The sequence below is a fragment of the Acartia tonsa genome, chromosome 14 (genome assembly GCF_053477335.1).
Source record: "Acartia tonsa isolate MP-2025a chromosome 14, ASM5347733v1, whole genome shotgun sequence".
Taxonomy (NCBI): domain Eukaryota; kingdom Metazoa; phylum Arthropoda; class Copepoda; order Calanoida; family Acartiidae; genus Acartia; species Acartia tonsa.
In genome coordinates, this window is record NC_137273.1 from 32621868 (window position 1) to 32766046 (window position 144179).

The following is a 144179-nucleotide window of genomic DNA, read 5'->3' on the forward strand; positions in this document are numbered from 1 at the left end:
CAAAGTATGTTTCAACGTGCAGGGTGGAGAGATTTAGAACCCAATACGACACCAAGCCCATTGGAGGTTATCAACCTTAAAGACCCTATCATAGTATCATACCTTTTTTTGAATGCCACACAATTAGAGTAAAACTCTAGAGGAAGAGAGGGTTAAATAACTATATCTCCCCATCGCAACTACCTTGTGCAACTTTTCTATTGGGTCATTGAAAATCAACCAATAATGTCGCTTATATTAACACTGCTAAGTAACAAAAAATAATTTGGAAGCAGACGAAAGAGGTATTTGAAAAAGGAAGGGAGGTAGTTGTCTGTATATACATCTATACAATAAATCTGTTGCCATACAGGAAGAGTTGAAAAACAAGTAATAGTTCTAAAGTTGAGTATAATCCCTTTCGTGAAAACTCCTCTTAAGGGGCTTTTTGTCATATTTTCATAGTAGCTTTTGATAGGATATTTTAGAATTAGGTTAAGTTAGGATAGGTGATTGCCCCGCAGGGTTACAGCAACTAGATTTAAATCAATTAAAAGTGGAGTTGAAGGGAGAGGGTTTCCAAGGTTGAAAACGTACATAACTTCCCACCCCTACAAAGTTTTCTATATCTGCTGAATGACAGAGATGAAAAAGAATATCAACTTTAAAATGAAATTGATATAGCAAGGAAAATATGGTAACCAGCCTTATAACAAGCATTACAGACAGACAGACATGTAGTGTAGACTATATAAGTAAATAAAAAAGGATACAATTTACGAATTTTATTTAAAAAATCCTTAAAATTTGATGCAGATTCCAAATCTACCTATTACAATAAAATTATTTCCTTCTTATATAATCTAATGTAGTGACATTTGTACAGATGGTTTGTACTGTACAAAAATATTTATGTAAACGTTCTTTTAATAAAAGATTAATTAAGCAATAAACCAACAGTATACATATTTAATAAGATAATATTTGTTTCAAAATAACTAGTATAAAAAAGTTCACAAACTTTTTCAAATTGCATTGTAAAGACTTACAAGGCATAAACTATTTCATTTATTTTTTATTTTTCTAAAATAAATATTCAATATTTACCTATAAGGAAGAGGATATTGCACTGATACCCAAAGTTTTAAAACCATGTTATCTTATTTGTTATCCCCAAATTTAGGGTTACTTTATTGTATTTTCATTGGTTAGTTTCAAACTAGTTGTGTTCAAACTTTTCTACCAATAATTCCAATTAACAGAAGGGGTAATCTTGTTTATCATTATTGGGGATGTGTATCAATAAATCTTCCATTGTCCCATCCCTTGAATTATTCAAAAGGTAAGATAACACAGACAAACAGATATTCTAGATTTATATAAAGGTTGCCTTTCTGCCAAAGAAACCGTTAATTGACACTTATATTTTGATAAATGATTATTAATTGCCATAAAAATGTTTGACGCACATATTTATTTTCATTAAAATTATCCTTATATAAGTAAAATGATCTGTGTTGTCTGTCTGTGTGTGTGTGTGCCAAAGGATCTTGATAACCGCTGAACTGATATGGTTCTCCTTTATAGTATAGCTTCTCATAGGTCTACTTAAGGTCATAAAAAATGCCCCCCCACACGAAAAAAAATCTCCTTCTTTTAAAACTAAAATTTAAAGTGTGGGGCGGTCGACCCCCCCCCCCCCCCCACCTTCTCCCCTACCTCATGTGCCCCTAGAGGTTTTCAGAGCCTAGCCGATAATAGATTATACTAATTAAGTTGGATGGGTATGTATGTGAGTACCAAATTTATAGAGAAGCTTACCTAAAAATTACATTATAAGGGCGAGGCGGCTGTCCATGACACTTAAACGTCTGGTGGGGTCAAACAACCCAAGATAGCTAAGAGGAGCCAAATATCTCCTAATTTGTCCAAACACAGGAGTATTGGATTAAGTAACACTAAGCAGCAGCGTTGCGGAGCCGTTTAATTTTGATGCGGCTCCGGCTCCTACCTAAAATTAATATATTAATTTTTGTTCATTATTGAATTGAAAAAATAAATAATATGAAATATTTTGCTTTGACTTGATTAAAGCTATATAAAAGTAGAAGGATGTGTGTCTATTTGACTTAAGTAACAATAGTTTTTCAATTTATTAAATAGAAATAGACCGTTAAAAAAAATATTTTTTAGCTAATCCGGAGCCGGAGCCGTTTTTAACGAAAATTACGGCTCCGGCTCCACCAAAATATAGCGGCTCCCGGCTCCGAAACACTGCTAAGCAGACACATAACTCTTTGATTGCACGACCTTTGTATGCAAGTCTTAAATGGGATTGCAGCAGTAGGAACCAATTCTTAACGTCTTTAGAAATGACGCGATGTTGGGTTTGTCCAAGGATATCCACGAAAAAAATGAGCATATTTTTGTTTTGTATTTGAGGGGGTATAATGAGGGGTTTAAAATTTGAGGGGGTTACCCACCCCTAATCCCCCCCCCCCCAACTGGACGTCTATATGTTAGATTTGAGGTAAATTGGAACCACTGAAAGTAGGTAAATTAAAACAAAACCTCGCAATATTATGATTGATTCTTGGAAAAAGGTTGGATGTCATTAAACTAAATCATTAATCGGTGTTTTATAACAAGGGGAATAATGTCCACAATGAAATAAACCTTTCCTGCCTTAATTATTTGCGAATCTCAAATGAAATTGAAATTGAAAAAAACATAGAACTAAAAAAATTATTGTTTAGATAAATGTTAATGAAACCTAGAACAAATTCTTTTAATTCCTTAGCCTATTTCTAAAGGTGAGCCATGCTACTTTGCAAACTATCAAACTTGTTATGTTCGCAAATTATTTGCTAAAATTTGGCCATAAACAATCAATTTATTTTATTAATGATCATTAGGTTAATAATTTCACTCTAATTTCATATACTTCATAATTTCATAAATATTTATATTTTTTGTTTATAAAATATCTATCAAACTCCATAAAAGTGTCTCTTAAATTTTCATAAATTCATTTGTTATTTTATTTTTGTCTCTTTTTCTCTCTATTACTTTATTAATTCCTAGCAGCTAAAGGCCTTCAGGGGCAATTGAGGTGGACTGTTCCAATTTCTTAGTTGAAAAAGAAAATGTAAAAAAAATATAAAAAATTTTCTTCAATTTTTGTTTCAAAAATGAACCCAGTAATAGTGTCGGACTGATTATGACGTAAAAAAAATAGCCAATGAGAGGCCATTATTAACCAATGGTAAAATTTATAGTGGTCTGTCATTGGCTAATTATTTTTTTTACGTCATAATCAGTCCGAAACTTTTACTGGGTTCTTAAAAATAAAACTATTTTTTTTAATGGGAAGGTCATTTTTTAGAAGGCGATTTCTCTTGGGAGGATGATGGTACCCACCCCAAAAATACACAGAGATTCTGTTACTTTATTATAAGGGGGAACAAAAATTTAAAATTTAAAAAAATTACAAAATAACACTTAAACAAAACACTAATAAATTTATTTTATTAGAAGCGAAAACTTAAAAGCAGTTTTAGATATCTATAATTTAGTTTAGGATATCTTTAAAACAATCTTACAGAGCAATACTTTTTTTGTGCACATAAAATATAACCTTTAACAAATATAAATCTAGCAGTTTTGTAAAAACTTTTAATGATAAGTAATAAATAAATAAAATATAGCTGATTAGGACTGGGGTCAGTCTGTACACCACTTGCAAAGCACAACCATGCAATAATTAGCAATTGTCAGACCAATACCTTTCTAATCATGGATTTTTCAATAATACAGGTCTTTTATTTAAAGGGTTTGTGCATTATCAAACCTTAACATTTTCTAAGCACCTTTCGCAATAATACTGATCAAGAAAAAACGTCCTACAAACAAAAATATTAAGGATTTATGTCTTGATTTTGCGGCACTTTGGGAGGAAAAAAAATGGATAAACACAGAAAATCTCAACGTTTTTGTTTATTATAATGTTTCTAGGGATATTCAACTGTTCATACATAGCTGAAACAAATTACTAACTATTAAGGATTTATTTTATGACTTAGTATTGCCTATTCATGTTTTATTATCGTTATAATTAGGTTAAAAAATCTTCTTTAAATTCCTATTATTGAGCTAGAAAACAATACCATACTGTTTTCAAAGGGCTTAAGGATTTAGATTACACTTTTATCGGACTGTTTATAAAGAAATATTGCACTTTTATTATTTACAAAGAAGGTGTATCAACTTTTTTTTTTTTATAGCTAGCCGGTTCTTTAAGTAAGTAGTAGTGTAAAATTTTTCATAGAATTCAGATATGCAATCAGTTTTTTTGTAGACCTCTTATTTTTTAAGTAGTTTAAGTTTTTAAAAAAAAAATTAAGTCGATTTTAAGGTACTAAAATGCAACAAAAAAAAGAAAGAAAATGGCCATTTTGAACAAAAATAGTAAGATCTTTAATTTGACACCTTACTTTTTCAATTCTGTCAGGTAATTATTGAAAAAATCGATTTTTTTAAACCTACGAGAATAAAAACTTTGAACTTAATTTTATCATTCCCCAGGCATAAGAAATAGGCGTTATATATACTGTTAGAATGAGAAAAGTATTACAAATCCACTCTAAGCAAAATTGAAATAAAAAGTTTACAATATAATATATAAACTACAATAAAAGGAATTATATGAAAATATCATATTATATTATACAGGCAACGTCTTAATTCTTGAATTGAGTATAAAAATGGGAAGGGGGTAAAGAGGGGGTAAAGATGGGATGACGAAAGTGTTGCCTGAACCAAAAAATATTAATGGCCATTTTTTTATTTTTTATTTTTTTACTTTTTTTCAATTTTGCTTACAATAGATTCGTAATATTTTTCTGATTCTAAAGGTATATATGAACCCATATTTTTTTACCTGTGAAATGATAAAATTAAGTTCAAAGTTTTTATTCTCGTGGGTTTAAAAAAATCAATTTTTTCAATAATTACCTGACAAAATTCAAAAAGTAAGGTGTCAAATTAAAGATCTTACTATTTTTGTACATAATGGCCGTTTTCTTCCTTTTTTTTGTTGCGTTTTAGTACCTTAAAATCAACTTAATTTTTTTTTTAAAACTTAAATTACTTAAAAAATAAGAGGTCTACAAAAAAAACGATTGCATATCTGAATTCTATGAAAAATTTTACGTCTACTATTTACTAAAAGAACCGGCTAGCTATAAAAAAAATAGTTGATACACCTTCTTTGTAATTAAAGGTGGGCGAGAGATAGGCCAACTGAAGTTATTATATAATGATAAAATATTGTTATCAGCTTTGTTACTGTACTTTACATTAAAGAAAAAATATTGCTTCTTTTATCAATTTCTAAGTAACTATACATTGGTTTAAAGCATGGTATATGTCAAAAGTCGGCTTAACTGTAGGGAAAAATAGGGAGCTATGTCAAAAACTTTAGTTTTAGCTAAAAACGGAAAGACAATTGACTGCACGTCTATACTCACACTTTTCCTCAACAGTTTAGCGGATTTAAGACCAACACGCAACAAGCGGTCAATGGATCCTATAAATAGACATATTTGCAAAATCAAAACTGGTTTTAGCTAAATTGTATCTGCTCCTTCTTCCGGATTATAGAATTTTTAAGAATTTGACTAAAAATGTGTGATAATTTGACTTTAAAATAGCCTTTGATGTAAAATGTATATTACCTCTAACACATGAAAAAAACTTTTTTTTGTAGATAAATTAATATAACTCATGAAATTGTCGACGGCGGTACCTTCTGGTTTTAATTAATGCTTTTTTTCTTCAAATTACCTTGAAATCTTAAACTTAGAAAGTAAAAACAGTAATGAAAAATCAACATATTATTTAACTAAACAATTATGACAACATCCATAAAAGCGAAGCACTGAAACGGTAGGACAAACGGACATTAACACTAATATATTGTCAGAACTGAATAATCAGAATATAAATGTATAAGAGTCGAAGCAAAATTGTAAATAAATTTGTTGAAAACTGCTTGATTCAGGATAATGTTTATGGACATACTTACATTTTTATGACTTGATTATAGAGTTGCTTCGCTTATATCATTATACTTTGTTGTCCCAGGAATCAGCATACTTGTCCCAGGAATCAGCATACCAAAAATCAGATCAATCAGATGATTAAATCACATAAAAATTTGTTGTTAAAAAAGTAAAAAAATCAATATGTTTAAAATGGATGTACGGACATTCTTGTAATGGTTATAGAGTTGCTATGCTTTCTAAATCGTACCTAATTAATAAAGGAATCACCATGCAAAGTTTGAAATCGATATGACATCTCTAACATGACTAAATTAACGAAAAAAGCTATCCGTTTGTGAAAGACATACGGACGGACCAACCCTAATTATAGAAAAACTTCGCTTATAAAAATACTGACAGAATTGATTTACAACATATTTACTGTTATTAAAAGCGAAGCTTTTTCTATAATTAGGGTCCGTCCGTACGTCCGTCTGTCCGTCAGTAAAAGTTAGATTTGGAGGTGGAAATGTTAGCTTTTTTAGTGGAACGGTTAGCTTTTTAGTGGAACGGTTAGCTTTTTCCAGTTAATTTAGAATTTTCCTATTGATTTCAAACTTTGCAAGGTTATTACTGTAGTGTTTAGGTACGACTTAGAAAGTGTAGCTACTCTAAAATCGTTACCAGATTTTCCGAACGCCCAATTTAAATTGTTGATTTTTAAAAATTTTAAAACAACATATTTTTATGTGATAAAATTATCCGATTGAACTGAATTTTGGGATACTGATTCCTAGGACAACAAAGTACAATGTTATAAGCGATGCATCTCTTTATCAAGTCCTAAAAATGTAATTATGTCCTTAAACATTAACTTGTATTTAACCAGTTTTTAAAAAATTTACTCATATTTTTGTTTAGACTTTGATAAATTTATATTCTGATTATTCAGTTCTGAAACTTTACAATTAATTTCGTTTGTCCTACGGTTTCATAGCTTGGTTTTATGGATGTTTTCATCCTTGTTTATATAGAAACAATAAGCAATTTAACACTCGAATTTTGTATGAAAGACGCAATAGTATAAGTTATCAAACACATAAACAATAGATTGTTGGAGAAATTAGGCATTTAATTGATTATATCAAAGGAAAGTTATTAATAAGTATAGTCTAATTAGTTAAAAACTGAATAGTTCATTTTACATTAAATAGTTTTACTATTAAGTAAAGTTGCAAAATACAACATACTGTTTAAGGACATTCCTACATTTTTAGGACTTTATCATAGATGTGCCTCGTTTATAACGTTGTACCTTGATGTAGTATTTATTACAAAAAGGTTTAAAATCAACTTTTTGCTATGCTTTCTAAATCGTACCTTACTACTAAAGGAATAACCATGCCAAGTATGAAATCAATAGGACAATTATAAAAGGCCTAAATTAATGATAAGAGCTATCCGTTATGGACAGACAGACCAACCCTTAATAAAGAAAAGCTTTACTATTAAAATCAAGCATCAGAAAAAGTCTTGTTTTTAAAATTATAATTATAGATCCACAACGATCAAAATCTTTGATCTATGTAGATTATGATCACATTTGAAAAAGGTTTTGCCATGTCTTAAATAAGATACAAAATTATATAAAAATTGTTTACAATTGCTAAATAATATTTAATACACCAGACATTAATTTGATGTTAAATTAAAATATACTATATGTATATATCTCTATATAAAAAAAATAGCGATTGTGCCCCTATCATCTAGTTGGTCTGTTTTCTAAGGGGTAAGGCATAAAATCATCCAGAGACTTTAATCTAAAAATCAAATAGCCTGAACCCATCCTGGGTCCTATGTACGTGAAGCTTTCCTAGAGTGTAGAACTAAATCAGCTATCGAAATCTTAAGCTACAGATAATATACATACTGTTTACATACAAAACATATCAAATGATCATTATGAAATATTTGTCAACTTTAATGTAATTTAAATTAAAAAACATTTACTTTACCTAGTAACTATTAAGTAATAATAAAATGGTAAATGAAGTGTATTCAAGTATATCTTTTAAAGTAATGTTTTTAAATAAACCTTTCGTGTCATATATTAACCTACTTACTGTTTCATTATATCAAAATTTTATCCATATAAAATTTAAAATGGTTTAGAACAGAAAAGATAGACTTTTGTGTAATAAACGACTAAGTATCTAATCAATTTGGATTAGTGCTTTTTATATGACTTTTTATATCACTAATAATGCATAAAATAACCACTGTTATACATCCTAAATATGCAGTGTTGAATTGTCTATAAAAATATTGTTTTAAAGCCTCAACAAATATGACAAAATTATATTTACAAGCTTTAAACTATAAGATGATTTTTGATTAAAGGTTATTTTAGAGTCAAATAATCACATATTTTTATTAAAAATCTTTGAAATACTATAGACACGAAGAAGGAGCAGATACAATTTAGGTAAAACCAGTTTTGAATCAGCAAATGTGTATATTTATAGGATCCATTGACCGCTTGATGCGTGTTGATTTTAAATCCGCTAAACTGTTGAGGAAAAGCGTGTACTATATACCCCAGAAAAATTTCTTCCAATCTTGGATTCATTAAAAATCGGCGGAAAAAAGCCGTTTTTAAGGAAACAAGAGCCCGCTTTGCCTTAACTTTGAGATATTATGAATGAGATGATGTTAAGGAGTTATAATCAGATGAGAAATATTTTTCGTGCACACTCCCTTTAAGTAACTTCAATTTCATTAAAGATTCTAAAAATTTTTTTTTTTTTCTAGAAGTTGATAAAATTGGTTATCTAAAAAAAATATTGATTATTAGGTTATAAATGTTCTTCTAATCTATGGTACTTCTTATACAGAAGCCTTAGGGAAAGCTCTTTACATAAGGTATTAGATTTATGTTTTATAATTTATTATACTTATTCTTTAAATTATATTCTAAGTTAATTAGATAATAAGAAGGTCAATGATACGGAGTTTTTAACAGCAAGCATTAGTGTGTAACGTGTTAGTTATTTATATTTTTTTATTTTTATAAGGATGTTTTATTATGTTTACATCTGTATGGGTCAATTTGTTTTCTAAATCTTACAATTGATATAACTAATCTTAGAGATATAAAATTAATTTTTGTTTTCCTATCCCTACTGGAAAATGTAAAGACTACAAAAATGGTTAGGAAATAAAAAAGTGGGTTAAGTGCACAATCTTTTTGACAGTACAAAAAAGTAGATTTATTCTGTCACCACCATAAAAAGAAATATTAAAAATTGGCCAACTGATTAAGTAATAGGGATGTTATCACTTACAATAGAATACTCCTCTTAGATATTACTCTAAGACCACTCTAGTAGCATACTTTATCCAATATCAGTATACAACATTTCTGTTAGAAGGAGTAAGTAAGCCAATGAGGGAAGATAAAAAAAATGAAGAAAATATAAAATAAAAACAAATAATTTGTTAGGTCTAAGAACATATCAGTGAGCAATTTCAATGCCCACATAACAAGATCAGATCATGCCAAGAACATTCTTGACTGCGGATATAAGTGTACATACTGGAGGGAAATAGACTCATCATATTGCAATGCATTAAGGTATTATATTGCCTTTTTTGGTGTATTTTTTTATTAATTCATTAATGTGGTATTTTTTTTTCAGATAAAAAATCTTTGATTTTAAATATCCAATTTATTTTAGCTACAACAATATTAGTCAGCTTTGCGAGTTAGCATACCTGACATTTCTGGAAGAGCCTAATATTGGGTATACAGCAAAGACATTTCATATTGAAGTGGATGAAATCGAAAAACTGCCAATGTATTGTAGAGGTTATTATAAATTTAATTAGTTTTTAATTAAATGTTTAATTTTATTTTTGGATATAAATAATAGATCCTATCACCTCCACCCCTACTCCCCACCCCCCTCCCTCTCTAATTGTTATTTTTCTCTTATAACAAATAAAATACAAGGTCTGTTGTCTGAGTACAAGTCAAATAATACACACTTTAGGAGGAGAACACTGCTGTTACAAGGGACACAAAAATAGATGCATTGAAAATGAAGGAGATTGTGACACTGATGAAGACTGTGATGGTTCTCTAGTCTGTGGGAAAAACAATTGTTTGAAAACTAGATCCCCAGGTTATTTGGTTATTTGTCATTTATAGCATAAAATGTACATTATTATTGTTCATTATGGAATATACTTTTTTATTTGTAAAATAAATCCTTAAAATAATTCTAGGTGGCTTGTATGATGAGTTTGATGATTGTTGTACAAGACCATGTACACCAGAAACACCTTGTTCATATGGCATGGGTCATTGTGAATCATCTGATGACTGCAAATACCCATGGCTTACATGTGGCAATGACAATTGTAACGATACTCTATACTTTCCTCTAGATAAATATCCATACAACCATAGTCCAGACTCATATACAGCTACAGAAAATTGTTGTTATAAGCCATGTATTCCAACTGCTCAGTGTAATACCAATGTATTTGGATGTGAGACAGATGATGACTGCTTGAGTGGACTGTATTGTAACAAAGATGATCATCATTGCAGGGATATTAATGAATGTGATGCACTAAATGGAAAAGTTGCTGGATATGCTGAATGTGGAAGATACACAACCTGTACAAATCAAGATAAGACATTCTCTTGTCAATGTCAAACTGGGTTCAAGGATTACGAAGCTTTTGAAGGTTGTGTTGATAAAAATGAATGCATTGAAGGAGGACATAATTGTAAGCTTGATAGAGAATATTGTTTCAATACAATTGGAAGTTTTGTTTGTGTGTGTAAAGAAGGTTACACTGGTAATGCTCCTGGTGGGTGTAAAGATGTGGATGAGTGTGCAAATGGATTTCACAATTGTACTTCATATAATACAATTAACACAGAAACTTCTGCATTGGATGGAGGAACAAAGGTTTTCAATGTTGGACCATATAACATTGCAGATGGAGAGGAACACATCTTTACTTTTGATTTACAATCGTTTAGAGGTTGTCATTTAAAAATAGGAAATGAAACAAGTGTTTATCAAGTAACCATTGGGCCAAATCTTGTAAATATGAAGTACATAAGCAATATGGATGTGACTGCAGGTGATGTTGCTTTAAACCATGCAGAACATAGTAAATTAGGAAAAGATTTCATATCTTATCATGTCAAGTTTATCAAAACAAGTGAAGGTATGGTAATTTCATTTGGGGCATTTGGTCAAGACTATCCTGGAAATTTCAAATTCTCCTCGTATCCTGAAAATGTAACACAATTAGGATTTAGTACATATATAGAGTTTTCATACTGGAGAAATGTAAGAAAAGGTGGACCATCACAAACCTGTACAAATACAATAGGTAGCTATAAGTGCACAGATGATTCAGAGGAAAGTGTTGCCGTAGGGTTTGGAGGACACAGTAAATCAGGAACTGATATGCCAACAGATGTTACAGTGATGACCAAAGATCTATTCTATTGTTCATCACATCTTATCCCAAACATTGTTGCTAGTCGGAATAGACTTGCTTCTGCTGTGTTAAACAACTGGATATACTATTGTGGTGGAAAGCCTTCTGGATCGAGTACCCCAACTGCCGAATGTAAGAGGTTTGATCTCACTTCTACTGGACTCGGTTGGGAAACAGCTGCAGCATTACCAGTAGCTACTTTTGGTCATGCAATGGTAACCTATAAACAATCAATTTATGTCCTTGGAGGATACTATCCTGCAAAATCAAAGAATATAAATTATGAACTTAATTCGATAACAAACTACTGGACCAACAAAGCAAGTATACCATATGCTATACATTATCATGATGCTTTGGCAGATGAGGACAATGGAAGAATATGGATCTTTGGTGGTGGACAGTATGGAGTTGGCCACAAACCATGGGTGTACTACTACCTAGTTGACAGCAACTCCTGGCATCACCATTCCAATTTCCCATATAATAGTGAAGATCCTTCCTGTCAGATTACAAAGAACCATAATAATGATTATAAACTAATCATGTGCGCCTTGGGTCATAGACCAGAAGGCATTTACACCTACAACCTTGATCTAAATACTGGTTGGCATAAAATATCCAGTTTATATGCTGGTTATAAACAGCGTACTATGAGGATGGTTAAATTTGATACATATAACCTTGCTCTCTTATCTGGTTGGAGCCAGCTGCATACTCAAAGTCTCAAGAATGTTTTTGTTTATGATGTTGATACAAAACGTTTTCACTTTAACTATAAATTTTTACAAAACCCTGGAGATGAAGGAACATGGATAACAGTACCCAAAAGTAAAAAGTTTAAAGCTTTGACTAACTGTGTAGCTGAAAGAACCTATGCAGTTGTTGGTTGGGGGGGACATACTTCTAGTGTATCTGATTATAATCCTTACTGGAGTGTTATTTTGCATCAAAAGAACAAGGGCGACTTTGGCATGTTTCAAACCTGTCACAGAAGGGCAATTCCAATTTTGTCACCAGGAAGATATAAACCTGGGGTAACAGCTGTTGGGTATAAGCTGATAGTGTGTGGAGGTAATAACTATGGGGTAGCTGTTACTGCTTCCTGTTTTTATCTTGATACTAATACTCCTCAAGAGTCACCAAGCTGGCTTGAAATGGATGACATGTTATATCCTAGAAGAGGTTTTGCTTTTGTTACATATGGTGATGTAGCTTTTGCATTGGGTGGAAATGATGACACGATTATTAGAACAGAGGTTGATATATGGACTGAGTCAAAGGGTTGGGAGGTTTCTAAACCTATGCCTAAAGGACTTCAAGATCATTGTGGTGTTGCAGATGAAGGACATAATAGAATCTACATACTTGGTGGCTACTCAGGGACTTCTAACAAAAATGCTTATTATTACGATGTAGTAACTGATACATGGGTAACAATGCCTAGTACAGGTTATCCATACACCAATTGTGGATGCACCATTATAAACAATAAAGGAAATGGACACAGACTACTTGTTATATCTGGAAATAATCAGGCCTACATTCAAACATATGATCTTACAAATTATGAAAATAATCTAATAGTAAAATGGATATCCAAATCTGTATTTCAAAAGTCTCGGGGAAATAGACTAGTTTCCCTATCTCCTTCTGAAGCATTACAGGTAATTAAATTATATTAAACTTTCAAGTTAATGAATTCTATTAAAAATGTAGAAGTAATACATGTGTGTGTGTCCTGAAAGATTTTTAAAAAATCTTTTAGAATTAAATGGATGTTTATTAATGATTAAGAAAAGGATTTGGTTATAGGGCAGAGAGAATGCAACACCCCCTATCTCAAAGAAAACAAACTTCTCCACAATTTGAACAATGAATTTAAAAGGTGGGGGGGGGGGGATGATCTTTCCTACTTATATTATTTACCCTATTACCCCTGCGAACCAATATTTTACTTAAGCCACTGGTTTCAAAACACCAATAATAAAAAGATTTTTATTTTTTTAGTTGGGAGGTTATTCAGCAAACAGGGCATATTCATCCTACAATATTGGTATCTTTAACCCAGAGTCCTATAAATTTGAAGATACAGGACTGATTAGTTTAGACCATATTCATGTATATGGAGACTGGTCTAGGATTCCTGCAGATGCTTGGATCCTTGCTAATTGTACTGCTTTGTAATTAGTCCAATTAAAGTATAATTAAGATTTATTGCAATTATTATAATTTTTTCTATTTACACTATCATCATGTTTATAACTTAGCACATCGAGTCAGAGGCGAATTATACTATCCACACCTCTCCGCAAGAATCCGCAAAGTGTGGCGATAAAATTAAGGCCTATATTTCATGTTTTCATTTACAGTTAAATCCTTCTTTCCCCTTCTTCAGAGATATTTAAGTTTTTTTTTAATTAAAAACCTTATCATTAAAATCAGTATGACGACTTTCAATTTTTAGGACTAATATATTGCCTATCAAAAATATATTATATTGAAATACGATTATTGACAATTAATTAAATTATCTTTTAAAATGAAAAAAAAATCTAAACTTTTTTTATATCCCTGAAAATTTTACCTGTATAAATTTAAAATAAATAATTGTCTGCTAAAATGTTCACAACATAACATAAATGTTCATATAAATAACTCCCAGTGGTAAAAAAATAATAATATTAATTTGTTGTAATTTATAACAGATTTTTAATGCATTAGCGTTCGTATTTGATTTTATAAGAAATAATACTATAAAAAACGTGTTATTAGGCAATTAGCATTGGAGTTTTTTTATTACAGTCAAAGCAGTGCCGCATTATTTTGCGGTAACAAAGACGAAATTTAAATTATCTCCCGCAAACATGTATTCAATTTGCAAATGAAAAAATAGGGCCCAGATGCGTGCAAAAGTATAATGTGAGAACTTTATAAGCAGGCAATTAATTTGTAGTTATTAAACAAAATTGTACATAAAGTTGCAAAATTACGTAAATACTGTTGAAGAACATACATTTGAATATAGAGATGCTTCGCTTATAAAATTGTTGTGAGTAATCTAAAAATCAGATGAATATGATAATTATATCAACAAAAGCTGTTAGAAAAGTAAAAATCAGCATTTTGTGGTCAGAAATATATAGCTTTTTCGCTTCCTAAATCGTACCCAACTTTTATTTGAGTTTTGTTCAATAAGGAGGACATCCTACTTCTTATATTTTAGGCTGGAAACTAAAAATTTTAAAATAAAGCTTCATGAAAAAAATTTCATGAAAAAGTTTTCCCGCCAACCACCATCTGCGGCGGAGCTGCTAAGTACAACTGGTTAAGATGCGGAAAGGGGTCCTACTTTTGAGGGTTAAAGACTGTTAAAGATATATAGTTTTTAATTTAAATTAACAGGGTTCAACAGCCGCGGGTAAGCCTCAGTTGAATCGTCATATTATATCTTTAAAATTAAGCTGAAAATCTAAACTTGTTTCTTAACAGACAATTCTCCTTATTAAAATCTTATTTTGCACACCTGCGGAATTTTAGGCTTGTGCGCGGCTGTCGATCCCTTGAAATTACTATTCGTAGCCCAACATAAGAAAACGATATATTCTTTGATAACAGCTGATTTGATAAACAATATTTCCTTTTAATGAAAAAATATCTATTTTAGCAAAAATCATGTTTTAAAATTTTTTAAAAAGTTATACAGCTTAAGAAATAAATATAAATAATTTTTATTTAGCACCTTTTTTTATTTTGCTGCCTTTATAAGGAAATATTTAATATATTTGAATCGGCTTAATGCAATTTTTTTTCTTTTTTTTATGATTATTCAATACATATGAAAAAATAACATTTAAAAATCTCGCCACAAGAAGATTTAACAAACAAAACATTGATTTTAAGTACGATTTGATTTTTAAGTTTTAGAAAAAGTATAGAAATATTCAAAGTTAAGTGTTTGTTTACATTTTGAAAAAATAATTTTGCCCTGTTCTATTTGATTAGAACTTTTCTAACAAACTTTCTTTTATAAAAGATTAATATTTTTTAATGTTTTTTAAAACATATTACTTTAGTTTGGTTAAAAGTTTATTTTTCTAGGTGATTTAGGGGTTGCAATTTTTTTGCAAATTACGTTTTTTGGCTTTTCATTGAAATAAGTTGCACAATTCTGGTTTTTACTGTATAAATTTATTAAATGACTTCAGAAAAACATATTATAATACTTACATTTACTTTTTTTTCTAACAATCTGTTTTTAAGGAGACTTTTTATATCGCTGACATAAATGGCATTATTCTGCAAAAAAAATATCTTTTTTTGCAAATTTAAAGATATGAAAGTATTTAATAAATGGTTAACTTTAATTTTTATTTTAGCAAAATGGATTATTGTTTCTTATAAGATGAAAATAAGGTATCGCAAATATTTGTTGCAATTTTAATGCGATTTTATTGCAAATAGGAAGACATAGGATTTTAGTTTTAACAGATTATGATTCTGGACCCAAAATTACATAGGACAATAGAAATAGAAGAGTAGAAGAATATTCTGAACCCTTTTTTCGTCAAATCTAAGAGAGAACATTCCTAGCAGACAAAAGTATTGTTTACTTTCGACTCAAGCTGATGTGGATTCTTAAAAAATGATAGACTCGCTATTCGATAGTGAGGCAAAATTATTTTTGTGAAAAATCATCCAAAAGCACATTAAATCTACAAAAATTAAACAAAATCATATGTTAATAACCCTCTTAAGATTTTATTTCATTTTTGTAAATTTTTTTATTCGATTTTGGAGGATTTTTCACAAAAATAATTATGCCTCACCAGCGAGTTGCCAGCCTAACTTTTTTTTTAAGGATCCAACTTTGTTTAAGCTTTCAAATTGTAAACGAAATTTTTGGGCAATTAATTCTGATTCCGCAAAGCTTTCTACTAAGAAAATATACTGTTAACAGCTGACTTTTATGTATGTATGAAATGAAAAAAAACATGCCTTCGTAGGAAAATGTGTACATAATTTCAACCAATGAGATCCAATGTAAATTCCGATGCGATTCTCCTATTGGCTCAATCAGACATTCCCTCTCTTTCTTAGTACCTTTATTCATAGGACTGAAGTTTTCGTTTGTTGATTGCTGAAAGTTAAAGTTTCTTGCTCTAGAATCGCTATGTGTTAGAAGAAACATACTTAAGGATTATATTTTTTTTCTTATCTATAATAGATAATTAAAAAATAATATGACCCTTTATATCAAGCTATTCATTGTGGAATTCTCCCATATTATAATGACATGAGTAATAAAATAAGATATTACTAACTATCATATTTTATAATTAAGTCTATATAACTCTGACTTACATATTTATTTATATGTTAGGGTGAGTCAGTTTTGGACATTTTTATTTGAAACCAAAGCAGGAACTTGCACATGATTTTTATAAATATTATACACATCTGGATGATTTTAAATTTTTCTGTGGTCTAAGAACCTTTGGTTACCACACATATGGCTATTTTTGAATGAGAGTAAAAAGTTTATTGAATCAGAACTATGGCTTCATGGTGCTCCCAGAAAAGGCCTGGAGGAATAGAATCAGAAAATTTTGTCCGTTTCAAAATACCTTGTTCCTAGCCATAGAAGTGACAAAAAAAACACCATTCTATTTTTTTAACCAACTTTTAGAGGTTGTTTTTAGAGCTAGGAACAAGCTATTTTGAAATGGACAAAAGTTTCTGATACTACTCCTCGAGACTTTTTCAGGGAGCACCATGAAGCCATAGTTCTGATTGAAATAAATAAACTCCCATTCAGAATTGTTATACAATTGTATATGTGGTTGCCAATGGTTTTTAGACTTAAGATAAATTTTAATAAAAATACTTATAAAGTCATGTACAAGTTCCCGCCTTGGTCTCAGATAAGAATGAGAAAAATCAACCCACCCAAATATACATTCACTCATAACTATTTTCTGTATTTATACCATATACTTGTCATTTGCATACTATTTTTAAAATTTTAAAATGCATTGTTGATAAATATAATTTTTAAATTCACCTATAATATTTTCAATTTTAATAAACTATAACTTTATATTATTGTTTTAACATATATATATTCTAATATTCATACTTCAATCTTATTTTGGTTTAATCTGAAATTGATACTATTAAAGATTTTTAAAAATACAAAAAATATGCCATTTGTTACTCTGACTGACCATATCAATATTTTTGTTTGTAAAAGAAAACGTTAATAGTAATCTAATTAATAATGGAAAGCTAGTGATTAACGGATATTTTGAAAGTAATAAACATTGTAAACAGAACAAACACTATCCTATTATATAAAGTAGTAAGCTTTTTTGGATCATGTTACTTGTAGATGCAGCGCTTATCACATGTTACTTGTAAATGCAGCAAACTCATACATGTTACTTGTAGATGCAGCAATATCCCCCCTCCATTCCCTATAGAGTTTTTCTGGTTTAATTTGGTTGGAATAGAAGGGGGAGGGGGGGAGGTTGTACATGAAATTGCCCTGAGTTATGTTTTCCAGAGGGTGGAGATATTTAAATCAAAAGTTTAATTTAGAAATTGGTGGAAATTTCTCAGGAGAAAAAGAGTGGGAGGAGTTTTCCTGATATAATTTTTTGGTTCAAGATGAAGGAAGTTGTTTGGGGTTTTGAAGTTCTTTAGAAATGACTAAAAAGCTTATTTTCAATAAAGATATAACTAACATTGTCTGCCTATCTCCTTTTTTCAAAGTTAAACATGTTACTTGTAAGTGCAGCTATCCATCTACAAGTAACATGATCCGTTTTTTTTTGTCTGTAGCAAAGGATCTCATTAACCGCTGAACCAATTGGGTTCTCCTTTACTGGGTAGCTTCTCATAGGTCCTGGGAAGGTTTATAACTATTTTGAGGAAGGGTACCACCACCCTCCCAAGAGAAATCACAAAAAAATAACAACAAAAAATTTACGTAGATACTTGAATACAATAAAGACATGTCATTAAAAAACTTTTAAAGTGCCCCTAGAGGCCTCTTAGTTACTTAAAAAGAAAGATAAAGCAAAATTTTATAAGAGTTATTTATTTAAACAAATAAAAACCAACTATTAATATCCTTAGTAAACAAATATGTACAATTTAACAATTTGAAATATGCTATCAAAACTATCATTACTCCTTCTTATATTTAATGGGTTGTGGGTACTTAGAGAGTCCAAGTGCACCAAAAATAATCTTCTCCAAATGTATGCTGAAGTTTTCAAACATGACCACTAACATTCATTTTTATTACATACACTTTATTTTTTGATGTTTTAAAAATAGAAAAAAAACATAGGAGAATCATAACAACTATAAAATTTGCTCAAATTGAAACAAGAATGATAATTATTAGTTAAGTTAGGATTTATTAGATAAAAAATGTGGATTTAAAGTGAGATGGACACTTTAGGTAATTCTGGTTTTAGGTATTCCTGTCATGATGGTCATGAGGACAAAAAATGGGGCAAAAACCTTTTTGGGGGATTTTATGAAAACCATTTTGCCAAGATAAGTATTGATATCAACTTTTAGTTTACTGGATATGTATAGAATAATAAATTAAAGATTTAAAAATTGGATTCAGTTAAGGGGAAATGTATCTTAATATTATTATTAAGGTTTATCTAAAGAATAGTATAACAGTTCTTTTGATTTAAGTGTATTATAATATTTCCTGGTATTAAGCTGGCACCCATAGCTATTATCACATTAGATATGGCATAAAACACTACTAGCGGCTGCGACACTGTTACCCTAAATAAAAGTAAATAAGTAAATGAAAATTAAAGTGAAAAAATCATAGATGTGATATTTAGAAGAAAAAAAAATTATCAATCTTTTTAAAAAGTAAACACTTGGGCCTATGGTTCTTATTTCATTTTGCCTTTGCTTTCAAATAGCTTTGCTACTGTATTTATGATGCAATCCTCATTGTTTTCTTATTCGTTGGTTTAACAACCTTGTAATCTACAGAAGGAGTAACTTTGTGTATCATCACTTGGGATGTTCATCAATTTATTGGCCATTGTTGTATCCTTTAGATATCTTAAAATAAGACCATCGTGATGAAATTTAAAAAAAAAATGCCATTACATTTAAAAGTACCTATAAGAGATATTTGAGTTTACATAGTTGAGAACAATGAAATGTATAAGATAGCAGCAGTAGGTCAGCTTGGCTAGAGGAGCCCACATGTTCCAGGATAAGAATGATCCTATGGGTCCACCATATCCCTAAATACAACCTTTATGAATCTATCAAGGATCAAATTATTAGAAGTACATAGTATATTCCATTCCTTTCGTAATACATAATTTTACATGATCAGAAAGTATATCCATATTTTAAAAGTTGAAAGTTTTCAATAGTTTTTTTTTTAGGATTTAGTAGAGGGTCTAAGATTAAAACCGAAGTTTAGTCAATTTTTTCTTTACACACTATAGAACTATAGAAATATTAAAATATCCTTAAAATGAAAATTTGTATATAAAAATGTTTATGGATGGAATATAGGGAATTGAATTTCTAAGGGATGGAAATTGAGTAAATGGGTGTTCCTCTACCCCCCCCCCCCCCATAATCTTTGAAACGCCTCAATCTATCCTTCTAAAATAAAAATAAAAATTACAATAGGTTACCCTAATTTTACCACATTTCTAAAAAAACCTAAGGTGAATTCTTTAAAAAAAATTTGTCTCACTAAAATTGTTTTATTTGATAATATTTTTAAAAGATTGAATAAATCATTGTCTTTATAATAGAAATACCTTAGCTGAAGCAAATATGATGAAAGCTAGACAAATACTCCAAGCTGCTCTGAACACTGTTTGGTATGTAACATAGGCAGCCTTGTGAGGAAATACATCAAATAATCCAAATCCATAAATGATTGCAGCCATGGACCCTTTATTTCATTTCATATGTTTTTTTTACATGGCTAGCTTTTATCCAAAAATATAGCCTTTTTTCTAATATACAATTCAAATGAATCTTACAATTAACAGTTTGGCCCCGTTCTAGACCTTTAGCTACTATTAGAGCTAGAAGGTTGAAATAATTTTGTACAGTTCATTTGTTTTTAAAATAATTTTAGACCAAAATTCAGTCTTTATACCTTTTATTTAACCATTTAGTTTTAGATAATTTTCTTATTTAGAAGAATAATTTTCTGTATATACCAAAATTTTATAACTTGAATTTTTGCGGCCCCAGCTGTACACTGAAGCTGCATATAAGGCTATTTTACAATAATGTAAACAATGGAATGATATAGTTTTAAATTTGAAAACAAATGATTCCTAAGGAAATCAGCCATCCAGCAAGCATCAATGTATTGGTTACCATACCCTTTGGAAGATCCTTTCCTAAATATTGTATATTTGGATTTAACAGATTATCAGATTGTACTAAAGCAACCCCATGCAGAGTAAGTTGTCTAGTAGCTTTCCGCCAGGAACTTAACCCTTAACTGTCGGGGGGGGGGGGGGTGTTTAAGTAAAAAAAGGATCTAAAAACAAAGATAAGGGAAAGGGGACAATGGGCTATTTATTACACTAGTCCTTTGTTATATGATAATGTTTCTTATTCGTAGACTAAACAACTTTGGGGGCTTTATTGGATTTTGATTGGTTGGTTCATTAAGATAAGTGTCAAAATGTTTTAACAAATAATTTTTATCTACAGAAAGGGGTAATTTTTTGTATCATCATTGAGGATGTATATAATTTTTTTCGGCGATTGTCTTGTTACTTTAGAACACTGCAAAAAGATAAAAAATACAATTTTTTTCTTCAAGTATGTAACACTACATATTATACCTTTCAAATGAAACAAAATATTTCCAACTATCAGACCAATTCCATAAGGTGCAAACCTTATAAATAATTTGTTTATAATTGTTGTTTTTATGAATAGTTTTTAAAAGCGAAGCTTTTCTATAGTTAGGGTCGGTCCGTCTGTCCGTCCGTCCGTCCGTCCGAGATAGATATTTTTTATTCGTTAATTTAGGCATGTTAGAATTGTCCTATCGATTTCAAACTTTGCATGATGATTTCTGTAGTAGTTGGGCAAGATTTAGAAAGCGTAGCAACTCTATAATCATTACCAGAATGTCCGTACGTCCATTTTAAAAATGTTGATTTTTCTACTTTTTTAACAACAAATTTTCAAGTGTTCTAATTATCCGTTTGATCTGATTTTTGGTATGTTGATTCCTGGGACAACAACGAACAATATTATAAGCGAAGCAACTCTATAATCAAGTCCAAAAATGTAAGTATGTCCATAAACATTATCCTGCTTCAAGCAGTTTTTTCAACAAATTTACTTACAATTTTGCTTCGACTCTAATACTTTTAAATTCTGATTATTCAGTTCAGATACCATACAAGTGTTAATGTCCGTTTGTCCTACCGTTTCAGTGCTTCGCTTTTATGGATGTTGTCATCCTTGTTAGATTATAAATAAAAGTTACCTTGTCCATGGTTTTGCATAGATTCCTTAAAAGTCACTCTTTTATTCTTATTTTAATAATAAGTTATATTTTCTAAAAGTTTTATATTAATTATTCTATCATTAAAGAATAAGTAACATAGGAACTTTATTTCACTTTATTGAACTTTTGAAGGAGGTATCAAAAATATTCTCTGACACCTCTAAAATCATACTGCAGAGTTAAAGATAAGAATAATAACACAAAGTATAGATAGATAGCTTTTATTCGTTAATTTAGGCATGTTAGAATTGTCCTATCGATTTCAAACTTTGCATGATGATTCCTGTAGTAGTTGGGTACGATTTAGAAAGCGTAGCAACTCTCTAATCATTACCAGAGTGTCCGTACGTCCATTTTAAACATGTTAATTTTTCTACTTTTTTAACAACAAATTTTTAAGTGTTTTAATTATCCGTTTGATCTGATTTTTGGTATATTGATTCCTGGGACAACAAAGAACAATATTATAAGCGAAGCAACTCTATAATCAAGTCCAAAAATGTAAGTATGTCCATAAACATTATTCTGTTTTTAAGCAGTTTTTAACAAATTTACCTACAATTTTGATTCGACATTTATACATTTTTGTTCCGATTTTTCAGTTCAGATACTATACAAGTTTTAATGTCCGTTTGTCCTACCGTTTCAGTGCTTCGCTTTTATGGATGTTGTCATTCTTGTTTATTAGGATTTAAATCTAAATTTCTTTTTTTTTATTTGGTTCATTTAGCTAAATTGTTATATCCTTTTAGATTAAAATTCTTGCCTAAAAGGTTTCTTTATAATATGATTAAAACATGATGATTGTATTTAGATAGTAACATATTTTAATTAAAGAGTGTTCCTTTAAATGTGTCATATTCAGCATCCCCATAATGTTTCAGCTCCAATGCCAACCTCCAGCCAACAGATCCTTATGACACACAGAAAACTGTCCCGAATTTGTATTAATTTTGAGGAACAAGACTCCAGTGACGTCATATTTTTCTTTCCCGAAAAAGGGAAGGGGGGAAGAAAATCTCTTCAAAAGAGATGGGGAAAAACCCCTTTTCTCCCATCTCTTTTTTCTTCCCCCCTTCCCTTTTTTTTCTTTCCCCCTTCCCTTTTTCGGGAAAGAAAAATATGACGTAACTGGAGTCTTGTTCCTCAAAATTAATACAAATTCGGGACAGTTTTCTGTGTGTCGATCCTTATGAATAAAAAATTACAAATTAGTTAAATGTATAAATAATCTAATGCTATATCAGTATTAATAAAATAATATTAAAATAGTTATTTCTCGCCTCGTACTCTAAACAGCTTTCCGCGGATATAGAATTTACAATTGTAAGATTAAAACCAGTTTTTATAGCCCTGAGGTGCCTAAGGCACGGGCTAAAAAAACTGGTTTTGATCTTATGATTGTACATTTTTATATTCATAGAAAGCTGGATATAATACGATGCTAGACATAGTTTTTTCGTATGGATGAGAACCGGTTCTTATCCACCGGATTCGTATGAATACGAAAAAGACATTACTTTTGATTTCAATTAGATATATTGACTGTAATCAATTACATTTATCAATGAAATAACTTTTAGATCGTTCCAATTTAAAAAGTTAGAAATCACACTTTTAAAATATTACACTAGATAATTATGTGGATAAAAAAGATAAAATAAATGAAACAAAAATTTTCCTTTAACCCTTAACGGTCGGGGTAGGGGGGGGGGCGTTCAACGCCCCCCCCCCCGTCCGTTTTTTTCTATCTCATTTTCTGTGTGTGAAAGATTAAGAGCCCAAACTGCGTAACTTTTTAAGTATGGGTATGACACATAACTGAGAGTTGGAATTTTTTTGAATATCTCTATCCTGGCGGGCACAGGATGCCAGCAAACCTGGCAGGGTCATCCAGGTAAAGAGCAAAATTTTTTTTTGACTAAAACAAAGCATTTTATCATACCAATATACTAAAATATCTTCTAGTAATACATCCTTATAAGAAATACAGGTGTTCAAGTCACTTTCAGGTTCCAGTTATGATCCTGCAGGTCCTGATCCTCCAGGTCTCCAGAAATTTTTAAAAGGCTCAAGTGGCCGCAATTTTTGACCTATAGACTTCAAATTTTAAACTTAAGCTTTTCTTACATGTCTACATAACGCATTAAAATTTCATAAAGATCCGCCGCCGTTTTCCCGCCAACCGCCGACTACGGCGGGTTGGCAGCTGCCAAGTACAGCTGCGGCCGCTGAAATTTATATTTTGATATTTCTAATGTAAAATTTACATAAAGATAAACATTTTCTGGAAAAAAATTGTTCTTCTAGCTTCAAAAATAAGAAAATTACAGCCGTTTGAAATTTTTAAGTAAAAAAGACCTAAAAACAAAGGTTGTTAAATAAAAGGGTGAAGGAAGCTTGCACAAAAAAAATTAGCCCTCTGGCTCTAATAGGAACTGAGATAATAGGGGGGGGGGGCGTTGAACGCCTCCCCCCCGACCGATTAAGGTGCGGCAAGGGGCCCGACTGTAAAGGGTTAATAAAATACCTTTCTATAATCAATTCAAAATTTACCTAATACTAAAGAAGCAGTGAAAAGATTTCCAATTATAGGGTATTTGTACATTAGCACAAAGATCACAGGTGTAATAATAAACATCTAAAAAGATAGTTTTAGACCTTGGATAAATGAATTGTTAGGATGAAGAAAAATTTTTTTCTCAAACTGTATGCTTGTATCATTCAATATGATTATTATTGAGCAATTAAGAAAATGGTGTTATGTTAAAAAATTCTGGTATGTGTTAAAGACAAATGTTAATAATGAAAAGTTAAATTCTTATTATCAAAAAGGTAATAAAAATGACCTGCATATCATTTGCCATGTACCAAGTGTGGCCCATACAGTCCAACCCATCAAAGTTATTGAAATACAGAAGATTTTTCCACCAACTATTTTGACAAGCCTGCAAAATTGTATCAATGAAATTTTATAGAGATTATTTGGATCTACTGCAGTTCACGGTAAAATATTGCTGGTAACGAATATTGCCAAAAATCTATGAATTTTAGCTAGCTGCCAAACTGCTAAACGTACAGATCATGCCCGCACACTGTTTTAAGCAACATAAGAAGGCCTACAATAATCTGGAAAAGCCATAAATCAACAATGCATAATTATCTCGCAGTGCAGATAAATGCGCGAAAAAGGCCTATTTTATGCGTTTTTTCTTCAGTGAGGCTTTCCATGTGCATCATTGGATCTTGGCAATTCCAGATTATTTGTATCTTATACCGCTTAAAATGGTGTGCGGGTATGATCTGTACGTTCAGCCGTTTGACAGCTAGCAGCCTTTAAAATTCATAGATTTTTGGCAATATTCGTTACCAGCAATATTTTACCGTGAACTGCAGTTGATCCGATTATTTGTTTATTAAATGATTATAGTTATTATTTTGTCCCTTTGTAATCAAAAATATATTTTTCAAAAAGATAAAAAGGAGTCTTTATCTTACCCAGGTATAATGATTTAAAATAATATATGCCAAACATGTAAAGAAGTATTGTGATTCTTATATTGATGCAAATATTATGGGGTAAATGCATAATTTTTTTATTCACCTCTCACAACCAAGGGAGTAATTTTATTGTTTGTATTTATAAAACCCTTTTCAATATACCAAAGTGAAAAAAGAAAAATACTGAATGTGAACTAAAATACTCCTTTTAGTGTTACTTAATCTATAGTCATTCTTACTAAAAAAATCATATTACCAAATGTTCTACATTGAATATGCTCATAGACTTATAGGGCATAAATTTCATCAGAGTTGTATAAAATAGCATCACTCCAGCCAATGCCCCTGTCAACCTAAAACATATTTTTAATGATAATTCTTATGTAAAATTTACAGGATGTTTGTAAGTGTGTGTATGACTGATTGTACTTCAGGATCTCGCTGAATGCTAAACTGTTATTGTTCTGCTTTACAATGTAGCTTCTCATAGATCTTGGGAATGTTTTTTAATGTTTTGGTGAAGGGAAAAACCAACCTATAGAACATTACCCCTAATAACCCCCCCCCCCTCACCTCAAGAGCTCCAATTTGCCTCTAGAGGCTTTTTGGCTGGTATTTAATAATATGAAAACTGTATAGAATACAACAGTAATTTATTTACCTAATATATCTGTGAACATAAAACAAGCTCCAAAATTTAATATTGCCTCCTTTCAGTTTTGTAACTTCCTAGATTAAATTACTAAAAAAATTATATTAATACATGAATATGACAACAAAAGCTTCTGTTCTCATTGATTTTTCCTTCTCTTGTAAAATTAACTTTTTAGTTAATTAGGCAAATTACCAGAACTTTTATTCTTTCTAAATTGAACCAGGCTATTTCCCTGGCAATTAATGTGACCATTACTTGGATTTATTTCTCAATATATTTGCATTATTGGTAGTTACATTCCAATATTTTGTGTGTATCAAAAGCTTTATATGTTAGGACACACATTTTGAAAGATTTTTTTGAATATTTAATTTATCAAGATCTTTAATTTTGTATTCAAGTATAAAAACAAACTAGATTATTAACTACTGGATTAGAACCAGTTCTGAGAAATACTGTAAAATAATGTGCAATATAGTAAATTAACATGACAATTATTGTCTTGAGCCTGTGGCCCTTCATGGCTTAATAAAAATTTGAATAAATCCTTGGGTATTTCATTTTTCTATCCATGAAAAACTGTCTATAAATATGAACCAATAAATAACTATTACCTAATGTTCTTGTATAAAAGGGATTTAATCTATTTTGATTTAGTTCTAAGCATGTTTAAATATTTAATGTGCAGGATTGTCTGATCAAGAAATATATAATCACCTTCATTGTCAAATATGAAAGTAGAAGAGCACCAATTAGGAAAAATGAATCTACACTTGGAGTTGCATTACTAAAATAACACAAAAAATTAATAGAGAAATCATAGTGTTAAAAGATTTTTCATTAAAACTTGAATCTGAACAATTCAGATGAATTGGGGGATTAAGATTTTTAATCAGGGAGGGAGAGGACATTAGGATGTTTTTTTACACTATTCCCAAAAGATTTCTTATTTGCTGACTTAATAACTTTTAGAACTTTGATTGTATTTTGATTGGGAAGTTTATTAAGTTGAGTGTCCAAACATATCATCTACTACTTGTAATCTAAAAAAAGGTAAATTTTACCTATCATCATTGGGGGTGTACATAAATTTATCAGCCATTGTCTTATCCCATTACATCCCTGTTTGCTATTACATATTGACAATATCTTAACAGATAATTAAGCTCTACTTCTGTGAAATAAGGTACCTTAATTTGAATAATACTATCACAAATCTTAAAAGAAACTATTTTTAAAATTTACCTTATTAATCTAAGACTAGTTGAGGATAGTATATCTTGGAAGGAAGGTAAAGGATTGTTTCTGAAGGGAGTGGCCTCAAAGTAGAATCTCATATATGTGTGTCCTAAAGAAAAATACAATAATAGTTTTTTTCTCGCATCGTATTATAAACATCTTTCCACAGATATAAAATGTACAATTAAAAGATTAAAACCAGTTTTTTTTTATATTCACTGGATAATAATCGGTTTGAATAAATACGAAAATATTTATAACTTTCATCCTTGTTTTCATCTTAGGATAAAAAGAAAAAAAAACTGTTTATTCAATTAAAATACATTGGAATTTTCATATTTTTATCTTTACCTACCTAGTTTAATACCTTGTTAGAGCGGAATTTTCATCAATGTAAGTGATCATCTAGATAAGCCAGAGCATCATCCGCAAATTAAGTAAAGAAACATCCATCAAACAACCTTCCCTTTCATTGCACGACCTTTGTCTTAAAGACCTAACTATGCATGGTAATTAGTTTACGGTCCAAAGCATTCTCCTTACTGCCATTATTAGTGTCCTTGCCATATGTAGAAGCAGTAGTTTCAATTTTTAACATCTCTAGTATGAAGGGGTGTAACCAGCCTCGAACCTGGAAATACCCTGACAGTAAGAAAAAAAAAGTTAAGATATTACTTACCAACAATTACCCAAACCATTGACCAGAATCTAATGCCATTGATACAGCCCAATCCATCCTTATTTTCTGTTACATGGAAAATTTTTCTGTTTAGTTATAAAATCTATTGTATTGTAAGAGGTTAATCTTTTAGATTTAAGAAACTAATACTAATTAAAACTAATATTCTCTTGATGTACTTGGGATAACATATTAATTATTTAATCCTACAATTAAAATATATTTTTGTATGGTAGACATAGATTTTATTCCTAATGACATGATGTGCTGAGAAACCTTGTAGTGAAGCCAACAACCTGCTAGAAATCCAGGTATCATCAAAATGATAAACAGCTACATCTAGTATGGTGCCTGAAACATTTAAATTTATTGCTAGATACATAAACAAGTAAATATGTGCTATGACTGAAATAATTTTTTCTTGGCTGAAAATGAAAGTGCTTTAGGCTTTTTGATACTCTAATGTCAGGCCAAACCTGCACCTTGAAACCATTTTATATGTCTTTAGCTTTGGGGCAGTAATAAGCCAATATTCAAACTTATTAACTTAGTTGTGCCATGGTATTTGGTTTTAGTGCCTCATAATTATAACCCTCTCATTATTGGACCTCAATCATTTTTTGTTATTGCTTTGTGACCAATCAAAGTTACCTATGATTATAGTAAGACCAACAACAGCAAACACAGCAATAGCAACATAATCTGAACTTGTAAACTCTACACTTGAATCCTTGTCTTTACATTCTGTGTAATGTGCTACTTGTTCGGGTTCCTGTAGGAAGATGAGATTGATGTTAGCATATTTTTTTTCAGATTTGTCATAATACAGACAACTTTATACAGTTTCAGTCGAGTATTTGTTTTTAGTTGATTTAAAGGAGCATCACACATTAAAATAATAATTTGACCCTGCACAATTGCAGGCAACATAAAGTATATAATCCAAAACTCATATGTAATATGTTTATTAAATGAACATTTTACTCCTTTTTCCTTTTATGATTAATACTCATTTATAGCATTGTAATAACTGATAATAATCCAGCTAATATTAATCAAAGCATATTCAAAGAAATTTAATCTGCAATATGACAATAAGAATAAAAGACACAAACTATTACATCAACCCAATCATACCAAACATAACCATCACTCAAAAAAAAACCTGTATTTCAGGGATAAACATTGCACATCAAAATATTAATTTATCATCAATTTCAATCCTGAATTGTCATGTTGGTAAATATGTTCTTGTAGATATTATAAACATCAGTTGTGGTACAAGAGTTTGGGATACATAGTCCTAACTGTTAAACCAAATTTTCAACAAATATTTTTTATGCTAATTTAACTGCATTTTTTTTGAAAAGAAAAATGATAGTGGTTTATTGATAATTTATTTAGGCTTATAAAAAGTTTTAATCATTAAAGAAAAAATAAAATTTTAATGCATAAACAATATTTTTTTTATAGAAAACAGAGTATCCAATTTTTTGTGTGAAAATTTGATTTTCTTTTCCTTGAGTGGGTTCTGCCAAATAACAATATTAGTAGATTGTCCAAGTATTTGCAGGATCATGTTTGGGTCCATGCCTGGCATTTCAGTCTGTATCAATAGGTTTAATTAAATACAATACAAACAAAAAAGACTTTGAGGTCAATATTTGATAAAGGTGTGTTCTATTTTTACATGCATTAAGGAATGGGCTCAGGAAATGAGTTGCAATTAGAATAAAAAATAAAAATAATCTTCAAGTAATGAAACCTTTAATCCTGGTTGTGACTGTTGTTGAATATAGACCATTGTTAAGCAGTATTTTCCATTAAAGTTTCCATTTTCAATCTAAAATTTTTTATTATACCTGAATGACTTCTATTTAATAAATAAAGGAAATGTTAAAAATAAGATGTACATTGTACAACACTCAAGACTTGAAAAAAAGATGTCTCTTACCTGAAGACAGCTGTCAACATTACCAGGCATGTCTATGAATGCTCCCTGGAGGCTGGATGGTGGCAGCAGCTTGCCTGTTGCATCAAGCATTTTCAGGGCCCAGCCTTTGATGTTTAGAGGGTTTTCATAATCCAGTGATGATGTGTAACTTAACACATCTAAATAACAATTATTTACTTTTCTAAAAGTAACAAAATGTCTATGTGAATTTCTGTGTGTACTGTAGATATGGTTCTCATTCACCAGAGAGTTTCTGGGAAGGATTATAACTATTTTGGGTAAAGGTATCCCCACCTTTCCAATCTAATATCAAAATTATATCTTAACTTATTTTTATAATATCTATTTAGTTTTTCATCGCATCGTGTAATAGACAGCTTTCCGCAGATATTAAAATAAGAAAAATTATAATTTTAAAACCAGAATTGTTAGCCACAAGAAAATTGTCTGCAATTGGTCTTAAAGCCATAATGGAAAATATTTTGCATACCTTTTTGACACTGCTGTGAAACTTCAGTAAGACCATCTTCAAGATATGCTACTGGGTTTGTAATAATCTAAGATTTTTTATTATTAGTAAATGAAATAATGTATAATAAATACAAACTTTGTTGCCCTTGTTCACATAAAAGTAACTTACATCTGTGGGTATTTGTATTAAAGAATCTTGCTAACCACTGGACCAATATGGTTCTCCTTTACAATGTAGCTTCTCATAAGTCCTTGGTCACGACCACCCTCCCAAGAGAAATCGCCCTCAGGAAAAAATTGCCACTCTCCAAAAAATAAAGTGTATAATGGGAGGTCGACTACTCCTCCCCCTTTACTAATAAATGTTCCCATAGAGTTCTAAATTGGCATAGCTGCTAGTTAATATTAAAATATGTAGTTAGGATTTTTAAGGTATCTTTTATAGGGGCCTTTGGTAGGTTGTTTTTCCTATTATGTTTACATTTTAAAGCTATTCTTAAGAGATATTCATTAGAATTTTTAACAATATTCCATTATGTTATCAATAATTGTCGAATTTTGAAAATTAGATATGATATCCATTAAAATCAATTAGCAATTATTTTCAGTAAAACGAAAATAATGGATATAGAATAGATAGATAATGTGAGAGATTCTCGCATTAAATGATGATAATAGCTAACTAATATAACATTAACCCCTATCTACCTACTTTACCCTATCCCCTCCCCTTCTACTGAAGGAACGAACTGACCAATGCATAAGGACCATTGTAGTAACCTAAATTGACAACAAAAATTTCCCCCTGACATAATATCCAGGCATTCTATATTCATTCATAAAATACCTTGTTAAAATAAATGAAAATACTTACATCTAATATATCTTTGGTGCTCTGATCTATGTCTGCATGTTTTAATAGCAGGCTATCCAATCTTTCAGAGATCTTATTGTCCAATCCTTAAAAAAAAAAAATATGTTTTGTCTGTTGAAAATCATTGGACTACTAATATTAAAAAATCTGTCCTTTTCAAATTATAAATACTGTTGCCAAATTATATATTGAAAATCTACTGCAGTAAACAGTTACATTTCATGTTGATCAGTTGATTAAAAGCTAAATAGAATAAAATTAGCTCCAGTTACAGTATTTCTCACTTTTTTTCAACAATTCAAGTTTAGTATTAAAAGCCATAAAATGAGCAGTCTTCAGTGATGGAATTGTAATTTATCTTAATATTGACCAAAATTTTAATGCATTTCAATCAAAAATTGATAAATTACAGTATAAAAAAATAATACTGTAAGAAAATGCTTACGATTATATTGTGTGCATAGTCTAGTATTATTTTTCAATACAGAAATATCATTTTAAATGCGGTATACTTATTCACATTTGACAATCCAACTGTTTTTGTCAAAAATCTTCTGTAAATAATTTTATTTTTACCTGGTAAAAATGCATTCGAATAAGAGGTGGCTGAAATTGCCAGCAAAATACTAAACTTGAGCATTTTATTCACTAAAAGAGACAAATGTTTTTATTGTAACTATTTTATACATTTTTTTTAGGCAAAGGTACATGGTTAGAACTTAGGGTAGACTTTCAACTGATGTTTCTAACAAGGATGTCAAAAATTCAAGTCATACATACATTCACAAATACCTGAAAAAATCAGGTTGTTTAAAATTATTTTAATGTAATACTTATAGAGTTGCTACACTTTCCAAATTGTACTGTAACATAAACACAATTTAGAATCGATAGAACAATTCTAACACATCTAAACAAACGAAAAGTGCTATCCCTTGCGGACGGGTCCTAATTATAGAAAAGCTTCGCTATTAACAATGAAAAAAAAAGAAGTATGATAACTGAAAAATTAAACTAATCTAATTAAGTACAAGTGATTCATTTTATACAATTATGAATTAGAAGCGAAGCTTCTCTGTATTTTACGTAATGTTAACAGTTAATTTGAAAAGTCAGAAAACAATATTAAACATGTATAGGCAAGGAAACCCCAGGTATAGGTAGTAATGGACTGTAAATTACCATGAAACTTAAAACTTTAAACCATGCATAGTATTTTATTATTTGGATTTAATAATTCGGATCTTTTTCTTTCCTTGGATTAATATAAGTATTGTCTAAACTTTTCAACCATTAACTTAATTGTTTACAATTATGTTTAAATTGCTTGTCTGATAGCTGCACTACGTAGTAATCTACCTTTACTTGTTATGAAATATGCGACAATTATCCACATCCAGGAATATCAAGGGATAAGACAGTGACCGATAAATTGATATACATCCCTAATGATGTTACACAAAATTACCACTTCTGTAGATTATAATTTGTATTGAAACATTTAGACACTTAAATAAACCAACCAATCAAAATTAAATTAAACCTTATCTGAAAACTTTGGAGACTAGTGTATTAAACAGTCCAATGTTCCCTACCTCCCTGCAATTATCTAATTATTAAAAAGATAAAGCCGGATGAGTAAATATTAAGAATACAAGTGATAACTAATTGTCACAAAAATGGAATAAAGAATCTGAAAAAAAGATTTATGAAGGATGATAATATATATTAAAGAGAAGCTGAACTAATTAGAAAGTCAGACAAACTAACGTATCCTTCATATATGTCTTATCCTTTATCGGTGTTTTGTCTGAAGCTAAAGATCTCGGAAACTGTTTGTCTGAATTTATTGTACTTTCTAAGGAAGCTTGATATATGTCTTTAGGTGGTTTTGGGCTATTTTCCATATATTCTCCGCCCTCCCCTTATCCAATAAAATATTGATTCTACAGGAGACGCAGGAGGACAAAGAGGACTTGGAACAGGACCATGCACAAAGACCTGAAGGAGGCACACCTGACCTGGTAGGACAGAGAGGAGACTTGGAGAATTGAGAGCTCTTGTCAATTCTTTAATTTCCTTAATGGAGTGAAGAAGAAGATGGAACCTAGTAAACGTGTCTGACTCTGATTAGTGGTTATGACGTACAAAAAAATAGAGGCCAGTATACACTGTAATTGACCAATTGTAAAATTTATAGTGGCCTCTCATTGGCTAATTTTTTTACGTCATAATCAGAGTCAGACACCTTTACTTGGTTCAGAAGATGAACTATTGATTTTTCAGTAAGGTAGTTGCATTACATTTAAGACTTTAAGGCGTATTTTCTGTTTAATTTATAAAAAAATGTTTTGTTGTTTTTTAGAAATTTTTTGTCCTTTTTATGAGTTATTAGAAAATATTTTTCTTTTCCTGACTTAGTTAGCCATTTACTACTGACATCATCAATACGCACTTGATTCAAGCATGATTCGTCAATGTTTATGCTTGTACTCTAGAAGAAAATACATTATAGTTATCTAAAACATGTTCACAATTGGAAAATTAGTCGGGTCAAAATTTATAAACTAAGAACGAAAACGGTCATAACACAAAGATCTTTATTTGCAGCTTATAAAAGGACATAGTTTCTAAACAAAATTTATGTAGTTCAGACAGAATTGAACATGTGAAGTGTAGACAGTTGTGCAATATGTATAGGTAGGTAAAAATTAAGATGGAGTTAAAGAGTTGCTTTACATTCAAAAAGTTTTTAAATAAATTGGACACAATAAAAGCCTTGTCCTAATATAACTTAAACAGTTAGATTAAGCTGAAACTAAATAGATTACCTGGCGCGCAAAGCTTCTCCAAAATGTATAATATATAATTATGCACAAATATAATAGCATGCACACGTGACCGTGGCTTAACATGTAGCGCATCCGCTCATTGTCGGAGATGATAATTTCGAATCTTGGCTTGCTGCGGAGATTCACTGTAAAAGTGTTAGAATAAACAACAAGGTTTGTAAGTCTGAGCTGCCGGCTTTTATTTAAATATTTGTGGAAAATTGTCTGTAATACGATGCAATACATGATTTTTCAATTTGGCTGAGAACCGATTATAATCTAGCAAATATTAATCGTTTTCAAAGCCAAACTGGGAAATTTCTTTTGTGAAACATAAAATGTCATCCTTGTATTAATCTATTAACCTATTACCTTAAATAGATAACTTTTACTACTTCTGCACAAAACTGTCAAACTCACATATACGCAGGAGCGGGAGGAATATGTAAATATTTTTGGAATTGATGAATAACAAGGAGGACAACATACATAAGTAACGAAGCACAAAATGATAGAATGGGCAAACAAACAAATTTAGTTATGGAACAGATGTTCAGTTGGCATAATATAGAAAGAAGAGAAAGAATATGAAACAACTCAAAGAAAATTAAGAAGCTTTTTTAAAAAATTGCAGACGGAAAAAAACAAACATATATTAAATGGGCATATGTAATATGATTCATCAAAATTTAGCAGTCTATCCTTAGAAGCAGCCAAGAAAATTACATTTCCTCCATAGCATTATGGACTGATGGTTTGACTGCTGTACTGAATAACTGACGGACGGACAGACAAAGTGAACTATATAGTAGCTTTATTTCTAAAATTTGTTATAAAAAAGGACATACTTACATTTTTTGAGTAATTTTTTCTTTCTCATTTTCTATAGACATTTTTTAGACCTCTAACTTTAATGGGATCTGAGATAATGGCACGGCTAGGGGCCTGACTGTTAAGGGTTAAGGTTCTAGGTATGATACTGCAGGTATGGTGAGTCAGTTTCTTTAAACTTAAAGATATCAACTTACCTTTTTACAATTTGCTAATGATCTACAGACTTTGTGGAAACTTGCTTACCTACAGTTTGATAAGTATGTGCTTTTATAAATTTCACTTTTAGATTTAGATTTGTTATTCATCCATTTTTTTTTTACATACATTGGGGACTTAATTTCACATACTATATTCCTGAAAACACACAGAGCTAAACTTTTAAAATTTGTCTCTATAATTCAATTCTAGAAAGTTTTATATTTCCATAGAATTTGAGAACAAAAGTTAAAATATATCAATTTATTGGAAAAGCTTTTAATTAATGTTTCAAGGTAACTCAATATCAAAATGCAAAAAGACATTAATGGACTGATTCATCTATTCACTAATAATAGTTTTAGTTTTTTTTCGAAGAGTAAACCAACCAATATTCAGAAGAAGCTACTATAATTTAGTTTTGCAAATACTATTAAAGATATATGTTTTTCTCAGATGTTATTAAAGATAGATGGTTATTTTTGTTTTAAAGACTTCAGTGTCATATAGGCATCTACTATCAAAATCACCTGATCTCTTGGTCTGTCTTTATGACTTTCTGACTTTGTCTTATTTTTAGTTTCTATTAAAAGTATAACACCAATTTTTGCTATCTATGTACATCTCTATTTTTCCTTTTGGATACTGGTCTTTCTTTATTGTTTTTAATAAAAAAATTTAACAAAGATGAAAACATCCATTATAGAGTAGAAGTTTGGTTGATAAACATGCAATAATTTAAAGAAATCACAGAACCTCTCTGAAATAATAGAATATTTCTATAAACTTTTCATGCATGACGAACAGACTTACAAACAAATTAAATTATACATATGATGCTTATTGATACAGGGAATCTTAAGCAAATTTTCAGCCATGTATCTTCACATCGCATTTCTCCCAAGCATGATAGACAGACAGACAAAGTGAATTACAGAGTAGCTTCACTAATTTTTGCCCCTTATGGATGTTGTCATCTTTGATTACATTATAGTTAATTATAACCACAGTTTTAATTCATCAACATTAACATCAAAAATCAAATTAACATATTGAAATACAGTGAAAATGGCAGATTATGACTATTTACTTTTTTAGTAAGTATCTTATACATTGGTAGATTTTTCACACAAAAAATAAACAAATAATAATCTATTCATTGGGATATAAGATTTAATAAATAATTAATAAATTAATAAATAAAATATGATTAGGAATTTGTAAATCATAGATTTTATAATTGATTATTATTACTTACAAAATTATCATAACGTTAAAGAAATAAAAAAAAAACATCATTAAAGTAAAAAATATGAAAATATTGATGTATATTCTTATACACATGTCATGGTATTTTTATAAAAAAGAAATGAATAATTAAAATTTATGTTTTCAAAAATAACATAATAAAATAGAATAGATTTTTTTTAGCTTTAACATAATTACAAATTAAATTGATAAATATAAATATATTGTTTTACTAGGAATTTAAAAAGGATTTAACAAATGGTTTTATATTTTAGAACACAACATTTAACAAGAACAAAAATCAACAATAGCTGAATCAATTACAGGTTATAATGACAATGAGTTGAATCAATAAGAAGTATGTGAATTCTCTCTATTTAGATTTAAGATTTATTTTGATTACCTACAGGATTTAACAAGTTTGAAAAAAAGTTATATTTTGTTTCTGTCTCAAGTAATATTAAAGTGCTTGAAAAACATAAAATTTAAAACAATATTGTCAGTTTTCTGTCACTATAATTTTTTTCAGTTTTAACATAGTCAAAAATAAAATTGAAAAATATAAAAATATTGTTTTATTAGGAATTTAAAAGGATTTAACAAATGGTTTAATATTTTAGAACACAACATTTAACAAGAACAAAAACGAGAATGGCTTAACCAATTACAGGTTATAATGACAATGAGTTGATTTAATAAGTATGTGGAAAATAGTTATATTTTGTTTTTGTCTTTGGTAATAGAAAGCTTTATAGTAATTAAAGACCATAAAATTTATAGACAATTATGTAATTTAGTATTTTTTCAACTTTTATCCGTTTTTTTAGCTTTAGCTTTTAATAATTAGTAGGCTGTACAATTAGATAGGATCCAAGCATCAGATGGAATCCTTGACCAGCCACCATAGGCATGAACATGGTCAAGTGTAATGATTCCTGTGTCTTCAAAGTACATGTTCTGTGGGTTAAATATGTGAACATTGTAAACTGACCACAGTCTGTTAGCTGTATGACCTCCCAACTAAAAATTGTTTGAATTAAACAAAAAATTATTAGTAAAGTTTAAATTAACAAGAACAAAGTAGCACAATGTTTAAAATCAGTGACAGTATTACTTAATTATTGGTTAGAACTACAGTCAAGATGATTTTAAGAGCATTTGTTTCAAACAGGAATAAATTTATTGGCAAAAAATCCTGAAGCCTTATCATGAAAAATTTCATACATTTTTATGGTCCTACCCCAAACGTAGGAGTCCCAAACGTCGGAGTGGACAAACGCAAGAGTCCCAAACGCAGGAGTCCCAAACGTCAGAGTGGAAAAACATAGAGTGGGAAAAACGTCGGAGTGGACATTGCTTAAGTAAAACGCAGGAGTGTCCGCTAATATGACAATTTTGAAATTTTTTATACCCCTGTCTACAAAATAATGGTTATGGCCGCAGCGCTCGGCCCTCTAATTAGACAAATTAACAGACTTATAAAGAAACTTTGCCCCTAAAAAATACAAATTTATACCTGTAATGCTTCTGATGGTGATAAAGAAACTAAACTTGACGCATAAGTCTTGTGCTGTACTGCAAATGAGCTCCATTTTGTTAATTTTCCAGCTTCAAAATCTGTCAGATCATAGGTTTGAGAGTAGGCCTGGTTGTTTCCTGTTACAACAAGTAGTCTATGGCCATTCACCTTGTTGTTAATGATGATACAACCACTGTTTCTATAGTCATAGCCTGTACTAGTCATAGTTACCCATGTGTCAGTTACTACATCATAGTAATAGGCATTTTTGTTTACATTTGATAATGTTGTCATGTACATTCCTCCTACTACATAAATTCTGTTATGTCCCTCATCTGCTACAGCACAGTGTTCATATAGACCTTTGGGCAAAGGTGTTGCTACTTCCCAACCTTTGGACTCAGTCCAACGGTCAACTTGTGTCAAACTTGTTCCATCATATAATCCTCCCAAAGCAAAAGCTACATCACCATAGGTAACAAAAGCAAATGCTTTTCTTGGATTTAACATGTCTTCCATTTGAATCCAACTAGGTAAATCTTGTGGAGTATTAGTGTCAAGGTAGAAACAGGAAGCAGTAACAGCTACCCCATAGTTATTACCACCACACACTATCAGCTTATACCCAACAGCTGTAACTCCTGGTTGAATTCTTCCTGGCGCCAAAATAGGAATAGCCCTTCTGTGACAGGTCTGAAACATGCCAAAGTCGCCCTTGTTCTTTTGATGCAATATAACACTCCAGTAAGGATTATAATCAGATCCACTAGAAGTATGTCCACCCCAACCAACAACTGCATAGGTTCTTTCAGCTACACAGTTAGTCAAAGCTTTAAACTTTTTTTTTTTGGGTACTGTTATCCATGCTCCTTCATCTCCAGGGTTTTGTAAAAATTTATAGTTAAAGTGAAAACGTTTTGTATCAATATCATAAACAAAAACATTCTTGAGACTTTGAGTATGCAGCTGGCTCCAACCAGATAAGAGAGCAAGGTTATATGTATCAAATTTAACCATCCTCATTGTACGCTGTTTATATCCAGCATATAAACTGGATATTTGAGTCCAACCAGTATTTAGATCAAGGTTGTAGGTGTAAATGCCCTCTGGTCTATGACCCAAGGCGCATATAATCAGTTTATAATCATTATTATGGTTCTTTGTAATCTGACAGGAAGGATCTTCACTATTATATGGGAAATTGGAATGGTGATGCCAGGAGTTGCTGTCAACTAGGTAGTAGTACACCCATGGTCTGTGTCCAACTCCAGACTGCCCACCCCCAAAGATCCATATTCTTCCATTGTCCTCATCTGCCAAAGCACCATGATAATGTATAACATATGGTATACTTGCTTTGGCTTCCCAGGAGTGTCTTACCAAATTGAGTTCATAATTTATGTTTTTTGATATTGCAGGATAGTATCCTCCAAGGACAAAAATTGATTTTTTATAGGTTACCATTGCATGACCAAAAGTAGCTACTGGTAACGCTGGAGCTGTTGCCCAACCTAATCCAGTAGAAGTGAGATCAAACCTCTTACATTCTGCAGTTGGGGTACCTGATCCAGGTGGATTTCCGCCACAATAGTATATCCATCTGTTTAACACAGCAGAAGCAAGTCTATTCCGACTAGCAACAAGGTTTGGAATAAGATGTGATGAACAATAGAATAGATCTTTAGTCATCACTGTAACATCTGTTGGCATGTCAGTTCCTGATGTACTGTGTCCTCCAAACCCTATGGCAATACTTTACTCTGAATTATCTGTGCACTTATAGCTACCTATTGTATTTATACAGGTTTGTGAATGTCCACCTTTTCTTACATTTCTCCAGTAGGAAAACTGATTAACTGTTCTAAATTTAAATTGTGTTACATTTTCAGGAGACCCGGAGAATTTGAAATTTCCAGGATAGTCTTCACCAAATGCCCCAAATGAAATTATCATCTCTTCACTTGTTTTAATAAACTTGACATGATAAGATATGAAATCTTTTCCTAATTTAGTATGTTCTTCATGTTTTAGAGCAATGTTACCATCATCTATAGTCCCTATATTACTATTAATATTTACAATATTTGTTCCAATAAATACTAGATAAGCACTTGTATCATTTCCTATTCTAAAATAACTGGGTGTGAATGATTGTAAATCAAATGTAAAGATGTGTTCTTCTCCGTCTGCAATGTAATATGGACCAACATTGAAAACTTTCTCTCCCCCATCCACACCTGAAGTTTCTGTGTTGATCGTATCATAAGAAGTACAATTGTGAAATCCATTTGCACACTCATCCACATCTTTACACCCACCAGGAGCATTACCAGTGTAACCTTCTTTACACACACAAACAAAACTTCCAATTGTATTGAAACAATATTCTCTGTCAAGCTTACAATTATGTCCTCCTTCAATACATTCATCTTTATCAATACACCCTTCAAAAGCTTCGTAATCCTTGAACCCAGTTTGGCATTGACAAGAGAATGTCTTATCTTGATTTGTACAGGTTGTGTATCTTCCACATTTAGCATATCCAGCAACTTTTCCATTTAGTGCATCACATTCATTAATATCCCTGCAATGATGATCATCTTTGTTACAATATAGTCCACTCAAGCAGTCATCATCTGTCTCACATCCAAATACATTGGTATTACACTGAGCAGTTGGAATACATGGCTTGTAACAACAATTTTCTGTAGCTGTATATGAGTCTGGACTATGGTTGTATGGATATTTATCAACAGGAAAGTATAGAGTATCCTTACAATTGTCATTGCCACATGTAAGCCATGGATATTTGCAGTCATCAGATGATTCACAATGACCCATGCCATATGAACAAGGTGTTTCTGGTGTACATGGTCTTGTACAACAATCATCAAACTCGTCTTACAAGCCACCTTAATCAGAAAATATTGAGGAAAATATTTATCAAGGCTAAAAGTATTATTCCAGAGCTGGATTTTTAAATCATTTTAGTGGTGAGCCAGATCAGGGTGCGCCGAGTTTCAGCCAATCACAGCGCGGCATTTCATAAAATGCTGTGCTCAGGTTGAAAGTTAACTTAACCCGATCTGGCTCACCACTAAAATGATTTAAAGATCCAGCTCAGTATAACTTTGAAACTGATGAATATCAGGTAGATTAGAAACGGTTCTCAGCCTTACTGAAAAAATTATAAATCTGTTTTTTAGCATGTGACTGTTGCATCGTGGGACTACAAAACTAGTTTTAATCTTATAAAACTTATAATACCTGCAGTTCTGGTTTTTAAACAATTGTTTTTCCCACAGACTAATGAGCCTTCACAATCTTCATCACTGTCACAGTCACCTTCATTCTCAATACATCTAGTTTTATGCCCTTTGTAACAGCAATGCTCTCCTCCTTAACAGATGGTATGAATATATTTATACTCAATAGTTGTATATTTCCTTATGTAATATTTTGAAAATAATAATGTTGAATATTATATTCAGATTTATTTACTTATCACAAGTTTGAAAAATTTCTGAAAGTAGGCAATCAAACAATCTAAGTATCTCAGCTAAAGCTTTAGAAAAAAATGTATTTAAAGAAGTCAGTGATCTTATTTTTATATATTTAGTATATGTATTTGTAGCCTTTATAAAGGTGATAATAGTTATAATATATAACAATTTTAGAAAAAGAATTTTTGTATATATTGTTTACTGATTTGTTTTTTTTTCTTTACAGGACAATTCAGAATAAAACCTTAGTACCTTAGTTTTTTAGATTAATATATTTGGCATGTACAAAGATGATAGTTTGATAAAGTAGACTTAGGTTGAGATGGGTTAATAGCTACTAAAACAATTTATTAGTATCATAATATATTACCTCTGCAAAACATAGGTAGATTTTCTATTTCATCCACTTCCATAAGGAATGTTTTAGCACTCTGTCCAATGTTGGGCTCCTCCAGAAATGTCAGGAAGGCCATCTCACATACCTGGCTTTCTTTGTTATAGCTGGATAAATTTAAAATGTATAATAATTCTTTGTTGCGGTCTAAACCGCTGGTTTAAGGCACCAGTCCTTTCGAGGGCGTGGGTTCGAATCCCACCGCTGCCAAAGCTTTTTCTTCACTTCAGTATTATTGTTTAGATAGAATATTATACATAATTTCTAGTCAGTACTAGTTAGTACTTTTATATGTAATCTTTTATATTCTTTACCATAATGTAATATTTATGTTATGCCAGTATACACACATAGTTTTAGTTAAGAATTTTCTTTACCTTAAGGCATTGCAATAAGTTGAGTCTATTTCTCTCCAGTATGTACACTTATATCCACAATCAAGAATGTTCTTGGCATGATCTGATCTTGTTATATGAGCATTGAAATTGCTGACAGATAAGTTCTGAGACCTGTATATTAATTTAGTAAATTTTTAGTAGTTAAGGTACTGTATAATTTACTTTTTCTAAACTTCAGTATGTAATGTTGTTCAGAAAGATTTTAACAACTAGGCACTTAGATGAATGGTTTATCTACCTTCCAGAAAATCATTACAAATTTATATGTACCTTTTATATTTCTAAATCTAGAACTACGTAAGACTCAATTCCACAACCATACCTATCTACCCACTCACCCTCTAAAGTGGTTCTAGAGGATTCTAGGGGGTGTAGTTGCTAGTAAATGACAGGCTGTCTATTTTCCTTATTATTAACACAATATTAGGATATATAAATTATAAAAAAATATTAACCCCCCTCCCCTCTTTAAAATTTACATTTTTTCAACATTTTTCTGTAATGTGGGATTATACATATTATTTAAAGCAGGAAGTTAAGTATATTTGAAATATGTTTCATCTTATATATTTATGTATCTATATCCTTATTATAAAGTAACAGGATGTTTGTCTGTTTGGTTCTCCTTAAGTCCATGGAAAGATTTATAATTATTTGTGAGAGGGGACCACCACCTCTTATGAGAAATCGCTTCGGGAATAGTCTCTTTCGTGGCAACGCCCCTTAAGGGGCGATACGTCCTATTTTTAAAATGGCTTTTGATAGGTGGCTATATTGGGTTAGATGATTGCCCCACAGGCTTAGGCAATTGGCCCCGCAGGGTTAGAGCCCCCCGCAGGGGCTAGAAATAGGAGAGAAGCTACTGTGAAAAAAAACGAAGAATCACCCCTTAAGGAGCGTTGCCACGAAAGGGATAATACCCATCGCTTCTATAAAATGTTCACCCCTCTTAAAATTTAGATTAAAAATGGAGGCAGTATGACAACACCGCCTCTTCCCCCTCAAAAAAAATTTATATTTTTTCCTTTTTAATTTAAAGTAAAAAAATGAGTTATCGGATTCAACTCCCTTCTCATTAAATGCTCCAATGGACCTTTAGAGGCGTAACCGATAGTCATAAGTATATTTTAATATAAACACATTCACTGATAAATTCAAAACATACCTAACAAAACGTGCTTTTCCCAAAGCGTCCGTATATGAAGTCCAAGAGATCAATAGAACACTTACAATCTAAGAATAAGATGAATAAATTTTAAAGAAGTAAAGAAAATTTTGCTGGCTTTGATTATAGATGGAGGGGACATCGGGCTGTCTATTACACTAGATCCCCAAAAGTTTTATGTTAAAGTTTTCTTCTTCGTTGGATATACAACTTTTGGGACATTTATTCAATTTTGTATGTTTGGTATATTAGGTTGAGTGTCAAAGCGTTTCAAACACTAATAGTAATCTACAGAAGAGGTAATTTTGTGTAACTTCAATTCATCGGTCATTGGGATTTCACACAATTAAGAAACAATTATATGCTTCATTTTTTTATTTGTTTTTGAAGCTTTTGAAACAATGATGATAACAGACAACAGAAGCAAAGCGAAAAAAATGATGGTATGGACAAATAGAAAAAGTGAGCTATAGAACATAGGTTCAGTTAGCTTAACAAAGAAAAGAAAGAGAGATAATATGTAAAAAATCAAAAAAAACTCATGAACTCTTTACAAAAATAAGGTTAAAGACAAGATTTTTTTCTAAAGCATGACAGTCAGACAGACGAAAAAAAAGCGATGTATCCGCATTTGTTGAACCTCGTAAAAGTGTCGAACTATGACGTCAGAAAAAAATAACAATTAACAATGATGATAACAGACAACAGAAGCAAAGCGAAAAAAATGATGGTATGGACAAATAGAAAAAGTGAGCTATAGAACATAGGTTCAGTTAGCTTAACAAAGAAAAGAAAGAGAGATAATATGTAAAAAATCAAAAAAAACTCATGAACTCTTTACAAAAATAAGGTTAAAGACAAGATTTTTTTCTAAAGCATGACAGTCAGACAGACGAAAAAAAAGCGATGTATCCGCATTTGTTGAACCTCGTAAAAGTGTCGAACTATGACGTCAGAAAAAAATAACAATTAACCAATGAGAAGCCAGTATTCACTGTAATTGACCAATGGTAAAATATATAGCGGTCTCTCATTGGTTAATTGTTAATTTTTTCTGACGTCATAGTCAGACACTTTTACTGGGTTCGCATTTGTTATTGAAATTTTCACTAAACTTACAGCTGTTTATCTTCAATAGCAGCCGAGTAAATCATATTTAACCCATAGCATTACGGACTTATGAACTAACTGACGGACAGACAACATGATCTTTAAAGTAGCTTATTTTTTGGTCAATAAACTTATCAGAGTAAACGTGACGTGTTAAAAATATGTAAAACGTTTGCAAGACCTGAATCAGTAGAAAATTCATTATTGATCTATAATAATTTTCTAAAAGCTTTTTGTTTTCACTTTGCAAATTTTTTTTTGATTGTTTGCCCTTATGAGTTTTCTTCAGACTGACTTCAGAATAATTTGTGTGTTTATTGTCATTTTAGGTTTCCATTCAATGTTGCAGGACTACTATATCACAGATATTTTTTTGTGGATTTGCTTTTTTTATTCCTCCATAAAAGCAAGCAAAGTTAAATAGGTTAATACAATTTAAGAAAGCAGCGGTTACGCCCCTAGAGGTCTCTATGAAGTTGAATTCGATAACTTAATTTTTAAAAGCAAAGCTTTTCTATAATTAGGGTTGGTCCGTCCGTCCGTACGTCCGTGACGGATAGCTTTTTTCGTTAATTTAGGCATGTTAGAATTGTCCTATCGATTTCTAACTTTGTATGGTGATTCCTGTAGTAGTTAGGCACGATTTAGAAAGCGTACTAAATCTATAATCATTACCAGAATGTCCTTACGTCCCTTTTAACATTTCTTTACTTGTTTACTAACACATTTTTATGTGATCAAATTATCCGATTGATCTGATTTTTGGCATATTGATTCCTGGGACAACAAAATACAATATTAAGCGAAGCAACTCTATAATCAAGTCCTAAAAATGTAAGTATGTCCATAAACATTATCCTGGATCAAGCAGTTTTTCAACAAATTTACTTACAATTTTGCTTCGAAATTTTTTTTTTGAGTTGATTTTTCTTGGGATGGTGGTAGTCTCCCCCTAAATAGTTAAAAACTCTAACAGGACCCATGAGAAGCTATCATGTAAAGGAGAATCATATCAGTTCAGCGGTTAGCGAGTTCATTTAGTAAAGACAGACAGACAAACAAATAGACATCCTGTTACATTATTTTAAGGAAAACTAAAATAAAACTAGAAAAAGTCAATTAAGTATGATATTTTTTTAACACTGCTATTCTTTAAAATTTGTTACAACATTTAAACTCTTTATAGAAGTACTTTTTGTTTTATGGTGAACTTTAGCAATAGTACATCGGCTTTTAGCTGTAGTATGTTTGTTGGCGTACATTAAACTTTTAAACTTTGGTGCTTTATACTTATGTGGTAATACGACACCCAGACGGACAGGCCGTTTACAGAGTTGCTTCGCTGTGACTTATGATAACAAACCCCCTGCACTAATCCTATTATATCACCATCTATCTCATGACCGCTGTTGACCCCGCACCCAGCGGTCAAACTGACCTGCCTGAATGTGGGGAGGGGACTCAAACATGCAACTATCACGCGTCCCTCACGCGCTTATATAACCGGGAGGCGTTGCCTCCCCTTTTACCACCGCTGCCCCCACAGCCTGTCTACCGTCGGGAGCTAAGCCCTAGCGCCCCACACCCCCTTCAAACCTAACCATTGTTATAATCTGTTGTATATATATAGTAAACATAACTTGTAAATATTATTCAGTTTAAATATATAATTTCTGTATGATTGAATCCTGCTTGTTTGTTTGGTAGAATAATTAAAGGCTAGGGCTCGTTGAATCCGAACTCGTTACCCCGTGGGCCGAGAACGCTCGGCTTACCAGAACTTGGTGTCAGCGTGTTTCAATCGAGCCTTACAGAAACTAGCCTATTCTACTCTCTGATTGGACCCTTTGGCAAGTAAGGGGACAATCAGCCGCCAACTGACCCGTGAGACGGCCTTTTTAGGTCGAATTTCCATCATTTTGAACGCAATATGTGGGCCTCTGGCCTACGGCAAGCAGATTTAGCCTGCTAAAAGCGCCAGTTAAGACGCTTTTTCCGTGTCGTGTAGGAGTAGCGCTAGGTGCGCAGCCACGGCAATCGGATAATTTAGCTCAGACGGCTACAGAACTGAGTCTAAATTGGCAAGTGTAGCTGGGACAAGCCCCAGGACACCCAGGCCAAATCTACGAGACAGACAGCTTGGTGCTGGTCTCCCTAAGAAGGCAATGTGTGGCTGCGAAGCTTCAGCACACAAGTAAGCCCTACCACTGCGACGGATAGCAGATTTTGAGCCACAGGCACGGCAGGACGGGACATTCCCTGCCGCTGCCTCCCAGGATTCGAACCCGAGGCGCTGCAGGACGGGCCATTCCCTGCCGCCATTTTCGGGATTCGAACCAGCGGCGCTGTAGGACGGGTCATTCCCTACCGCCGTCACCCCTCTGAACCTTGCAGGACGGACATTCCCTGCTGCCAGTGCTTCCAGAATCACACCTAGAGCTCCTAGTGATAACAACACATAAGTGTGTATAAATGTCAACCAAGTGATAAAAATAAATATAAAATTGTTGACCCAGTGATAATTAATAAGCTCTAGTGATTCGAAGCTACAGTCTAAGCCACCATGGTAAGCGATACCACCATAGCTGCGGTTCGGCCACCACCAAAGTTTCTGCCAACCCCAGCCGAAGGAGAGGCCCCCTTGTCTCAAGGGCAGGACCTCCACTTCCCCTGCCATGTCAGGGTGAGGTTTCCTACCCCTGACCCTGCCCAGCATGTACAGGTTGATGCCATGATTGATTCTGGCAACCGTGTACCAGGGTCTGCTGTAATTTCTGAGCACCTCATGCACGCGATGGGCGTGCAACGCATGTTGATTCCGGACAACACCCAAATCCTGACTGCTAATGAGGAAGGCCAGCCCCTCCAGGTAATAGGAAAGTTAAAAGAGTTATATATGGCAGTCTCACACACTCTTATACTCCATCTATACCACGTGACTGTGGTCCGGAACCTCTCACACCCTCTGAACCTAGGAGGGTATTTTCTCAAGGAGTTCGGAACTAGGCTCTGTTTCGACGTGCAACCACCTTGCTTGTGGGTGCGTGGGGAGTTTATCCCACTCCGTGGCGTCCCCATTGACCGGGAGACAGCCGAGAGAGAGCTAAGTTATGAGGGGCCCCTGCCAGGCCCCCTGCCTGAGCAGCCGCGTGTGGTTGAGAAAGGCACACACTGGGTGGACGCTGAGCTCAACGCACACAAGGGAGCTAACCTGCTAGCCATGGGGTTGCCCCCAGTGCCCAAGGTGCCGAGGGAGAGCCTGCCAACAACGTTTCCTGAGATTGCCAGCCCTCCAGAACCAATCTTCTCCGCCGACACCTTTATCAACGGCCAGCCGTGTCCACCTGGCCCCCTCTACCTGGGACCTCCAGCCAGTCCACCAGCCAAGCCCGAGTCCAGACCCGTCAAGTCGCGGTCTGATGTACCCGGAGCCACACTCAACTCTCAGGCCCCAGCCTCTCCCGGCGCCGTGCCCGTCAAGTCGCGGCCGGACGCCCACGGAGCCAAAGCTGGACCCAGCACTTTGGCCTCTCCCAGCGCCGAGCCCGTCAAATCGTGGCCAGACGCCCTCGGAGCCACACCTGGCTCCGACACGTCAGCCCCTCCAGAAGCCGAGCCCGTCAAGTCGCGGCCGGTGGGTCCCGGAGCCAAAGCTGACCCCGCACCAGCCACGTATAGGCTAAGCGCTGTCACTCCAACTGATGGCCAGCCACCCCAGCTCCGCACAGCCAAGCGGGTGGTCCTGCCTGGCCGCGGGGTTATGGCGGTCCCTGTTGAGCTAATAGGCCATCGCACCAAGGATGCCATCCAACTAGCTGCCCCAGAACAGAGGTTTGGGGAGGATCTTGTTATTCCAGAGGGCCTGTATGCCCACAGGCCTGGCTCTGCCACTGTGTTTAGAGTACTGGTGGTCAATGAAGGGGAGGTGCCCCTCTTGCTGGATGCTGGCCTCCCAGTGGCAGGGGAGCTGGTCAAACCTGACATTCTAGAGGTCTCTGATACGCCTCCCCCGCGTCTCCACTCGTTCCAAGAACCTGCTGAGCCTATAGACATGCAGGAGTTGTGGGAGGCCCTGGAGATGGAAGACAATGAGTTCCTACGCAAGGACCCCTTGCTCAAGAAGGAGGTCTGGACTATGTTGTCAGAATACAGGGACGTCTTCTCCAATTCTACCCCCGGCTGCACAGATGTGGTTGAGTTGCAGCTGCGCCTCAAGCCAGGGACCCAGCCGATCCGCCAGAGATTTAGGGATCTGAACCCGCGGCAAGAGGCTGAACTGGAGAAACAACTGGACACCTGGCTACAGGAGGGAGTTATAGAGCTGTCAGACTCCGCCTGGAGCAGCCCCCTGGTGCCCATCAAGAAGAAGGACGGGAGCACCCGCTGGGCCGTCGACTACAGAGCCCTCAACAAGTGTCTGGAACTGGACAGCTACCCCCTGCCTAGGATCCAGCAGTTGGTGGAACGAGCTGGCGGGCACCGTGTCTACAGTGCTTTAGACGCGGTGGCCGCATACTACACCATCCGTGTGTCCGAGGACAGCCGGCCCTGCACCGCCTTCACCACCCCCAGGGGCTTGTATCAATGGAAAATGATGCCCTGTGGCCTGGCTACGGCACCGTCTGTCTATTCCAGGTTTATTGCAGGGGTCCTAAACCCACTAGGCACAGACAACCTCCAGTCATACCTTGACGACGTCCTGACCTTCCACCAGGATACCTGGGCCCACCTGGCCAGGCTCCGAGAGGTCTTGGAAGCCCACCGCAGGGGAGGGATCCGCCTCAAGCCAGCCAAGACCAAGCTGTTCCGATCCAAGGTGGATTATCTGGGCCACACCCTCAGCCGTGAGGGGATAGCCATGCAGGAGGACTATATTGACCGTATCTTGGACTGGCCAGCCCCTAGCACCCCCAAGGATTTGCTGGCGCTGCTGGGGTTCTTTGGATACTACCGCCTGTTCATCCCAGAGTATGCAGACCTCACCTACGAGATGAATCGACAGAAGACGGCCAAGGCCCTAACCTGGACGCCTGAGATGGAAGCCAAGCTGCTGCAACTCAAGGACAAGTTCCGCAAGGCCCCCATCCGAGCGCCGCCCAGGTTTGATTTGCCAGCGGTGTTCCAGCTCACCACAGATTTCAGCAGCCGCGCCATCTCTGCCATACTGAGTCAATGTCAGGATGGCAAGGAGAGGCTGATTGCCGCCGTGGGGCGCAAGACAACCGACCCTGAGACGCGCTACCCGTCCTGGAAGGGAGAGATGGCCGCCATTATGTATGGGATCCGAAAATTCCACGGCATCTTGTCCTACCGCAGCTTCCAGATCAACACTGATTCCTCTGCCTTGCTACAGATGAAATCACTGAACACATCCACAGGGATGGTGGCCCGCTGGCAGGAGGAGATAGCGGCCTTAGACTTTACCGTCTGCCACAGGCCTGGCACCCAGAATACCAACGCCGACGCCCTCAGCCGCCGGGAAGATGCCAACATGCCAACGGCTAGCGCCGAAGAATTAGCAGAGCAGGCTGAGTATATCCACAACCTTTGCCAGCTAGGGGAGTCCGCAGCTAGCCGGCCTCCTGCCGCCCGACTGGATCCAGCTAGAGTATTGGAGGCCCAGACACAGGACCCCCTCCTGCTCCGTGTCCGCCAATGGGTGGCTGATGGCAAAGCCCCAACCAAGGCTGAGCTGCGTGGCAAGGAACGAGACGAGCAGCAGTACGCCAGCCGCTTCCCAGCCCTGGGGCTTGACGAGCATGGCTGCCTCACCACCACTGACCAGACTCTGACAGGAGAGAGGACAAGATACCTGCTGCCTTCGGCCCTCCAGCAGGACGCGTTCTTTCTAGCCCATGGGACCCCCATGGCTGGGCACTTTGGGATGGACGCAACTATCGCCCGCGTTGCCATGCACTTCTGGTGGCCCAACCTGGCCCGTGACGTCCGTCTGATGGTACAAACCTGCCCTGAGTGTGTCCAGAAAGTTACCAAGGAGAGGCTGAAGCAGGGGATCCACGTGCCCTCCCGCCAGGGGTATCCACAGCAAGTCCTATTCATCGACCTGGTGGGGCCACTGCCAGAGACCCCAGCTGGGAACCGCTACATCCTCACCTGCCAAGATGGATTCAGCCGGTTTGTCAGCCTCTACGCCATCCCCAACAAGCGCACCCTCACGGTGGCTGAAGCCCTGTTGCACCGCCACCTGGCCACGTTCGGATGCCCCCTGAAGATCCATTCCGACAATGGAATGGAATTTACCGGCCAGGTATTCCAGGAACTGGCCTCCAGGCTTGAGATTGGCCTGACACATCCACCACCCTACAACCCGCAGTCCAACCGAGTGGAGAGGTTTCATAGGACGCTCAACACAGGCATGCGCCTGTTCCTAGACAGAGACGATAACAACTGGGAGCCCCACCTGCCTGCCATCGCCTTCGCATACAACACCAAGGCCTGCAGATCCACTGGCGTGACCCCGTTCCTGGCCTTCTTTGGGAGAGAGGCCAAACTTCCGGTGGACATGGTACTACGGCTGCCAGAGACCGAATATGCTTCAGTTCCAGCCAACGTCCAAGCTCTCTTGCAGCGCTACTATGCAGTGTATGATGCCATCCAGCAGAAGGAGGAGGGAGCCATCAGGAGGAGTGCGGCAGCTTACGAAGGCACGGCCAAGTACGAGGTTGGAGACTTGGTCTGGTACCTGGCCCCCCGCCTGGTGCCAGGGAAGGCAGCCAAGATTACCAAGAGATGGACTGGCCCCTGGAAAGTAGTGAGGAAAGCTACAGAAGTCCATTATGTCATTAAACCTGCCTCTCCAGTAGCCAGGATCTCAGAAGTTACCGCGCATGTAGGCCGACTGCGCAAATACACTGGAGATGTGACTGCCCACCAGATCCCAGCAGACATGCAAGTTGACATGGACGGCGACGAGGATGCCACTGAGCTGCCAGTTGGAGCGGCGGCGCCCGCAGCTAGCGACCCAGGACAGCTCCCAGTGCACCAGCCAGCCGCAGCCGCCCCACAGCTTAGCGGCCAAGATCGTGACCCAGTAGAGGAGAACCTGCAGGAGCAGCCCAACGAACCACCGCCGCCGCCGCCCGCTCCCGAGCCACTCAGAGATGCCATCTGGAACCCTGACGCGGACATGGAGAACCTGCCAGCCAGCAGCGAGCCTGTAGGAGAAGAGCCAGCCACTGCGATGGAAGAGGCCGCCCCAGAAGAAGAAGCTGAAGCCATGTGCCCCCTGCTGATGACAGCCATCCCCATCCGGGTAGGAGCTAGGAGACCAAGCAACCTGAATCAAGCAGGCGCCCCCATGGAGTTCTATGCACACTTTGCCATCGCCATTCCACCCTTAGGAACCATCAGAGTCTGCCTAGGCCTCCGTGTCCAGCTACCAGCCGAGACAGAACTAATCCTGCAGACGAGGCAAAATTTCCAGCGGCGGGGCTTGGCCGTCGCCAACCCACGCCTAGAAGCCAACCAGGAGCTGACAATGCTGATCACCAACCACAGTCAGACCGAGCAACGAGTGTCCCAGGGAGCCTGTGTAGCTCGAGCTGTCCTCCATCGAGCTGTGCCCCAAGAACTGCCTGTCCTGCGCAGGCATAGGCTGTCGTATCCCCAGGTTCAAGGCCTGGTGGCTCAGGAGCCACGCAACCCTTGAAGGGGAGGTTGTGGTAATACGACACCCAGACGGACAGGCCGTTTACAGAGTTGCTTCGCTGTGACTTATGATAACAAACCCCCTGCACTAATCCTATTATATCACCATCTATCTCATGACCGCTGTTGACCCCGCACCCAGCGGTCAAACTGACCTGCCTGAATGTGGGGAGGGGACTCAAACATGCAACTATCACGCGTCCCTCACGCGCTTATATAACCGGGAGGCGTTGCCTCCCCTTTTACCACCGCTGCCCCCACAGCCTGTCTACCGTCGGGAGCTAAGCCCTAGCGCCCCACACCCCCTTCAAACCTAACCATTGTTATAATCTGTTGTATATATATAGTAAACATAACTTGTAAATATTATTCAGTTTAAATATATAATTTCTGTATGATTGAATCCTGCTTGTTTGTTTGGTAGAATAATTAAAGGCTAGGGCTCGTTGAATCCGAACTCGTTACCCCGTGGGCCGAGAACGCTCGGCTTACCAGACTTACATCTTGGAAAATGCTTTACATTAGGGTGGGTTCATATCGGAATAAGACAAAGAGGGGATGTGTAACAGATAAAACTAACTTAAATAAAATTTCTGACCGAAAAAGAATTTTAAAAGATTGATATTTAGAATGCGACCACTTAAAAATGTATTTCATTAATAAAAAAATATGCAAAGACGACATTCAAGTCATTTCTACTTATTATCTCAGTTTCTATTAGTGTTAGAGGGCTAAATATTTTTGTACATTTTCCCAGTTATATAATAAATTTCCGACTATAAGTCAAAGACATATTTCGCTTCCTTACCCTTAATTTACCAACCTTTTACCAACGACCAGACATAAAATTGTATAGCTATTTGTCAATGATAGTAAAAAAATTATTGAATGAGAATGATGGCTTCATGGTGCTCCCAGGAAAGGCCTTAAGGAGTAGAATCAGGAACTTTTGTCCGTTTCAAAATATCTCATTCCTAGTCTTAGAAATGACTAAAAAAACCACCATTTTTAAAGGTTTATTGAGAATTGTCCAATTTGTATAGGTTTTTTGAGATTTTCTCATGCTAGGAACGAGATATTTTGAAACAGTCAAAAGTTCCTGATTCTACTCCTCAATGCCTTTCCTGGGAGCACCATGAAGCCATAGTTCTGATTCAATAAATTTTCGACACCCATTTACAAATAGGAGGAATGAGAAACTGTCCCAATTTTGTATAACTTTAGCGGAACAAGTTCAAATTACGTCATATTTTTCTTTCCCGAAAAAGGGAGGGGGGGAAGAAAATCTCTTCAAAAGAGATGGGGAAAACCCCCTTTTCTCCCATCTCTTTTTTCTTCCCCCCTTCCCTTTTTTTTCTTTCCCCCTTCTCTTTTTCGGGAAATAAAAATATGACGTAATTGGAACTTGTTCCGCTAAAGTTATACAAAATTGGGACAGTTTCTCATTCCTCTGTATTATACTCATAAAAATCATTTGCAGATCCCCCCTATGGTCTCAGAAAAAAAATGTTCAAAATCGACCCACCCTACTTTACATGCCTGACAAATCATCAATAAGTTGATTAACTCTAGTTACAGCAATTCGTAACAGCGCGTTCTAACTAAAAGACTCTTATGTAAGGTGCGCAACATTAATAGTTAGAGTAGGGGGAATGCCTTGGCCAAAAACATATGCAACTCATTACCATGCATAGTTAGGACTTCCAGACAAACGTCATGCAATAAAACAGTTTGTTGTCTGATGGGTGTTACTTAACATAATACCCCGGTTGTTTGGACAGCAAAGGAATGATTTTGCTACCCTTAGTTATCCTGGGTTGTTGAACCTGACGTTATAGTGTTATAAACAGCTGTTTTGCCTATTAGATAATTTAACCCCCCTGTGTCCTAAAGTGCCTAAAATGTGCCAGATACCAATAAAAAACTTACATTTTGAATTCTCCCACCCCCTTATTTTAATTTAATTTATGAAATGAAAAAGTTTGGCGTATTTTTTATCCTATGCCTTACAACTGCGAGGGGGGTATGACCCTGCGGGGCTACCCAGTACCTTATATATTCTATCCTAACTTGTCAGGGCATAACTTTGCAGAGAGATGGAAAATGAGCTGTTTATTACATTAATCCCCAAAGTTTTAAAATAACGTTTTATTATTTGTCGGCTTAACAACTTTGGGTACTTTGGTAATCTTTAATTGGTTGGTTATTTAAATTGTGTGTTCAAACGTTTCAACCACTAATTTAAATCAACAGAAGGGGTAATTTTGTGTATCATCATTGGGGATGCACATCGATGTATTGGCCATTGTCTTATCCCTTTATATCCCTGTTAACTTTGTGTGATAACGCCCTTTCTTTGGGTAAGATTCCTTTCATTTGTACCTGATGATAATTAATGTCATAGTTAAAATAAATCATTAATAATATCAAACTTTTTAGTTAAATCAATCAACAACGTATTTAAACAGGGATCTAAAGGAATAAGGCAATGACTTATGAATTAATGTACATCCCCAATGATAATACTCAAAATTACCCCTTCTGTAGTTAACATTAGTGGTTGAAACGCTTGAACACAAAACGTAATACACCAAGAAATACAAATTTAATGAAAGTCCCAAATATTTTTAGCCTGCGCATAAGAAAAAGTTATTATAAAACTTTCTGGACTAGTGCAATAAACAGCCTGGTAGCCCTGGTATTTTAAACAATTTGAACTATAGATACAAATTGAAAAGTTGTATTTAATAGCAAAACTTTTTTACATTTATTGCGAGTCATTTCAATCAAAACGTTTAGAACTAAGTTAAGGTTTGTTATAATCTATTAATCATCTTATAGATTTTTAACCTTGCTTCAATATTCCCGTAGAAATAAGGAATCATTACAAGCCTCTACTTTTATTTTGGGTTTGGGTTTTTACATGACATAATTAACCTACTAATTTGATTTTGATACTTGAAAAGGTGATATCTTGGACAATTTTGCAGATTGTTTTAGGTGTAGTCTCTCTAAAATATGGTTTTAAGATGTAAATATATATATTTAGCACCCAGGGTTTTAGGAGTTTTTCCAGTATGGCTTCGAAAACGATTAATATCCACTGGATTAAAACTGGTCCACAGTCATACTGACTTATCATTTACATAAACGTATTATAGACAATTTTCTACGAATATTTAAATAAAAATCAAAACAATAATGTTAGTTTTGTTAGCCCGGCTTTTCCGTTCCTTAGTGCTAACAAATCTGGTTTTATTCTTTTAATTTATTATTTTAATGTCCGCGGTAAACTATTATAATACTCTTCGATAAAGAACTATTATGACATTAATTATTTATTTATTGAATATTAAAAGCGCTGTAACTATATATTTTGAACTAGCAGCTACATGAGGGGGGGGGGGTGAGTCTGTTTTTTTAAGTCTTAATTTGTGGAAAGTGATATTTTGTCTACGGGCAATATCTCTAGTAGAGTGGCGGTACCCTCCTCCATAATAGTAATAAACCTACCCAGGACCTATGAGAAGCTACATTGTAAAGGAGAACCATATTGGATCAGCGGTTAGTGAGATCCCTTGGCACAGATAGACATCCTGTTACTTTTATATTAGAATTGTCATTTTTATTATCTTATTGTTAATGTTATTTAATATCAGCTGTGGCAACATATCTTTTTGTAAATGAATATGAGGTGATATACAGTTAAATAACATAGTCACGTTAACATGAACATGAATAATTAATGCCTATTTATAAAAGAAATCTGCTAAATTTGTTTTTAATTATACCAATTTTGGTCTCGTTTTCTTAATGTATATAAAAACGTTAATTAAAGTTTAATTTGTTTTACGCTCTATGTTGTACTACACTGTCCTAGATTAATTGATAGATGTATGTTTAGGTATTTTGTTGTTTAACTTACTAGTATCTTAGGTTAGGTTATATAAGGTACTGGGTAAAGGTGCTCCTGGTATAGTAACTGCAGTGTAAGGAACCCCACATGGATTAGGCATAAAAATTAATCTAAACTTTCCTCTTGTTTTCAATTTATATCAAAATAAAGGTGGTGGGGGTTTCTGTGCTCGCTAGCCACTTTGATGGAAAGCAACAAGATAGCTGTAACCAGCACCACACGGCATCTTAAAAACCAACAATAAATGTTTAATTGAATGTATAATCCAGACAAGTACCTGGATTTAGTGTTGGGGACCTTTTTTCTACTTGCAAATTGTTATCTGCTCTTTTACACTTTTTAAAACCCTTCCCCCTCTTTGGTTTACCCTAATTAGCCAAAAAAAACATGACGTGAATGTTTAGGAGAAAAGAAGAAAACACTTTCATCCATCCACTCCCCATCTAAAGTTTTTTTTTTGAAAGTTAAAAATAATTTTCGAGGGAGGGGTATACCCCATCGTCTAGACGAAGCCAATATTTATAGAAAAAGTGTTTATTGTTAGCTTGAGTTTTGAATAGTGTTTGATATCACAGAATACAAACTTACTTTTAACAGTAAAATCTAAAATAATTTTTATTGAATCTAAACTGTGGCATTTTATTGCTGTACTTCATATCTTTGATTTTTTTAAATTGCAAAGCTGCTCTATAATTCGCCCTGTCTGTTTGTAAGTTTTTCTGTCTATAGTGAAGTTTAATTGTGATTTTCTCAGCTGCTGTTAAAGATAAACAGCTATTTTTTTTAAAGATTACTCCCTTTAACAATAAGAATCCAGTATTTAATATGCTTGGTCCGTCGGTCTTTCAGTCATGCTAAAAAATATGAGTATTAGAAAGTATAATAGCACATATGATTTTTTTCAATAATTTTTTTAGCTTTAAGATAACATAATCTGATCTATAACTTAAATTGTTCGTTAGTCGTTCAATGGTCTTTTTATGCCCCGCTACTGATGGAATTTGGCAAATTCTGTTATTTTCTACTTCCTTTAGTGTTCTAAGTACAAGGCACCACATATTTTACTATAATTAATCATATAGTAAGTGCGTCAATTTTTAACAATTAGTATCATTTATTAAATTATAACTGCTAATTTTGGTTAATCAGTCTAGCCTTACAATTATATAAATACTACCTTACTATTCTCCCTCCATTTTATTTGTTATAAACAAAATTTGTTGATAATAAAAAAGTAATTTTTTTTAAGCGAATTGAAAACTTTTTCCCAACTGCCAATTTAAATATCCTCCCAAAAATTTCCTAAAAATTGTGAAACTACTCTATCAGTCTGTAACAGTATGGTGGAAAAGCTATTTTCACAGTTGCTATTCAAGACAGACGGCTTATTTTTATTGATGTGAAGATTATCCATACAAATGAGCATCCATTATGTTATTTTAAAATTATTACCTAATTGGGGCAGTGATCATCTAACCCAAGGGCATCATCCGCTTGTAAGGGGGTGGAATTCGGATATTAGGTTAAGTGCAGTGTTGGGCCGAGATTCGAACCTATCAACTTCCCAACGACAAGCGAATGCGCTTGGTGTCAAGCCAATGTCGCGTTTTATGCTATTTTATTGGTAGACAGCACTAGAAAAAACAAACTGAAAGATTTTTTTTTCTCCAATAAATTTATTATTATAAGTATGTTTTTGATTTTTTATGTCATGTAATATGTATGCCTCTTTTACTATGTGACATAAAATATTTAATCACCTTTATTTAATTTCCATCCACGATTGTAATGTGCTTCGCTATTATTTAAGTAGTAAAATACTCTAAAATAAGAAAATATGCAGAGTTATGACACAAATTACCATTTATGGCCAAAATTTACACCATAAAACTATTTAACATATTTTATTGCTTTGGGGAAGAAAATATAAAGAGTAAGATAGTTTAACATTAAGGAAAAGAGTAAGTTAAAGAAGACGAAGAAAGTCGCTCACAAAAATTCTGACTTCATAAAAATGAGGGACGAGGAGAGGTGGAGTGGGAAAGAAAACCCCTAAAAAGAGATGAATAATCCCACATTTCAATGACGTTAAATTGAACTACTTTCTTGGTATTCAAAATAAAGAATAAACATAAAAGTATAATTAAGTATGATGGATAAAAACTTATCACGCCCCTATAGGCCACTAGGACACGTGAGGTGGAGGCGCGGGGTCGCCCCCCTTTAATTTTCTGTTTAAGATTAAACAAGTAAAAGTAAAGGCGGCTCTGTCCCTTTCGCGTAGGTGTTAAACTATACCAGTACCTATAAGAAGCTACATTATCGAGGAGAACCATTTTGGTTCAGTGGTTAGCGAGATCCTACTGTACATACACAAAGATATCATGTTACTTTTATACATGGATTAACACTTTTTAATACTTCAAATTTAGGCACTTTTATTGTATTTTGATTGGATGTTTCATTGAGTTAAGAGTCTAAACGGTTCAATAACTAATTGTAATTTACAAAAGGAGTAATTTTGTGTATCATTATTGGGGATGTTCAGTTAATTAATTTATTATCTTATCCCTTAAGATCCCTGGACGAACCTGTTAAATGTTAAACATATTTGCCTTTTAACAAATGACTCAATTTGAGTTTTATAATATCTAAGATAGGACAATATATTCTAAAATTAAATTTTAAAAAAATAAACAATTCAGGCACAAAGATTTTCAGCTTTTTGACAACAATTTCTAGCACGATTAAACACAAAGTTCAAGCAAAGCACCTCTATATCAGGTCTTTAAATAAGGGTATGTCATAATAAGCATCCTGTATTGGTCGAAAATTCTTTATCAAACAGGGGACTTGATCAAAATTTTTTAGCCTTCTAGCTCTAATAGGAACTGAGATAATAGTTGGGGGGGGGGGGGGGGTAAAAGGCAAGGGGCCCGACTGTTAAAGGTTAAGTATTTTTTATCATAAGTGCGGTAATTTGATCATTTTAAATTTATTTTTACTTTTAAGAATTTGTGTTCATGGATCATAATTATATTATTAATATTAAATGATTTGCTATTTGATAAAGTTTACTAACTGTACTATACAGCTACTTATACAACAATTTACGACGTTTAAATGTTTTTATATTAATAATTAATTTTTGTAGTAAAATATTTGGTTCATTCCTTTTATTCGTCAAAGAACTATTATACCCACCTCCCCCCCCACCCTTCAATTTATATTTTATAAGAAGTAATGATTTTTTTGTCTAAAGCTTAAAATTTCAATAACCTTGTGATGGTTTTAGGCTATTTTTCTGACCCTGTACATTTGTTTCTGGATACACAATAAAATCAATGTATATAAGCTATTACTTTCATTCAAACAATTTTCATTTAAAAGATATTTTATTTTTTTAAATTTTTACTGGTTTTGGAGATAAAGTCTCGTATCTATAGATCCCTAGTAGTTGAAACGTTTGTAAACTCAACAAAAATAAAACTTTGGAGAATAGTGTAATTAATAGTCCAATGCCCCCTCTTTTACTGAACCAATTATAACAAATGAAATAACTCCATTGAAATATTGTGGGAAAAAATTGCTATAATAAATAAGCATTCAAAAGACCTGAATTTAAAAAATCACAAAACCTTTCATTATTTTCATTCACATTTTGAAAAAACTCTTTGAATGAAATGATAAAAATCATGAGGAATATAACAAAAAGAGAACCATATCTGATCAGTGTTTAGCTTGTTCCTATGATAATTTTGTATACAAATATTTTATTGATTGTTGGTCTTATATTCAAAGCTAAACCAAGAAGATGCATCAAGCATTATTTTAAATTAAACAAAATATCTACTAACTTACAATCCTATATTCCTTAAAATGTATTGTTTTTAATCTCAGGGTTCTTTGCACAATTTATGTATACTTTGGGGTTGAACAGAATTTTCTTTATTATTATCTAAACATGATGAATAGTTAGTAGGTTTAAACAAGTTGATTTTTAGAATAGTAATTTCGAGGAAGAAAAGGCATACCATCTCTATAACAATGAGTGCATTGGGAATCTAAATATTTTGTACAAAGTATTTTTAAAATTAGCCATGTGACGTCATAAAAATTAGTGATTATCCTTATCTTTTTTAGGGATTTCTTTCCCACTTCTTCTCTCATCACCCTCATTTTTATGACGTCACATGGCTGATTTTTGAGACACTTTTTCCCTCTTCAATGTTTTGCTAAATTAACAACCTTTTTTAGGCCCAGTCAATTGCTTATTCAATATCATTAATGTTTGCATTTGTGAAATTTGTTATGAAAGTTGTCATCCTTGGTTGCAACCCTACAAGAAAGGCATTAAGCTTTAACTTTCTTTAAACCTAAAGTATGAATAAAATATGTATACTTGCTTGTATGTAAGTAAATACTTTACATTGTATAGGTTTACCCTTTGATGTCAGATGGAGAAGGGAGATCATACAGTGCACTTATCCAACAAAAACAAACATTTGTTTAAAATATTACCTTTGGCTTTTTATTAGAGTACAAGATCTATTTAACACCATATTAAAACCACGTATTGAAATTGGCCTTTTAAGTTTCCAGGTTTAGGTATATGAAAAAGACCTCCTAAACTTTAGGTTATCTAGATTAATGATTTATTTTTCTCCTTAGTTTCCTTGAAGGCATTATTATTTTAATAAAGACTAGATGTCTCTAGGGGCACTTTAAGTGGGGAGAGAGGAATTCGGCACAATTTTTTCAATTTTATATAAGTTTTAAAAGTGAACACTTTTTAGAAGGTTGTAATTTTTCTTGAGAAGGTAGTTGTACCCTTTCCAAAAAAAGCTCCCAGGACCTATGACAAGCTGCACTGCACTGTAAAGAAGATCCTTTGGACACACAAACAGACAGACACAGATCCTGTTACTTTTATATAAGTATCATAAAGGTGTTGTACATCCCTGGAACTTGGAATAAAGTTATATATTCCAAAGTTTCTTTACATGGTGTTATGGTGCACTGAAATAAACCAAGGTCATCTATGAATCAAACTTCTACTCAGGTACATGATACTCCGCCAAATACCTCATATGAATCAAACTTCAGGTATAGGGTAAATCGTAATAGACATCACACGTGCGAGGCTGCTGTCCATGGCACTTTAACATCATGTCCAACAACCAATGCATGGGAGCCAAGCCAATTTTGCCATTTATGCCAAAACATCTGGTGTATTAGGTTAAGTAACACCCAGCAGAAAATCAACTCTTTGCTTTCATGCTGTTTTGTTATATACAAAATTGTACAAATCTTCCTTAGATTATTAATTACTAGTGGCTACGCACCTAGAAGCCTCTAGGAAAACTTTGGGTTGGATGGAGAAAAGTGCCCCCATCAATTTTATTTAAGTTTTAGAAAGAAGTAGTAAAAAAAAATTTTGGGGGGAAGGAGGTAATTTCTTATTTGGAGGGTGGATATACAATATCCGTTCAGCGGTTAGTAAGATCATTCGCTACAGACAAAGCTTACTACTTTATCTAATGGGATACCTAACTTGAAAAATTTTCCCAATATCGCAAATGGAACACAAACAAACTTTTGAGAAAATATTTGTTTTAAAGCTTATTCTAGTTTGAGTTAGGTTAAGTTAATCTAAATTAATATGAATGCACACAAAATAATAAACTTCAATGAGAGTTTAAATACAAAAGATTAAACTTCAAGGGTCAAAAAGTCCCATGGAAATTCATAAGAACTCAAGCCTAACCAAATCTGTAATTCCATGTGATACCAAAGACCAAGATTCTCTTTAGTACCAATTATAATTTCAAAGAGAATAAGTACATATATATATGTACTTACAACCAAAAATACCCGTGGTATTAGCGTGCCTGCTTGCTGCCGAGAAGGTGTCAGATTCGAGTCTCGTCCACACTGTGTCATACTACAGACATTAAAATAGAACCTACTGCTGCTAAGTCTGGCACATGACACAATTAATAAGAAAAATGGGAATGTCTTGATCCTGAAACAGGCGCTGTTATGGCTTCCAGACAAAGGTTGTGCAATCAAAGGGTTAGTTGTCTGTTGGATGTTATTCAACCTACTTTCCTAGGGCGTAAGAGTACAGCATCAAGCGGATGATGCTCTGGCTCCTCTAGATGATCACTTCAATTCAAAGGAGAATCCCGCCCCAACGAGGTAATTAACTAGGCACAACAAAAGTCAAATGAAAGCATTGAGGAAAAGAACAAAGGCATTTATAGGTATTTAAAACATCATACATAATTTATTTTAACATATTTAATGGTGAAAATTTTTATTGTACATTAATATTGAATAATAAAAAATATACTATTTTTGTTTAGTAATTTCGAAATAATTGGTTTCTTTTATATTTTACATCAGGACAGGTTAGGTTCGGTTATATTAGGTACTAGGTAGCCCAACAGGGGTTATGAATACGGAGAAAAAAATCTGGATTCTCTTCAATTCATTCACGAGATAATGAGAAGGGGCAGTGCTTGAGAGGCACTTTGTGGGAAAGCTCTGACTTTATCAGTTATTTAAAATTATTTTACAAAAGTTTTAAAAATTTGTGCATGGCAAATTCATGATATAAAAAAACTAATTAATCAGATATATAGTTTTGCTTCTCTAAGAACATTTTTGCTCAAACCTTGTTCTCTTTCAGAGTATATTTTAACATATCTCAGGGATCTAAAGGGATAAGATAATGGCTGACAAATAATAAATTGATGTACATCCCAAATAATACATAATTGTAACTTCTGTAGATTAGAATAGTACAATAAATGGTTGAAATAAAAGTCCCCAATGTTGTTAAGCAAACGATTTAGATAGTGTTATTATGCAACTTTGGGGAGAATTGAAATAAACAGCACAATGTCCCCCCCCCCTGATATATCTGCAATAAAGAACAAAACTTTGAACATTGAGGTATCTCTGAAAGATATATAAAGCATTGATGAAAAGGCTTGGATATAAAAAAAGTTTTGAGCAAAAACAAAACATTTGCCTGGGTTGGAAAACATTCTGTGGGAAAAGTTAAAATTTGTTGCATCCTTCTACACAAATATACATGGGGGGCGTGCACAAAATTTCGTTTGGGTGTTTTTTTTTCTTGGGGGGGGGGGTGGTAAAGTATCCTTACCCCCAACTGTAAAATTGCACTCCATTAGTTAGTTGTGAGGTGGGGGGGCCCGGGGGGGGGGGGCCGGGTGGTTGGTGCGGTGTTTATTGACTACCGCTCCCAATTTATCGACCCTAGAAGAAGGTTTTTCATAGCACTATTGCAATTTTTTAGGGGGTAGGGAATTTTGTACTTACCACCGTCTAACAAATGCTCGCCCATGTAAATATAACAAATACTTAGGTCAGGTATGGTAACAATTGATTTGACATTTTTAATTTCTTATAAAATATTCAAAAACTGAGTCTCAAAGCCATTAACTGCACGATATTTGCTTAGAAAGTCTAACTTTGTATTGTAATGAGTTTCACCGTTTTAAAGGCTAAGACATACCCCTGACTATTTTACGAACAATTTAGCGGCTACGCCACTATTGGCATTAAGGGCTTTTTTTTTGCAAATCTTAGTTTAAAATATAAAAAAAGTGGTAACCCTAACCTCATAGCTCCCCAGACCTATAAGAAGCTTCACTGTAAAGGAGAACCATATCGGCCAAGTGGATAGCAAGAAAGATCTTTTGCTACACACTAGATAGAAAGACATCCTGTTAATTTAATATAAGGATAATGTTGTTAGCCCTCTGAGTAGCTTTAGAGGTTTTGTGAGTTAAAGTTTGTAATCTGCACAATCTATAAATGCGCAAACAAGTTTCAATCAATCTCAGAAAAAAAACAAGGATAACAAGTTAACAACATTCGCAAAAGCGAGGCTCTAATATAAACTTGTTGCAAAGATGTATATTGACATACTTATATTATTAGGATTGGCTCATAAAATTGTACCTTGTTGTTCTAGGAATCAATATTCCAAAATTCAGATGAATAGAATAGATAAATAGATATAAAAAAATGTTATCAATAAAGGTATCAATCAGCATTCTACAGACTTTCTGATAACAAATATAGATGTTACAGCAATTATTATCCAAAGTTTGAAATCAAAGGGACAATTCTAACATACATAAACTAACGAGAAGAGCTAACAGTGACGGAGATACCCTAATACTGAAATGCTTGGCTTTTAAAAAACAATTGTAAGAGTTGTTAGATTCATATTTGTTAGATGCAAACTATAGTTTGCTGATTTAAATTTGTAAAAAGAAAAAGTACTGATTGCTATCAACCTCTAATATACATTAGAATAAAACAAAAGAGGGGGAAAAGGTTAAATAACTGCATGTCTCCACCCCGAGGACCATATGCCAACTTTCAATTTGGTCTCTGAAAATCAACTAATAGGGAATATTAACACAGCCAAGTCGCTACAAAATTGCAGAAAGAAATTTTCTCGTATTCATTCGAATCCGGTGGATAGGAACCGGTTTTTTAAAAAATATGTCTAGCATCGTATTATATCCAGTTTTCTACGAATATAAAAATGTACAATCATAAGATTAAAACTAGTTTTTTTAGCCGGTGCCTTCGGCACCTCGGGGCTAAACAAACTAGTTTTAACCTTATAATTGTACATTCTATATCCGCGGAAAGCCGTTTATAATACGATACGAGAAATAACTATTCTAACAGACGAAAAAGGTTCCCAGCATGGTGATCCAGGTAGTTTTGTGGTTATACATCTATATTTAAAGATTTATTTGATCAATAAACAATGCACAACATCAATATATGACAAACAAACTGGTGCTTTCCCACACCAAGTCTAGAGACCACAGAAACCCCTAGTACCTAACCCCTTATTTTTCAATAAACGTGGGTCTTTCTTCAGGCAAATGATTTGTTAATGATTGGTTCATGTTTTACCTAATTGATACATTCAAGGACGTACAAGATTTTTATTAATATGTAAAAGGATAGAAATAGTTAAGGGGGTTATCAAATTTATTTTCTAAAATTATTTTGTTGGTAAAATAAGGGGATTAAAATTGAGGGGAATAAACAACCCTTTATTCCCATCCCCCTTGGACGTCTATGGTTACTAGTCATTTCTACTAACATGCCTAAATAGACGGACGGACCAACACAAAATCTAGATCATCTTTGCTTCAAAATATTCCTTGATTTTAAAATTATATAAGAATTTGATAAGACATTCAGACACAGTTTTTTTGTGTTTTGTAAGTGTCGATCATTCCAGGAATCATTCTCAGACCTTGGCAAAAATTACCTTTTCAATTGGACACTTATTTGGATAAGATCAAAGTATGTCAATAGGAGTTGTTTGGCTCTTTATTATACACTAGTTGCTACTCAAATAGAGGCTTCTGGGGGCGTTTAATGGAATATGTAGGGGTATGTCAACCCTCCACTTTTACTTCAATGTCGATTTCTTCTTTGGGAGGGTGGGAGGAGAAGATCCCACACACAAAAAAAATCTAGGAAATCTAGGGCAGGGATCTTAACTGATAAGACAATGGCTGATAAATTTATATCCATATCCGAAATTACCCTTTCTGTAGATTAAAATTAGCGTTCAAAAAGTGTAGACCCTGCTAGTTTGAAACCAACTAATTCAAATTCAATAATATTAATCATAGTTTGAACCCAAAGTATAAGATAATGTAGTTGTAAAACTTTGAGTACCAGTAAATTTACAGTTTAATATTATGTACCTGAAAAATGAAAATATGTGACAGTTAATAAATACAGGTTCCTAAAGAAACATTTCCTAGACATATAGAATACTTCAATGTAAAGGAGAACCAAATAATTCCAGTCAGATTTGCTTTAGAGAGACAAATGGACATCCCGTTACTTTAAAATAAGGGTCTTAATTTTGTGCGCAAATTAAAATAAAACTTTTTTGTATCAACTTTGAAACGAAACTGTGAGAAGTTGTCTGTGTAATCTCCGGTGCTTTCAATCACTCAGTTGTCATTCAAACAAATTGGCCTCAATCATAACAAGGAATGTGCAGAAATTGGAATATAAATCTGTAGATAAAAACATTGGAATAATGTTCGCCAGTCTATCTCTTATAGAAACCGTGATTTTCTTGGTCACTATTCATGGTAAACGGTTGATTTTATTATGTTTTAAGAATTTCAATACTGATTAGCATCCAGTATATAATAAGGGAAAGCAGTTTATTTTTTTATTTCTAGCCCCTACGGGTTACCTAATTCTGCAAGGCCTATGCATGTAGTGCCCTAAACATGCAGGGCTACCAAGAACCCAATATAACCCAACCCTAACCTGACCTAAAAAGATAAAAAAAAAATCAATTGTGCTTCACAAAGCGCTTTTAAGGGAAACTCTTTAAAACGTGTATAGTTTATTGTGGACTTTTCTATATCCATGAACCCAACCTAACCCTAGTCTTATTTGGTATACAATTGTCCAATCAAACTATTTAGTCTGGTTTCACAAACACACTGTAACTGAACTAACTGCCAGCTATACTAGGCAATATCAAATTGTAATCTAATGATACATATCCCATTGTTAAACCAGTTTCTTCCTTGAACTTTCAATTTTTGCCATCACACTTTTATCGGAAAAGATTTATTAAAATTTTGGGATAAGTAAACAATAATTTATCTGTGTTGGTTAGTAAATTAACTAAAGGTGCTTTACCATAAAGCACCTGGCGAGCCCTATTAATAAAATAGATTATAAATAAGGGAATAGGGGGTATTTTCCTGTAGTTTGAACATAAGGGGTGCCCTAACCATTCTGGGCTACTCAGTACAAAGTAACATAATAAACCTAACCAAAAGCAATAAAAAACTCGGAGATCGACATGACACTTTTAGCCATAACGCTTAAATATCATGTACTGTTTGAGGGAATTACAAGTCAAATTTAAATTATGCAATTTTAGTTTTAGTAAATTTTCTACGAATTATAGAAGCACATACTTAGATCCACCTTTGTTTTTCCTGGCCTTCAGCCACATGGGCCAACAAAACTGGAATTAATCTGCTAATAAATAACATGTGACAAGTTAATAAACACGCTTTGTATGTAAAACTAATTCTTGGTAAAATAACACAATTTTTTTTTATAAAAATATGTATTTACCTATTACCCTATCCCTTGGAAATATATCAATCAAGCAAAAAAAAAATAAAAAGTGACAAATTCAGTTAGAAAAAGATTGAAACAGCTAAATGAGTAAAAAAATGTTGATCCTTTCATTGGTGTATAAGATGTCTTTCTGTCTAGGTGTACTGAAAGGTCTGGCTCACTTTGAGACCAATCCTTTTAAATAAAAAAAAGTTTTTTTCTTCTTTTTTAGGTAGGGTTACTATTACACTCCCAAAAAACGCATAAAATTCTCAAAAATAAATATATTTATACATTTATCTTAAAACTTAAATTAAAATTGAACTATTAAAAAGGAAATTTGATTAGCTATTATTAAAAACCACGAAACCTCTCACTATTATATTTTACAGTAATATATGTATATTGTTTATCAAACATACTAATGCATAGTTATCATATAAATATTTTTGGTTAACATATAATTGAAGCTGATATTTCAATTGGGATGGGTTGGACCTGATAAGGTTTTAGGGGTCTTAAAGGGTTAAACTGCGATATGACATGGGTAAATCACAATTACATCCAATAATAGATTTTGTTGTTAATAATTCTAACAGTGGGTTGTTAGTATTTAAGATTTTTTTTTAAGTGGGACCCAAAGGAAAATAACGCAAACCATAGTTAAATTATATTTATATTCATCGAAAAATAGAACCCAAGCACACCAGCAGTTACCGAGATTTTAAGCGTATAGACTGGTGTATTTATAAATAAACCAATAGTTCATTGACCCTACTGATGCCATAACTTTGTAATTTCAATGAAAAACAATTATTTATAAGTCTAGAACAAATATTGATTGATTGATTGACAATGCCAATTGTTTTATACAAGTTTCAAATATTTAACAAACAGACGTTTGTTTAGAGAAAATTTTCTGTCAATAATTTTTACATAAAACAATCTCAAATTCAGGAATGGGTTTTCTAGTATGGCTTTGAAACGGATAAATATCTGTTGGATCATAACCGGTTCTCAGATATACTGAAAAATCATTTATATCATTATAAAAAAAATTTCTACGAGTATAAATAAATGAAAAATAATATTAGTTTTGTTAGCATGGGTTTTCGGCCAAACGGGGTTAACAAAACTGGATCTAGTTTTTTAATTGTGTATTTTATATAACTACAACTCAAGTAGCCCTAGAGGCCTCTAGGGGCATAGAAAAGCTTTATAGGTAACTGGATTGTTTTAGGTGATTTATAATCCCCCCCCCCCCTCTTTTCGTCAGCTGCAAATATAAAGCCCGTAGATTTTAAGGAAGCAGCCGCTAGTAAATTTATAATATGATAACAATTTGGTGGTCTAGTTATTAAAGCAAGTCTTTGTGACCACAGTAAAAGTATAGTGTCTTGACAGGGAGTAAGGGAGGGGACAATGGATCGAATATTCAATTTTTAAGAGTCTCAGACTTTGGGTACTGGCTTAAAGGGAATGTGCAAGAATTTAGCAGTTTCTGACTGAGTTTGGGGACTTGCGCATGAAATGCCGCTACTCGTTGTGTATGTTTTGAATATTGCAGACGGGGAGAAGGGATAAGGGAAGTGGGGGCAAGGGAAATAACTACTCGTTGTGTTAGTTTGGAATGTAGCAGACGGGGAGAAGGGAGAAGGGAGGTGGGGGCAAGGGAAATAAACAGAATAAAAAGGGGCAGTCATATTCTTGCTAGCAGCTGGCTGGGTCCAATAATCTTGTAATATAAAAATCACACCATAAAACCTCAATATATTTCATCAAAAACAAGTTGTGATTTCACTTTACATGACGCTATGGAAATCTATTATTCAATTAACAATCCCTTTATAATTTCCTACAAATTTAATTAACTGGATTTCATGCCCTTTCTTTGATAACTCTTATATTGAATTAATTGCCCATCGTCCCCTCCCTTACTCCCTGGTGTCTTGATATATCATTACTTGGATATTGCACCAGATTTTCATGTACTCTGATTAATTAATGATCGCAGCTGGCTAAAATAATGATAGCCCCCCCCCCCCCAACCACAGCATTTACAGCATTCCTTTCATTCCTAACGGATGAACGAACTGACCAATAATTTTTCCCATGCCAATATATCCATGTTATCCAATATCCATTGTTATGTCTTAGTATTAAAAGTAAAGTTACTGTTAGTAAAAATATTACAGCTAGCTGCTAGATCGGAATAAACATTGAATGGGGGAGGAATACTTTTGTGGGTGACACTACAAAATAATCTTGAAAACCAAAATGTAGCAACTTTATAATTGTAGTCCTTATGTCAAAAATACGAAGACGAACCAGAGTAAAGTGGCACCAAAAATGACATCATACGATGAAATAACCAATGAGAGGCCAGAATAAATTTTACCATTGGTCAATCATAGTGTATAATGGCCTCTCATGGGTCAACTGTTTTGTATGACGTCATTTTTTGGTGCCACTTTACGCTTCTCATATTAATACTCAATTCATATATAAAATAGGAATTTCTAGATATATTGGGCATAATTTTTCTATGAAAATGTCTGAAATAAACGTTCTTGTCCTCTATTAACGTCATGAAGGATTGGGACATTGATCTGTAAATTACTATGATACCCAAAGTTTTATAATCTTATTGGTTGGCTCTAAAACTTTGGGTACTTTTAATAGATTTTGATTATCTGGTTCTAACTAGGTGTCTAATATTTCCAACCAATAAATTCAATCAAGCATTATTTAGGATCTATATCAATTTATCGCCCATTGTCTTATCCCTGAAGATCCCTGCCTGTGATGTATATTTATATGTTAATGTCAAATGAGAGGAGGGGATGTTTATTACACTAGTCCCCAAGTTTCTTAATCTTTAGCTTAATAACTTTGGGTACTTTTGATTATTTGGGTTATTAAGTTTAGCGTCCAAACGTTTCAGCCATTAATTGTAATTTAAAGACGGGGTAATTTAATGTATCATTATAGGAAATGTACAACACTTCATTGGTAATTAAGTTCAGTGTCCAAACGTTTCAAACACTAATTGTAATCTAAAGACGGGGTAATTTTATGTATCATTATAGGGGATGAACAACAATTCATTGGTAATTAAGTTCAGTGTCCAAATGTTTCAACCACTAATTGTAATCTAAAGACGGGATAGTTTTATTTATCATTATAGGGGATGTACAAAAAATCATTGGTAATTGAGTTCAGTGTCCAAAGGTTTCAACCACTACTTGTAATCTAAAGAGGGGGTTATTTTATGTATTATTATAGGGAATGAACAACAGTTCATTGGTAATTAAGTTCAGTGTCCAAACGTTTTAACAACTAATTGTAATCTAAAGAGGGGGTTATTTTATGTATCATTATAGGGGATGTGCAACAAATTCTAGTCCATTGTCTTATCCCTGAAAATCCCTGACTGTGATGTATATTTGTATGTTAATGTCGCTCAGCCAGACAGATAACCAACTTTACAGGATTAATTTCTTCTAAGGGAAGTCAAGGATATATTAATGAAAGAAAATATTAATGTTTCCACTCGAAAAATATATATTTCTTTTATCAAATAACTTAACCGTACTTCTGTTTTGTTGTTCTTTAATATTTAGATTTCTGTAGTGCTATGCTAATTTTGGATGCTGTTAACTTTATCATTTTAGTAGCAAACCAATTATATAATTCACAAAGTTCACTCGTCCGTCTGACAATCAGTCCATCAGTCTTTCTGTCTATATATGAAATATGAAATAAGTCAGACAATTGCTGGGATTTATTAGATCTTTTAAATGTTACTTTTAATAAATGCGTCTTTTCTAGACATATTTTAATATTTTTGTGCTTTGCTAAATATGGATGTTATTATCCTTGTTTCTGTAAAGGTTTACAAAAAAATACAGACGTACAAAGTTAGGATAATCAAGTGCAAAATCAGTTGAATATAAAATCGTGAAAACTAGGAATTTCCCTCTATAAAAAGGCAAAATTATGACGGGGAAAAATTTCAATCCTAGAACAACTTTGCTACCACAAAAAAATATAAGACAGAATAAAAGGACTAAAAAGGGTAGAAAATAGATTTATAAAATGAATAATAGTAATATTTTTCTTTTCTTATGTTCATCTATGTGTAAAAATTAATTTGTTTATGTGTCTCTGGAGCGCATAGAATAATCTGTCTAGAAAATCATTATAATGATACAATGTCTACTTGTTCTAGAAATCAAAATCACAAAATATGTCAAATGTGGATGGAAATGCAGAATTTCTTGCAAGGATTCCAGAGATTCTATACTTTTAGAGTTACTCCTCATTGTTAAAGGAATTTCCATGCATCGAAAGGCTGGTTCTAGCATAAAAAAAATTACCACATTACATATTCCTTAAACCCTTTGGATAAATGGATACAACTAATAAAATCTTCACTACGAAAAAAAATTAATACTTAATATAAATTTAAATGATTTGCTGGTATGTTGGATACCAATACCGAAAAAAAATCTCCAAAAAAATCTTTCAAATATCCTTTTTAAAGATTTTCTGAGCGTAGGAAATTTTGTACAGTCAACAAATTTTTTTGAAAATTTATACAAAAAAAATACATTGTTACGACAGTATATCTCTATAAATACCTGGTCGTTAGTCTATAAATGATTCTATGGCCCATTATCAAGGTTATCTGCCTGTCTGTCAATCCGTCTGTATATTGTCATTCTAATCAAGCAAGAATTCTGGGACAAAATAAAAAAAAGAATAACAGATTTTTAGAAGAATGTATATATATCTAAAAGTAAAAATAAAAGTCTAAAAGGCTAAAATTTCTTGATTATCCATTTTCCCATTTTTTCTTAGCTAAGGCAAAATTGTAAAGCTTAATTTGATTTACACAAAAATTTATTTTACATTAATTTTACTTATACTATGTAAATTTATCGTTTGACGGCTCCATGTCTACCAATGTAATTTATTTTTTCATAATTGGATGATTAAACAAGAACGAGTATGTCTTGTAGTAGCGAAGTTGCTTGAAATTATGAGCTTAACTATTAAGAGAAATAATAGTTATTTCTCGCATCGTATTAAAACAGCTTTCCGCGGATATAGAATGTACAATTATAAGATTAAAACCACTTTTTTTAAGCCCCGAGGTGCCGAAGGCACGGGCTAAAAAAACTGGCTTTAATCTTATGATTGTACATTTTTATATTCGTAGAAAGCTGGATATAATACGATGCTAGACATAGTTTTTTTCGTATGGATGAGAACCGGTTCTTATCCACCGGATTCGAATGAATACGAGAAAAAAAATTAAAATGAGAAATTAAACAGAAAGACCGTTAAAAAGAAATTTCGTTATTGTATAACTACTTTCCATTTAATCAATTGCTGGATGTAAATTATTTTGTAAAAGTAAATATTATTATTAGACATAAAAGTAATCATAATTAAGAGCTAAAATAGAAGCTGTCAAAACCACAAACTTCTTACACAAGTTTCAGTGCGATGGGGTTATAGAAAAATAAAAATGTTTGTAAATTATTTTCTTAAAACAAGAACTATTACTTGCAATAGTAGTGTAGCTGTTTAACATTTTATTTAAAAAATGTATGGTTTATATCGCGTTTTTTCGAGAAAAAAACGTTGTCAGTACTTTGTAAGCATTACCTAACTCATTTTACAAAAAGACATACAGACATATAGACTCAAAAATTGAAAAATGTCGACTCTTATAAATATACAGGTATATGGTAAAGCCATCAAGCGAAACAAATCTATATGGGTTGGAAGCATATACAAAGTTTGTCTTTACTACGATGTATGACCCAAAAAATTATTCTAAAAAACAGCTGAAATTAGCATTTTTTTATCTCGAATTAGTTAAGTTATTTGCTAAATATATTTTATTTGCAAAGCTTCTTTAGAGCTTTGGTTTTCTGATTATGCAACATTATGATTCTGTTCAATATACAATTAATATTATATTTATATTAATTGAATTTTTCATATTTAAAATTGTTTTTCCATCATGATTTAAATTTAGATTAATAGATTTTTTGTTTGCCTAAGGAAAAATATAAAAGGATTTAATTAATCATTTACTTTTATTTGCGCGATAAACTATATGTTATGTAATATAATATAGTATCATTTCCGGTATTATCCACTTAGAAATTTTTTTTTCAATATTGAAAATTTGAGTACCCCCCCCCCCGACAGCGAACTATGAACTCTGGCCGCAGCGCTCGGCTCCCTAGCCTGCCTAGCCGCAGCGCTCGTCCCCCTTGCCTGCCTAGCCGCAGCGCTCGGCCCCCTTGCCTGCCTAGCCGCAGCGCTCGGCTCCCTAGCCTAAAACCTAACCTAACCTAAAATAGTTGTTCGTCGGTAGTCGGGGGGGGGGGTGGGGGAGGGGGGTGGGGGAGGGGGGGGGGGCTACAAAATTGAAAAAAATTGAAAAAAAAATTTTCTAAGAGGATAACGCCTCATTTCCTATTTTAAATAATAAATCGTCGAATGTTCTACTTAAGTCCAAAATACACAAATATATAATTTTATTCAGATTCAATTAATTAAACAATTAGACAATAAACCCTTTTATGGCAAGACTTTTGCTGCTATGTCATATAGAAAGAAAGTAGGGTAAATTTCTTGGCCCAAAATACATAGGTGCAATGGCGTTTGATTGGATAATTATCCAGATTTAAGAAACAAACCAGAATTTCTCTGATAGCCATAATATATATAATACATATTACATTTAAGGCGATAGAGTTTTAGAAAATGTCAGAATTTCAATTCTTTAATATCAAAACAAAGACGATTACATACAACATTAGTGAAACTTAATAATTGTAAAAAGAAAAAAATAATAGCAAGACAAAGAAAGGAGATATATAGATTGAGAGAGAGAAAAGAAAATGATGAGAGATATAGCAAAATTGTTGAATATTTAAACTTTATAACCTATTTTGATTTTATTGAAAGACTTAAACACGAAAATAAGGACAGACAGACAAAAAATTTGTAGAGTAGCTTCGCTACTAATGAAGTTACCTGGCACTGAAACAAAAGGAAATAGAGAGGTAAACAAAACAAACTTTAAATTAAGAAACTTGATATATTTCTCTGCTTTTAATTGTAGGACTTTACTATCCTATTTAGTAAAGTTACAAAATGTCCTCAGTTTTGTAATAAAGTCTGTTTGTTGTGGGTTTGGGAAGGAGAAGGGGGAGGGATTAATAATACCTCATTGAGATAAAAAAAAATACCTTCAACTACTTTTAAGCTTAACCTTGGGCTTGTTTTCGCATTTTAAGAATGCTAAGTATATCTTTCTCGTATTCATTCGAATCCGGTAGATAGGAACATGTTTTTATCCATACGAAAAAAACTATGTCTAGCATCGTATTATATCCAGCTTTCTACGAATATTAAAATGTGCAATCATAAGATTAAAACCAGTTTTTTTAGCCCGTGCCAATCTTATAATTGTACATTCTATATCCGCGGAAAGCTGTTTATAATACGATGCGCGAAATTACTATTCTCAATTTTAATAAATCTACTAATATGATATCCATGAATTACTTAGAAAGGACTTTTATATCCTACATAGTAAAGTGACACGATGTTTGCCTGTAGTGTGATTCTTTCTTTAAAAAAAAGTTAAAAGGAAATATTTCTCCTTTCTTTTTGGGGGGGGGGAGGGGAGGGGGTTTTAATGTGTGATTTTTTTTCTCCAAATTAGTTATAAACCTATAAACTAAATTATAGAGGAGAACCACATCAGTTCAGTGGTTGGCACGATCCTTCGCTACAGACAGACACATAGACAGACATCCTGTTACTTTTATATAATGATAGACTTAATGATATCTTGCTGTTTTTGCGCAACTTATGAATGTTGTCATTCCTGTGTGTATGTAAGGAAACTGTAAAATACTGTATCCTGTTATACTTAAAGTATCATGTTGTGCCTTATGATTTCAGATAACACCCATTTAAACAAAAAATTAATATTAAGAGGTGAGGTGGGTTTTTTTTCCCTATGCGCAACCCTTGAGGGTCCTAACCTTGCGGGGCTACCCAGTACCTCAAATAGGCTAACCTATCATGACCTAAAAATAAACAAACAAACGAAGAACTACCCTCCCAACTTATTTTCAATTTATTTCAAAAATAAGGAGGGGGGGGGGGGGTAAGTGTCAGTTCTCATCAAGAAACCTTGCATGATATGGACCGCATAATCCTTTCAGGAGGACAAGATACAGTATTTTATCTACCACTTTTTGGTTTTATTTAAGAAAAATAGAGGGGGGGGGGGTTCCTTTGTTCAACAAGATACCTCGTATGAACGCACCTAATATGATCTTGGAGTAATTTTCATCAGTCAGAATGACCCATAAACATGATTGAATCACCACCGTTGAATAGGGACAGGCATTCTGCAAAGTAAGTGGCAAAACTGATTTTAGATACGGTTAAATAATAACATTTGAAGAAAGTGGAAACAATTAATTGGCAATTAAGTTGCTATTTTTGTATGCAAAAGTTTTCAATGTGTCCAATATCTAGCATTTTGATTTCGATGTAAACACTTTCTACCAAGCAAATTTTGAATCACTTTTAAATTCTCATAGTAAAATACTAGTCATGAGGTCGGTAGTAGAATTATGTCGTTGATTTTCAAAACTTAAAATATAAATAAACGTTCCGATAGTTTCTGAAAAATATTACTCTGGGTTATTTTTAAGCATTCGAACTCGAAAACAATGAGTTGAGATGCAGCTTATACTTTTTTCTTTGCATTGATAGACTGAAGGACATATACCCAGACATGTATCGTTGGGCTTTATGTATATTAGGTAGATGTCTGAAACAAAGCATAATTGAATCTTTTAAACTATGTACATTTTACATTATTTTGGTATGTAAAACTTTTGCGGAGATTATACACTAACTTTAAAAAGTTGTATTTAAATAGACATGAAGATATTTGCTTTGCCCCTAATATAAATTTTTCCTTTAGGTGGTGTTATTTTTTCTAGGATCGATTTATGTTAGGGTGGTAATGGAACCCCTTCATAAATAGCTATAAACGTTTCAAGGACCTATTAGAAGCTATATTCTAAAGGAGAACCATACCAGTTCGGCGTTTGGCAAGATCCTTTGGAACAAACAGCAGAAGCACACATACATCATGTTACTTTTATAAAATTATTTCAAATAATTAAAAAAAAGTAAAGCTATATAGGTACAATATTCTGAAGGAATTTAGTCTGAGCCGCTGTTATGACTTTTATGGTAATCTAATGGCAATTTTATAGGTCTATCTATAGTCAGATTACAATCTATGCGAATAACAGTGGGTCGAAGGTGTGCAAATGTGTTTTCAGTGAAAGGTAGTGGAAAAGGACTGATGAATCAGCCTATACCAACAATAAAATTAATTCGGAAAAAAATCACGAAACCTATACGTGTTTTTCAGCTGTAAAATTCACGACCTCTCCATTTGCCCCCCAAACATTATTTAAGATTTATTTCGCTTGTTGGTTATACCTTATTCCAGCTGATGAATTCACTGTGAGAGGAAGCGTTAATTTTTTTCTGAGGGAATCAGGACACATCAAATGAAATTAGCTTCATTCCTCTCTGGGAGGAGGGGGACATTAGACTGTTTATTACACAGCTCCTCAAGGTTTTATAATTAGGTTTTATATTCGTTGGCTCAACAATTATGATAGTTCAGTTCATTTAGTTGAGTGTTACTAATTGTAATCTACAGAAAGAATACTTTTTTTTGTATAATCATTGGGGATGTACATCAATTCATCGACCATTGTCTTATCCCTCTAGATCCCTGATTCCCCGTAGCTTGTCAAAAACTTTAAATATTTTGACCCTTCATTATAGAGATTAGGAAATAAGATAGGTTGTGATTTTGTTCAAATTTACTCTATATTGACAATTTAAAGATTTTTAAACACACAAAATGTGTATGTACTATGAATATGCAATGTCCTAATGTAAGGTACATCTTTAATCCTTAAAAGTTAAAAAAAATCTATTTTAAGTCCCAAAAATTTAATTTACCCAAAAGTTGGTTTAGTTGGGTTAAATAGCCTAAAACATGCACCTACTATTTATGAGAATATAGAATTCAACTATACTTACATATAAGTAAAACCTCTATATCCCTGATTTTTAGATTTCGAACCAATTAGCATTTTTATTCAAATAAAGTGGGTTCCTAATCTCGTGTTTTTCATACTATTGCAGTAGAATTTCCATATCTATAATACAAAGTAGAACGATGTCTGTCTGTTTGTTTGTATGAAGGATCTTGCTAACCGCTGAACCGATCGGGTTCTCCTTTACAGGGTAGCTTCTCATAGGTCTCAGGAAAGTTTATAACTATTTTCTTGGGGAGTGGGACACCCCCAACCCCCCAAAAAAATTTTAGATTTTTTTTTTAAAATCTAAATTACTAAAAATTGGTTTGATCAAACCTCTTGGGGCAAAGCCCCTAGAGGCTATGGGCGAAGCCGCTAGTACATTATATAATAACTATTTTTTTTTATTTATATTTTAAATATTAAAACAAGACTTCAACTAAAAACTTATTTTTTAGGTTAGGTTTGGTTAAGTAAAGGTTAGAATAGCCCCGCAGGGACAGTACTTCATAGGTGTAGGGCTTTGAAGACTTAGAGCTCTCGACAAAAAAATCCCAAATAAAGGGGTGGAGGCTTTGGTGATCAAGGTTTGAATAAAAACAAAAAAAGTACATTTAAGCAATTTTGGCTCTGAGGCAGTTGCACTAATATAATTTTTATTGTGAAATGATGGTTTATTCAACTTCAGGAACGACAGTAGAGAGCTCTTAAGCTTCTATAGTGAAATAAAAACCAGATTTACAAATTGAATTATACAAATTTATCCAATAAAAGGGATTTAAAGACTATTTTATTCAAAAAGCAAACAAATTAGATATATAGAATATGTTATAAAGTAAGATTTCCGTCCAAATTATATTAAATTTGTACCATCTCTTATCTAGTTAGAGGAACCATGAACCATGAGATAGCAAAAACTATAGATAAATTTTATTTGTTAGTGAAATGATTAATCAAAAAGTGAGATGAATTACATAAATGATCAATGAATAAGATATGAAAATATGAAAAAAAGATATTAAAGTCACAAATTGCTTTTACTTGTTTTATATTTGGTGGATCAAGTGCAGTCCATGATAAGATAATGCTGTAATCAATTAATCCAAAAAAACAGAAACTTTAAAGGTGGCTTACTGCTAAACAGAAGAGCTTACATTTTTGTTGTTGAAAAGAATGAAAGAAAATCTGCCAATAATAAAAAATAATCAATTTAAAATTATATGCATGTCGACATTTTATATTTGTTAGAATGAAGAAGCATAACAAATATGTCATTTCATTTGGCCCCAAGCCACCTTTAAAGTTTTACTTTTTTTGGAAATAATCAATTCTATTTCTAGCAGCATTACACTATAAACTTCACATGATCCAAATTTTTATAAGCTTTACAATAAACACAATTATACTTCTTCTAAAACACTGGTTAATTGTATCTTTGAACACACCTTGCAAGAATTTTAGCGTCATCAGGCAGTCTATGAAAATATAATGAGATAATTTTTCTTACTCTGTTTTTTTTCCAGATTTGGACCAGACTTTTGATTAGAATTGCACTAAAATTAATCTAATATTTTAATGCCATCTAATGGAGATAATTAGTACCCAACTTACTTTACTATACTTTGATAGACCCCATTTAACTTTAGAATCTTTATAAAAATTATGCCAAGAGATTGATGACTTTGTGATTTTGTGATTTAGTAAAAATTCTAAAGGTGTTTATTATGTCTGGATTTATATTACTATAATTTATCCCATTAATCCTGCCTTGTCCAATCACTTAGGACATGTTCATGAGCCATGGTAATCCCAAGAAATTCAGGTCTATTCTGTTCTGGTTTGTACATATAAACATTAGTGATAGAGTTGCCATAGGTATGGCTTAAGCCACTGATCTAAAATTTTTAATTATAATATTAAAATGCATTATAATCTTCATAAAATGCCTAGATTACTATTTATTATTTTAATCATAATAAAAACTGGTTTTCTTGTGATAAATATATGAACATGTGAAAAGGAATGAATTCCTTTATATATTACTCTAGTATTATAGCTGCCATTAATATGTGTTAATATTGACATATTTACCAAACCTGAGCCTATTTAGTTTTTCATTTTTTTTAAGAATAGAAGCTGACACACAAAATTATTCTAAGAATTAATAATAGTTTTAACAGATTTGGCAAAATTTTAAATATTAGAAGAATGGGTTAAATTGTCTAAATTTTAATTTTAAAAGAATTTTTTCTCATCAGCAAAAGTTAAAATCTAGGAACTCAATGCATATATCTCTAATGTCTGAGTTATAATGTTTATGATTTATATTAAACTAGCAGCTGCGCCCATAGCATCTAGGGGCTCTATATTCAAAGGGATATGGAAGGGCATGAAAATAGCCTAAAACCATGCCCAGGCTTACTTATAAAAAATAAAATAGCCTAAAATTACCCAAGGACCAATAAGAAGCTTCACTATAAAGGAGAACCATATCGTTTTAGCGGTTAGTGAGATCCTTTGCTACAGACAAAAATAGCTTACTACTTTATATAATAGGATTAATAATACTTTTTTAACAAGTTTACAACTTTTGTCACACAATCAACATTGTTTTTTTGTACTATTTGTTAATTTTCAAAACTACAGCATGACCCTCGAAAAAGTATTTTTAAGCATCTGCAGCCCTTATTTCTCAATGAATTATAAAAAAATGCATATGTCCTTGTTCTCCATAGTATTCCACATAAGTAGATATAAAGATATTTTTTTTACCTCTATTAACACCGGAGATTTTTAGAGCTAAAGTTTTGAAAAAGTGACTGAGGAAAAAGTAACTTTTAACATGAAACGACTTTTTTAGCAAAATTAAGGTAGAAATCCTTTTATTTTTGTTACTAGCAGAAACTTTATACAAAAATGAAATAAAAAATTTAGTTTTTGAGTAAAAAGCATTTTTTTACACATATTTTTTGAGTCTTTTTAGTTTAATGATATTTTGAAAAACTTACTTATTAGGCAAAATTTTTTAAGATTAAAAAACCAAATAAATCTTTATGAATATAGCAGGAAAATTGTTTTTGTTTCACAATCCTAACTTTAATAACAAAAAAGTTATGAAGAAAATAAAATTAAAACATAATGATTTTTTTGTCTAAAAACCCCCTATTAAATTATTGAGATGTCAGAAAAGTAGGCGGAGCAACTGTCATAATTAATCCTTTTCTCAAATAAGGGTTAATAAATAACCTAAAATTTGCAAATTATCAATTCATTCAGTAGTATTTTTTGCCATTAAAAATTTATAATTTTTGGTGGAATAAAAAAGAAATAATTAGTTAACTTGTTTTTCTTTGTGTCTCATTATTCAGTTGCCAGAAAAACATAATATAACCATCCAAAAAATAAGAGAAACAAAAAAAAATTCTTTTTCTCAGTCACTTTTTCAAAACTTTAGCTCTAAAAATCTCCGGTGTTAATGGAGGTAAAAAAAATATTTTTATATCTACTTATGTGGAATACTATGGAGAACAAGGACATATGCATTTTTTTTTAATTCATTGAGAAATAAGGGCTGCAGATGCTTAAAAATACTTTTTCGAGGGTCATGCTGTATATTTTTTAAATAAAAGAATAGCTACCTGTATCATTTCTGATAATGATAGAGAAATCAATTTTGAGTATGTTGATAAAAAAGTTACTCCTACAGTTTTCCATCCTGCTGTTCCATTAAACTCTGCCATTGTCAAATCATAGAAGAAATTATACATTCCCCCACCATTACCTCCAACAACATATAACAACTTGTGACCATCTACTTTGCGTTGAACAATACTCATTCCACAAAAGTCTCCTGCAGCCCCTATCCCAATATTTGAATGTTCACTCCAAGTGTCAGTGTGAACGTTTAAGGTCATTAATTTAGAGTTGTAAGTCCCTTGAGTGCGTCCTCCAGCTATGAAAATTTGTCCTTGTCCTTCATAAGGTGTTGAACAAGCATGCATTAGAGGAAATGGTAAAGGAGTTGTTTCTTTCCAACCATTATTTAAAGTCCACTTTTCTACATCTGCCCGATTGCCAGACACGTCATTTCCGCCAATTGCATAAGCAACATCTCCATAAGTCTCGAAGGGAAAGGCAAGTCTAGTTTTTATCATACTTTCCATTATACTCCATTTATTGGTATTTACTTCTTCATTCTTAGTAACATTTACATCATTGGTGTCAAGAAAAAAACACTTATTTGAGGTATATTCATGTGTTTCTTTCCCTCCACACACTATGAGGCGATAATTAACAACTGTAATACCTGGAGCTATCCTACCTGGAACTAGGTCAGGAATTCCAATACTACCATGGCATGTTTCAGGTTTGCCAACATTTGAACCTGATGTACGTTGTCTGAGTATTACACTCCATTGAGTATTTAATGCTTTAGTAGTAGCAGTAACTGCTGATTGACCACCCCAACCAATAGCAGCATATGTTTTGGATGCTAAGCAATTTGTTGTTGCCTTATATTTCTTACTTCTAGGAACAGATGTCCAAGCAGATTTAAATCCATAATTTTGCAAAAATCGCTCATTAAAGTTAAACTTATAATTTTGTAAATCTAAAGAATAAAAGTTTGACAAGCTCTTTCCAAATCTAGCAGTGCTTCCTGAAACCATAGCAACAGAGTATTCATTGAATGAAATTGTTTTTAATGCAGTAACATATGAAAATGAATTATACATATTTATCATTCCTCCTCTTGAAGTCCAGCCCATCACAGAATAATCTAACTCATAAGTGTGAATAGAATATTTTGTTTGAGTTAAGACACATATGATTTTTCTATAATTATTAACATCTTTGATAATAGCACAAGCAGTATACTCACTTGCATATGGTAAGTCAGAATGATATGACCATATATTGGTTGAAACATCATAGTAGGTAACTAACTTTCTTTTACTTCCAAAATGTGTGTAACCACCAAATGTCCATATCCTACCACCTTCTTCATCAGCAATTGCTCCAACACCATGAGCATTGTAAAGCATTTTAGCCATGGCAACCCATTGACCACCAACTTGAGAAAATTTTAAAACATCATCATGACAATCATTACCACCTATACCCCCAAGAACATAGATAGATGACTCATAATGAATCATACTATGAAGTCCAACTGGGTAAGGCAAATCTGTTGAAGCTGTCCAACCCTCTGCAGGATTATTCAAATTATATTTGAAGCATTTATTTGAAGGCTGTTGAACAACACCATCAATTTGGCCTCCACAAACAAAGAGATAATTATCCATAGTTGCCATTCCATGACCCATTACACTGTGATCTAATTTTGGTATGATATGTGAAGCACAGGAAAACAGTGAGCTTGTAATAATGCTGAAATCAGTTGAAGTTGTTCCAGCAGAACCAATGCCTCCAAAACCAATTCCATAGTTGTCAACATTTGTACATAAGAAAGATCCAATACTGTTAACACAGTACTGCACTGGAACAGGACCATCTTTGTGTACATTTCTCCAAAAAGCAAAGTCTTTAAATGACTGAAAACTAAGAGTTGTAAAGTTTGATGGATATTTTGAGTATGCAATGTCTTCTTTGATATTATTACCAAGAGCGCCAACATTTATAATTATATTTCCACTTAGAAGTTTGCATCCAAGCTGATATGATACAAAATCTTTACCTATCCGAGCTGCTTGTGGTAAGTTTGATATTGAATGTATACTAGTGACAGAACTTCCCTCTTTGTATCCAATAATAATAGAATTTATTCCAATTCTGAACTGAATTTCTTCCTCAATATTTCCAATGCCAATTATAGATGTATCATAACTCTGTAAATCAAAGTGAAAAGTATGATGTTCACCATCACCCACAGTAAAAGGTTCAATATTAAACAGCTTTATTTCACCAGAAATAAAAGAAGTTTCTGTGTCAATTCTGGTGGGTGTGTTGCATGTGTCGGTACCAAGTTTGCATTCATCAACATCATAACAGTCAGGATGTATACCAGTATAACCTTCTTTGCAAACACATACATCATTTCCTGTTGGAGTGTTAACACATAAACCTTGACTACCACAATCCATACTGTTACATTGATTAATATCACTACACCCCTCATACTTTGTCCAATTACTAAATCCAGGATTACAGTGACAGATATATCCTGTTCCATCTTTAGAACAATTACTATTTCGACCACAGTCATAGAAACCTGCATGTCTGCCATTGTTAACATCACATTCATCAATGTCTCTACAATTTCTATCAGACTTGTCACAATAAAGACCAGTATCACATTCAGCATCAGAGTCGCAACCATACATATCCTCGCCACACGGAGCATCTACTGAACATAGTTTAATACAACATCTGTCAGTAGAGTTGAAATGATCTACAAAGTAATTGTTTGGAAACTTTTCACGAGGAAAAATCTGTTCATCCATACAGTTACCAACACCACAAAAACTCCCTTCCCCAAGACAATCATCATCAGTAGAACATGTACCACCACCATGTTTACAAGGATGTTCCGGAGTACAAGCTCTTTCACAGCAATCATCCTGATCATCATACAATCCATTGGCAACTCTTTTCAAAAGACAGTTATTATTTCCACAGACTAGAGCACCATCACAATCATTGTCTGTATTACAATCTCCTTCACCATCACCACAAAGACTACCATGTTCTCTGTGACAACAATGCTCACCACCTCTGCAGATCATTGGCAATTCTGGTAAAACACTAAGTGCAACAAATATCTCTTTACTAATAGCTTGTGCAACAGGTTCTTCAAGGAAGTCTAAAACTGCCAACTTACATATCTCAAGTGAGCGGTTGTAGCTAGAAAATACATAATATTGTTAATAATTTTTAAATTTAATTTGTAGGAAAAAAATTCCTTTACACCAATTATTAAAAATCACTATAATGGAAATATGACAAAAAAACTACTTGTGCCTACCTAAAAGAATTGCAGCTACTACTGGTATTCTGCCAGTAGTGACATTTGTATCCACAGTGCAATATAGTTTTAGCTCTTTCAGATCTAGTTATTCTTGATCCAAAATTTGCAGCACTGATATTTTTTGTTCTAGATAAAACAAATATCATTTATTTCTAGGCAATTTCTAAAAATGTTATATTTTTCATAATTTCTTACTTACTACTTGTTTTAATGTGCCCATCTTAGTTATTCATATAAACAAGCTTGTACTTGCTTAGATACCTGATAAATTGCATTTGAACAGAGGTAGTAGGGGACAGTATCATCAACAGTAAAGGTAAAACCTAGTAATGTAATGTATGAGTGGCAAAATATGAACATGTCTTTGAGAATTTTTTTCTTGTAAATGAAACAAGATAGTTTGTTGCAAATCCTACAATTTAAAGTTAAAAGAAAGTTTTATGTTCGTCCTTTAAGATCTTGTTAACAACTAATTAAATTGAGTTTTTCACTTTCAGGAAGCTTAACAGAGGTCCCATGATGGTTTTAAGCTATTTTATTTATAATTTTGAGTTCTAGAATGGCTTCAAACAACTTTAGAAACCTGCTTCTTTTCTAATGTAATTAAACTGATTTAACCCTTACAGATCGGGCCCCAATTCCCACCTCAATAGTTGGAGGGGGGGCTAAGTTAGCCCCCCCTCTATCTCGGCTCCTATAAACATTTTTTCTAGTGGTTCGTGTGCATTTTTAAAGAAAATTACTTTGAGCTGTAATAGAAGCCACGATATTGATGATATATGTCTATAGTAAAACTGGACAAAAAAAAAACAGTCATAAAATCGGTCATGGAGTGGTCAAACGGTCAAACAGTTGTAACACTACTTTTCTCAGATGTTCATTGATATCTAAGTATTCGCCAAAAAAAAATTAGGCGTTCTCCTTGCGGCTAAGCAGGCAAGGGGGCTGAGCGCTGCGGCTAGGCAGGCAAGGGGGCCGAGCGCTCTGGCTAGGCAAGCAAGGGGGCCGAGCACTGCGGGCCAGAGTTCACAGAGTTATGTTGGGGGAGGGGGGGGGGGGACTTAAATTTTCACAATTGAAAAAAAAAATCTAAGAGGATATTACCAAAATTAGGTCTCTACCTTATACACAAAAGTCATAATGTAGAAATTAAGATTTATTTAGAATTTAATCTAATTTTGATGCCACCTAACCGACTTTGACTGGACACCACGACCGACAAAGACCAGATATCCTGATAAAATCAACTATTGCCGACGTATAATTACTAAACTTAAAAAGTCATGAAGTCACAAAAAATTCTCACCAAGAATGCAAATTTGAACATATTTTTCGTTTCTAAATCTGAAAATAAAGTAAACCAAAATATATTATTACATATACTTTTCATTAGGAAGATTAATATTTTCTGTTATTAGTTCGTCTGTCTTTATTACTAAGGGTGAATTTTTTTTGGTTACAGATTTCCTGAATACATGAGCATTTGTCTGTCACTTATACTTAAAAATAATTTCTGATTTTTTCCAATAGTTTATTTTTCTTTTGACAACTGAACCCCTGCTAAATAACTCAATTTGTATGTTTGTCAATCTATGTTTTGTTGCTTTGCTAATTATGTATTTTGTTACATGTGTTTAAGGACAAACTGAACCAAGCTAGAGTTAAACTTTACTGAACATGTAAAACCTAGGAATAACAAAACTAATAAATGTAATTTTTGTTCCAAATTTTCCTCATAATTTTCTGATTGCTCCAGGGAAGTGATATTTATACTAAAAAAATGACTACATATTGTTTTTTTTTAGAAGACCACAAGTTTATGTTTTTTAAGGTACCTTATAGAGTACTCTAAAAAATCTTAACTTGTATAATAGATTGTAGATATGATGGGTATAGTCTCTTTTGTAGCCATGCCTCTTTAGGGGCGTTTCGTCGTATTTTCACAGTAGCGTTTCTCTTATATCCAGCCCCTGCGGGAGGCTCTAACACTCTGCCGCAATCAGCTAACATAACCTAAATTAACCTATCAAAAGAGGCTATAAAAATACACGAAACACCCCTTAAGAGACGTTGCCTTAAAAGGGACTATACCCGATTAGATTGTGCATATTAACCACTACTACCTATACAGAAAAGGTTGTCTTAACACTGCAAAAAATTAATATTTGTTTTTAGATAACAAGTTCTGCTTATTGACTTGACCTGAAATTTTTAATTTAAACTTTTAACTTTTTGCAATTGGTTGGTAATGAAAAAGCAAAATCTTTACAGCAAAATAATAGTACTGTACAAAATGTATTAATAATAAATACCAATAAATATAAAGGAAAAAGATTCATTATCAGTAAATTGGGCCAATAGAAAAGTGGTATAGGAACAATACAAAAGTGTACATATACAGTACTAAGGGTAGTTTTTTTTATTTCATCTACATAGTGAGTCAGATTAAACAAGGACGTCCAAGGGGGGGGGGGGGTAAAGGGGTGATTACCCCCACCTCAAATAAAAAAGCTTGGACGCCCCTGGTTAGATATATATAGTTTATAATATTATTGTATTAATAAAAAATACAAGTTAAATTTTGGTGAATAAGTTAGTTATCAGATATTAAGTAGGTTTTGAAAATCTGGTACAATATTCTAATTTTCAAGACATATTTTATTTTTTTTTCTGAAACTATTTTGCTTTGCAGTACACTTTACTTTTCAAAAAAAATAGTACAACATGACATGCTTATTATCATATTAATATTTAATAAAACATAACAATCAAACTAAGTTATTTCATGCTTTTTATAGATGTACTTTTTATAAAGATTTTTTTAATCATGGGGAAAAAGGTTATTAGCACGGCGTAACAACAATTTTGCTTTCTGCTCCAATATACTTTTTCAATTACTTCTTATAATGGCGATGCTTTTTTTCAGAGAGAGAGGTGACATTGTACTGTTTATTACACTAGTTTTCTTATTGGTTGACCTAAAAAATTTGGAGACTTGAATCGATTTTGATTGATTTGTTCATTTAGTTGAGTGACCAAACGTTTCGACCACTAATTTTAATCTACAGAAGGTGTAATTTTATGTATCATCATTGGGGATGTACATTAATTAATCGGCCATTGTCTTATCCCTTTAGATTCCTGGATAATTTGACGTCAGGTACAACAACCCAGAACAACTCAGGGGAGCCAATATCTTCTTTTCTCCTAGAGTATTAGGTTGAGAAACACCTGACAGACGACCAACTGATTGTTTGTCTCTTAGAATTGTAATTGTAATGAGTTGTACCTGTATTAAACCAAGGCATTCTCCCTATTATAACTTTTTGTGTAGCTCATGTCTCATCTTACAGCAGTAGGATCAATTTTTGACGTCTTAGTTATGATGCTGTGTTAAGCTAATATATCAAATCAAAACATTGCCCTGTTAACATTTTTAAAAAATTTATTTTTTCTTCTTTTTCTTGTAGCTAACATATAATTTTACATTATTGTAAAAACACATTTTGTACCTTTAATAAGGTTTTTGATTTTAGCAATAAAGTTAAAGAAAAGAGGGGACAAGAGCTAAATAAATTTACTAATTAATTTGGTTAAAACTTCATAATATATTTCAAATTTATACTTTTTCCCTAAAAGTTAAAAATGTATAACAAACTAATTTTTCGAGAAAAAAAATTCTAATAGAATGGTCCTTCTTGTTTCAGATTGTTAAGATCTCGCTTACTGCCAGACAGGTATGGTTAATCTTTACAGTGAAGCTTGCCATATATTCAAGGAAGGTGTTTAACTATAATTGGGGAGGGTACTACCAACCTCCAAAGAGTAGATAATAGTCCAAAGAAAAAAAAGAATTTCCAACAAATACTTTTTACTTTTTCTTTCGAAAACAAAATAAAAAAGACCCCCCCCCCCTACCTTGCCTCTTGTAGCTATTTACTCATGTGCCCTTATTGGCCTCTAGGGGCTTATTCGCTAGTTTTGAATAAAGCCGTGTTTTCCGTTTAAATTAACAAAGCAAGCAATAATTTATTTGAATTATATATAATTTTCAAACTTCGCAAAGGTAAAACATTGTAATTTATGCACAGATTTGATAGGTTTTTAGTTACTCTTTAATTATTATTTTAAAGCAAAGCTCCTCTACTTTAAAGTGTCGTAATAGTTATTTCTCGCATCGTATTATAAACGGCTTTCCGCGGATATAGAATGTACAATTATGAGATTAAAACTAGTTTTTTTTAGCCCCGAGGTGCCGAAGGCACTAGCTAAAAAAACTGGTTTTAATCGTATGATTGTACATTTTTATATTAAAGCTGGATATAATACGATGCAAGACAAAGTTTTTTTGTATGGATGAGAACCGGTTCCTTTCCACTGGATTCGAATGAATACGAGAAAATAATAACTCTGTAGCCATAAGTGCCTTAATTTTTAGTTTTATGTTCAGACTTGTTCATCTTTTAAGAATATTATCATTTCATCCTACCCTGAAATTATGTTGATTTTATTGCGTTATCCCTCAAAATGCTATCTTCAGCAAAAAATAACCCTCTCCCCTAATTTTTAAAATATTTCTAAAAATAAAAGGAAAATGGGTTTTATTTGTTTGTTTATTACTTTGAGTCAAGTTAGGTTAGGTTACATTTGGTACAGGGTAGCCCTGATAGGTATAGGTACCGCAAGTATAGGCTCCGCATGGTTACAGACTCCGCAAGGAAAGCACCGATTCATCATTGTTAATTTATGTTTGTAAAAACTTAGATGTACTTTTTAAGTAAATCATACTTTTTAATGTGACTATTGATTTTACTTTACACTATTTTTAATAACGAAGCTACTCTGTAATTCCAAAAAGGTGGTTGTTTGTCTGTGAGACACAAAGTTTGCGAAACGTGATTTTATCGGTTACTATTCTAGATACACAGCTGAAACTATTGTAAAAAAATCGGGTATAGTCCCTTTCGTAACATCGCTCCTTATGGGGCAATTCTTCGTATTTTTTACAGATGTTTTTCTCCTATTTCTAGCCCCTGCGGGGGGGCTCTAACCCTGCGGGGCCAATTACCTAACCCTGTGGGGCAATCACCTAACCCAATATAACCTAATCTAACCTAAAATCCTTTATGGGGCGATGTTACGAAAGGGACTATTCCCAAAAAATCATGTGATAACAAAAAAATCAATTACCAATCAAAGGTCCAGTGAGAAGAGGAAAATGAAAGGAGGACTTTAAGAATTTATGATATTAGGAATGACAAAATCACAAAACCTTTTTAAAATATATTTATTGCATGACTGACCTACAAACAGAGTTGTATACTGGATGCTTTCTAGGACAAGGTATCCTCAACAAAATCAGAAATCTTTCTTAATACCTACATTACAGAAAGTGAAATCAAAATGCTACTTGTACTTTCATCTATGAACATAAAAATGTAATTAAGATACTATTTCTCACAAAAATTTTGAAAATCGGACCAAAAACACTAAAAAAATATGAAAATCAGTAATAAGCTGCTTAAAAGCAGTCGGAGAGCCATGGATGTTGCATACTTAAATATGCTCCATAATGATGAGAATAATGTCTAGCTCTAATAGTGGCTGAGTAAATCTCAATTCCCTCTAAGCGTTACGTACTCACGGACGGACAGACATAGTTGATTATAGAGTAGCTTTGCTACTATAAACAAAACTTGCATAAATGTATAAAATGTATTTTATTGTGATCAATAATCCTATAAATTAAAGTATTACATATATAAACACAAGTTTTTTTTGTTAACATTTCATTAATGGAAGACATTTGTTTTCCCTACTAAATAGACTATCAGTTCCAATTAAGATGTATAAAATAAGAAATAAAAAAAATATATGTCTTTGCATTTTTGAAGTACCTTTTGTTTTTTTCTCAGAAGCTAAATATCTTGGTTATTTCTAGTCCGTATGGGTTGTACTTTGTACACAAATGCTTTGTAAATGTATTGGGGTGATTTTAAAATATTTTCACATGACCTCTCCCGCTAGATGTTTTAATTCTCTATGCATAATTAACTGAAATTAGGTTGCCCAGGGAAAATACTCCAAACAGAAAAACACTGAAAAAATAGATTATTTTACATATAGGACAATTCTAGGAATTAATGTTCCAAAATTCAGATGAATATGTAATGATTATATCACACAAAAAAGTTACAATAAAAAAGGTAACAATCAGCATGTTCTAAATGAACATACTAACATGTCTGAATAAAGAAAAAGATCTTATTAGTACGTTCCAACTCTAATCTAATTAAAGTTTCTTTCATAAAAAGGTTCACCTTATGGCCCATTTCAAAGAAGTCCACAGGTTTAGCTGCAGTCTGAAATTTGAAAAATTCAATATGAATATCAGGGTTTTAGGGACATTGGATTCATTGTTTTTAATTCATCTAGGACAATGATCTATAAGTTTAAAGCAATTATTCTAGTGATCAATTACTATATTAGGTAACTAGCGGTTTCGCCCCTAGAGGCATCTAGGGGCACCTGATGAGGGGGGGAGTTTAATCCCTAAACCCATTTTTTAAATTTAGAACTAAAATCAGTATTTTTAGTGGAGATTTGGGGGGGGGGGGGGAGCGGTGTCCTCCTACCCAATTTTTTTTTGATTATTTTTTAATGGGGGGGGGGGGTAAATATTTTTCCTAGGGGCGAATTCTCTTGAGAGGGTGGTGATAGCCTCCTCCAAAATATTTGTAAACCTTCCTTGTTTCTATGAGAATCTACCCTGTTAAGGAGAACCCGATCGGCCACCGTGAAATTTAAAGTAGTTATGCTACCTTTAAAAAAATAAAATTTACCTAAAACACAAGTAGAAAGCAACCATAGTTTCTAGAATGTGGATAAATAATGCTCCATAGTATATTTTACAAATCATGGCATTATTTGTTTTCACAAAACTCATATACCAATCTAAACAATAATTACAACGTCCTCTATAAAGCAAATCTCAACAAAATAATATGGTGGGTCAAACGAACATGAACGCTTATAGACAATATACTATATTATTTTTAGGTCTGAACAAAGATTTGATGAAAAACTATTGCAAGCGAAGTTTTTGTATAATTTGTGTTGGTCTATCTGTATGTACCAGATAGCTCCTTATAATTAAGCTAGGGATGTTAGAATTGTTCTATCGATTTAAAACTTGACATTTAGAAAGAGAAGCAACTTTATAATCATTACCAGAATATCCGAACAAGTCCATTTAAACATGATTTTAACTTTTAAAAAAAATTCTTATGTGATATATTTTTCCTAATCATCTGATGGTTGTATTACTAATTACTTGAAAAACAATGAAGTACAATGTTATATTCAATTCCTACAATAAAAGTATTTCCTTATACAGTATCATTTTTAAAATTAGTTTTGCTAATATATTGTCTTGACTTATACATTTATCTTCTGTTTACTAAGCTCTGACAATAAACAAGTTTGTTTGTTCCAACCGCTTTTGAGCTTTGCTTTATGAATGTGGCAATCCTTGTTAAGGCTTAATTATAAGGATACAAATACATAAAAGCTGGAATAAAAATAGCCAAGTATATTTCAATACCATGCAATGCAAGAAACGTCCAAAAAATCACCAAGACCAGGAAAATACTGACCTGTAACAACACCAGTGCTAGGTAGAAGATGAGGAGCAAACACAGACATAGACAGAAGATACCATAGGCCAAATAAGATAAATCCTATAAAAAAGAATACAAGAATGACACCATCTGTAACATCAAAGCTTACATAGTAAGTATAGGTTTTCCTTACATAAAAGCAACAGGATGTCTATGTGTCTGTTTTTATGTCTGTAGCTTAAGGGATGTTTTATAAATAATGTTAGGGAGGGTACCTCCACAGGGTTATAAAGCCATAAGACAATGGCCGAAAAATTCATGTACATCCCCAATAATTATGCACAAAATTTCCCCCTTTGTAGATTACTATTATTGGCTGAAACGTTTGGACACTTAACATCATGAACAAATAAATTTTAAAGTCACCAAAGTTGTTAAGCCAAGTTGTTAATAAGAAATCCTTATTATAAAATGTGTATACTAGTGAAATAAACAGCCCAATGTCCCCCCCCCCCCTGCAGTACCTTAACCATCCCAAGAAACCTCAGCCAAAAATTATTACTTTTTCTTTACAAGAGTAAAATGAAAATTGGAGGATCAAATATCCTATTAACTAAAGTGCAACTAGTGGCCTTGCAGCTAGTATTAACATTGTACATTGTAAATCTGACATTTTTTCAGATTTAAAATTTACCTTCAATGTACCAAGGTGAACGTTGGAAATAATTAGCAGGTACTTTTCTTGTCATTATTTAGTATTTCACACAAAAAAAATCTGAAATTCAAATGAATTGAGGTATATAACCTTCAGTAAAGCTCAGTTGTACACGTTTTAAGGCCGAGGAATTCCAATAATTTTACTTTAAATTAATATTTGTCAATATAATACTACTTTAAAAAATATTTTTTTGTCCAATTGTAATTTGTAAGTTTCAAATCTCAGAAATTACTGGTCTAATTAGATTGGGTTATTTATTCAAAAAAAACTTTAGAAATATTATGGAGTGGTTTTAGGCTATTTTCCTGATATTTTCGGTCCTCAGCAATTAAGTAATTTATAAGTTACTTACTTGTTATTTTTTTAAGTTAGAGTTAAATACAATTCTATTTTTACTGTTCGGTCTAAAATCATTCGCTATTCTCATCCAGCAGAAAAAAAAACATTCAACTATGCATATATCTTATCTCTTAAGTCAATATTATTTTTATTTCATGTTTGTTTGTTTACATTTTTATTAAGCGCATCTATCTAAAAATACCGCGGTATAGTTTAATAATTAAAAGTCGTCTTTTTAATACATAGGTGTTATCAAGTATGGTATGGGATGACAGTTCATTAGGCATGTTAAAATTTTCCTTTCAGCTTTGAATACTGATTCTTGCAACAATTAGATAATAATTACCAAAATGTCTATTTTTAACATAATGATTTAAGCATGTTAGAATTATCCTATTGATTACAAACTTTAATGCAGATGATTTCTTTAACAATTAGATACAGTTCAAAAAGTGTAGCAACTCTAAAATCATTACCATACTAATTTACCTAAATTTATTAAAAAGTTTGTTTAGCAAGGAGTGGAAGTCCAATGAATGATAATTTAATTTCCATGCAATAATGTAATTACGCTTTGTTTAGCCTTTTGTAGTTGATAGTTAAGGTATGGAGGTAGGTTGTTAGGGGACAATGAATTTAAATTTTTTATTCCATTAGAGTAAAGCACTAGAGGGGGAGTGGGTTAAACACCTGTATGTCCCCATCCCAAGGACCCTGTGCCGACTTCCAATTGGGTTTTTAAAAATTAATCAGTAGTGTCGGGCATATTAACACAGCCAAGTAGCAGAAAACAATTTGCTAGCAGATGAAAAAGGTCCTTGGAAAAAGGGGGGCAGGTAGATGTATATACATATATTATTATTCCCCTCAACTCTCTTCATAATAATATATAATTGGATGAAAAGTTACTGTACTATACCTCCATCCCTGGGGAAGTTAGAAATTATTTGTAATAAATGGCAAAAGTTTAATATTTACTACACTTATAAATTAGCTACAATTTATTTTATTAGTTGCTTTGACCCTAGCCTCTAGAAATGGAGAGAATGTTAGGAGAACAATCAAAACAATTCCAAGGCGGGCAAGCAATTTTTGAGATCTTTAATTTAAGACATAAAAAACTTACTATTTTTTATAAGGCGGGAACAGGATGCCTTGTATTTTTTTGACTTAAACATCCCATATCCTATAATACAAAACAATATGAAATATAGGTATTAAAGTCAATTTTAGGTTAAAGGTATAATCCTAAAGTCCTGATCCTTCAGGTCTCCAGAAGTCTTTAAATGGCTCTTATAACCTCAATTTCGTTGGGTTCGTTTGTCAATTTATAAATTACTAGCGGCATCGCCCCTAGCCTCTAGAAGCTTTGCCCCAAGAGGTGATAAAAAAGACACAACCCAATTTGTCCCGATTTTGTATCACTTTGAAAAGTGCGATTCCAGTTACGTCATATACGTTTTGGGAAAGAAAAAGGGAAGGGGGGAAGGAAATCTCTTCAAAAGAGATGGGAGAAAAGGGAAGAGATTTTCTTCCCCCCTTCCCTTTTTATATGACGTCACAGAAATAACAAATTTCAAAAGTGATACAAAATCGCGACAGGTTGGGTTGTGTCAATAAAAAAAATTAAGGCGAAAATCGTAAAGGACCATGGAAATCTCCTTCAAAAAAAAGGACCAAGGAAATCTTCTACAAAAAAAAAATAAAGGACCAAGGAAATCTTTAGCAAAAATAAAAAAAAAATGGGGGGGGGGATTTTTTGGTTTTTGGGGGGGTTGGGGGTGTCCCACCCCCCAAGAAAATAGCTTAAAACCACCACAGGACCAATAGGTAGATACCCTGAAGAGTAGAATCCGATCGGTTCAGTGGTTACCGAGATCTTAAGGGACGGACAGAAGACGAACAGACATCGTTCTACTTTGTATTATTATAGATAGATTATGCTATGCTACTTGAGAATGTTGTCATTCTTGTAAACATATGTACACTAAGATATATAAGTTTTCCGGAATTTTAAAGTTAGGGGGAGATTTTAAATCTGCATCAAATTTTGAGGATTTTTTTATAAAATTCGTTTTTTATATAATTCTTTATCTAAAAGCGGAAATGCAATTTAAGGTAATTAATTTTGGCATCTGTGATTGGCTGATTTAAAAAATCTGCGCTCTGATTGGATGGCGTACATCATTCAACCAATTAGAGCGCAGGTAGTTTAAAATCCACCTATCCTATTGGTCAAAATTAATTAACTTAAAATGCATTTCCGCTTTTAGATAAAGAATCATACAAAAAACGAATTTTATAAAAAATCCTTAAAATTTGATGCAGATTTCAAATCTCCCCCTAACATTAAAATTCCGGAAAACTTATATATCTTAATGTACACCTCTAGCACAATGATATATTAATAAAGTTTTCCCTGTATATTTCTATAGTTTACACATAAATTGGATATTTACTTTTACATAGGAAACAGAAATAAAATATAACATTTAAGGTTTTAGTAGCAGAGCTACTCTATGAATTATCGTGTCTGCCTATCATTGGTAGCCAATTCCGTTTTTATTAGAACATAAGGGGTTCTTTTTCAGCACTTCATTTCTCTAAACTTCCCTTTTAATTTTTGAATATGTTTGCTAATTTTCAGAAAGCATTTTACCTTTCCTGAATTCCAGGCACATTTAAAATTTAGGGGAAGGAAAGTCCCTATGTCTAACCCCTGCGGGGGTATTAACCCTGTAGGTCATCCTCGTAAGCAATATAATCTAAGCTGACATAAATTAATGAAGAAACAAACGAAAAACTTTGTAATAAAAGAACAAAACCTCTAATTTCAAAGGACAAAATTGTTTGGTAGCTACAATACAACTGCGTCAAAAGTATTAAAAGCATTGAAACTTGTTCTTTCTGCTGCTTTATCAGATGTTTAAATTTTCTCTATTAATTAAAAAGATATTTAATTTTAGAACATCCAAAACAACGAATTGACAAACAAAATAACTTATAGAGTTGTTTTGATTTAAATAACTAAAGATTTTTTTATATAAAAAAACTTTTCTTCTTAGTCAGCAGCAAACTAAGTTGATACAAAAAAAAGATTTCTATTATAAAGATTATTTTTAGAAGCAAAGCTATTCTATGATTCACTTTTTATATCCGTCCGTCAGTCCGTTAGTCTGTAAGGCTGAAGGGAAAAAGGACTTTCTCAGCTGCTAATCAAGATAGACAAATAATTTTTTTGAAGAGTATTTAAACAAATGATCATCATGTTTATAATACTTTTGTGGTATCCGCCGAGGATCAATGGCAGACACCGGAGTTCAATTAGATTACGGCAGTGTGACAGACGTGGACACCTTACTATAGAGAAGCTACGCTTCTCTAGCTTTCACTAGATAATGATCAACATCTACTTTTAGTTGTCACTTTATTGAAGGGTTAAGCTATACTGGAGTTATATACAACAAACAATAATTACATGGATAGGAATAAATAATCATAACATAAAAGCATAAATAATATATATACAATGGTCAGTTTGGGCAATAATGATTCCCCCATCCCTGGAAAGGGTGGGGGAGAATTAAGAATACAGTTAACCATAATAAACATGACAGATTCAAATCATTAATTCTAAGCGTAGGGAGGGGGTCACTAGACCCCTTCCCCAGGACTCGGGGGAGGGCCATTGACCCTCCACCGAACCCCAGATCAGGGGTGCCATAGACATGGCTCACGGTTGCCGAATACCACAACTCTCCCCTCGGAAGGCTGGGAGATGGTTTCCCTACCAGACTTCCGACAGTGGTTGAGGCCTTCGGCCCGCTCCTTAGGGCTAAAAATATATACAAACGATAATGATTCAATGGAATCCTAGTGGTGAGTATCTTCTTAGGGTTGATGGGCTCCCAATGTGGGATAGAAGGCAGAGGCTGCCTTGGGTTGGATACGTTGGTCAGCGCCGGCAGGTATCAGGTTTGGTGGTGGCACATTTGTTGCTGGAACGGTCAGCAGTGGGACCTGCGGGTTGTTGTTGGCAGCGGCTGGGGCACTGGCTGCCAGGTTGAGTGTCTGAGCAGCGGCCTGTCCTCCTGAGGGGCCGCGGGGTCTGCCAGAGGGCGGTCCTGGTCTACCTGGGCGGTCATGCCCGCTGTCAGTTGATTTCATAGACACCATTTCCTCGGCTGCTTCCCTGCCGATGGGGATGGCATCCCAGTCCACTGAAAAGTCCCGGGACTTGGCGTGGTTGAGCCTGGCTCTAGCCATCGCCTTCTTATACAAGGCTGGGTGGTACAGGAACACTTGTGATATCGCATTCAGGGCTGCCCGGACTCCTCCTTGTGCTGCTGCCAGAGAAATGATGGTGAGGTCCCCCAGCAGTTTGAGGATCAGCAGCAGCAAGCACAAGATGGCGGCGCCATCTCCCCACTCGTGGATGGCTTGTCTAAATCCTGCCCAGACATCCAGGGCTGCCTCTCCTTCCTCCGCCAGTCGGTCAATGTTGTAGGACACTATCCCATGGTCTCCTGTGGCCGAACAGCTGCCTTGCTGAACGCAGGAGCCATAGGATAGGCCGGTCAGCATGGCGCTCTTGTATGCTGGGAACGCCAGCAGCTGTTGCCAGTCGTTCAACTCAGCCTGTGAATACAAACCACCTGAACTGAAGTCATCTAAGGGGTCTGTCAACAACTGCTTGGGCGTATCCAGCGGGGGTGGCCTCTTCTCGGGAGCAGGGGTCAACTCTATCCAGCCTTCCTCTGCGTGCACAGTCAGGGGGTAGGTGGAGGAACAGGGAATCTTGGTGGCGTGCTCACTGTATACCCGCGTCACGGCGTCTACAAAACCTGTGGGCTCCACTGGCACTTTGTCCCAACACTCCTTGTGTTCGCGGACAACATACTTGTGCCTTTGGCAGGTCAGCTGCAGCAGGATGTCTCCCCTCAGTACCGAGAACGTGCTCCCCTGGACACGCACCGGGTGGGCCGGATCTAGTTGCTGGAGCTTCCAGCAGTTGGCCGCTACTTCTTCTGCTGCAGTGCTCCTCATGCGTGTTTCCAGGGTGAATCCAATATAACCTGCATGGATCTGTGCTTGGAGGGGAACGTCAACATCCCTGGCCGACACTCGGGGCAGCGCAGCCGCGGCTGGGTCAGCTGCCACAAACAGCGCTGGATGGTTGGTGGCATGGGCCTCGAAGTCGCAGTTCACAATTGAGGTGGGGCTGGTCATGTTGATGAAAAACTGGGCCTGATGGTCAACCAGATATGCATCCCTCACCAGGCTGGGCTGGAGGCTGCGGATCAGCCTCAAGGGGCAATCTCTTCCCAGGTGGTCCCACACGTAGGTTGCTTCCCCAGTGATACAGGACAGCTCAGAATGGGGACAGTCGAGGGTCAGGTGGTCAGACTGGGACTCCACCCGTCCATCCTCCACCACATAGGTCTCCTCCTTGACCAGCAGCCGCCGCTCCTGGAGCACTAATTCATTGCGGTAGAGCTGGCCCTCAAAGTGGACGTCCTCCCCCTCGCAACCCACCCCCTCGGGGCTGTTGACGAGGGCGCCCACTACATCAACGGTGAAGAACAGGGGGTGGTTCAGCTGGAACGTCAGTGGCTGGGTCTTGCCTGGCAACGTGTATACTCGGTTCCTGGCCAGGTCTCGGCACGCTTCTGGGTCTATCTTGGTTGGCCTCATGAGGGTGGGGACCGAGGTCACCTTGAGGTGACCCCATACCCCACACCTGAATGTCCACTGGGACACGGTGAGCTGACAGCTGAACCCAGTGGTTTCCCTCACCTTGACTTGCTGCAGGACGTGGATGTCGTGGCCCAGGGGCACCTCCTGGTGTAGGGGCTCCGTGTCACACATCTTTTCTTTGTTGTAAGACGTGACATGGGTGGGGTTGGCACAGTCCCACCCCACCAGGACGTAGCTGGTTGTAGGCCACACGGCTGCCAGAAGGAGGCCCCACAGGACCATCCACCAATGGGAGAGGCTTCCAGGTAACCATCTTCCTCGTGCACGCGGCTGGGGATCTCCGGTTCTGGTCACGGCTGCTTCTTGGGGCTGGACACGGCTGGGCTGCTCCTGGCTAGACACAAATTTCCATTGAGCGTTATCTGTATGCGGCCGAGGCACCCCGATACCCTCCCCAATGACAGACTGGCAAGCGACTGGCACTTGCCTGGGTGTCGGCTCCCCTAGCCCTAAATGCTCCCTTCCCTGGTCCAAGGCATGCCCAGTGGCATGGGGCTGAAGTGCATGTGGCACAGGCTCGCCCTTACTCAATGCCCTCCCCTGCCCTAGGAACTCAGGTGCATGTGGCACAGGCAAGCCCTTATTTTCCCAATTTTCAATCTCCCCAGCCTCAAGTGCAGGGGGCACAGGCAAGGCTGGGTGTTTACAAGGTTTTGGATTCAATACATTTAACAAATTCAACTTATCCTGATGGTGAGCCGCTGGGTTCCCTTGGCTGGTAGAGGGCTCTGGATGGCATGTAGCTGGACTCTCCCTGCAGGCTGGTGGCGCTGGCTGGCATGTAGCTGGGCTCTCACTGCAGGCTGGTGGCGCTGGCTGGCTGGGGGTGACGGGTGTCACCCCTTCCTCTGGGACCGCTGGCTCGTTCCAGGACTCAGGTCTCTCGGTGGCGGCGACGGGGGTCGCCCCAGACATCAGGTTGGAGGCTGGCTCGTTCCAGGATCCAGGTATCTCGGTGGCGGCGACGGTTGTCGCCCCAGGCACACGGTGGGAGGCGCTGGATAGCACCCCCCCATCATCCCAGGTGGCGACGCCGGGTGGCGTCCCATACATCGATGCAGAGGTGCTGGCTAGCACCTCCTGCCTCTCTCGTTCAGCGGCTGCCAGGGCCTCCCCATACACCGTCTCAGGGACGCTGGGCAGCGCCCCTCCACTCTTGCTGGGTAGGCTCGGTCGGGCAGGTTCCATCATATTGAGACTGAAAGGCTGGGGCCTCAGCACCTCTGGCTCGGCTATGTTGTTGGGCTGTATCAGCTCTGGCCCCAGATGGTTAAGACTGAAGCCTAGGCCAACCCGGTTGGGCTCAGCCGCGCCGCCCAGTACGTTGATCCTAGCTGGGACAGTCCCGAACTGCGGCATCCCATCGGCTCGGTCCGCAGCTCTGGAGGCGGCTGCTTGCGGTGGTGGTGCTGGGGGCGCGCTCCCTTCCATATGGGCCACTCTGCTGGGCTTCCCTGGAGGGGCACCTTTGTCGGCGGTGCGCCTGCGGCTGGCTACCTGGGCCCAGTCAGCTCTACACTCGGCCGCCGTGTGGCCGTCATAGTGGCAACGCTCACACTTGGCAGAACGGTCACGGCGTGGCTGGGTGCGCCTCTCCTCTAGGCTAACTTCCATAGGCGTTGGACAGTCTCGAGCTCGGTGGCCTCTCCCCTGGCAGCGGTAGCAGCGGCCTGGAACCTTGTCATCTGGAGCGACCTTCCCCATCTGGTGGAGACCCGGAGCCAAGGAGCCAATCTCCATTGGCTCCGACTCGTCATATTGGGGCAACTGGATGCAGGCAGATCCAGTCAGCCCGTCGGTCGAGTCCACTAAGCACACACCCTCCTTCAGTTGCTTAGTAACCATGGTCACGGTGAACATGGCCTTGCGAGTGTACTCAGGTACACTCGCAATTTCATGGTTCATCATGAGGCGTTTTACATTGGCGTTACGAATTCCACGGTTTAATTCGTCCACCAACAATTCAAGATCCTCATGATTGTAGGCGTCCCTATACAAGGCGCACTTTGTTGATATGTACGCCTGTATAGGTTCTGTCGAGTGTTGCTTGTAGTCCCTAAACGCTTGTTTAAGCGTTTGGGACTCAAAAGCAGGACGAAATAACAATTCACACTCGGTCTTGACCTGCTCGTAGGTCAAGGCTTGGCCTGCCTCGCCAAACAGATGGGACGCCATTTCCGCCGCTTGCCCTACCAATGACAGTAGTAGGGCGTTGCGGCGGTTGAGGGAATCATGAGGTGGCACGCGGTAAGCCGCCCATGACATTTCCAGTCGGCGGATATGTGCCGACCAGGACTGCTTGGGCGGCCCTCTATACTCCGGCAGATTGCTCAGCATCAGCTTGCGGTACTCGGCTGGGGCCGGCTGAGGGTCATCCTGGAGCCATCCTGGGGCTTGGTCACCTCCTGGGACTTGATGCTGGTCCATTGGGTCAACGGTGAAACGGCGGGCACAAAGTTATACAGGACTACAATGAATGGGTTGTCACTTGAGGCTTCCTAGCCTAACAGCCAACACTGTTTGTATCACTAGGTTGGGAGTTTTAGTTGCAAAGGTATAACTTAGCTGTACTTATCAATGGTTAGATGTTGAGGTAGATAGATGTTGAGGGTCTGAACTGCTGTCAGGAACTGATTGGGTTTTCCCTTATCACACTAGAGCTAGGAGGAAAGAAACTTGCAATTCTTTATTTGCTAAAAATACCCCTGTTAGATGCTATGGAGTAGCTCTGCTCTGGTGTGAAGGTGTGTGTGTGTGTGTGTGTGTGTGTGTACGTGGAATCTTCTGTCCTTGTAACGCGCGTTCGCGCCGTCAAATCCGCGCACACGGGGAAAACGCGCTCTCACCCCTCAGCTCGCTCCCTCATTGGTCCGCTTCGTCCGTTGGATTTATGATGTTTTCCGCACTTTGTTGCGCTACCCGTGAATGGCGCTCTGTATATCCGATCGCTAGCTCCACACTACAGACGGACTTGGCCTAGTGTGGGTAGGAAGGGGGAAGCGCGTGAGGGGACGGGGGTAACTCCGTCCGTTCCCACTGTGAGGGAGGGGGTAACTGTGTGTTGGTGTAATGGGGCCTCTGCTTCTTAATCTTAGGCTTATCTGTTATATAACCCTGATTGTATTTGTCTTCAATGGAGAGGGGCCCCCTCCCCTTCCCTTGGAATAAGGGGTGTATTTGTTATTGTGCTGTGGGCTTGAAATTGTTTTGATTATATTACATCTAACTTTTATTGCTGTCCTTATCACAATTACATAACAGATTTGTTGACCAACTCTGTTCTATTTTTAGCTGTTATCACAATAAACAGTAATCCAAGCCTGTTCTATTCTTAGATTTATCACAACACAACAATTTGTTTGCCAAGCTTTGCTCATAAATCTATTGTTTGGTCATCACATTAGGGTGGTAATCCCTGCAAATGTGATATAATATCTGTCTTCTAGATGGGTGGCTGCGTTGTAGCTTCTCAGGATACTCGGGGTTGACGTAGTTTTTCTCTGTTCTGGTGCACTACACCCGTATGTTAGCTCGCAGCTTGCAGCTATGTGGCATGTTTCAGCCTATCGGCGGCAGGGAATGTCCCGTCCTGCTAGCGCCACTGGTTCGGATCCTGCTATTTCTTGCAGTAAAGTTGGCCTATTTTCAGCCGTCTACACGTATTTGGCTTGTTTCAGCCGGTCCGCAGGCCTGTTTCAGCCCTTTTGGCGCTCAATTCTCCGTTAGATATCAGCGCTGCTCGCGGTTATTCGTCAGATTTCGCTGTTTTGCTTCCACAACTGCCGGATGCAGAGTTAAACTTTGCTGTCCAGGGTGGGTAATTCAGGTTGCTTGCGTCAGTTTTGCCAGATTCACTGCTGGGAGTACCTTAGCCTCAGATGCGCGTCTGCTCTACACTTGTGGTTCGCCGTAATCTCACACAGCTGTCACCAAAGTTGTGGTATCCGCCGAGGATCAATGGCAGACACCGGAGTTCAATTAGATTACGGCAGTGTGACAGACGTGGACACCTTACTATAGAGAAGCTACGCTTCTCTAGCTTTCACTAGATAATGATCAACATCTACTTTTAGTTGTCACTTTATTGAAGGGTTAAGCTATACTGGAGTTATATACAACAAACAATAATTACATGGATAGGAATAAATAATCATAACATAAAAGCATAAATAATATATATACAATGGTCAGTTTGGGCAATAATGATTCCCCCATCCCTGGAAAGGGTGGGGGAGAATTAAGAATACAGTTAACCATAATAAACATGACAGATTCAAATCATTAATTCTAAGCGTAGGGAGGGGGTCACTAGACCCCTTCCCCAGGACTCGGGGGAGGGCCATTGACCCTCCACCGAACCCCAGATCAGGGGTGCCATAGACATGGCTCACGGTTGCCGAATACCACACTTTGACGGTCGAATGTGATTCATGTCACAAAATATGAATATCAAACTTATAAAGATATGTGTGAGAAAGGTTTCGTAATTTATTTTATCACATTTAATGTGAGAATGTTGCTATTATAATATTCAAAATAAATGCTGTAATAAGCTTTAAAATATTTAAACACTAGTCTCTCATTGGACACAAAATGACGTCCAATAAGAAAAAGGAATAAAAATATTGGAAAGAAAATTATTTTATTTCAAAATTAATTCTTGGCATTTTGGAATAAAAAATATAGGGGAAAGAAAATTATTTATTTCAAATCTATTTCTGGTCTTGAAATAATATTCTTTATTTTATTTTAATTCGAGTGTCAACCAATAAGAAATAGGCATGCTGTTTTAAAAGTTTGGAATAAAAATTATTATTTTTTGTCAATTCCTTTTTCAGAGTATAAAATGAGAATAAATTTTCCAACATCATTATTGATTTCTAATTTAACATTTCATACAGTGCAGTGGGTAATATTTATTTCAACATTTTTTGTCATTCAAAATCAAGTGTCACAAAAATAATGATATTTAACATAAAAAAGAAATTTTTAAAATAATTTTGTTTTCTTTATTTGTTGAAGATTTAAGCCCAAGCTTTTTCTGAGGGGGGAGACCCCCCTCAACCCCCCCTCTCCTGAGGGGGGAAACCCCCCTCGACCCCCCCCCCTGACGCTCTCTTCTTTAAATCTTTCATTATTTCTGTAATTTATTCTAACTATCTTATAAATTTCAAAACATGAGATAAAAAGGAAATAATTTGCTGTACATTATTAAAAAATTTAAAAATTGTAAAAAAAATTCCAACATGATTTTTAATTCTAAATACAAGAATATTTTTTCCTATATGATATGTTAAATTTAAATACAGGAATAATTTTGTACTGTGGAATTGAAGAAATAAATGCTGTACATTAGAGTGGCTTGATTTTCAATGATTTTCTAATTCTAAATGTGCTACATACACTTTCTGTCTGAACATCATATAAGAGACCAAAAAATGAAAAGAAAATATTTTGAATAATGGGGAGGCTCGCTGATGCATGTAAACTTTTAGAAAGACACTTGTGGGGAGAATTTTTTTTTTTTTTTTTTGGGGGGGGGGGGGCAATTATTTTTCTTTCAAAGTATAGCTTTATGCACCTTCCCAATTTTGTCTTGAAGAGAAAAATAAGAATAAAAAATCTGTTTTTAAAACTATTGATCCTAGCAAGAAAAATCCATAAATAAATTTAAAAACCAAGAGATTTTACATTTAATTTAAGATTTTTCATGCTTGGATGAATATTTTTTAAAACCAATTTGATATTCTTATATTAATCAACAAGACAAATTCAAAAAGATGCATAAAGCAATACTTTGAAAGAAAAAAAGTTGCACCTCCAGAATAAACTTTTAAAATTTTTAATGCATGGAAACACCTTCCCCCCATTTCCCCTCAAGGACAAAATAAATTTTTTATATTTAGGTTTCTTATATGACGTTGAAACTGTAGATGTTGATTACAAATTCAATGTCCAAAATTGATCCACTCTACTGTACATTGTTATAATTTAATATTTGATGTGGGTATAAACATTAGACATAGATGGTCAATCTGACCCCATTTTTTTCTTAAAAAGAAACCTTTGTTCACTTTTTGTTGTATATGAAATACAGCCCTATAGGCAACATTATTTGCAACTAAATTTTGCAATAATATAATTTTTAGAAAGATAACTTTATTATAAGAATTATTTATAACTAACTTATTATATGTCGTGTCATACACTTCACATTATATGATGGAAGAAATATTTTTTTCAAATATTTCACCCAAGGTAAGCTTTAACCTAAGATATTCAACAATTTAAAGCTGATACATAATGTAAACAAAATTCCCTTGTGCTGTCTCTAGGTTATCTCTATTGTATAAATGAACGTACAAAAGAGGAGGAGAGAGAGAAGGAAATAGACAGAAAAGTGAGGGAGGGGGGAGGGGGAAGAAATATAGAGAAAAAAAGACAGAGATATTTATTGTTCACCCTTAGATGATTTAAATTTTTTGATAGACTTTTTTGAATTTAAGAAAAAGATAGAGAATGAGACAAAACCAAGTATCATATTTTATTAATATTGCTTATACAAGAAAGGTCATTCAAAATTATTTCACCAATATTAAGGTCAAGTGACAAAAATTTAAATTTCCACCTACTTCGCCCCCAGAGGGGGCAATAGTAGAAGGAAAATTCAAATTTTGATCACATGACCAAAATTGTTGAAATTATTTTAATATCCTTTCTAGCATTCACAATATTACGAAAATATGATAAATAACTATTCTCCTATATAACTATTCTTAGCTGGATCTTTAAATCATTTTAGTGGTGAGCCAGATCGGAGTGAGCCGAATTTCAGCCAATCACAGCGCGGCATTTCATAAAATGCTGTGCTCTCATTGGTGGAAAGTTGGCTCACCCCGATCTGGCTCACCACTAAAATGATTTAAAGATCCAGCTCTTGATTTTAACAAATGCTGTCTAAATATCCTTATCTGAATTTCCATCCACAGTTCTTGTGCTTTGTTACTTATGGATGTTGTCATCCTTGTTTTTAAAACTATTTGATAACTTGGAATCTTTCAACCCTTAAAACATTTGCTAACTAGTATTAAAAGTTAACTAGACTGAATAATACTCAAGACATTGAAATAATATCTATTTTGTACATAAACTAGTATGAATACAAGTAATGTCTTGGCTTATAAAATGGCGCAAGTAGTTTGAGGAGTAGATGTTCAGTGGTTTTTAATTCAAGAATATTTAAGTGTAAAAAATATCACGAAATCTGTCATACATTTCCTAAATATGTTTTAATATTTATATGTTTGTAAAATTACTGATAAACTTGCGGACCAAGCGTTAAGGACTGACTAATGAACTGACAGACTGATGGACTGACATTTCGAACAATAGAATAGCTGCGCTGATAAAAATGTTTGAACTGTGAGTGAAGATGGAAAGACAGATGGAGACAGATGTATCGTGTTTATTGATGAGTAAAAAAGAAAGGTAAAACTTTTTGTGTGGTTCCAGGAATAAGGTATAGCCAACAAGCGAAATAAATATAAAATAATATTTGGGGGGATAGATGGAAAGGTCGTCAATTCTACTATGTGTTGCTCCCATAACGACAGCTGAAAATTAGGTATAGGTTTCGTGATTTTTTTCGAATTAATTTCGTTGTTGGTATAAGTTGGTGTGGTTCACAAAATTCTTTTTTTTTCTAGTGGAGCATTACCGCTCCCCCCCCCCCCCCGCCTTCCACTCACTAATACAAAAATCTACTAAAACATGTCTGATGATTAAATAAAAACTAAAACTCAACATTTTACACTTTAATTGCAAGGGGAAAAAAATAATTTAATTTCACCCCAGGAAAACCAACTAAAAATATTAAGTTAATCAACTAAGAATATATGATAATTTCCATAAAAAAGAAATTTTCACATCTTTATATCCCAAAATAGAGAAATTATAGAATTGATTCAAGAGATGCTTTACTTATAACATTTGGCTAAGGATTATAGGAATTAACATTTAACAAAGTTTTTTCATTGGACATTATTTAATAATTATATGGTTGTTACGCTTTCTATTTCAGAATTGTACCTAACTGCGACAGGAATCAACATGTCTAGTTTGTAATTGTAATCTACCTTTCAACTATATTTCAAATATCAATAGAATATAAATTGTATTGGCATTTATTAAAAACAAAAGACTAATTTTACATGACATTTCTTATTTGACAAATCTTTTCTTCAATTTACTTGATCTGACACTATACAAGTGTTAATGTTTGTTTGTTCTAACGTCTTATTTTAGAACTTTGCTTTATGAATGTTGTCATCCTTGTTTAGTTATAATCAAGTAAATTTATAAGCAATCCTTATACTAAAGTATCAGGATGTTTGTCTGTCTGATTGTCTGTGTGTCTGTACCAAAGGATCTCGCTAACCGCTGAACCGATCGGGTTCTTCTTAATAGGGTATATTCTCATAGGTCCCGGGAAGGGTTTTAACTATTTTGGGGGAGGGTACCACCACACACCCAAGAGAAATCACAAAAAATCGAATTTTTTGACGTTCCTTCATTTTAGAAAGAGAGTTCAACGAAACATAAACGTCAAACGCAACATAGACATATTTTAAATATAAAAAAAAACATTTCAAGTGCCACTAGAGGCCTCTAGGGGGCGTAGCCGCTAGTTCTTATAATAAAGTAACAGAATTTTTGTCGGTTTGTTTTTTTGTTTGTACCGAATGATATCGCTAACCGATATGGTTTTCCCTTTTTTAGGGGAGGATTTTTTAAAAATGTTTTCATCGCTATTATGGATGATGTCATCCTTGTTCATTGAAATTTCCTTCTTTATCTTATTTTAAGTTTCTATGTTTAAATTCAGTTTATTAGAAGCGATTAACATTAAGGTTTAATGGTTTTACTTTTATCTGGTGATTTTAAAAAGCGAGTCTACTCTTTTATTCGAATTGTTCGTCAGAAAGTGTTTTGTGAAACGTGAATTTATTAACTTCATTAAATATACACGACTGCTTTTTTGTGAAGACTTCATGACTTTCTTGGTCTTTTGTCCTGTCAGTCATGCTACAAAAGTCACACATATATTTATTGATATTATTATTTAAAGGTTTCGTGTTTTTCATCCAGCCATCCACAATTTTGCTTATTCGAACACAAAACTCTATCCCCTCCCCACTCTTATATATAACATTAAATGCAAATTATCTATGTTTCTTTTATGAAAGGTAATTAAAAGATGAAGAAATGTTCTATTAAGTATATATTTAAGTAGCGACTAAGTTTTCAGAGGCCTCTAAGAGCACTAGATGTATGAGGGTTGGTGTTAAGTTGACCCTCAACTCTACATTTTAGTTTTAAAGAAAAAGTTTTTTATAAGGGGAGATATTTTTTTACGTGGGCGATTTCTCTTTGGAGGATGAAGGCACCCTTCATCTGAATGATAATAAAGATTCAATGTAAAGATGAACCATTTCGGTCCAGCGGTAGGTGAGATCTTAAGCTACCGACAGACAGACAAATACACATCCTGTAACTTTTTTATTCAATTCAAGAATGATTTACTACTATTGAAAACATTAGTTAATAATGAACAAATATAAAAAAAACTTCTTGTGATCTAAAAATCTATTTGGGAGAATTGTGTTTTTTTTTAAATAAGGCCTTTATGTTAATCAAATTTGGTAGCAATAAAGGTGTTTCCCTGAAAAGCAGAACCTGGTCGGTAAAGCACCCACCGAAATATCAAGTTTCATACACACAGACACTGTTTTACTTTGTATTAAAGATTGTATTTCCCTTTTTTTGAGACTTTACGACTGTTGTCATCCTTGATTTTATATATTTAAGATATTGAGTTTTAGACATAATAAATATGTCTTGTTGTTAAAAATTATGTTTTCTATATATTTTTTCCACTGTGCTCCAATAAATGTCAAGTTAAACTGGTTTTGTTGTTTTAAATATATGGTTTTATTTAGCTATCTATCTATTTTCATTTTATCTTCTCTACCTCTCTCTATTTCTCTCTGACTATATTCGCCTTCTTTAATATTACCAATTTCTTTCTTACGGTACGATTGGTTAGTATTTTTGAAAGCAACGAAAATTTCTCGGATTTATAAAGACAAATTAAACAATTAAAATGAAGAAAAATAGGTAAAAAGATATTGGAAAGGATTTAATGTCATTGATTAATGCATTTTAATAATTAAAAATATATATTTTAAAATTTTTGGGCTTTTAGAATTTGTTAGATTTATTTAGACACTCTTTCTTAGTGCACTTCAGTAGGTGCGTTGGTGACTGCGTGCGTGCTCTTTTATTAGAATTTTGTATAACAACGATAAGTAGGTTAGCCAAAAATTAGGTTTTAAACTAGAAAAAGACTAATACATAAATGCAGTTTTTTTTTATGTAGTTTATTACATGGGGTAAGGTTAGACCCACCAGCTTATTCTATTATATCAAGTATGATTTCGATAACTACTGAAACTATTGAATTCTCCATTTTTGAACATCTTTATCCAGGGGTGGCTTATGCTGTTTTATTTAGAGATTTAGAGTTTCAGATTGTTTTAGGCTATTTTTCTGCCCTTTCATACCCTTTAAATATACATTTATATGTATGTCATGATGCTGCGCAAAATGGTACAAAAAAATTGACGTCATATGATAAAATAACCAATGACAGGCGAGTATATATTTTACCATTGGTCAATTACAATGTATACTGGCCTCTCATTGGACAACTTTATAGTATGACGTCATTTTTTTTGTACCATTTTGCGCAGCATTGTATGTCATGCAAATCTAAATTACTTTATAAGTTTATCCCTTTACCGCTGGCGCTCTGTCGTAGTTGAATGAGAAATATTAGTTTCTCAGTCCGTCTTTGTTAGTGTTTAGGTAAGGACGTGTAACATTCTTACTCTTTTCAAATAATTAACTCTTTGTTTATTAAAATCTCATAAACTTCATCTATCATGGGGATATTTATATTTAAGAGAAAATATTTTAGTTATGGAAGTTAGAGTGTGTTTCTTGATATAGTGATTTTAAAGTGGTTATATGAAAAAATGTTTAAAACACGTTTTTTTTGTGATTTTTTTTTCATGGTTGAACACGTGAAAAGTATTTCAAAATAATATTACACTGGATTCAAACAGGTTCTTTACCATAGAAAAGTGTTTTGAATGATTTTAAGACGTAAAATGATATTTTCTTAGCCACTATAATGCCCTAACAAAAAACATATTTTAAATCTTTTATTTTAGCAGCAGTAGATAGTTTTATTATTAGAATTCAAACCTATCATCCTCCTGATAAAAAAATGCACTATATACTCTAAATATTAACCACTAAACTGACAATTAAACATTTAGAATAGGTTCACAACGAAAGAAATCTTCCCATATAATGACTAAATAAAAAAATGCTTTGTTTTAAAAAAAAAGAAAATCACTTGTTCTAAATGTCACTCGTAGTGACGTCGAAACACAAAAGAATTTTTGCCCCCTGTGAAAAACCAAAACTATGTTTTATCAAAAAAGATCAAAATAAAATAATCATAGGTTGTTTATTTCGCAATTGTATTCGTTATAATTCTTTGACTGTAGGCAAATTAGATAATTCTAGTAACTGTTATTATTAAGTATAATCTTTAAAAATATACATTCATGTAAATTTTCTATATAAAACAGAATATCTATATATCTCTCTGTCTGTATATTTCTACAAAAATATCACAGCGAAGCTTATTTAAGGTCCCGGTAAGGTTTTTATCTCATAGAATTGAATTAACTCAAGTACAAAAGGTCATCCCCATAGTTAACTTTTAAGTTTTTAACCATAGTTAAAAATGAAAATTAGTGGGTCGACCTAAACCCACCTCGACCCCCACAACAATCCTTTTTTAAAAAGTACCTTAAGATGCCTCTTGGGGCTTAGCTGTTTTTTTTATTATTGTCATATAAAATCAGTGCCAATTTATAAAATTTGGTTACATTGAAGAAATAACCATTTAAGTTACCCACCTTAAAGTTAATGACCTAAGGGGCTTTTTAGATTTATATGATTTAAGGGATCTAAAGGGATACGTCAATGGCCAATAAAGTGCTGACATTCCCAAAGATGATACAAAAAAAACTGCCCATTTTGTAGATTACAATTAGTAGTTGAAACGTTTGTACACTAACTTAATGAACCAACCAATCAAAATTCAATAAAATCCCGAAAGTTGTTGAACAAACAATTAAGAAAATGTATTATAAAACTTTGTCTTTTTGGACACTAGTGTAATTTACAGCCCAATATCCTTTCTATTTTTTTTATTGTGTATATTTTGAGGTTAATGTATAACAAAAGAAAATTGGTTAATTTCTTTGTTTCTTTTTGATGTATTTTCTGGATAATTAAGTATTATTAAGTGTTATCAAGTATCCCAGATCAATTACTGAGAGGTTTAGGCAATTATTGTTGGGATATTCCTTATTGCGATCGCAATGTAAGAAGGTTAACAATATGCAAAAGTTGCGAAGCAAATGAAGGACCTTTTCGTCTGCTAGCAAATTGTTTTCTGCCACGTAGCTGTGTTAATATACTCGACACTATTGGTTGATTTTCAAAAACCCAATTGAGAGTCGGCCTAGGGTCCTTAGGATGCGGACATATGTGTTTTGCTCTAATAACAAAATAATGTTTTGTAATTTTTTATAAGTATCATGACTTAAAGACCAACCAAGTAAATTATATACTTGATGCTTTTTGACACAGGGAATCTTCAAGAAAATTTCTGTCTATCTTAAATCATATTTCTCCCAGACAAACATACAAACAAACATCCACAACGCATACAATATCATCAAAAGCGTAATGATTATTTTTATGAAGTGGCACTCCTTGGAAATAATACATTTTTTTTTTGTTTTTAGTTATTTAATTGCGTATTTCATATATAAACTACATCATATCTTAATATATCTAAAACTTTGAGGTCTATATTTTTAAGGGAAGATTTATTGTAAAATAAAATTAAATTTCGCTTTTTTGATAATATTTATTCTTTAAAAGTTTTAAACCAGTATGTGTATTTGTGCAGGGATATAAAGGGATAAGACAAAGGCTGATAAAGTGAAATACATACAAAATGATGACACACAAAATTACCCCTTTTTGTAGATTAAAATTTGTGGTTGAAACGTTTGAACACTTAACTTAACAAACCAACCAATCAAAATTCAGTAAAAGTCCTCAATGTTATTAAGGCAACGGATAACATGAAAACATTTTTTTATTTGTATTTGTGCTTAGGATCAACTTTACTGTAAAGCTTTCTATATATCAAAGGAAGGTTTAAATGTATTGTTTACCCTCCCAAGGGAAATCACCTCTGGAAAGATTTTGATTATTGATTTTTGATATCTTTTCTTTTTAAAGCTAATAATGAAAGTGGAGGGTCGTATTTACCCGCCCTCCTTTCCCTTGAATTTACCCCTAGAGGCCTCTTATATAGTATCTTTGAATTAACATAGTTAGTGATACATTATTGAGATACATTACCTATTTAAAGAAAAGCTTTGCTTTAAAAACTGCTAATTTTACCACAAATAGCATATAAAAAAACAGTATAAGAAAATATATATACTGCATTTGGAACCTTTTATTGTTATGAGTCCATTGATTAGATAATACTTAGATTGAAAAAAAAAAAAAATTTTAAATTTTTGCCTAAGAAAAGTAGTCAAATAGTTGAATAAAAACTTGAAAACAAATGGAATAGTCAATCTTGACTCCCCTTCAGCCCAGTTCTTCTTTAATGTAATTCGTAAAGTTTCATAAATGATATAAAATAAATACTTATACTTACAGGGTAAGGCATTAAGATAGCTTATAGGTTGCTATATTTAAATTATTTGTAGATTTTTCCACAGGGATAACATTTTCTTTCCCTGCATTGAAATGTTTTGTACTTTGAAATACACACAATTTTTAACAGCTTTGGATGAATTCAATGATCTTAGGTCACCTGCCCAACTTTTCAAAATTTTAGAGATTTTTACGGCCATATTATCAAGATTATAGAAAAGATTTCAAATTATTGCCAATATATATCTAACATCTAGTCAATGTTATATTTTTCTAAGTAATATACTAAACCACAAATTTTCAGGGCTAAGAAATGAAAACAGCTAAATATTTTGTTAAAAAATCCTCACTTAACAATTTTCAATATTATATTTTTTTAATTAGTTTAGCTGGAAATATATTGAAGCTGATGTCTTTTTAGACAAATAGCAATGTTGTATAATAAAACACGATAAAATCTTTTATTAATAACTATTTTTTTTTAAATTTACAAAGAATTGTGGTGCAGCCCATTTCTAAGCACATATTTACTGTTTTAAAATTTAGCTTTAATACTAGAACACTCCTTGAGTGAATGGTTATTGAAATTACCAAAGAATAAAAGAAAAGTAATACAATTTTTTGCAACCTGTGTTAGGTTTTATTATTTTTTGACAAAACAAGGATGACAACATCCATGAAAGCAAATCTTTTAAATCAGACGGTAGAACAATCAAATATCAACACTTGCAGAGTGTAAATACTTAATTAAGATTAAAATTAATAAGTTGGTAAAGATTTTGAGTTGCTATGCTTGCTAAGTCGTATCTTATTATTACAGGAATCTCATCCAAAACTTGAAATTTCTATGAAATTCTACCATAAATAAATTAACGAAAAATGCTAAGCGTTACGTACAAACGGACAGACGGACGGATGTACAGACCCTCATTATAAAATGAAAATATGTAACTACAAACCATTTTTAGACATCAAAGAAGTACAAATATCTATAGTTGGGTCTAAAATTTATGATACCCTTGTTAAATCTGACCTTTTACCATTTTAGAATTGATTGAAATAAAACCAGGTGCATTCATTATTTCAGTACTCCTAACCAGGGCGGAAGGGGACATTAGGCTGTTTAATACACTAGTCCCCAAAGTTTTTAGTAACGTTTTCTTATTCGTAGATTAACAACTTTGTGGGCTTTTATTGAATTTTGAAAGGTTGGTGCATAAAGTTAAGTGTTCAAACGTTTCAATTATTAATTGTTATCTACAGAAGGGGTAATTTTATGTTTTATCATTGGGGATTTGCATCAATTTTTCAGTCATTGTCTTATCCCCAATTTCCGAATCTTACCCATTACTAAAACATGGTTATCAGGTCAAATATTAAAATGCAATAGTGCTTTTTTCCTGGATGTTTATATAATTAATTATGAAACTTATGGTGTAGCACAACAAATGCCTTATCTGCTAGAAAAAAAGCAATAATTAACTGTTCAATATAATCTTACCTATCATTTATGAAATAATAATTCATATTTGTGGTAAAAGTATAGATGTACTTCTTTCTAATTTAGCAACAACAAATACATTTCAGTTCAGCTACAAGAATTTATGTGAACTAAAATAATATTACCAAAATCTTTGGTCATAGGAACACTTACTAAATCATGGTCTGTTTAAAACAAATTAGATCATAATATGGAGGCGTTAAGGATTTATTTATGTTTAAAGAGCAAATTACAATTTAAGCTTAATTGATAAATGCAATATAGCAATGGTTTTATAAAAAAATCATTAATAAGAAAGAATAACTAACTAAAAAGATATGTATGTGAAATAAAATATTTTCTACTAGCTGACCTGAATTATTTTTCTTTTTACTTTTCTTTTTACAAAGCATATTATTAGATTCCAAACTTCACCCTGCATTATTTAAGTTTTCTACCCCATGTATAATTTTCTCTGTGTAATTTTGCCAAAAACTAAATGCACTTTTTTGACACACTAATAGTTGCTGCATACCTCTTCAGGTTATTATACTATTTATGGTTCCATTGAAAATCTACCAACACTGTACTATATTATTTAAAACATAGTTACTTAGCCCCAAAGTGGGTTTAACCCTGAATGGAGCCCATAAATATACAACCTTAACCATTGCAATATGAAGTTAACCTAACAAATAGAAATTATATATCATTTTAAAAAATAAATTTTTTAGTTATATGTTTTTCTGACATGTTTTTTCAGGGATTAATAATTTTTTTTTGCAAAGAGAAGAATTAAAAAATGGTGTAAATATAATCTATTTTTATTTATGTTGTATATTTCATCAATTATATTGCCTAATATTATCTTTAGATGCTTCAAATGTTTAAGAAACATAGACATAAAAAGAAAAGAGCAAAAATATTTTACTGAACAAACATATAATATGATTGTAATATAACAATCTATATAATTCTTATTCTGAAATAATATTGTGTTGACATAGATATTTATCTAAAACTTATAGGATAAGCTAGATTCAATTGGTTGAATAAATAATATTAACTAATCACTAGTGTTTGATGTTATGAGAAGGATTATTTGTATGTAAAAATATGCATGATATCTTATTAGGTCTAATTTACATTCCTTGCCTTATGTACACAACTATTATATACCTTGCATATAGTCAGAAATAAATGGAACTATGTTTTAAAAAATTATATAAATTGCCATTATAGGTTAAACTGACAAGTCTTTAGACTCCCATTAAGGATACACAAAAGTAATTGAATTGATTTTAAAGATTTATATTTAAGCTTTTACTTTCTAAATGCTATAACAATTTCTTTTGAAAGAAACTTTTTTACTTCAATCTTTTAAAAAAAGAAATATCTCAAGCATTTTTAATAAGTTTAATTTTATCATTTGATATGTTTTGTTCAAAATGAAAAAGTTTTATCAATCCCAATCCTTTCTATTCCTGTCTACCTCCATCCTCATCCAAATGCAAAAAAAGAAGATAAGTAGGGAAGGGGAATTAATAAGATAAAAGAAAAAGAGAGGGATAAATTACACAGTGAAATAAAAAGTCACGAATATTTTATCAAAATTACTTGATTTCAAATCTGCAATAAATTATCGTGTAATTATTGATATTTTATTAGGCTTTGTCGACAGCTTTACCAATAGAATATTAACCATTTTGTGACATCATAAATAGCACCACATCGTATGACTACATAAATTTTCATAGCAGCATCTGGATTATTAATTAGTTTGAAAGTAACCCTTATTATATGGAATATTTTCATAAAAAAAATAAACTCCTTAGTTTTTTTTTCTTGTGTGAGAGAATGGAATAGATCAGGGACTGATATTCACTAGTTTAATAAGATTAATCTTTTTTTGTTAGGTGAAGACTTATTTTTGGTAAAAGTTGTGTAAAAAAAATAAAAAGATTAAGAGGAGTTTTTTCCTGGATAAGATATCTTAAAATTGAGCATACATTTAATTGCCTAAACCCTGCTCAGAGCTAATGGAAAGCTTTCTTTATATTATGGGCTCATCAGTCCAACCTTTTACTGTAAGCAAATATTGAATTAAGCTAAAATTCTTCTTCTTTATTTATAAGAATGTTTGTCATAATCCCTGGTAGTGGATAAAAGTTTTAGTTGTTTGCCAAAAGGTTTTATCAGAATAAATTGTTGGCATCCCCGTGCCAAAACTTTATAAAGAGCTAATATTTTTCACCGTTTGTCAACCCTGGATTTTTATGTCATATGTTGTTTAGTGATTAATTATTAGCCATAAATTTAGTTTGGGAATTAGGGTGAAGTCCTAGAAATAAATAATTTGTTCTGTTGTTATTTATTTAGTAAAGCTGAATGTGAAATCTTTCAAAATGTAAGATTTCTAACAGAAAAATTAGATTGGTCACCTGTGAAAAATTAATTATGTATGATAAATCCAGGAACTATAAAATGTATGGGAATAAAAATTTCCGCAGATTATTTTAGTATATAATACAAGCAGCTTTGTCATATTAATATAAATATAAAGAAAACATTTATTATACTTGTACGTTTTTTATCCCTTTATACCTATATATTTTTTTGGGGGGGAAATTTATTGTGAAAACAAGAATTTTAACCATAATCCCCATTCCCCTGATAATAAAAGATTTTTTTTAGGGGGGGGGGGAGATTAACAATTATAACCCAAGTTAAAAAGTATTATTCCACCAAAACCTCTTAAATTATGCAAGTATTTTGTTTAATGATTTATAGACTGAACATTAGAGTAAAACACTAGAGGGAGAAAGGGTTACAGAACTGTATCTCCCCACCGCAACCGCCTTGAACAACCTTTCTATTGGGTCATTGAAAATCAACCAATGGTGTTGCTTATAATAACAGAGCCAAGTAGCAGAAAATAATTTAGAAGCAGACGAAAGAGATATTTGAAAAAGGAAGAGGGTAGTCTGTACATAGACCTATACTATAGATCTGTTGACTAAACGACCAACTGCACACTTTAAAACAGGATCATCAAGTTAAACATGAAAAATGTATGCATATATACCAATCAAAGGTCCAATTCCAATATTTTATCAGAAAAATATCCTAATACTATCTGAAAAGCTAGATTAAGTGATTTTTACTGCGTGCTTTTAGGTTGCTAAATTTTCAACAATTTGCATTTTCATCAGGAAAATTGAAACCACATTCTCTATTTGTATTTTAACTATTCAATACCTTCCACAACAAAACAAACCAAAAATATTTGTATATACATACAACAAAATCAAATATAAAGTTTATATTTTCTAGATAGGCTTACTTTATCTTATTATATTTGTATTTAGAACTAAATGCCTGGTCACAAATCAATTGAAAAAGAACCTGTAAAATTAAACACTTTAAATATTAGTTTAATTTGCGTTGTAATTTTCCTAAACCTTTTTGATTAATTATTTTATTATTATCCTAGCAATATCCACAATATAAATTTCTATTAACACAAGGATGACAACGTCCATACAAGTGAAGCTCTAAAACGGTAGTTCAAACAAAATTAATACTTGTATAGTGTCACAAATGAATAATCAGAATATAAATGTTTAAAATCTAAACAAAATTGTAAGTAAATTTGTTTAAAAACTACCTAAAAGTAGAATACTGTTTAAGGACATACTTACATTTTTAAGACTTTATTATGGAGATGCTTCACTGATTACACTATACCTTGTTGTAATAGGAATCAGTAGTCAAAAATTCAGATCAATAGGGTAATTATATCACATCAAATTATTTCAAAAAGGTTAGAAATAAACATGTTTAAGATGGACATACGGACATTCTAGTACAAAGTTGCTATTCTTTCTAAATCGTGGATAAATATTTTAGGAAAAAAGCTGTTACGGACGTACGAATCGGCCTTAATTATAGAAAAGCTTCATTTAAAAAAAAAAATAGCCTATACGGTTAAAAAGGTAAAGAACTTCTAAATAATCTTTGACTTGAGCTTGTATAAACATATTGATTGCAGTTTATTCATGTTTTGGGTATATATAAAAGTTTGATATAGATATGTATACCTAGCTTTTAAAGTTTGATCAAGTATACATAAATATGAGCATCTTTCAGGGGGGCAGGGATAGGACAATTCTCATTCCTCCAAACTATGATAAACTAACTTGCCACACAGATAAAATTTATGAGGAAAAGTTCCTTATTTTTCCTGGTACATCCTTTCACATAGCTAACCAATGAAAGAAGGAGTTTGTAGAAAGAGTTATCAACTTTATATTTGCCCCTTTGCAAATATGATATCTTTATTTGTTGATAACCTTTAAAAAGTAAGAAAGGGGACTTACAACAAAATTGTTTTCTTGTAATTCACAGACCTCTAAAATTTGGGTACTTAAATTAAGAAGTTGAAGATTTCTCTTTAGTTATTTGCTGCTTTTAAATGGTAAGACTTCGTCAAACATCATATTAATATTCTAAAAATAATAATAAAGACAAATGAATATCCTATTATATAAAGTAGTAAGCGTTTTTTGTCTGTCACGAAGGATCTCGCTAACCGCTGAACCGATATTGTTCTTCTTTAAAGTGAAGATTCTTATATGTCCTGGAATTTTTGGGGAGGGTATCTTCACCCCCCCCCCCCCAAAAAAAAAATATATATTTTTATTACTTTATTAACTCAAATTTAAATGGAATGAAGTCGACTTCTCCCCCTCCTACCTTAAGTGCCCCTAGAGGCTTCTAGGGGGCGTACCCGCTAGTTAATATATAAAGAGTAACAACGCATTTAGTATTCAACTTTGAAGTGTGATATGAAAATTCCGTCTTAAGATATCAAAAATACATGATGCTTATTATTATTTTCTAAAATATGAAGCCACAAATTGCCTAAATCTAATGCTTTATTAAAAATCTTGAACAATTTTGACATTGACTAACAAAAATTTACTGTTCTCTTCCATCTAAAATGTTGTTATTTTATCAAGAAGGGAGGGGATATTGACTGTGAATAATATTGTTTTCAATTTTTTTTTATAACAACGTTATCTTAGTTGTCGGCTTAATTACTTTTGATAATTTTATTGGATTTTGTTTTTATGGTTCCCAACTTATAATTTTGATTGGCAGAAGTGGTATATTTTAATCATCATTACAATTAATCGCCCATTGTCATATCCTTAAATCCCTAAGTATTATTATATGAAGTTGTACTACGCATGCACATAATTGGCCTTGTTTTATTTTATTCTGAATAAGTTGTATTAGATTTTTTGTAAGTTACAAATTTTAGATATAGCTGATTTATATTCCAGTATTTTTGGTTTTAACTTTTCTCAGTGATATAGTGATTTGACAATTGACATTAAAATATTTATTTTAGTTGTCTTGGATTTTGTGTACTAAAACCAAAGCAACATTTTTTTTGTCTAATGTTTATGTCTTTGGCTACTAGCACAGAATGCAACAAAAAATACAGATTTCTAGCAGACAAACTTACTGAAAATAATCAACAAAAGCTCTAACAGACAAGAAGACAACTTAATTAGAAAATAATTTAAATTAAGATTGTTTCAATTGGTTAAATTTTTTTTTCTCCTTCTAAGCAATATGGGTTGGTTAGAAAAAAAAAACTTACAGTGATTCTTTTACTAATCTGTCTAATTACACCCATATTTCAACCATTACCTAGTTGTGGTTTTTATAATGTTTGAGCTAGATCATTTAAATTACTGTAATTGCCAATTGGCATATCCATATATCCCTGGTTTTACATAAGAGATTTGCATCATAAAGCAAGTATAAAAAAAAACAGTATGACAAGTATTCCAAATTATTTTAAAAATTCAAAACATTATGTCGATTGCCTAATTTATTAATACCAATAAACTATGATAAACTTTTCAAAAATACTATAATTTTAATTATTTTTAGGCAAAGTTGTTTGCTATCCGTCATTGAAGCCCTGACGTCCTTGGCAAACTAGTTGCAGTGAACTATACAAACAATTACGGCTCCTGTCGTGTACTACAGTTGATACAACAGCTGATTGTAAAAGGTAAGATGTTATTAATTCGCGTACAAAACTGATGATCAAATAATTATGTAAGACGACTTTTATTTGTGTGTTTATGAAAAAATTAAAATGTCTCACTCTCACTCACTCTCTTTTATGTACAGTAATAAATTGCCTAAGCTGTATATACTTACTTAAAATACAGCTATTTTAGTATAATTATATATGTAAAAAAAACTTTGAATTTTATCAATTATTCTCAATCTTGAGTATTTCAAGGAAGCCATTAGCAAAATAGTTCTATAGATAGGAAATAGTTAAATTCTGGGATATTTCCTTTTAGTATATATTGGATAGTAAGTTTATTGAACACCTGAGGGATTGTATCTGGTTTAATCATACTTTTTAAACAAAAGTATTTTTTAACTTTTAAAATTTATTTGCTTAAAAATTGAAATTAAAAATTACAGTAAAATTGATGATTTGCTCTTAGTTTTGCAATAAATCCTTATACTAAAGTAACAGGATGTCTGTTTGTCTGTGTTTGTACCGAAGGATCTCGCTAACCACTGCACCGATCGGGTTCTCCTTAACAGGGTAGCTTCTTATAGGTCCCGGGAAGGTTTTTAACTATTTTGGGGGAGGGTACCACCACCCTCCCAAGAGAAATCGCCCCTAGAAAAAAAATCGCCTCTAGAAGAAAAAAAATCCCCCCCCCCCCGAAAAAAAAATCCCTATCCCAAAATTTTTCTACTTTTTCTTTTAAAATCTATAATAATAAATTGAGTTATAATGTTCGACTCTCCTCAAGTGCCCCTAGAGGCGTAGCCGCTAGTTAAGAATAAGGTAATATAATTTTGGTGGCAAAAAACTCTGTGGGATTTATGTCTAATTTTTTGTCCTAGCCCTGAAAGATTCCCTATACCTATCCTATCCTATAAAGTTAGAAATAAACACACGATAAATTATCCCCCTACCCTCCCCTAAGTTTCAATTTATTTTTAAAAAGGGGGGAGGTCGCATTTTTTCTGTGCTTAATCAAAGATTTTGAAAAAGGCCATGGTATCTTTTAATACCTGAAAGACCTAACTGGGGTTTGTTGGCAATACTATACCCTTCATTTTTTTTTTAAATCAAAAAAATTGCAAAGCACCATTAACAGGAGTTACAGTGGCAGAATAGTGATTTAGAGGACAACTTCTGTTGAAAGTTAAATGATTGATTGAATTCTCAAAATCTATGGGAACACAAATTTTAGGTTGATTTACTCCAGGAATAGAGATAAGCAATTGTTACTAGAGCATCTGGATGTGCTTTTGTTTGATAGGATGTTCTATTTAGATCTTTTAAAGGCTGCTAGTTTTACAATTACTATATTTTTAATATTATTTTAGATTGAAAACTACTCCTCCTTGTAACCAACCAACTCACAAACACACAATCACAATGCTGACAATGAAGACATCCGCCATTTTCTTGGGAGTTTGCGCTTGCGCAATTGCTGCTCCACAAAACAGGTGAGAGAAGACGACATATTATTTTCCCCGCCATTTTTAAAACTACTACCTGACTTTTCACTCTTTTTTTATTCCTAGAATGTCTTAGAATCTGACTATTTTCAAATGGACCAAAACCAGTTCTAGGCCTTACTTAAGTAACATGTTACTTATTTTAGACAATTTTCTTCAAAAAAGAGAAAAGAAAAATCACATATTTATTTACTATTTTTTCCTTGAATTCTTAGATTATATTTTTTGTGTAGCTGATTTGATAATTAGATGCAATCTTTGATTATATAACTTTATAATTATGTGAATATGGAATTACTTAATGTGACAAAATAAGTTTGTTTATGCCAAGTTTGTTTGACCATATGTGTAGTTGGATAACAAGGATGACAACATTAATAAGCAGAATATTAATTTTAAAGTATAAAAAATATATAAAAATGTTACAAAATTGTGCTAATAAAGGATACTATTTTGAGACATATTTTCATTTTAGGACTTGATTATAGAGATTCTTTGCTCTTAATATTGTGCCTTGTTATCTCAGAAATCAATTTTCTAAAAGAAGATGAAAAATTATAAAATTAATCATAAATGTGTGTCAATAATAGTAAAAAAAATCAGGCAGCATGTTTTGAATGAAAGTAACGATTTTAGAGGTACTACACTGTCTAAATCCTACCTTACTGTTACAGGAGTTCTCATGCAAATTGATAACATTCCTAAATCTACGATAAGAGCTAACTGTTAAGGATGGACCCTAATTATATAGAAGCTTCGATTTCAATAATGTGCATCTAAAATCTATCTATCTTTTGATCTTAACCCTGAAAAGTTGATAACCATCTGTTGAAAACAAGATGGCGGATTTAATTATATTGAAGATATTATTAAATCTAACAATCCATCTATTAACACATCTATTATAGAAAAACTTCTATTTCATTTCATCTATTAATTGCCTTTATATGTATCAGTTTTATTCTACACGTATTAAACCATCATGATATCAACTCATATACAAATCCATTTTTTCTGTTTTGATTCATCTTTTATCTATAATGGAATAATACACCACAACGTTGTTAAAAAGAGACTATCCAAGGAAAAACACACATATCTGTAGTAGGAATATTTTATCTATATTTAAAGTTTGAAAAGTAACCTCCAGCTTAGGATACAATACCAAAAATTGTTGTTATCAATTGACAATTAGGGTTTACATTATAAGATAAATTTTTACTAATATTTAAGAGTAATTTGTAATTTTCCTCCCTTTATTACTCCTTTCTTCCTTTATACTGTGTCTACTCCACTGTCTAATCTATATTTAGGTATATATTGCCTACCTATACATTCATAAAAGGATCAACCTATCTTACTATACTTCAGTATGTTTAACCTTGAAAAGTTGGGTAAAACAATATGTTGGTTTCTTCAAACTATTTATGCAAGATATATAATCTATTTATCTTTTCCATCTGTTAATTCAGTAATCCATTTCTCTATGTATCTACCTACTTGTGTATTATAAATATTTATTTTATGTATCTACTAGAGTTGGCTCAATATAACTATATCGCTATTGGCTAGTTTTCTATAATTACATAACTATTTATCTATTTCTCAATAAATCAATTTTTCTCCCCTGCCATTACTATCTAAAAGAAAGAAGCAAATATTTATTAATTTAAATGATTTTAAAAAGATCTTTTCAATTATATTTTTGTCACATAACCATCACCAAAGGGTTAATATGATTAAAATTTTAGTTTTAATATTTTAACACAAAGGAAGTGTCGCCACAGTCGAATTCTTTTAAAATAGAGTTTTCTTAGATTTACTCTGTTATGAACGTATATTTTTATTTTATAAAATAAGGATTAAATACTTCAATGTAATTCAAATATCTACATGAAGTGAAAAACTTAATTCATTCCATAAACAAATATAATAAAGGTCTTATCACTTTGGTCAATGAGAGTTTAATGAGGATTATTGGAGCACTATGAGTTTTAAACACTTTACCATTGGAAGACTCGAGCTCATTTATAGACGTTTATTTCCTATATAGATCTGTCATGGATCTTGATGCAATAAATGTAAATGTTAAAAATTCGAAGATTTCATAAAATAAAAATAATCGCAAATATACTTAGTAAATAATTTTTTTAACGCCAATTCATCAGCAATTAAAAAAACATTGTATTCATCTGTTTATTTCTTCTCTGTCTATCCATTTATTCAATGTAAACATTTATTGTCTAAGTATATTACATTATTGCTTAAGCTTTTAACAGTTTCTAATATCTATGTATTTATTAAATTCTCATTTTTTTGCTATAATTATAACTGTTTCCAAATTAAGTGGTGTCTATCTATGTATTTTTATCATTCACCTATTAACTAATAGATATATCTTAAACCTTCTGTACCTGACATACCCTAAGTATTGAAGGTCAATAATCAATGGTTTAATATATCTTCTACACTTCACTCTTAGTAAGATGCATTTCATGGATGAAATGGATAATGGATATTCCTAAAAGTAATGCTATTAAGAAAAAACTGTTTTACTTAAAGATAAAAATTTCTAAATGCTAAACCAATAACTAGAGTTTAAGTTCTTCTAATGGAGGGAGGAGGTACACCCCTACACCCACCATCTATAAAGATTAATAGGGCCTCAGGTAACACTAATAAAGCCCTACACTAGATACTGTTTTCTTGGCAATTCATTCAGGGGTAGTTATTCCATAAGTAATAAAGGCAGTTTATCCTGTATCTTGTTTTAGGAAGGGGTAGACACCCTCAACTAACCCCCTTCCTCAGGCCACTGCCTAATTTATCAGATGAAATAGATTAATATTTTGTTAGTCTTTTGTATTGTGTTGAAGCTTGTGACTAAGATGTGGCTTTACATACCCAAATGTTCCTTATCCAGATTGCAAAATTCATTGAAAATTTACCTGGCACAAATTTAGTTTACTTTAGTTAAACTAATAATATTACCTTGAACAGTAATTAATATTGCATAATTATACCTAATATCCATATGCTTAGCATTTTGAAGAAAAAAACATCTCAAAAGTTAGTGGTCTTACTCATTAATGAATTTAGTTTTTAATTTATCATTCATCTATTATCAGAACATTATTCTTATTCAATACTCCTTTCTTGTCCTCCTATAAATATATCTCATTTCTGCACATTATAACACTTTATACAAGAACATCAAACTTTAATATTGCTAGTAGATTACAAACTAACGAATTATGTCATTTCTAATTTTTAACTCTAAACTGTCAAAAATCGCCAAATAAATAGTAGTTGCCTTATTCGTTACCTCATAAAAAATAACAAAAAAAAATTAGAGTCCCAAATCCCTGTACTTTTATGCAAAAAAAGTAAGCTTAATAAATCTGCAAAAAAATGAATAATGAAATGTTGAAAAAATATGTTACTTACTTTTACAGTGAGACGTTTCATTATTAGAAATGTGTTCGTTTTTCATGCATTTTTTTTGCATATATCAATTAATTAATCTAAGAATTGTATTCTATTCTTGTTATTTAACCCTCTTCCTTTTGCACTGTCAAGATTCATTTGCCAATTTTCTTTTTAGTTGCAAAGCTGTTATAAACTTACTATGTCTGTCTGTTAGTCCGTCTGTTAGTCCGTCTGTAATACAATGTAGAAAATATGTTTTTTTTGGCTGCTCTTTAAGAAAAACTAAAAAAATTGGTGATCATTTTTTGTACCAATAAATAATTTTAACTATTTTCTTCTAATTTCAGAGTATTTGATTTGCTATCAGAAGACACATTTATTGACGATTCAATCAACATCATCGATGACACAAAACCTAAGGTGAGATTTTTTCAGGGATTTCAAGGGATAAGAAAAATGGAGGAAAAAGTGATTTACTTCAGCAATGATGATAAAAAAAGATTATAGGTTGAAAAATTTTGACACTAACTAATCAAGATTTGATAAAAGTACTTTACAAAGGAGAAAACTTCTTTATAAAACTTTGGGAACCACATGATAATTTTCAGTCTAATGTCCCCGTTCTCACTGGATCATTTATTCGTGCAGCTACTATACATGTAGAATAAGATATATAAGTTTTCCGGAATTTTAATGTTAGGGGGAGATTTGATATATGCATCAAATTTTAAGGATTTTTTTTATAAAATTCGTTTTTTGTATAATTCTTTATCTAAAAGCGGAAATGCATTTTAAGTTAATTAATTTTGACCAATAGGATAGGTGGATTTTAAACTACCTGTGCTCTAATTGGTTGAATGATGTACGCTATCCAATCAGAGCGCAGATTTTTTAAATCCACCAATCACAGATGCCAAAATTAATTAACTTAAATTGCATTTCTGCTTTTAGATAAAGAATTATAGGAAAAACGAATTTTATAAAAAAATCCTCAAAATTTGATGCAGATTTCAAATCTCCCCCTAACTTTAAAATTCCGGAAAACTTATATATCTTAATGTAGAATATGTCCGTAAAAAAACAACGATAGAAAAAAAATTTTTTGTTCATATATCTTTTTTTAAAATAGTGATTGTAAACACAAATGTTAATCAAAATAGTATATTTTTCTTATCTTATGATTCCTACCCTTTTAATCGTTTTTAATGCTCTAAAGAACAATTTAATTATTTTATATAACATAAATAAATATTTCTTTTTAAATAAGTATGTAGGTACACTTTTAACCCGCAAAAAAAAAATATTAATGATATTCCAGAGAGAGAGGAGACAATGGACTGTTTATTACACTAGTCCCCAAAGTTTTATAATAACAATTTCTTATTAGTTGGCTTAACAACTTTGGGAACTTTGATTGGTTGTTTCAAGTCGAGTGCTCAAACGTTTGTAAGAATTGTAAGGAGTAATTTTGTGTATCATCATTGAAGAAGTACATCAATTTATCAGTCATAGTCTTATCCCTTTAGATCCATGATTCTAATCACACATTATACAAGTGCTTACTATAGTCAAATTTTTTTAAAAATCTAAACTTAAATTGCACTACATAAGCACAATATACACGAACTGACTTCATGATATTACAGTCTTACTATGCACACAATGCCATCGAAGGTGATTTGACTTTTGTGCCAGAACCTGAATTGGGACATAGTGCATTTCATTACCCTAGGTTAGGTAACTTCATTTCACTTTTCAATAAAATCTAAAATGCAGCCGTTTTTGCAGGAGGTACCATTTTCTGTGAAAATTTTAGAGGAAAATTCAACAGTTTTTAGTTAATTTCTACTTCTATTTTCAACTGAAGAAAAAATCCTTTTGTGTATATACAGAATCATTGTTGTTACTTAATCTTATCAACAAAAAAAATTTAAAAACTAACCCATAATAGCCGATTTTTTATTTTGTTCAATATGGGTAAAATAAAAATATTACCATCTCCAAAGGGTTAAAATCAAAATTTCAAAGCTCTAAAATGTTGTTCATCGAAAATAAATAGCAGTTTATAAGGACTTTTTGCATCCATCTTTTCATTTAACAGGGGAAAAAACCAAAAATAGAATCTATTTTTTCAGTGTTGACATAAAAAAAGCATTTGATAAAAAACTATTAAAAAATTATTTTTTAAAAGTGCTAAAAAGTAATACAGACTATTCAGTCTTTACCTCTGACATTAAAATAGATGTAAAAAAAGTATAGCAGCTAATTAAAATAAATTTTCTTATGGAAATTCTCATCAGAGCATTACTGATAAACCAAGGTCTTATTGGATAACATACTAAATGCTCCTTTAAAAATTTGTATTCTATGAGAAAATCATGTTTTGAAACGGACATTTCAAATTAAAGAGTAGCTTCAAGTGACTAGCTGTTCCCAGAGTGAGAGATACCAATGTTTATTACACTAGTCCTTAAAGTTTTACAATTATGTTTCTTATTCGTTGGTTTTACAACTTTGAGGACTTTTTTAATTGGTTAGTTTATTAAGTTGACTGTTCAAACGTTTCAACCACTAATCTTAAGCTCCAAAGAAGGTAGTTTTGTGTTTCAATGGATGTACATCAATTTATTGGCCTTTGTCTTATCCCTTTAGATCATTGAGTTGTTTTACCCTTTGACTTTAGGGCGATATTGATCTTGAAAATAGTCTAAAACCACACCAAAATAAAAGTGCAACCAAGTTGGACCAGCGATTTCCGAGAATTTTGGATACAGACAAAAAACCTTAGTACTGTATGTATATTAGAATGACAAGATTGAATGTTTAATGTCTATTTTATAGGTAAAATTGTCTTTCCAACTCACGCTCTCTTATGCTCCCTCTCTCTCTATCTCTCTCAACCAATCTCCCTCTCTCTCTTTGTTTCTCTATCTCTTTCTCTCTGTATTCAAGGGTGATAAAAGGGAAATGCAGTTCTTCATAAAATGTTGTTTCATGGGGTTGTATACATCCCCTTCTGCATGATTTTGATCCAAAATATTGCAGACTATATTGTAACATACCCTTTTTCCAAAATGATCATGTTTATGGGTTGCACTTGTTTTTGAGAGAAGGCATTTCCCCTACTTTTACTGTAAATACCGCTCATCTGACATAGCAGCAGTAGGTCTTTATTTTGTCTTTAGTTATGAAATTTGTTTAGGCTAAGATTCGTACCTTTCTCTACTATGTGCAGATTTGCTGAATGCTATAGAAATATTACTATTACTTGGATGTTGCACCAGATTTTCGTGTACTCTAATAAAGTAATTCTCACAGCCAGCTAAAGTTACAATATTCCAATCAACCCTCTGGCTGAACAAACTATAATAAACGAGGTACATATTAGCTAGCTAAATTTGCGACAAATTTTCCCTTGTTAATATATACATGTATTCTATATACATTGCTAAAGTAAACCAGTTTTAAAAAATATAAAAAAGATAAACGGACATTGGAATTATAGAGTAGCTTCGCAACTAATAATGGATATATTATTATTTGGATTTTCATGTTCTCTAATAAGGCTAAATTAACATTTCCCCCTCTACCACATTTATATCCTCCCCTCTTTCTGGATGAACAAACTGACCAATACATGGGTTTCGTGTTAGCAAGCTTAATTGATGACAATTTCCCCCTGTCATAATATCCATGTATCATTGTATATTCTACATCCATTATTAAAATTGTGACTATTTCTAAATTATGTTTATTTGGGATTAAGTCGGACAGAAAAACATTGTTTTTAATCATATTTTGTAAAACTAGGGGATGCGCCACTAGCATTTAGAAGCTTTTAATTCAAAGGGATGGGGAAATTTCTAAAATCATTCCGGGACCAGGTAAAAGCAGTTAGTGAAAGGTTAGTAGAATAAAACCTTCCATCACATTTTCTACCGAATCAAACTTTTGAATAACATAGTTTAAATTAAGCGACACTTTTCAAGTTCGAGAGTTTAAACAAGAACTATTTATAAAATAATCTACATTTCTAATTATATACTGCTATGCTAGTCATATATATGTCAATATAAATTCAAAAACTTTTTTATTCTTTAAAGATTAAATAGATTCTACTTTTTAAAAGCTACTCTATAATTTTAAATGTCCATTTGAAAACATGATTTTCTTATAGAATACATTTTTTATAGAATCTTTTTACAAAGGAGCATTTAGTATGTTATCTAATAAGTCCTTGGTTTATCAGTAATTCTTTGGTGAAAATTTTGTAAACAAATTATCATAATTGTCTGCTATTATAAATAGATTTTTTTACATCTAATTAAATGTCAGAGGTAAAGTTGAATAGTCTGTATTACTTTTTAGCACTTCTTTAAAAAATTATTATTTATATTTTTAATCAAATGCTTTTTTTATGTCAACACTGAAAAAACAGATTCTATTTTTGGGTTTTTTTCCTGTTAAATGAGAAGATGGATGCAAAAAGTCCTTATAAACTGCTATTTATTTTCGATGAACAACATTTTAGAGCTTTGAAATTTTGATTTTAACCCTTTGGAGATGGTAATATTTTTATTTTACCCATATTGAACAAAATGAAAAATCGGCTATTATGGGTTAGTTTTTAATTTTTTTTTTTTGATAAGATTAAGTAACAACAATGATTCTGTATATACACAAAAGGATTTTTTCTTCAGTTGAAAATAGAAGTAGAAATTAACTAAAAACTGTTTAATTTTCTTCTAAAATTTTCACAGAAAATAGTACCTCCTGCAAAAACGGCTGCATTTTAGATTTTATTGAAAAGTGAAATGAAGTTACCTAACCTAGGGTAATGAAATGCACTATGTCCCAATTCAGGTTCTGACACAAAAGTCAAATCACCTTCGATGGCATTGTGTGCAATCTTTAAAAATCAATTTATCCTCATATGTAAAAGAGGTAGAATGCAGGGATATAAAAGGATAAGACAAAGATCGATAAAATTATGTACATCACGAATAATGGTACACAAAGTTACCCCTCCTGTAACTTAACATTAGTGGCTTAAACGTTTGAGCACTCATCTTATTGAATCAACATATCAAAAATAACCAAAGTCCCCAAAGTGGTTAAGCCAACGAATAAGAAAACGTTGTTATAAAACTTTAGTAGGTTAGTGTAAGATTCCTCCACCCTCCCTAGATAAATCGCCCCTGAAAAAAACGTTCAGCCTCTTAGTATATTTATATTTTTCCCTGTTGGAAGGGAGCGAAGCCACCAGTCCCCATACTGAACAGTTAAAAATCTTAAATATATAAATTTTTGCAAATGTATAATAAGGATGTTTTCATGATCAGTCAAAATTTAACTAAAACATTTCGTTATTCATATTCACAAGCAGATTTTAATATTTAATTACTGTAGACTAAAGAGCAGATTAATTTAATGTCAATTATCCTTCCCTTTATATCTGGAAACACCAACTTTTCACTACATATATAACTAGCGGCTTTGTCCCTGGAGGCATATTAGGGGGCGAGTGGACGGGGGATAGGTGGTAGACTGTCCCTCAATTTTACTTTAAAGAGTACTAAATAAAAGTATAGGAAACCTCCCTTAAAATAGGTTTAAACCTTAACTAGAACTTTTAAAAGCTTGAATATAAAGGAAAACTATATCAGTGAGATCTTAAGGAAAAGACACACCCAAAGACATCATTTTACTTTTATATAAAGATTAAATAACCAGCTATTAAGTTTTGCCAATGTATTACATGCGGAATAATTTTGCAGATTTTACAAAACACAAATTTGCAAATCGGCGGTGCATAAAATTCGCAAAATATTTAACATTACGAAAAGTGCAGCGTAATTATAATTTATTGTATTAAATTATTAAAATTAAGTTCATTTAAATCATGTGTACGGATTAGTAATTTTAAATGTATATTTTTTTTAAGCTGTGTTTTCTTTACTAAAAGGGTTTTCGCATAAAATAAGTTTAAACATAAAATAATTGTCCATATAATGAAAAAATGTATTGAATATTTGTAATGGCATTCTGATTGAACTATACATGCTTTAAAAACGCCTTTTCGAAAGCGCCTTTCAAAAATAACGCACACAAACGTTTAGGTCTAACCTCAGAGAAATTGCAGAGAAGCAAAAATGATGCACACCCTCAATCATGATAAGCAAAATTATCCCCTAATATCAAATTTTAGGTGGATAAGTTTCAACAATTGTACCAGCCGTTCAAGTACATGAAGTTTTTTTTTAAATATTCATAAAACTTTGGATACTAGTATAATCTATATTACAATTCAATTCTACACATATTATGAAAGTCGTCTTGATCTGCTAATACTAAATAAGTATATAAAGGCGCAGCTCACGTGCAGAGTGGAGGGAGGAATCAAAGAAATAGCCTAAATCCATCCCAAAACTTAAACTTACTAATAAAATAAGTATTTACTAAGCTGAGGAACTCAATTGCATACTGTTATATGAAAGTTGAAAAAATATTCAATTTCTTAATTTTATTACTCTTATTTTTATTTGCATAATGATAATTTTTAAAATTTAATTTACTTCACAAGGAAGTAAAAACAAGGATAATTTTGTCCATTTACAGCAGGGATTTTGAGGGATAAGACAATGTGCTAGCATTTGATTTACTTCCCCGATTATGATAAACAAAATTCCTGTAGATTCAAATCATTGATTCATAAAATTTGGTTCAGCTAATTCAGATTGGATAAAAATAGCTATTTTTTTAAAGATGAGAATTAAGTGAACATAATAATGCATATATTTTGTTAAAAATAAAAATTTTTTTCGCTGTCGGCCTATTAAATTTATAGAGTAGCTTTACTACAAAATTAAAATACAAAGCCACATTCATTTCTTATTACTTCATAAAATGTAACTAATATTAAGTTGTTACAATTTTATATATGCAATCAAAGATTTTATTTTTGTGTAATGAATTTACCCATTTTATGACTGATGTGTGTCCGTCCGTCTTTCTGCGTGTCTAAATCTAAATGTTCTATTGTGATGGTGATTTTTAGGCAGATAAAGCACACTTTAACCATATTAGATTATTAGAAGTATTTACTATTTAAAGTTTGATCATTCTATGTTTATTATTTTACTTTTATGAAGTTGTCAATTTTGTTTTTCAGTCCTCTGATCCTAAGAGTATACCCGACGACATCCCCCTTGGCAGCCAATTTGCCATTGGGTACCTGTTCCCTGACAGAGTGGGCGTGGTTACTGGCCACAGGTAACTGGCTTGTGGTGAACGGATGGATAGATAGATAGAAGCAGGTCTCGGTCGCCGCGCGTCAGCCGAGACTTTTGCCTCGAATTTTAACATTTTGGGATTCTTTGCAGAAAAAAAATAAAAGAAGGATTGCCATATTTTGGTCAGGTTTAGACTTTCAGTTTATTTTGTAAATTGTAAAGGTTGATTTCCTTGAGGCTTACATATGGCTGTGGCGCAGCTGCCGAGCTCTGGATATAAGGGTGGATGGATAGATCAAATAAAGCAGATAAACGAATAGATTGATCTATATCTTTTGTGGATAGGTAGATTGAATGCTTGTGGACGGATGGATAGATTGCTAGATAGATGGATAGGCATATAGATGGATACGCATATAGATAAATAGACGGATAGATGGAGGATAGATGGAGGATATATGGATAGAAAGGAAGGAAGATAAATTAAAAATAAAGCATATGGGCGGATAATTTGACCTATATTTTTATGGACAGATAGATTTAATGCATGTGGACTGATGAATAGATTGATAGATGGATAGACAGATAGATAGATGAGTAGATGGAACCACTATGGAAGATAAACAGATAAATTAATGGACGTATTGAGTGATGAATGCATTAAAAAAATTGAATAAATTAATCAAATATAAGAAAATAGACTTGATTCGAATATTTTTTTTTAGAATTCCTATTGAGCTCTTCCCAATTGAAACTCAAGCTGAAATTTTGCAAATTCCAGCCCCTAACAAGGTAAATATCTAATAACAGCTGTTTTATGAATCAGGTTAACTATATTTGGTGGGTTCATTCTTGCTCCCCCAACTGTTCCCTTCCCACCTTCAGCTGTTTGACATTACTTGTGTAAAAAAATAGTCTACTTTTCATTGCTAGTTATATCTTCTTGTTCTTTGTATAGCGAAGACCACGCAGAATTGTTCTCTAATCTTCTTTGGAGTTGGAAACACTAGAGGCTCCGCTGAAAGAAATTTCTTAATCTTGCAGTTCACTTAGGAGTTCCCTTCTCCAGGTTGTTTTGGTCTACCTGGTTTTCTCTTTCCTTGGGGATTCCAAGTCAAGTATTGATTGGTTAAATCAAGATGTCCTATCCTTACTTAGCTTGGTTTCATGAAAACACTATGGGTAGCTTTATCAAAACATGCCTTTTTATTTAAGCTTACTGATTTTTCGTTAGATTTCTTCCAATTAAACAAATTGAACAAAAACTAGTGTTTTTATTATTTTGTAAATTATGACCTGAAATCCTCACCAATCAAAGTATGTATAGAAAACATTTTTTTCCATAAATTTTAAAATGAAAATATTCAAATTTTAATGGTAAAATTTGCAAAACAAAAGCGTTTTAACATTATAACCAAAGTTTCTGGAGGATGTACTTAATAATAATTCATAAGAGAGTCTTTTAATCTTTCTAATGTAAGTTTTCATCTTTGTTTTTTTTTTATTTGGCTCAACTTTCATGGAAATATCTTTTACTATGAATTAATTTCTGCTAAGTCTTTGCTTTTCATTAGTTTTACAATTTTCTAGTAAATTTTTTTCATGAATTAATGAGAAGGGGTTTAAAGTTTTGAGGGGGGGGGGGAGGCTAAAGTTTTTTTTAATTTTAGGGGGGTTAAATGGGAGGTTTTTAAAGTAATCATTCCTTGGAGTACAAGAAAGCATTAGCTCCTTGGCTATTGCTGCAAAATTTACAAATTTTTAATATTGAAATTATTGTATGAAGATGATAATAACAATTTTTTGCTCCTTGCTTCATTGATCAAATTTCTTACTACAGGGTGTTTTTTTTTAATAAGACAAAAATATTACTTAATTTAACCCACTTGCCATTGACAGAAGTTAATGATCTATATCTTAATTTCTTCATTGGGTTGGGGAGTTTTGTATAAGAAAAAAATACTTAGAGATTTTCAACAAATTATCCCTTAAAACCGGTTTTTCCAAAGTACCTATTTATGGAAGATTTTTGGATCATGACAAATTTGAAGTGTGTGCAAAAATGCATACATTTTTAAAAATCAAATTGCACAGCTTGTGTTAATAGTAGAAAAATGCTATGCATACCGTTAGAATCGTCATAAACTCTAGTTTTTGGAAATATATGTTTCATAATTATGCTATTTGTAGTATAGAAGCTACGTTGGAAAATGTGCGAAAGGTTGAAAAGTTTTAAGTTAGTTGGGACATTTTACCACGTAGCTCCTGAACTATGCGTAGTACAAAAATAGTTCTTTAATATCTAGAAACCTGAGTTTATGACGATTCTAACGGTGTGCATAACATTTTTCTACTATTAACACAAGCTGCGCAATTTAAATTTTTATAAAGTATGCATTTTTGCACACCCTTTAAATTTGTCATGATCCAAAAATCTTCCAAAAATAGGTACTTTGGAAAAACCGGTTTTTAAGGGATAATTTGTTGAAAAGTTCTAAGTATTTTTTTCTTATACAAAACTCCCCAACCCAATGAAGAAATTAAGATATAGATCATTAACTTCTCTCAATGGCAAGTGGGTTAAATTAAGTAATATTTTTGTCTTATTAAAAAAAAACACCCTGTATAATACAAGGACAGGTATTTTAAAAAACAAATAAGAAAATAATAAGATCATCCCTTGTAAATTTGTAAGACCAAAATAACTGGTATAAAATTTGTTTTATATCTATCTTATATTATTAAATTTTTGTCTGGCGCTAAAAATCTCAAAAATTGCTGGTATAAAAAGGTTGTACTTATTAGCCGAAAGCTGTATAAATGTGTTAGGGTGGTTTTAGGCTATATGTATGACCTCATGAGGCCTCCCCTAGGGGGTAGGTAGGAAAGACACTTATTATACCCAAACTTTTACTAGCAAATCTACGGGATTTTTTTAAAGATTTTTCTTACTTACAATCTTTCAGACAATAACCTTAGCCTTTAGGTCTGACAGTAATGCCAAGGAGGCCATTAAATCTAGATTTGCTATTAAATTTCTCGACATAAACTGCCATGAACACGAAATCTGTTAAATTACACTCAAATTACAATCAATTTACAATTACAATCAATTTGTTTGCCCAATCTGTTTTGTGCTTTGCTACTTATTAATCCTTGTTTTAGAGCATATCTTAAAAACAAAACATTTTAATTATTGTTTTAAAATGGTAATCAAATATGATATTTTTCAAAGAAATTTGCAACAAAAAAATCTTTTTTGTTATTGTAGTTTAATTGATACTTTGACTATTTTCGTAGCTACCTTATAACTAGCTATAATCTATGATATATGTATATATCTTCATTTAATTGATTAAACCGTCCTTGTTTATTAACATTTCTAAAATATAAACTTCTCTTGAGCTTTGACTGGCTAAATTATTATTATCATTTTTATATACTCTTATTTTCATCTAAAATCTTTAGCTTGTTTTTGCTGCTCTTCTCATGACACAATTGTCTTTGTTTAGTTATGTATTTGATTTTTTGCAAAACTAGCCTCTGGGGGCACTGAAGGATGTTGTTTTTTTTTGGGTTTTTTTTTAACTTGAAACTTTTGTGGGGGTTTGAGTTACACAGACAAACACACACCCTGATATTTTTTGAATAATTTAGAATTCTTGGAGCTATAAAATATTTAAATAAACTTTAAAAGTCAAATTAAGAAAAGATCAGATTCACCACTGATTATACAGACAATATGGGAAGGTCAGGGACAGAAAATCATTTTCTTGAGAAAACAAATCAACATAGATTTTATCATTAATCCCAACTACTTTGTTTTTAAGATAAAATCTAATTCTAAAGTTGTATACCTTTTAATAAGAGTAACCATTTAAATCATTTCAATTAAGTTACATACAAGATTTGTTCTTAGTTTATTTATTTTGTCACAGGAATTTCACAATTGACAACTAAGTTAAATAAAAAAAAAACATTCAAAATGGCTTAAACTTATTTTTTTCTTTTTCCTCATCCTTTTCTGTGGTTAAGATTGATATTTCTGGTTTGAGACTGAATAATAGAAAGGAATATTTTGTTCATCCAGCCATGATATTACTTTTACTTTATATTCAGGAACAGGGATAATGCAACTTAAAGAAAATCCATTTATTCCCACTTTTGCCTAGGTCTTAATGACTTATATTAAAGTATAATGTATTTTTTTTAATCACATGATATTTTGCTGTATATGCAATTTTCCTCTTTAATTTATTTAAAATATCCTACAAAATTGTATTCTTTGGGTGAAATATTACTGTCTTGTTCTTTTATATTCCAATGAACAAACATTGTAATGAAAAAGATAATAATAAAATTTTTTGTTTAGCCTTTAAAAATCCCACTAATTTTTATCTTTTTTTGTTAATTTTAGGGTATTTGAAATCCTAGTTTTATTTCATAATTTTTATATTTTAGATTGATGAGAGCAAGTATGTAGATTCATCTTCCTTCAGAAGGTCACCAGCAGCTACTCCTGAACTCAGGTAGATAGATAGATAGGGAGATAGACAGAAAGTTAGATAGATAACTAGTATTTTTAATCTTCTCCATTTAGAAGGTCACCAGCAGGTATTCCAGAACTCAGGTTAAGTAGAAAAGTAGGGAGACAGAATGATTAAAATAGATTAATATTGAGATTGACAACAAGTCAGACAGTAAGATAAAAATTCATCTCTTTTCTAGGGGGCAACAGCTGATCATCCTGAAGATAGGTGGTGAAATGGCTGAATATTGAGATAGATAGATAATGCAATTTAGGCAGTACATAAAACTGAAAAAAGTATTGCCAATCTATCTTTGTAATCTCCAGTATATTGTTTTGAAATTTACTTAGTCTCAAATTCCTGATTTATTGTGTTTGACTGTAACAATCTACCCTTAGAAGTCAGTAGTGTATTATCTTATTTTAACAACTTATCAACCAATCCCCCATAACAGATTATTACCTGGGACCCTGGGTGTTTATACTATTGAATATCAAGTGATAGCAAAAAGAAAAGACTGACTTGTAGGATAGGTAATACCAAACTGTATTGGAGAAATGGTAATATTATCTGATAATTATGTTATGTATTAATTTGTTTCAGACTGGAAGATACAATTTTGTCTGGATTGTCCCATGAGACAGATAAATACTACGAGGATACTTTACATGTGTTTGCTCCTTCCTCTTTCTTCTAGGTATAGTTAAATATATTTCATTTTCTTTCAGGGTTATGAATTAAATTTACTTCTGCTCTGGAATAAAATTGTTCTATAAACATAAAAATAAGCATATGTTGTAAGACTAAAAAGTCCATAAAACTAACTATCATTTTTTACTGTTTCTGCCCTTAACAATCTAGAAAGCCAACTAACAACAAATTAATCCTGTAAGTTTTAAATTATGTATCAGCTGATAACTGTCTATATTCTGTCTATGCAAGAAATGTATTAATTTAGGAGAGAAACATTTATGTAATGGCCAATAAAAATATTTTAATATGATTGATTTATGATCCTAATATCAAATAATCGTTTTTTTGTTTGTAGTAATTGATATCTATTTCAAAATGTACTAAAAACAAACACAAATTATAAAAGATTATACTAACTGGTTTTTATTCAGGTCAAAAAATCTACGAATCAGAATCTTGATGTAGAAAAGGCCTGTGACACTCTCGCTACCTGACTGATTCTCTGTAATGTGCCAGTGTACATTTTATTACAATGTCGTCTTTGTAAACTAGTGTACACTTTTATCAAATGTCGTATTCATAACTAATTTGAATTTTCGTATACTATTTTACAAAGTCATTGTTGCTCACTAATTTTTAATTTGTATATATTATACTACTATTTTTATTGTAATTTCATATCTTTGCATTCATGCTGTTGTAAATATATTATATTCAATTTATTTTAGTCTTCAACTTTAATTTTTGTTTAAAAAGACAGAATCCATATGTAAACAGAAGAGGATTTCTGTAAGTCAGTGTGAAGGTACTGAAGGATCTTGTTAACCACCAAGCTAAATCAATGTAGATTATCAGAGTCCAGGGGGGGTTTATAACTATTTTTGAGGAGGGTTGCTAATATATATTTAATAGACATTGGTCATTATGTTTTTCCGGCCAGGGAAGGCAATTTAGTGACAAGGAAGGGCGAGGGGAGGTTAGGTTATTGTTAAATTAGCCAGCTAGGAGAATAATTTTATCATGGTATGCAAGAATCACTCAAAATATCCAGTGATGTACTTTAAGAAATGTTAGCAAGAATATAAATTTTGTATTTGATAATATATTCCAAAATTTAAATATTATTACTATGAAAATGAGATATATATTTATGCTACATAAAATCCCTAGTAGTGCCAATATAAATCCTTTGATAAAGTCTGGTCCATTCCAGGCATACATGGATTTAACCATGTATAGCAAAATAATCTCGTGTGCAAAATAATTCCATTGGTAGTTAATCAAATAGAAGAATGGGTTTTGGAAGAATTGCCTTTTTCCAAACCCTAACAAAATATACCCCCATGACAAAATTCTGAGCGTTCCACTGAATTTAACCATGAGCCGTGAAACATGGTTTCTACTGCTGCAATGTCAAGAGCGTGACAACAACAGTAAGAATAGGGGGAATATTTTGGCCTATAAACAGGCGTTACTAATTACCATGCACATTTAGGACTTAAAGATTAAGGTCGTATAGATGCTTTAAACCGCAATTAAGTAAGTTTCAGGTGCATGGAAAGGTCTAGATCCCAAAGTGAAACTAAGATGTCATCATGTACAAACTATTAGTTTCCATTGTCTTATACCCTCAAATCCCCAGCAAACTTACAGGAGTTAGATTATATCCATTGAAAATGTGTACACAAGTTTTGCACACAAAGCCAAGCTGTCTGAAAGATTTGTAAACTTTATACAGGAGGTACAAAATAATTGAGGATATTCTATAATTTTTACTACAGTAAGATGTAGTTAGAAATTAAATTCTGCATTACGGTCGTTGTGCTAAAAAGGATAAACTTTTTTAAAAACTAGTCTTATCAGAGAATGGGTGTAAATTATATTTTTTGACCTTCACAAAGCATTGGAATACTTTAATAATTCATGTTATTAAAATATTGTTTGTTATTAAAGTGTCCATGGAAATTTTAGGTTCAAAGTATAATGTTGCAGGTCCTAATTCTCCAGGAAACTTCGTAGAGCTTAATGCTTGTTATTAATGTTAAGCTTATCCTATATTCTTTCATTTTAAAATTGTTAAAAGCCATCAACTTTGACTGTAAAAAAAAGCTTTTACAATTTTAAACTAACAAGGCTCTCAGTAATTGCCACAACATTTAATTTTTAGTTTACTAAGTGATAATTTATTGATGTTTGGTTAATGATATGTTTCATTGGATCTAAATGATAAATCAGATTTTTTATTAAACATCATGTTTTTAACAAATATACTAAGAATCCAATTTTCTTTTTAAGTTATTAAAAAAACATTTAAAATGTAATATTGAATTCTAGGGATTATTATAATAGATTTATATTTAACTATTATTTTTTTTAACAAAACTAATTTATAAGTAAAAAATTTAGGTTGGTTTGTTTAAAGGGAAACTATGAAACAAAACGTTGAAGTTGTGGATACATATATTTTTTCATATTATTGTAAAAAAATCTGCTGTTATTACTTTTTAAGAAAAGCTGTAACTTTCTATTTTGTCTACTACAAAATATCGAAAAAAAATTCCTTAAATCGGTATTTGTATCATAATACCCCCCCCACCTCCCCATCAATCCAACCTAACTCGTTTTTTAATCATGTCTTAATGTTCTTCCTTATATATTTTAACACATATAACCCCAACACTTAATTTTTATATTTAACACGGAAAACAACCCCATAAAAGCGAAGCTCTAAAATCAGAAGGAAGGACAAACTAATAATAATTCTTGTAGATTGTCATAACTTAATAAGCAGAACATAAATTTGTAAGTCTAAACAAAAAATGACATAAATTTATTGCAAAATTGCGCAAAAACAGTATACTCTTTTATAAAGGGAATACTTGAAATTAAGATACGCCCCTTGAAAATAGTTAGAAAATTCTGGTATGAAAAAAAAACGGTTCCATCGGGATTGAACCCAAACGGGATTGAACCCAACGGGATTGAACCCACTGGATTGAACCCAACGGGATTGAACCCACGGAATTGAACCCGCACGGATTGAACCCAATGGGATTGAACCCAACGGGATTGAACCCACACAAGATTGAACCCACACGGGATTAAACCCGCGGAATTGAACCCGCACAGGATTGAACCCACAAAGGTGTAAGTTTCCCCCAATTTTTTTTCTTCAATTTTTTGGGGGGTTTAAGTCTCCTCTTCCAATTTTTTTTCTTAAATTTTTGGGCGGTGTAAGTCTTCCCCCAAATTATTTATTTTTTCTTTTTTAATTTTTTGGGGGTTGTAAGTCTCCCCCTCCATTTTTTTTGTTCAATTTTTTGGCGGGTTTAAGTCTCTGCACCCAGTTTTTTTTGTGGGGGGTGTAAGTCTCCCCCTCCAATTTTTTTATTTTTTTTTTCAATTTTTTGAGGGGTTGAGAGCCTCCCCCACCAAATTTAAAAAAAAAATACAAATTTGGGAGGGGAGGCTTGCACAATTCTGTACGGGTTCAATTCCGTGTGGGTTCCATCCCATGTGGGTTCAATTCCGTGTGGGTTCAATCCCGTGTGGGTTCAATCCCGTTGGGTTCAATCCCGTTGGGTTCAATCCCGTGTGGGTTCAATTCCGTGGGTTCAATCCCGTTGGGTTCAATCCCGTGTGGGTTCAATCCCGTGGTTACCAAAAAAAACCTATCGAGGGGGATGGGGATTGACTTAAAGAGGACAATCAAGAGATTATAGAGGCTAGGCAAATAAAAGGCCAATATGACTTTAGACCAACAGGGTTAGAAATCCTCGCTGTGGCTAGAAACGGATTGTAGAAAAAAAACATTCATTAATAAAATCTGACGGTGGGCCAAATGAACATTTTAGAGGATCAGAACTTAATAAGCTTGGCCCAAATCAATCATCGTTTAAAAAATCGGAGGAATTGGATAATTATTTCATAAAAATATTGTTGTCAGAAATTTTTGAAAAAACGCACGGACTTTCTGGTAAGGACTGTTTAGTTGCTACGGTTTTTAAATCGCATCCAACTATTAAAGAAATCATTATGAAATAAAATCAAAGGGACAATTTTTACATATTTTAACTTACGAATAAACGTATAGACCAACCCCAATTATAGAAAAGCTTTGCTTTTCAAAAGTTAATAGTGGGCCTTTGAGGGTCCACTGGTTAAATTCGGGGATATTTCTAAATATCTAGGGAAAATAGATAATCTTTATTGAATTTAGTTTAGACTAATTCAAATAATATCTTTTCAAACTTTCTTCAATTTAATTTAATTTTTATTGTTAAAAATTTAAATTGAATTCTCAACTTAAAGTTGAGTCTAAAAGTTTAAAATGAAAGATACAATATATTGCTTAATTAAGAAACATTAAATTATAGAACGGTGTATGTTACAATGTTACATATTTAAGTGTGTCCAATAAGATCTCAGAAACCACTTATTTTCTAAAACATTTTTTAGTTTTTCCTTAAAGTAATAGGATGTCAAACTGTGTCTGTCTGTGTGTATCTCTTTAACCGCTGAACAGATATGGTTCTCCTTAACAATGTAGCTTCTCATAGTTACTGGAAAGGTGTATAACTATTGTTTACCTCTAGTGTCAATAGAGGGCTTACGCAAAATACCATGTAACTATAGATCAGGTTAAGTTAGTTTTTTTTTAGGTTATATGGGGTAGAGGTTAGCAGTGCGGAATTATACTGACATATGTACATATATGTAATGGTTAGGGCCTTCCGCAGGGGTTAGGTAATACATTCATTACTCTTCTTATTGTCAATTTGATTAAAAAAATAAGGAGATGGTTTCAGATGGTTTGTTTGAAAGCGCCTTCCTATTATGTCTGAGGGTAGTGTAAGGTCTTTTTTCAGTGTCCCCTGTATATTATTATGCCCTAGAGGCTATTTTCACAGCCGCTAATACCATAATATACATTATAAGTATGTACATGTTTACAAAAGCGCAGCTTTTCTATAATTAGAGTTGTTACAATTCAGCGTTAACAGAAAGTCTGTAAGTCCATTTAAAAAATATTGATTTTTTACTATTTTAACAACAATTTTTGTGATATTTTTATTTTAATTATCTGGTTTTTGGAATACTGATTCCAAGGACAATAAAGTACAATGTTATAAGCAAATCTTCTCTGTAATTAAGTCTTAAAAATGTAAATATGCCCTTAAAAAGTATCCTCTACTTAAGCAGTTTTGCAGCATATTTACTTAAAATTATGTTTAAACCTATATTTTTATTTTCTGCTTATTCAGTTTTGACAGTTTAATGTTCGTTTTTCCAGCCATTTCAGAGCATCAATTTAATGGATGTTGTCATCCTTGTTTTTGTATACCTATATTGGTATACATAATATATTTAGATAAAAACATGGGACAAAATTGCATACATACATACTCGCAGTGTCATAGGCGGAGCAAAATTGTAACTAAGTAAATATATATTTTTTTTATTTAATGGAACTATTGTTACAAATAATGTACTAAAATTATCATTTTCTTAATAAATGAACAATATCTTAAGAAATGCTATTTTACACCTATAAAGCAAGCATTTTTTATTCACATTAGCAGAAAAATAATTTGAGTAAATAATATTTATTAAATATGTAAAAACTAAATGTTGTCTTCATAATGATTATATATAAAATTTTGGAGAATTAAGAGGCAAAATATTTCCTACAATTGATTTACTGTTTTTTTTTTGTGAAATTAGGAAACTTTTTAATACATACAAAATCTACTTTTTCTTTATCCGTCAAAAAGATATGATATAAAATCTCCATGTGTATATATATGTGTCCTAAACTAACTTTCGGAGTAGTGGGGAGCAAGGGGAATTTCTAAAGGGAAGTGGTTGAACCATTTCTATCTTACACCAGAGCCAAAAATCTCCGTTCTGAACGGAGAATACAAGAAATAGGAAGATTTAAGGAGAAAAGAGAGAGAGAGAGAGAGAGAGAGAGAGAAAAGGAGAAAAAAATGAGAGGAGAAGAGAGAGAGAGGTACATGGTATTACTGTACAAGAGTATAAGAGTTTGGGACGGTCCAAAACTATTCTTCTAAAATTGGTTAGTATTGCTTTAAGCATCTACAGTGCTACACACACTAAAGACGACATTTTGTGCTAAAAATATGTTCGCGGATTTGTTATTGCACGTTTTCAAAGATTTATTGAAAGTGACCATTTAGTTATATGATCTAATACAATATTGGAAAAATTTACTCTAAAATTGTAAGTATTTTTTTCTTTTTTTATCATGTTAAACTATATATACATGTAAAATATTATATGTATAAAAGTTAGA

General features: G+C 33.1%; 5 protein-coding genes across 5 annotated transcripts; 2 read left to right on the top strand and 3 right to left on the bottom strand.

Annotated features, from left to right (window-relative positions):
• The first annotated feature begins 3705 nt into the window (after positions 1–3705).
• LOC145305605 (uncharacterized) lies at positions 3706–13813 on the top strand. The gene is made up of 7 exons (XM_080147291.1): positions 3706–3795; positions 8881–8948; positions 9529–9660; positions 9764–9894; positions 10079–10210; positions 10314–13219; positions 13563–13813. The coding sequence occupies exons 1-7, from the start codon at positions 3775–3777 to the stop codon at positions 13737–13739; spliced, it is 3567 nt and encodes a 1188-aa protein (XP_080003417.1). The 5' UTR covers positions 3706–3774; the 3' UTR covers positions 13740–13813.
• Positions 13814–18575: 4762 nt separating this feature from the next.
• Positions 18576–32172, bottom strand: LOC145305879 (nose resistant to fluoxetine protein 6-like). The gene is made up of 24 exons (XM_080147729.1): positions 32057–32172; positions 31481–31566; positions 30626–30692; positions 30136–30293; positions 29947–30024; positions 29701–29787; positions 29403–29488; positions 28833–28951; positions 28433–28532; positions 28182–28267; positions 27509–27611; positions 26981–27050; positions 26270–26337; positions 25865–25961; positions 24957–25055; positions 24664–24748; positions 22949–23020; positions 22087–22108; positions 21431–21486; positions 20911–20977; positions 20381–20516; positions 19719–19846; positions 19288–19367; positions 18576–18844 (listed from the first exon to the last, which is right to left on the bottom strand). The coding sequence occupies exons 1-24, from the start codon at positions 32118–32120 to the stop codon at positions 18744–18746; spliced, it is 2115 nt and encodes a 704-aa protein (XP_080003855.1). The 5' UTR covers positions 32121–32172; the 3' UTR covers positions 18576–18743.
• Positions 32173–37431: 5259 nt separating this feature from the next.
• LOC145305421 (uncharacterized) lies at positions 37432–84880 on the bottom strand. Its single transcript, XM_080147038.1, has 10 exons — positions 84867–84880; positions 81259–84481; positions 79388–79515; positions 42382–42513; positions 41981–42111; positions 41375–41506; positions 41013–41019; positions 40345–40691; positions 38105–39849; positions 37432–37608 (listed from the first exon to the last, which is right to left on the bottom strand). The coding sequence occupies exons 1-10, from the start codon at positions 84878–84880 to the stop codon at positions 37432–37434; spliced, it is 6036 nt and encodes a 2011-aa protein (XP_080003164.1).
• Positions 84881–90306: 5426 nt separating this feature from the next.
• On the bottom strand, positions 90307–93480 carry LOC145305945 (uncharacterized). The gene is made up of 5 exons (XM_080147842.1): positions 92919–93480; positions 92261–92344; positions 91448–91559; positions 90926–90967; positions 90307–90703 (listed from the first exon to the last, which is right to left on the bottom strand). The coding sequence occupies exons 1-5, from the start codon at positions 92971–92973 to the stop codon at positions 90646–90648; spliced, it is 351 nt and encodes a 116-aa protein (XP_080003968.1). The 5' UTR covers positions 92974–93480; the 3' UTR covers positions 90307–90645.
• Positions 93481–109940: 16460 nt separating this feature from the next.
• Positions 109941–138585, top strand: LOC145306487 (uncharacterized). Its single transcript, XM_080148617.1, has 9 exons — positions 109941–109964; positions 120370–120493; positions 121846–121968; positions 125757–125829; positions 132581–132681; positions 133367–133433; positions 137103–137170; positions 137774–137867; positions 138295–138585. The coding sequence occupies exons 3-8, from the start codon at positions 121898–121900 to the stop codon at positions 137865–137867; spliced, it is 474 nt and encodes a 157-aa protein (XP_080004743.1). The 5' UTR covers positions 109941–109964; positions 120370–120493; positions 121846–121897; the 3' UTR covers positions 138295–138585.
• The last annotated feature ends 5594 nt before the right edge of the window (positions 138586–144179 follow it).

Bases quoted from the DNA above. Each gene is read 5' to 3' on its own strand.
- LOC145305421 (XM_080147038.1), bottom strand. The intron at 42,112-42,381 runs GTAAAGAAAATT...AAATTTATCCAG, and splicing joins ACTTATTGCAATGCCTTAAG to CTATAACAAAGAAAGCCAGG. The intron at 39,850-40,344 runs GTGTGGATGGGG...GTATTGCCATAG, and splicing joins GATCAACACAGAAACTTCAG to GGTTTGGAGGACACAGTACA.
- LOC145305945 (XM_080147842.1), bottom strand. From the start codon at position 92,973: ATGACAAGAAAAGTACCTGCTAATTATTTCCAACGTTCACCTTGGTAC. The intron at 90,968-91,447 runs GTAAATTTTATT...TTCAAATTTCAG, and splicing joins GCTTTCTACTTGTGTTTTAG to ACTGCAGCTAAACCTGTGGA. The intron at 90,704-90,925 runs GTGAACCTTTTT...CTATTTTTTCAG, and splicing joins TCTTTGAAATGGGCCATAAG to TGTTTTTCTGTTTGGAGTAT.
- LOC145306487 (XM_080148617.1), top strand. From the start codon at position 121,898: ATGCTGACAATGAAGACATCCGCCATTTTCTTGGGAGTTTGCGCTTGC. The intron at 121,969-125,756 runs GTGAGAGAAGAC...TTCTAATTTCAG, and splicing joins ATTGCTGCTCCACAAAACAG to AGTATTTGATTTGCTATCAG. The intron at 125,830-132,580 runs GTGAGATTTTTT...TTTGTTTTTCAG, and splicing joins TCGATGACACAAAACCTAAG to TCCTCTGATCCTAAGAGTAT.
- LOC145305605 (XM_080147291.1), top strand. From the start codon at position 3,775: ATGGATTTTTCAATAATACAG. The intron at 3,796-8,880 runs GTCTTTTATTTA...ATTGATTATTAG, and splicing joins TGGATTTTTCAATAATACAG to GTTATAAATGTTCTTCTAAT. The intron at 9,895-10,078 runs GTTATTATAAAT...TACACACTTTAG, and splicing joins ACTGCCAATGTATTGTAGAG to GAGGAGAACACTGCTGTTAC.
- LOC145305879 (XM_080147729.1), bottom strand. From the start codon at position 32,120: ATGCTCAAGTTTAGTATTTTGCTGGCAATTTCAGCCACCTCTTATTCG. The intron at 26,338-26,980 runs GTGATTATATAT...AATTTAATCTAG, and splicing joins TTTCATATTTGACAATGAAG to GAAGTTACAAAACTGAAAGG. The intron at 25,056-25,864 runs GTAATATGATTT...ACAATTTTGCAG, and splicing joins TATTCAATGTAGAACATTTG to GCTTGTCAAAATAGTTGGTG.